At 43.5% G+C, this 108,529-nt stretch overlaps 8 protein-coding genes, 2 non-coding genes and 4 pseudogenes across 14 annotated transcripts; 7 read left to right on the forward strand and 7 right to left on the reverse strand.

Annotated features, from left to right (window-relative positions):
- The window catches only part of LOC133915129 (pentatricopeptide repeat-containing protein At4g21065-like), a 7,261-nt pseudogene extending 6,479 nt beyond the window's left edge, over positions 1 to 782 (forward strand).
- Positions 783 to 10,824: 10,042 nt separating this feature from the next.
- On the forward strand, positions 10,825 to 14,271 carry LOC133915131 (protein phosphatase 2C 35-like). The gene is made up of 4 exons (XM_062358158.1): positions 10,825 to 12,348; positions 12,459 to 12,572; positions 13,498 to 13,762; positions 13,883 to 14,271. The coding sequence occupies exons 1-4, from the start codon at positions 10,954 to 10,956 to the stop codon at positions 13,996 to 13,998; spliced, it is 1,890 nt and encodes a 629-aa protein (XP_062214142.1). The 5' UTR covers positions 10,825 to 10,953; the 3' UTR covers positions 13,999 to 14,271.
- Positions 14,272 to 16,578: 2,307 nt separating this feature from the next.
- LOC133914061 (large ribosomal subunit protein eL36x-like) lies at positions 16,579 to 21,792 on the forward strand. The gene is made up of 3 exons (XM_062357221.1): positions 16,579 to 16,812; positions 18,031 to 18,227; positions 21,537 to 21,792. The coding sequence occupies exons 1-3, from the start codon at positions 16,756 to 16,758 to the stop codon at positions 21,565 to 21,567; spliced, it is 285 nt and encodes a 94-aa protein (XP_062213205.1). The 5' UTR covers positions 16,579 to 16,755; the 3' UTR covers positions 21,568 to 21,792.
- A 27,799-nt stretch (positions 21,793 to 49,591) lies between these two features.
- LOC133915132 (dof zinc finger protein DOF2.4-like) lies at positions 49,592 to 52,014 on the reverse strand. The gene is made up of 2 exons (XM_062358159.1): positions 51,401 to 52,014; positions 49,592 to 51,159 (listed from the first exon to the last, which is right to left on the reverse strand). Exons 1-2 carry the CDS (start codon positions 51,455 to 51,457, stop codon positions 50,005 to 50,007), a joined length of 1,212 nt encoding a protein of 403 aa, XP_062214143.1. The 5' UTR covers positions 51,458 to 52,014; the 3' UTR covers positions 49,592 to 50,004.
- An 11,756-nt stretch (positions 52,015 to 63,770) lies between these two features.
- LOC133913996 (heat shock 70 kDa protein 1-like) lies at positions 63,771 to 68,051 on the reverse strand (annotated as a pseudogene).
- On the forward strand, positions 67,685 to 74,110 carry LOC133915133 (uncharacterized). 3 transcript variants are annotated; one of them, XM_062358161.1, is made up of 7 exons: positions 67,685 to 68,124; positions 68,585 to 69,037; positions 70,738 to 70,883; positions 71,066 to 71,161; positions 71,737 to 71,993; positions 72,545 to 72,765; positions 73,456 to 74,110. In XM_062358161.1, exons 2-7 carry the CDS (start codon positions 68,702 to 68,704, stop codon positions 73,819 to 73,821), a joined length of 1,422 nt encoding a protein of 473 aa, XP_062214145.1. In that variant the 5' UTR covers positions 67,685 to 68,124; positions 68,585 to 68,701; the 3' UTR covers positions 73,822 to 74,110. The 3 variants fall into 3 exon arrangements, with proteins under 3 accessions (XP_062214145.1, XP_062214144.1, XP_062214147.1); XM_062358160.1 differs by having other exon boundaries at positions 67,685 to 68,081; XM_062358163.1 differs by having other exon boundaries at positions 67,685 to 68,045.
- Positions 74,111 to 75,234: 1,124 nt separating this feature from the next.
- On the forward strand, positions 75,235 to 78,548 carry LOC133915134 (zinc finger protein GIS2-like; annotated as a pseudogene).
- A 328-nt stretch (positions 78,549 to 78,876) lies between these two features.
- On the forward strand, positions 78,877 to 78,950 carry TRNAV-AAC (transfer RNA valine (anticodon AAC)). Its single transcript has one exon. It is a non-coding gene; the product is annotated as a tRNA-Val (tRNA).
- A 149-nt stretch (positions 78,951 to 79,099) lies between these two features.
- On the reverse strand, positions 79,100 to 80,991 carry LOC133915135 (actin-depolymerizing factor 3). Its single transcript, XM_062358164.1, has 3 exons — positions 80,843 to 80,991; positions 79,616 to 79,881; positions 79,100 to 79,527 (listed from the first exon to the last, which is right to left on the reverse strand). The coding sequence occupies exons 1-3, from the start codon at positions 80,843 to 80,845 to the stop codon at positions 79,377 to 79,379; spliced, it is 420 nt and encodes a 139-aa protein (XP_062214148.1). The 5' UTR covers positions 80,846 to 80,991; the 3' UTR covers positions 79,100 to 79,376.
- A 1,625-nt stretch (positions 80,992 to 82,616) lies between these two features.
- On the reverse strand, positions 82,617 to 83,110 carry LOC133914063 (actin-depolymerizing factor 3-like; annotated as a pseudogene).
- A 1,131-nt stretch (positions 83,111 to 84,241) lies between these two features.
- Positions 84,242 to 84,380, forward strand: LOC133917247 (small nucleolar RNA Z247). The gene has a single exon (XR_009909650.1). It is a non-coding gene; the product is annotated as a small nucleolar RNA Z247 (small nucleolar RNA).
- A 4,669-nt stretch (positions 84,381 to 89,049) lies between these two features.
- Positions 89,050 to 89,750, reverse strand: LOC133915136 (zinc finger protein ZAT12-like). The gene has a single exon (XM_062358165.1). It carries the CDS (start codon positions 89,733 to 89,735, stop codon positions 89,217 to 89,219), a length of 519 nt encoding a protein of 172 aa, XP_062214149.1. The 5' UTR covers positions 89,736 to 89,750; the 3' UTR covers positions 89,050 to 89,216.
- Positions 89,751 to 91,093: 1,343 nt separating this feature from the next.
- Positions 91,094 to 91,910, reverse strand: LOC133915137 (zinc finger protein ZAT5-like). The gene has a single exon (XM_062358166.1). The coding sequence runs from the start codon at positions 91,801 to 91,803 to the stop codon at positions 91,309 to 91,311; it is 495 nt and encodes a 164-aa protein (XP_062214150.1). The 5' UTR covers positions 91,804 to 91,910; the 3' UTR covers positions 91,094 to 91,308.
- Positions 91,911 to 97,238: 5,328 nt separating this feature from the next.
- LOC133915138 (NEDD8-activating enzyme E1 regulatory subunit AXR1-like) lies at positions 97,239 to 105,085 on the reverse strand. 3 transcript variants are annotated; one of them, XM_062358167.1, is made up of 14 exons: positions 104,829 to 105,085; positions 103,550 to 103,722; positions 103,291 to 103,454; positions 101,956 to 102,066; positions 101,586 to 101,665; positions 101,333 to 101,483; positions 101,134 to 101,227; positions 100,014 to 100,102; positions 99,488 to 99,561; positions 99,202 to 99,364; positions 98,656 to 98,741; positions 98,068 to 98,151; positions 97,784 to 97,973; positions 97,239 to 97,516 (listed from the first exon to the last, which is right to left on the reverse strand). In XM_062358167.1, the coding sequence occupies exons 1-14, from the start codon at positions 104,870 to 104,872 to the stop codon at positions 97,433 to 97,435; spliced, it is 1,587 nt and encodes a 528-aa protein (XP_062214151.1). In that variant the 5' UTR covers positions 104,873 to 105,085; the 3' UTR covers positions 97,239 to 97,432. The 3 variants fall into 3 exon arrangements, with proteins under 3 accessions (XP_062214151.1, XP_062214154.1, XP_062214152.1); XM_062358170.1 differs by having other exon boundaries at positions 97,784 to 97,940; positions 104,829 to 105,081; XM_062358168.1 differs by having other exon boundaries at positions 97,784 to 97,964; positions 104,829 to 105,066.
- Positions 105,086 to 108,529: the final 3,444 nt, after the last annotated feature.

The following is a 108,529-nucleotide window of genomic DNA, read 5'->3' on the forward strand; positions in this document are numbered from 1 at the left end:
GACTGGCACTAAGATAGGATCATAGAGGCAGGCCGTGCATCGTTTCTGGATATAACAATGCATTGGCTAAGATCATCCTCATTGTGTAGATGTACAGCATATGGACTTGGTTTTCATCGTTATTTGCACTTTACTGGCTATCGGATCTTGTTATTCCAGGACGATGGTCGAGGAGGAGGTTATTTCTCCACACTATGTTTCAGAAATATTTAGAGAACTGAGGGGATCACTCTGTTGCGGTCTTTCAGGTTGAACAACACTACAGCAGCGGCAGAGATACATGCTCACTTCGTCGGAAGAAAGGCTGACTTTCTGGACATATTCCAGCCTGGTTGCTTGTTGTCGATGCATTTGGCTTGACAAGGGAAAAGAAATTAGTTAGGCGGAGGGAATGAAGCCAGCCGGTTGAAACATTCCAAGTCCCCGGATAAGCTCTCGATGGTATGCACAAAGATGCGAAGCTCGTCTGGTCCAAGATCACATTCCGTCTCCTTGCCAGCTTAGGCTTCGACGGTGTTGAGGACAACGGAGCCTTGTAGCCTTGCTTCCCGGATGACGTCAACCAAATTTGCAAGCCATTCCAGGCCTTCGACGTATCGGGATTCCGTGATCTCAACTGCGAATCTGCGATCATGATCTTGGACAAGGTTTATGCGATAGAACCAACCACTTCTTTTGCCATCACTAGCTAGCGGAAACAAGGTGAGTGAAAGTTTAGGTGAATTCACCGTAAAAATTGATAGACATTACAATTACGCATCATTTTGGTATGGCGGATGCTAAAAAAACAGGCGTCTGTTTTTTTTATAAAAAAAAACATGCGAAGGTTGTGAATTTTTGATGGGTGTCCAACAGCTTACAATCATCTTCAACCTCCACTCATAGTCTTGCTCACGCTACAGCTTCATCGCCATAGCTCGCCCCGCTCTCCACCCGTCTCTGACGGCACTCCTGTTGCCGGATCCATTGACACCGAATGGCATCGTTGCCCCCTCCCCCACCTTGCCACCCTATCCCCACATATGCCTCTTTCGTCGGGTTGTTCTGCTTCTTTGTACATCCCTTAAGCTTGGGAAGCACACTGGCGATCCTGAAAACCCTCTTCCTGAATGTTAAACCTCACCGGTCACCGTTGCTTATCAACGCTTCTGAATTTTAAGCATCTGAAATTTAGAAAGCGTGTTTTGGTATACACAACAAAAACCAAGCTGCTGAAATTTTCTTCCTCCTCTCAGGAGAGAAACAAAGCTGCAGAAATACTCCACCTCGTTGGCCAAGCTCTCGACGCTCTTCACGAAACTGTGAAGCTCGTCTGCTTGATCACACAGCGCTGCTGCCCCTTCGCCACCTTTGTATCCGACGGAGCATCTAGCCTTGATGGTGCCGTGGACGTCGGCGCCTCGCTGCGCAGCTTGCCTGAGGACAGCGGCCTGTGCTAGGCATGGCCTGCGCTTCAGGTTCCGGCCGTTTGCCATGGCGGTGGCCGTGCCGATTTTATCCAGTGTGGATGGTATACTGATCGGGCATCCGCCATCGCCGAGACGGAGCCGAGAGACCGGAGACGCGACCCTAAACACACCGCGCCGCCCAGGCGGGCGAGCCCTGATTAACTAGCAATGGCAATGCAGCACGCGGCGCCGCGGGGCGCACGGACTGTGCCAGCGCGGCTGGGCCAGGCACGTTCTACGGCATCCTCCCTCGCCGCGCCCCGGAGGGAAATCATGCGCCCGATGCCGCCATCGCACGCGCCATGGCGACCGGGGCTAGACGGTCGGAGTTCAGGTCTCTCTCTAGTCTCCCCCGTGCGATGAAATTTCACATTTCCCTGTTCTGAGCAAATCAGGTGACCATCCAATCTCACTCTCACAGTATGGCTGGCCTTCCAGCTCCAGGAGCGTTGTGAAAAAAGGCCGAAAGGCACAAGCCGCACAGCCCATATGAGTTGGCCCAACGTAAGAAGCAGGTGTCGCTGTCAACGTAGGCAGGCCTAGTGCCCTGCGCCGCCGGGATGGCCGAAGCGCCACAACACGCAGATGGGCGACTTCGAGAAGGCTACAACTTTTTTTTAACCCCACTCCAACACGCGGAGGCACTCGCATATTCACGTTATCATACGTACATATAATCTATTTCGTAAAGTTTTTTTATGTAAATTTTCTGCAAAAAATAATTTTTTAAAAGAAGTGATTCTTTAAGATAAATTTATTAAAATAATGATTCTGTGAGGTAAATGAACTAGTGGAAGCTGATTTTTTTTTCTTTCAGTTTTTAACATCTAATTTATTTTAGAGAATTACTTTCACGGAATCATTTTGGGAGTTGAAAATTATAAATTGTTGTTTGATAGAGCTTCTTTTGACTTCATTCTATGAACTGATCTAACATGTCTGCCAAATAAGACCATACTCATACAACGCATACTAAATATCGAATATATAGAACTTAGAGATTAATAAATTTATTATATATATCTTGCTATCGATAGTTATATCATTTATTATTAAAAGAAAATTATGTCATGATAAAACACAAAAAAGATCAAACATGGGATTTGATTCTTGCCGTGCGCCCGGCGGTCACACACTGCCGTGCCCGGTATTCATGAGCACCATTCCACATTTTGTATAGGCACATCCAGTTTGAGTCCATGCCACCTAGACGAGGAAGGAAATCAGTAACGTGGTAATCGTGCATGCCAGAATACTACTATCCTGAAACCCATCGAATCCTTGAAAAAAAACGTCGGTAGATGCTCCGATCGACGCGCAGGTCAAAGAGCGCACCCACACGACACGTTGATGATCGAATCGGAGGGAGAAAAAGTCACAGGCTGAGATGTTGAACGTCCGATCAGACCAGTAGATTCCAAACCGGCCAGATTTGTCAGAGGGGGTCTGGTCTGTACCTGGCGGAAACAACAGCGCGGAACACACAAACGCGGACACGAACGACGCACGAGCATCGAGCAGCGCCGAGAGCGACGGGTCTCGGCGAGACCCCTGCCGTTTCGGATGGACGTCGTGACCGCTTCATCGCGAATCCATCCAAATCCGGGTGAAAATACAAATAGAATTTTGTGGCAACGCCTCTCGGATGAAGCCAAGTCGATAGAGGTTGGAGCTTTCGTTCTGCACCATAGGTCTTCAACGAAGGTCGCGTCGTGGGAAAGCGCCGTTAAAAAAATACAAATAGCATCCGGCTTCACATGCTGAACAGAACACGGAAAGTCCCACTGCGGCTGCTGCGAAGACGAAACGATTTTTTCGAAGGGAAGAACGAAGCACAAGTCAAAGAAGACACGCCTGAAGTTGGCATCAGTTCGGGGTTGGTTTTGGAAACCTTAAGAGGCAAGCAAAAAAATTGACGGATCCGCCGGTCAAATCCGACGAAAAATGGGCGGATTTTGCATGGCGCGGTGGGAGGCCTTTGAAAGCTTCTCCTGGTTGACTTTTGGAGCTGGAGTGCTCTGACTGACTGACTGATCTGCCTGGATTAAATTCAGCTCGTTGTTACTCGTAGTAGTGATACAGCTGTACTGACAACAAGTCTGAACTGTGAGGATGCATCATGCCTGCTTGGTGGAAGAGGTTTGCCTGCTTCTTCTAGAAGGAAGGTATATCTTATTCGGACTGTTCAATTGTATTAAGATTTATATTAGAAATATAGATAAAAAATATAGCGAGAGAATCATAGGTTATAAGTGTACGTGGAGTTGCACTTCCTTTAGTTTTGTGGTCAGGTCGATGCTTCCAAGGACTCGGCATCGGCGATAAGCCAACCTGTGTATTGGTAATTGCTTTTGCCACCTCGTACTATATGGTTCGACTTCCATCCATGCATGAACTTAATTATCTTCTTGGAAGGGAGTTTGGTCAAATATTTCTTCCTGTTTACCGTAACTATGCTAACTCACAGTTTCATATTGTGGAGTTAGGATTTTGAAATTGATATTATCAAACATACCTTCACCTTATTATATTTTTCATTTTTTATAATATATATTATCTCTGTTTTTAAATACATACGTATCATTTAGAGATACGTCCAATCAAATTTTAGAAATTTTACTACTGATACAAACAAGAATATTAATTAAAAGTTATTACAGAAAATGGTATTAGTAGATTTGTTATGAAAAATACTTTCAAATGATTATATTTTCAATTACAAATACTTAGATAAACAACCTTCAAAGGCATGCACCAGAGACAATGTCACTGTCCAAAATAGAAAATAAAAAAGAACAGAGGTGGCAGTTGGAGAAAATAATTGCTAAAGGGTGTGGTGACCTCTGAAATTTCAAAAATAAAAATCTAAAGGTACTACTGGACTTGCACGATTTCAACGACCATCAATTGATTTTCCTAGTCATAAAACACCAAATGATTATTGCAATAATGAGTACTTTCTCCATTTCACAATATTTGTCCATAGCTCACCATATGCACTGATCATGGAAGTATTAGATCTAAGGAGAAAAAAAGAGAGAAATGATCATCCAAACCCCTATTAAATAGCATGATATAACCGTTTTATCTTTCAAAACATTTAATTAGAGGTAGAGAATGAAAACAGTGGAAATATTACAATGATTATACTCTTGATTTCCTCAATGGACAAGTAATTCTGAAATGTATTCCTCCTAGGCCATAAATAAACATAGTGAAACTAAGGGAGTACTATAATTAATTAATTTTCCAAGCACTAGTACAAGTTTAGGAGCAGCACATACTTAGTATTAACAACTGCTTCATCTGGCATCTTGTTGGACAATATTGATTCTCTTTCTTAAACACTCCTACTGATTGTGCTTTTTTCACCTCTGATAAATATTTTTCACGCATATGCTGATCACCAGTATAGACTTTTCCAATATATAAATTTGGCCTTTTTCTTCTGGTTATGTGTTCGTACAAACTATGATATATTTCCACGCCAAATTTTTTTTCGGTATTTTTGTTTCAAAGTTTTTAATGATTCGGTTGCACAAGTTCTACACTCGTGTCTATTAATTAGGAATGGATGGGCTAGTGCAAGATTTAATAAGCATTTTTTCCATTCATAAGACTTTGACTAAAATCTCACTAATAAACTGCAATTTTTATATTATTGAGTCGATAGGGAGCATGCCTATGTAGACTTTACATTTAAAAAATGTAACATGTTTTTAATTATTTTCACCATGATAGGATTTGCATGCCTACGTGAGGATCAACCTAACCCATGTTAGCATGATGCATGCATGCAAATACAAGCATAGTGGGTCAACATAGTACCAGCATTCACACAAGACACCAACTTTTGTTTAATTAGCCCAAAGACTAATACACATCTAGCCTTGATTATTTTAATTAGTGTGGCGTCAACTGTCGATAATTTATGATGGCAGCACACTAGGCCCTTGACTTGTGCTACTGCCCCTGCATTGGTTTAATTTTCAGTACTCCAATTATTTTTAATCTTTCGATTTAGTGATGGTACATGAAAATAGGGATGACAAGATATAAATCTAAGAGTTGGTGGGCCACTCGAAGTTACTTACACGCTGACGTCGTTTATTTCATACTGTATCCACTATCCAGGATGTAATAGAAGTCAAAACGATGTCATGATAATGCATCATTTGCAACCTTTTTCATTAAAATTCAAACCGAATACTGGTACATCTACTCTACTCACTAGTCACTTCAAACCTCAGCTCAAGCTCAGGAGAGTGCCACACCACACGCCATCCGATTTTCTTTGCCGTTGGATACGAGGGTTTGTTTAAAACGCAAGAACTCCTTTCAAAAACAAAAGGCAATAACTTCCTACAAATTCTGCAGAAAGCTGTTCAATCCATGGTGAATACAGGGCGAAAAAATCTCCACGATCCGGCTTGAAAATGTAAAACCAGCTTGTACCTACGTTGATGGAGCACTGCACCAAATCCGTGAGGAGTTGACAAATGCCTAAGCATAATGCCAAGATTTGGTGCAGCGCCTGGTTGGCTCCCATCCCAAGTCCCAACATCTGGGCTTCAATTTGACCGGGAGCAAAGCGAAGCACACTCCAATCCACAGGGCATCAAAAGGTTCATTCGAGCGAGTAGCCTTTTGCTTAAATCACATGGCACTTCACTGCTTCTTGCGGTGACGCATCTCCAATCTAGCACATGTTAGGTTGAGTTGCTGCACTGTAAAGTGCCATCGGTTTTATTCTCTCACTTGTCAGTAACATGTCATGAAACATTCGTAAAATACTACTGCTGCATAAATAAATAAAAGGCCATGCATGCCTTTTAACCGAGCCTGCTGCCACTGTAATTTCCTACTAGCTGCCTAACAATTTTGCTGTCCTTGTCAGCAGTAAGAGCAGTAACAAGGACATTGATCTGCCAATCGACCTGTCTCTTTTCAGCAGGTTGGATTAGATTAATAAAACGAGGAGCGGACAGGGAAGAAATCAAATGAAATCATCCTTACTTCCGTTGCTAGCTAGCCTGATGGCGAGGCGAGCCCTCCGGCCCCTTGTTTTCCTTGCATTTTTTTCATAAGAATTGTTTTCCTTGCATTGAGCAGGGAGTTGTTAGTTGCTGGGCTAGCTCTGCACTGCACTGCAGTGATGATGGCGACGGAAAGGGATCGGAGGGCTCGCCTAAAAAGTCCATTCACGCACACTCAATTCCGATCAAGTCCCCCACACTAGCAGTACAAGGTGTGCGAAGTCAGCGGTAGAGGTCTGCATGGGTCCCGTCGATGCTGCTCGCGCCATTAACATCGACGAAACCTCCGTCGAAATGCTCGCTCGAATCCGATTCGGTTCGGCCTCCGCGCCGGAAACGTGAGATTCTTGAGATCGAAGCAGGATCCGGAACCTCGCCAAACGAGATTTAACGTGAAAAAAGTAAAAAATCATGGAAGATGAATCTCTATCATAATAGCGTTGGATACAAATATGAGAGTTGACTCGTATTTGTAGACGTCTTATGAAATCATATCCGACTAAAACTCTAGCTTTTGACGCATTTTCCGACAGGAACATTTGTTCGAGCAAACGATGCGCAGCTCTGCACGGAGCCGAAGGCCCGGTGCCTCATTTCCCCGTCCGTTTGTGCTGAGTGTCTTGGCTTGCTTTCCCGTGATGCAGGGACAAGGCTGTGCAGCTGTGCTTGTCCCACGAGGCCACGACCAAGACTCGGCAAATCTCGCCCGGTTGGACCTGCGCCACAGGATTTGTTATGGCTATTGTCCACACACACGGCAGACGTCTAAAAACTGGAAATTTCGCGCATAAAAAAACTGGCCTTCTTTCTCGTGATGTTTTGTTAGAGGCGTATTGTGGCAATGAGTTGGTGTCGAAGTCCTGACAATAATGGGGAGTAGCAGTATTTGAGTGAATTGCAAGACACCATGTTTTGAGCTATATTGTTACATTGCACTAGGTTTTAGCAGTTGTTACACTATGTACTAGGTTTTAGGCAAGAATTATCGTCTTGCACCACTTTTTACCTCTTGCCAAGCTGCAACAAGCTTAGGCCCACCCAGTAGACGCATAAGCACGTTGATCCCGGTTTTGAGTAGATTAAGTGTTAGTTGGGTCAAAAATATATGTATTTGTAACAAAAATTTCTATAGTTTGATGGGATTCATCAAATGTTATGTATGAATAATCACAGTACTCAATAGTCCAATCGAATTTACCCTTTTGCCATGCCATTGCTAATTCTGTACATATGCATAATTTTATTACTCTGTATTATTTGTTTTGCTGCATTCATGAGGCAACTTCTATCTCAATACGACCAAAATGTAAATCTTTAGTCCATTTCAAACCATTTGGGTTTCAATCACTTTGGTGGCTAATTGATAGTTTCAATCAATTTGGTGGTAAGGATAGCAGGTATGATAATGGATCGGGTCAGGACCGAGTGAAGCAAAATCACACCCGACCTGCAAGAGCCCGAAATGACTCTCGGGCGAAAAGTGGCACTTGAACCTGCACCCGCCGGGTTTTGGATTTCATCTGCGGGGAGCCCGAGCGGCGGGGAGGCGTGGAGACCGGGCAGCGGGGAGGTCGGGCGGTGGGGAGGTGATGGTGGCGGCGGGGAGGCCGGGAGATTAGGCGACGGGGACACTGAGCAATGGCGGTCGGGCAGCGGGGAGTTAGGGAGATCGGGCGGCTGTTGAAACTCCCGAATGCCCGATGCGGCTTTGAGCCTGGGAGGCGACGGCCATATGCGTTGTGTTGGACCTTTGCAGTCACAGCGAATGTGTAGGCTGGGAATGGATTTTGGGTAAACCCATAAACACTCGTAGGTGAAAATAAAAATCTGAGTCCGGCCTAACTCATTTTGGTACCTAACTTATTAAACCTATGGATGAAAATTTAGATCTAAACCTAAACATATCAGGTGCAGAACTCGTGAGTACCCAACCTATTAGACCCGTGGTTGAAAAATTAGACTTAAACCCAAACCCGTTAGTGCATAACCCATGGTTACCAAACTCACGGATACACTGACCACCCTTAAAGTATAGGGCGAATTATGGAAGCTTTTATGACTGAAGCATAATTTTTTAGTCAAAACCTGGTGCAAGTTGCATCAAATACTAAAGCCTAGTGCTGTGTGACAATATGCTAAAAAAACTAGTTGATAATGATATGATGAAACACGACGAACACAACCTAAAATCGGGAACATACTATAGTACACGAGAAATACCGAAGCACAGGCGCAGGTATAGTATAACTACTGCTGGTAAAAGTATCACTGCTGACGAGGTGATTAATGCGGTAGTTTAGCCGCCGCCGGCCACAGCTTTGAAACCACATGAAGTTGAGGAACAGGAGCCACAGCTGCAGGGTGTAGCGCTGCTCGCACCATGTGTTAGCAGTTCAGGTCTTCCCACAAAAACAAAGCCGGGGCACCACACGACCAGCGCAGAAGAAGCGTCATCTTGCGACTTTGCTTTGCCCTTCGTGTTTCCCTTTGACTCGGGGAAGCTCGTGTGTTGTTGCGAATGCCTGTAGTCCCGGCAGAGGCTGTCGTTTGTGCCGTACGCTTCTTGTATTCATCACTCCAATGAGGAACCAAAGGGAGTTACTACTGCAGAGCCAGAGAGCACGACACGCAGAGAGAGAGAGAGGAAGGAGCTAACTACTCTTGCTCAGCTCAAGCTCAGAACTCAGAGGCCAGTATACCATGATATTAGATGAGGGAAAATATTATTGGTATTATCTAATCGTCTATTTTAATAGGTATTATTGTAATTATTTTGATACCCTTAGAGGTAATTACGTCATTGACTGATCGGACTTCAGACTTTCGTCACTTATTAGATCAATCTAAACCATCAGATAAAGAAAATAGACGGTATACATTCATTTAGGTACATGCGAGATCCAAAGCTTCCGATGCAGCTCCGGCCACACATGCATGCGAGTATGCGACTGGAGAGCGAGCTCTGACCAACTCAGACATCAGATCTTGTCATCTTGTGGACCTCGTTTTCTAAACCGGCAGCCTGCCTCCACTTCCACTATTGTGTGTAGCTAGCCGGTGACGGAAAAAATCTACCCGTCCCTCTGACTCGCGTGGTTGGTCTCGTGGTCTGTGGATGGAGAAGGCGCGCCGAGCCACGCGCGCCCGTGCCCACGTGAACGGAGGAGGGCTCTGCTCCCCAACCACTCCTCCGGTTGGTTCACCGGAACGGCGTGGCCGTGGCCTCGCTCGCCAGAGGACGTGGGCAATTTCCCCACCCGCCCCCGTGTGCCCCCCCACGCAGCGTGTGCTTGTTCCGTGCGGTTTCGGCGCTCGGACGGCGCACGGCGGGGCGAATTGGGTTACGACGCGGCGTCGGCGCACGGCGGGCGAATGCCGAGTGCGCCTGATGCGTGCGCGGCCCCGCGGTCCGCGTCGCGAGGCCCACGGCTGCCGCCGTTTCCAGACGGCCGCTTTGGCCGGCGGCCCGACTCTTCCCGAGCGCGTTGGGGATCGAGGCGAAGCACAGCAAACGTTCCATCCATCTACTGCACTGTACGAGGGCGTTCTCATGTGTATCCATCCTCCATCCATGTCTTTCTTCTGCACGACACAAACATTACTGTGGTTAACTCTACAGGATCTGAAATCTATGAGCTCATTCGGTTCTCGACTCCCCATGCAACATGCCGTAACGCTGAAAATACAGCAGCTGACCAGTTTGCAAACGATGTACTACGTACTAAAAAAAAACCAGGGCCTTTTTTGAGTTCATACTATACCTAATTTTGGTTTAAACTATCCACGCATGAATGAACACTCGGAAACAGCAGTTGACCACGTCAGAATTCTCTGACTTCACTCTTTTAAAGTCACAGGGACTTTACTTTAAACGAAAAAATTGTATAACTAATAAGAAAACATTAGTTATGAAACTAAAAATTATTGTATAACTAATAAAAAACGTTGAAATATAGTAAAATTAAGATTTAATCTTGAATATTAATTACACATAGACGACTCGTACAGTAAAAACTCATGCTGTGTGACTTCTAGCGGTGAAGTTTGACTGTTTGAGGATCCTAATCCTCGTAAACGCCGCCCTAAAAAATCAGGCCTTTTTTTCAACCAATCCGAGTAGACAGGAAAGGACCACCACACCGGGCGAGACAAGGTGCGGTTCTGACTCGACTCACGGCCGGCCACACAGACGCGGACGCAGAAGGTTGCATCACGTTTCCGCACCGAGGCGCGGGGGGGGCCACCACGCAGGGACATGGGCAGCTGCCTGGCGGGCTCGGACGCCCACACTAGTCAACGCCTAGAGGTGGAAACCACCTTAAATTATTCGGGCATTTCAACCCCACCTCGCCCAGCTCCCAAGTCAACTCTCCGCACCTCCGCTCTTAATGCTCTCCCCATTATAACCGCCCAACCCTGCTCCCTCCTCCCACCCTTCTCCCCCCCCCCCCTCCCCATCCTCTCGCGCCATGGGCAACTCCCTCGCCTGCTTCTGCTGCGCCGGCAGCGCCGCCGGACGCCGCCGCCACGTGGCTCCCGCCGCGCTACCCTCCGACCCCGCCTACGACGAGGGCCTGGGCCACTCCTTCTGCTACGTCCGCCCGGATAAGGTACTCGTCCCGTTTTCGGCGGATGACTTGGTGGCCGACGCCAAGGCGGCGGCCGCAGGGGCCACCACGTTCCGGGCCATCTCGGGGGCGGCCCTCAGCGCCAACGTGTCCACGCCGCTCTCCACCTCCGTGCTCCTGCTGCTGCCGGACGAGTCCGCGGCCTCCTCGGCGGCCGCCGCGTCGTCCGGGTTCGAGAGCTCAGAGTCGTTCGCAGCCGTGCCGCTGCAGCCGGTCCCTAGGTTCCCGTCCGGCCCGATCTGCGCGCCCGCCGGAGGCGGATTCCTATCGGGGCCCATAGAGAGGGGGTTCCTCTCCGGGCCCCTGGACGCCGCGCCCATGTCCGGGCCTCTCACCGGCGCCGCCACCTCCGGCCGCACGGGAGGTTCGGTGCCTGCGCTCCGCCGGAGTCTTTCCCACGGCGGCCGACGCCTGCGGAATTTCACCCGCGCGCTTCTCGCACGGGCAGATAAGTTTCAGAATTCGATGGATCTTGGCTCGACAGCCGCCGCCGTGGCCGCCTGTGGTGCCGATTCTGGAGGGCTGCAGTGGGCGCAGGGAAAGGCCGGCGAGGACCGCGTCCACATCGTGGTGTCCGAGGAGCGGGGCTGGGTGTTCGTCGGTATCTACGACGGCTTCAACGGCCCCGACGCCACGGACTTCCTGGTTTCCAACCTCTACGCAGCCGTGCACCGCGAGCTCCGCGGCCTGCTCTGGGATCAGCGCGATCAAGAGGAGCAGCAGGACCAACGCCCCGACCAACCCACCAGCACCACGGCCTCAGATCACCAGGACCGGTCCGCCCGCCGCCGCCGCGCCCACCGCTCAAGACCCCCTCGCGGCGCCGACGATAAGCAACGGCTGTGGAAGTGCGAGTGGGAACGCGATTGCTCCAGCCTGAAGCCACCAACTCAGCCTCCTCCTCGGAGCGACAGCGAGAACGACCACATCGCCGTGCTAAAGGCGCTGGCACGCGCCCTTCACAAGACTGAGGAGGCCTACCTGGACGTCGCCGACAAGATGGTCGGCGAGTTCCCCGAGCTTGCGCTCATGGGCTCTTGCGTTCTCGCCATGCTTATGAAAGGAGAGGACATGTACCTCATGAATGTAGGCGATAGCCGCGCTGTCTTGGGAACAATGGACAGTGCTGATCTTGAGCAGATCAGTGTGAGCTCATTCGACGGATTGGTCGGCGATTGCTCGCCGTGCTTATCAGCTGTGCAGCTAACCAGGGAACATAGCACGTCGGTGCAGGAGGTAATCCAATTGGATCACAGTTTGCTTTAAGCTTAATTGGTTCATTGAGTGGCTGTGGCTTGATGATCTGATACTGATAGTGTCTCGTATGTGTTCTTGCCTGATCGCAGGAAGTTTGCAGAATACGGAACGAGCATCCTGATGACCCGTCCGCGACCTCCAAGGACCGCGTTAAGGGCTCACTAAAGGTGACAAGAGCATTCGGCGCTGGTTTCTTGAAACAGGTTAGCTATGCTTGATTATGTCATTTTTCAAAGAAACGAATTTAATTTTATGATCATGACAATGCAATTGTCTTAGTTATGTGACTTTTTCTTCCCTAAGAAAAAAGATTCTATGGTCAAGAAAGCATATAGTCTAATCTCATTATATCCGGTGCAAAATAAGACACTTTTGCTGCTAGGTTAACAAATAATTAAGATCGTAATTAAGCAAGGTCAAAAAGGGCAAGCAAAATCTGGTATAATTGGTCCAAAGTTTGAAAAAAGGACTAAGTCACTCTCAGTAATAACTTCCTTGGAGTGGAAATTATGACCATATTAAACTGAAACAGACTATCTTGACCTTGACTTTAAACCCATATGCTAATCTGTACAAATTTTCAACAAGTGAATAAATTACTTAAGTTTCTCAGTCACCATGTGTATAACTAATTAAAAAAACGTGAAGGAGAAGCTGCTCCCAGAGAAAATGAAGTTTCTTTTGCTTGGGTCCAAGTACAACGAATGTGCTTGTGCAGTACCGAAATGTGGCCAACAAGTTAGCGAGTGAAGTTGCTTTGAAGGAAGGCACGTTTCTCCTATCATTGTGAAAATATTGTCGGTTCTAGTAGAGCTATTATCTATAATCAATTTTGCAAATCAATCATGACGCTATGCAAGAGGGAAGTCTTTCTTGGAACTGAAGTGAGACATGAAGATGAAAAATTGCGATGAAATCCATGAAGTTAAGCAACCCAAAATTTTCAAATGCGATAGGTAGTTGAGTCAGCATGTATAGAGCTGTATGAACCGTGAGCATTTATTCTGCAAGCAAATCCATAATTGACAAAACTGGCTACTGAGTACTGAATTTTGACTTTTAGCATCTAGTGACACTCAAAATAGTATCATCTGTGCTGCACCTTACAATCTTTGCTATGCTTTACAGCCCAAATGGAATGATGCTCTGCTGGAGGTGTTCAGAATAGATTACGTTGGGTCCTCCCCGTACATCACATGCAATCCTTCGCTCTTTCACCATAGACTCAGCACAAGGGATAGATTCTTGATACTATCTTCAGACGGGCTTTACCAATATTTTACCAACGAGGAGGCGGTTGCTCATGTAGAAATGTTCATCGCAACAACCCCTGAAGGCGACCCTGCCCAACATCTGGTTGAAGAAGTTCTTTTCCGAGCAGCGAACAAAGCAGGTATGCTGAAGTCATATCGTGTGTGTTTGGAAGTCGTTGTGCAGTAACTTTTGAACTTCTGGAAGGTCAAGCTGAATGAACTCGAGTACTGATCTTGTTTAACACATGCGGTGGTTGCAGGCATGGACTTCCATGAATTGATTGAGATACCACATGGAGACCGTCGGCGATATCACGACGATGTATCTGTCATTGTAATCTCTTTGGAGGGCAGGATTTGGAGATCATGCGTGTAAATAGATCAGACATATTCTAGATTAGAGAAAGAAACGTATAGAGGTTGTTGCTGGCCTTGAGAGCAGTTCTTGCGGCTACTCGACTCTTCCCCAGTTGCCACTGTACAGTATCAACGAAGCGCTCTGGGTTTGTCTTGGGATCTCGGCACATCCAGCTGAATCACGATGAGATCCCCCTCAATCACGCCGTTGCCGTATAAGATGTTCATGTAAAATAGGATTTGTTCAATTATTAATAACTGAAATCACGACCAATTTGTCAGCTTTCTTTGACCTTTTTTGCATCTTCTGTGTTCACACGTAATGCACATGTGCATGGGAGACTGATTCAAAGTTGACTTCTATTATTCTGAAATATAATTTTTATGCCAAAATGCAAAGGGTTCTTGGGTCAGAAATCATTTGCGGTGTTAACCTCTTAACTGATAGCCCGAGAGGTACTCCATTTTGAACAATTCAGCAAGCACTGCGCTACCAGGATGCAGGCCTTATCTGTTGTGAACTTGTGATAAACCATGGTTTGTCCATGGCTTCATGTCATGAATGAACCTAAGTTGACCTCTGATCTAGTATGTCCTACTCACAATCAATCACCCCCTTAAATTCAAAGATCTAGTGAGCTTGATTGCTGCTTCACCAATAATTGGCACTGCCTTGGAATTCTAGTCTACTCCCACTTGCATGATACTACTTCTTTCCTCTGTTTTCTTTTTCCAAAAAAAATCCTCTACTTGGTAAAGAAAAATGTTTCTAGACAAAAGTGTATAGGCCATGGCGTATATCATTTTTTTTCATTCAAGTTGTGAGAGTGAGACACAGCTATCTTCAAATGTTTGTTTCCTGCGATAGATAGCACTCCTCTGAAGCAAGAGAGAGCAGGAGCAGGAGCTTTCCTGTAAGAAATGCTTTCTTTTTCGGGCGAGTGGTTGATAGTGCGAAAAGAAAGCCCATCGTGCCGGGTCATTTCTCCGTTATATTCCTCCCACTATGCATACTGACGTTGAACGCCATTTCAGTGCGTGGTTACGAATTCGTTTCCAAGCAAACCCTTTTATACTGTTGCAACAAAGAGTTGGAGGTGATCGAAGAAGAGACAGGCGTGCAGAAGCAAGCTTGCGGTCTGCCGGAGATAGCCTTAGCTTCATGTGTTTCATTGAGGCGTCTTTCAGTTTTTTATGTAATCACATCATTTGTAATTTTTGAATCTCTTCTTAAATGAAAGACATGGAGTACTACTTATTCTCTTTTACTCGTCGATTTGGACATTGTCGTTGTTTTCAGAGATTAAATTCTTGTATCAGAAAACTCCACATATAATACAAAATAATAATGCATGTGTTCAAAAAATCTTAGTGTAATACTGTAAAACCAATGTTTTTTTTTTGAGAGAAACAAGAGGAAAAAAACTATGGCTCGTCACCATGGAATTGCTTAGCAGAGCCCCCAATACTGTGAGACCTCATATACAAAACTCCACATCGGTTGGCCTACCAAGGCCTAGTTTGGACCACCACCATCTTCTTTCTCGCGATGGCAACCCCTAGCCGCTTCTTCCTACCCTATAGTGAATCCTCCGCTGTGTCCACATCCTCATCCCCGTCACACTCTCCTCCTCCGTCTCTAGAGGCTCTCGTCACCGGATCCGTGACCACCGCCCCCGTTACGCTAACACGTCTCCAACGGATTGTTGCTTTGCCTCCCCACCATCGGCACCTTCCATTGCCACCGTTGGACCATTCTTCCTCCTTGACCATCCCTCTAAACCTGCCAGCCCTAGTGAATACCCACTCCAAACCTAACCCTAAACCCTAACTTATTGGACGAGGGCGGCGCCACCACAGTGGGAGGAAAAGGAAGGGGATACTGCGGTAGGAGATGGTTGGAACGTGGTGTAACACCCTAGGAATCATAAAATTCTAGGATACCACTAAACTACGCTACAAGAAACCGAACTATAAAATTTCGACAACATATATATAGAGTAACGCGGAAGCAACAACATAGAAACATGTTAAGAACATAATATTGTTAAAGCTGAACGATATGAATAAGTCTAATTAAACAACTAAACTATATGTTTAAATCACTATGATACTATTAAGCAAATGACTTTATCGTCCAAGTTTTTATACAACATAACATTAAATGATTCGAGGGTAATATAAAAGTGAGTGAACTACTTTAACAAGCTATTTAAGCTATAATTATTAAAATATTAATTTAATATTTCAACAAGTATATAAGATAATACATGATATGATCATTATTTAGCAGGATCGGACTCAGAAGGGTACAGCGAGGAAGAGACAGCAGCGGCGGAGGAGATGCATTGCGCCGTTCATCTCCTTGCAGCACGAATCTGAAAGCTGACCGGGGTGAGGTCTCAGCTCGGTGGACGACCGATGCATAGGAATTTCCCAATACTGTTCCTAGAATGTAGAACTCTTGCAGCACATTGTGGGCTAACAATTGATTTGGGCCAGGAGCAAACAGATACAGCCCAATTACTGCTGCCACGCTCACGCATGACCTATAAGCCTATGGGCCCGAAACCACAAACCCTAGCGCCGCCGCCGCCGTGCCACCGTTTCCTCCCCGAGAGCTCACAGGCGCACCTGCGACGCCCCCATTGCTTCGTGCGGGCTTCGCACCCGCGTCTTTTCCCCTACGTTATTCGAGTTGCCATTCGGGTTTTGTGCAGGGGAATTGAGATGGCGCCGCCGCCGGCGAAGACGGGTCTATTCGTTGGGCTGAACAATGGACACGTCGTCACCAAGCGCGAGCTGCTGCCTCGCCCTTCCGACCGCAAAGGGGGTAAATATATGATCAACGACTCGATTGGTTCTTACGTTGCTTCTGCTATGCTCAATTTGCAGTCATAGGTGTTCGAAATTCGACTAGAAACTTGTTTCAGAGCAGGTGGTTGTATGCTAGGATCCTGCGTAGAAGGGTGTTTCCCCCTTTTTTTTTCCAGAGCTCTGTGCTGCATTGTGCGATCGTTGCGTAGAAGGGTGTTTCCTGTATTGAACCTGATAGCTAAGGATGTTTATGTCACTATGCCATTACTGGAGAACATTTTCTGATCTGTATGTTGTAATCGAGAAAATACATTTAGGTATTCTACAATGACTGAAGCACAGGTGTTGATGTAACTTAATGAACTCGGTCAGATATGTGACATTGATTTTCTCAAAACTTTCTTTCTATGCGTTGATTGCTGTCGCATGTGTGAGTGTGTGACAAGATGGTGGTATCTTGCAATGATGTAGCGAAGAGTAGGAAAACGAAGTCAGTTGCTCTAGTTACTGTGTACTTCGAAGATTATCATTGAATAATGATCTGTATGGCTATATGTCCTTTTGCCCATGATATGCACATGCTATGTAGAGCCTTACATGGATAGAAGTCTATCCATGTACTCGAAAATTGATTGGCACTAACTTTTGAGGCCACTTCCTCAGTGGCGGAGCTTGACGAGAAATGTATAGGGGGCAGGCTAGAAGAAACTTGTTCAGTGATTTGGTTTAGTATGTAAGTGGTGAAATTATGTAGTTCCTTTAGAATTTTGTAGAACTAGGAGGGGTCATGGCCCCTTTTGGTATCAAGGAAGGTCCGCCCCTTCCCTTCCTTGAATGATGTAAAGCTGAGTCTCTTCAAAGTCTATATTTTTATATAGAAGTCTTTTGTGTTAGCTTCTAGTTCAACTCTTGTGCATGTTATCGTCAGCCTCAACTTCCAATTTGAAACCATTGCACCGGTCACATAACTAGTAAGCTTAGAAGTTTCTTGTGCCTTATCTGGTTTGTTTTTCTGGTGAGTCACACTATTACCGTGTAAAATTGGCACAATTCGTCCATAGCATCAACCAGACAACAAATGCAAGCATCGGGTGTGATTTTGGTGGCATCCACTTGTGTCCTTTGTTAAGTTAATGCATTATTTCAGTCTATATTTTTGGAATACACTTTTGTAATGAGACTATCTAAATGTTGTGCTTTAGTATCTGAGCACGTTATTTTATTTTTATTTCAGAAAACTAGCAAGAGGGTCAAATTTGTTAGGATCATAATTAGGGAAGTTGCTGAATTTACACCATATGAGAAGCGTGCCGCTGAGCTTCTGAAGGTTGGAAAGGACAAGCGTGCTCTTAAGGTAGTGAAAAGAAAGCCCGGGACACACAAGAGAGCTAAGAAACGTGAGGAGATGCTCAACGTTCTTAGGAAGATGAGGTACGCTTCTACTTTTCATTCTTGTATACTTGGAGAGAATATTACTAAAGTTCTAAAGAGAATTTGCTTTTGTTGATGGAGATAAAGTTTTTGCATCAAATCATGCTGTGACTTTAACCAATCATCTAAAGTTGCTCCAAGTTGAATACAAGTCACAGCTTTGACATGGTCCTTTAGCTACAAGATTAAGGATCGTCTTTAAATTCAGCTATGCGCCTACCATTTGTTCGTTTCGCTCTTAGAAGAATACACGATTCGTTGGGGGAAACTATGCTGTCTTACCTCAGTGCGAACATAGTTCTTTTTTCACCAAATGTGTGAAAATAAATGTCTGATGAAGTATAACGTGACATAGTACGTATTAGCTGGAAGTTCAAGAGTAAAGTTGACTGCTTATTTTGGTTCTAACTTGTTACTTGCGTCATAAAAGCTTTGCACATCATCGCTTTCAAGGTCTTGGAGAAATATGAATTGTTGGTAATAATAACAAAACTACGAAGGACTATTAGCAATGTCAGTTCTTTCCCAATCTGTGTTTTAGTATCACTGCTACTGATTTGCATGACTTAAAATCATTGCCCTTTATTGTTCCCCCCTTCGTTTACCAATGACACAACCTTGTCTCTCCCTCTTCGCTTCGAGTGAATTAGGACACTTGGCTGGTCTTTTATTTGCAATGTATCTCTTTTCAGGATGCCATTGGATCTTGTTGATTAGTTTCAGAAATGATATATATATGGGGCCTAGTACTTGATGAAAGTGCACCAGAATATTATGCATTTTAGCTTTAACATACTACAAAGTCGAATATCTAACCATAACATATATCACAGATGCAATTATGGAAGCAATTAGCAAGCACAAAAGCGAAAAAGGATCAACTGGCATTGGATGTCTTTCGTGCAGTTGAATGCATCATTGTAAACAAAGAAAAGTTACTCTGGGAACAAATAATTAAGGACAATATAAAGGTTCCAATGTTGCCATTCGTTTCGTCACAACTGGAGGGCTAGGTCATGGGTTGTGTCGATCTATGGGATGTATTGGTTCCTGATATCATGTGAGCACACAATTCCAGCCATTATCTACTAGATGTCTAGATCTGGTAATTCGTCACAATGACCACTATAGCGCCACACCTTGGTTGGGGCTATCACAACTGTTTGGAGAGATGCTTGTATAGCGGAGGATATGGACGTGTGGAAGGGGGGAAACTACTTTTGCAGCCAACATACAGCTGAATTATTTTTTCAAAAGGAAGGCAAGAGCATTGCCGAATTTTTTATAGAAGGGAAGAATTGACCCGGTTTATAAGGGAAACCGTACTCGAAAATCTCACAACTGCACGATTAAAAGGAACCGACAAACGACCCTAAGACGACAATACAATCTCAACTCGAAGCAGAACAACGTCTACACCAATTGGCACAACTGACAAAAGACAAGTTCAATCTAACTCAACTCGCGCGCTAACCAACCAAACTATTGTTTTCCTCAACTTGGCCGGCGGAGCTCTGCTTCCACGCCGCCACAACACAACTCGATCGGCGGAGCCCTGCTCCCACGTCGCAGATCTCTGTTACACAAGTCGGCAGTGTGTCGCTTCGGAGGAGCGCGCATTGGAACAAATCGCTGTCGTGAAGAGCCACACCAGAATGAAGAGCCACCGACAATCGAGGATGTAGGGGTAAACCTACAGAAGAAGGCGATGGAGCCGACACCGAAATTGACCAAAACTGCACCAAGCGGCTGGTGGCCACCAAAAAGCTGTGATGGATTTCCAATGTGACGCCTCCGAGGAGGACACGACGTTTCAACGCCGCCGTTGCAGGGTTTTCACCTGGAGAATCCCCCACGGGTGGGACGAGCGAAGACGACACGACAACGCCTCCAGGGAGGAAAGCGGCGCCCAATGACATCGTCCTCGGCACCAGTACAAAACTGGGCAAGGCTTTCGCGCATGTCTTCACCATCCCAACCCGCCTCTGGCAGCTGTCGCACTAAATCACGACAAACTTGCCCCGTCCCCAAACCATCGTGCCACCAGGCTCCCCACGGGCCAGATATGAGAAATGAGAGATCAAGCAAAGAGAGGAACCCGACAACGACATGAGTCAGGATGGAGGAACACCGACAACATTAGCGGAACAAGTCAATAGCAGAGCTAGCAAAAAGCACCACCGGACAGCAGCAACACAGCCAGAATCGACAGCAGGACCCTACAATGGCAACAACAGGCATCAGAACAGCATCAACATCACATAACGACCAGCAACACATCGCAGGAATGCAACAGGCGTCAGCTTCAACACACAAAGTAGCACCAGGCCGGCAACCAGTGCGCGCCGCCCTTGCAGACCACGCCAACACCGCTGACCCCGCGCTGTGCCTTGCGCCTCGCTGCTCGTCGCACGTCGACTTCAGCACCCTGAGCACTGCAACCTCAGCGCCAACAACCACGACGCAACCAATAGCCACTTGGCCTGCCTGCCCGTCCAGCCTCTGGCGCCTGTGATACACACCTTCACGGTCGCAGAACCCGCTGATCCGCCGCATAGAAGCATCGACGTCTCGCAGATCCGCCGTTAGCGCGAGGGCAACGACGACGACATAGTGGAACAGGCCGCTTCCGCGCAGAACCCGCAGGCGGCGCCTGGATTCGGCCCCCCAGCACGAGGAACTTGTGGAGAGATGGGTGCCGAGCAGAAACGACAACGGTGGTGGCGCAGAGGAGTCGGTCGCCTCCGTGCAGATCCTGCAGGCGGCGCCCGGATCTGGCCCCCCAGCACGAGGATCTCGTCGGAGAAGAGGGCGCCGAGCAAAAATAGCAACACGCCGACACATAGCAAGACCGACGCCTCGAGAAGAGAAGGAAGAGATGGAGAGGAGAGAAGAGGGAGGGAGATCACGACGGAGGCCGCTTGGCTCCATCACTGGCCGCCGCCACTACCGCTAGACGGCAATGGCGGCGGCCGCCGTACTAGAGTGTGTGATCAAGGCTGGGGGCGGCGAGGCCGGGTCGCCCTGTTGAGGGTCGCACGAGGGCCCTGTTGGGAGCCAACCTCCTGACATCCGTACAGCTGAATTATTACAGTCCGAATCTGACAGCAATGGTTTTTCTCTTGATTGAATATCTATCTTAGAGTAGTAAGCAACATTGATCAACGAAACTGTAGCACATATTTGGCATTTGGCCGGATGCAGTGTTGGTGCTATAATGCTATGTTGATAATTAGGAAATCTTGTGGGTTTGAATAATCTTATTGGTAATCGTACTGTATATCTAATAAATTTTGATCTGGTCTGCAGATCCGCTGGAGTTACTGACAAGAAAAAGTGAAGCGGTGCAACCTGCTGAGAAGCGCTGAGGTTGTGTTGCAAATTAATTTAAGCTTACCTAATACCATATGGATGTAACAATTGGTTCATCTGACTCGCAGAATGTGTTTGTGGTTTTATCATGTCATGATTCCCTCAGATCGTGTTTTGTTGTTTTTGCTTGTTACTTTCACGTATATACATTATTGAACTTTTCTTTTTGAGAACATATATTGTTGAACTTTGATGAACTGCGTGTGACATTGTATTGGTTGAACAAATTTTGAACTCTAGCTATATGAGAGTACATTCGCTCCTTAATATTGCTTGGTGGGGGTACAATTGTCATGGTTTGTGTGACCTACTTTTCTATTCCATAGGCTTGGATTCTTGTTCTACGTTCTTCAAGACATGTTTTTGCTGAGTCATCAACAGATTTTGAAAATTCACACACAATTTACTCGAGGAATCTAATACTGACTCCCTTTCCAGTGTGCTAAACCAGTAGGTATTCTGCTTGTTCAAAAAAAGTTGCAACTCGTATGTTAAGCTGTTGAGGCTTGCTATCCTTTTTTCTTCTTTTCTGAATCTTCACGAAGAGACATAAAGCTGGTTGCAAATGGGATGTACTAGTATTTTAATTCTAACAACTAAACTGGGCATTTTAGGCGTTTAAAACAGTATAATCCGTATCCTCTGAAGAGGCAGACAGCCAACAATTTGTACACTTGCAAGTCACAAAAGCAGGGTGTACACAGAAAATTCAGAGATCGATTTCAGTAACTGTTGTCCTTGACACGTACACACAGAACCGGACCGCATCTTGTTCTCTCTCTAGCTCGCCATACGACATGATACTATGACAGCACTGCGTACGTGAGATTCCGGCCTTCCCTAATTAGTCTGGTGCTTTCCCAGTTCCCAGGCACATGACACATCGGTGAGCTAGCAAACGCCGAACGGTACACTGGCCGCGTCCATTCTGTCCTCCGTCCTGCTGCAGACCGGAATCTCTGTCACGGCCCCGTCGCGGCGTGCTTGGCCGCGCGCGTATACGCTGGCCCAAACGAACCATGAACCCTGCCTGCCTCGCCGTCCAATCATGCGTGTGCCACGAACCAGACCCAAACAGCTTGCTATCAACCCAGAGGCAGGGCTGCGTACGTTAACTTGCAGGTTGAGCTGATGGATCCAGACGACGACGGTTGCTTTCCATCAGCTAGCGCGACGTACACCTGCATGCCCGTGAACGGGGCTCGCTTTGCTCCGCCCGTCCCGACCGAGATTCGGGCGTACGTGACCGTTCGCCTGTACATTTAGTTGTACAAGCGGCCGGGCCCTGCCCTGGCTTGAGGCGGCTACGGCGCCCGCCGCACACGCGTTGCGCCGGGGGACGGAAGGGATAAAGAAAAACGATCATCCGCCGCGCGACGGCATGCACGAGCGCGGTACATCTGCATGCGTGCTGGGTGGACGTTGCTGTTGCTTTGCCTGCAAATTCCCGTGCGCGCGCGCGGCGGCGGGATGGAGAGGCACGGCATGGTGCCGCCTGCCGGCCACACAACGGCCGGCGCACGACGTCGCGTTCGCTGTTACGTGTGTGTATGTCCTGCTCGCATGTTGGATCGCCTCGGCCGGCCACCTGCTGATGGGTGCGGCGACGGGGCAGCGGCCGCATCATGCATGTTCCGGCGACCCCACGTGACGACGACGACGTAGGCTGCATGATGATGACACCGAGAGAGAGAGAGAGAGAGAGAGAGAGAGAGAGAGAGAGAGAGAGAGAGAGAGAGAGGTAAAGGTGATGCGCACACGGCTAGCAGCTGCGTCGTCGATGGATCTGTCGGCCCCGTTATCTGCGGGTGGTGGACGGGGATCGAGGCAGGCAGGCAGGGATGATCCGATCCGAATCTGGCGGTGTCAAAGGCAGCGCAGGGCAGGACAGTGGAGGCTTCTCCTTGACGCCTCCTGGACGGTCCACGACAAAGCTAGCGGCCCATACGTGCATGTGAGAGTGAGAGCGATGTCTGCCGCGACCGAGAGATTCTACGGTCAAATCGAGGAACAGGATGGCAGCAAAGCTGGCCTTATCCCGCACCGCACCGGGCCACTACCGCAGCCGCATAAAGCTATCTACGTGGCAGTAACATACATGATACATCCGTTCGTAACTGCATCTGTCTCATTCTTACCTGATTTAAGAAACTGTTTATCATGGAAACCACGTTTTGCTTCTCGTCTCAATCACAACCAGAGCCATGTACCATGTTGCTACTTGCTAGAATGATGCGTGATTTAGATAAATCCGTCTCAAAATGGTGAATGACAAGGATAAGTTTGTCTAAAACAGCTGGCGGCAGCGGCTGATCCGGCGATAATAACGTCGTTGGAAACGAGTGGAGAAAGGCAAGAGACGGGAGAGAGAGCACAAATGCGAGGACAGGAGGCGGATAACTCTGTCCCACTAGAATTGCAGATTTTCCATGGCCGAAAACCGCCAGGACGAAGCGAGAACGGACAGCTAGCGATGCAATGTACGACTGATACACTTTCACTTGGTTGCCTAGCTACAATGGGTTTATGCCCCAAATTAATGTGCCAAGGACAAAACTTTGACATAATCCAAACTAATTGGTCAGAGCCAAAATTTTGGCGACCTATATATTTCATCACCTTTGAATTATTACCGAGCAGTAGTAACGACGATACCAGATTTCATTGGCGTTACTAATTTCCGCAACTTTACAAAGTTTTTGCACGCCGTGCGTACTAATTAAACCGATCCGTCTCCAAATTTCGTTGGCGTCATCGATATTTGGCTTGGTTTATATTGGTACCAAATCAAACAGGCCAACATAAGAATTAAGGACATGGCGTACGTACCTAGCCAGACAGACCCAGAGGCCGCGCCCCACCGCTCAGTTACAGGCACACCATCGAATGAATCATATGCTCTCGATCAGTCAGTCGCGGCTGCAGCACTTACGCTGCACCGGTCACTGAATCCTGTGTGCTGCAATCTGCATGCCTGCAGGCGCGTGTACCAGCGACGTAACTCATCGGCAGCAGCAAGCAGCAAGCTGCAAGCGGCGCCTCCTCTCAAAGCAAAGAAAAAACAAGGCGAGCAAGCGACAAATTAAGCTAGCCCAGCCGGCCGTAGGCGCGTACTCCCTCCCCCTGCGCACGTCTCACTAGCGTCGCGTCCGCGCCTGCAATGCAATTCTCATGGACCGGCGAGGAGGCATGGATGGAACAGCTGCGTAACGACGCCGGGAACTCGGAATTCCTGCCCCCCGGCCATGCACCGATGCACGTACACATGCATGGACGCATGCAGGCACCACATGTTTCGGACCATGCATTTTCGAGTAACGCATGACATGCTGTGTGTGTGACCTGTGTCGCGTCGTGTTGCCTGACCGGCCGTGACGTGACCACCTGGTGGCCGGACCAAGAATCCTGGCTTAGCTAGTCGCTCGGCAGCAAGAGTCCCGGAGAGCCCGGACAAAAACGACTGCGTCGGCCTGCTGCACGTACTGGCGTCTGGACAGACACGACACATGTAAGTATGCTTCTCCTTCGTCCACATTGCAGTTTCTGATCTGATGTACGTTCTGGCCGGGGCCTGCGCGTGCGTGAGTGCGCGCACGCAGTTGTGTCCATGAACGAACACCGAACGGTTTGGATGGTGGAGACGTGGCGGGCGTACGCAGGACAGGATTCAGTCCGGCCGCCGTGTTGCCTGCTGTGTCCCGATCTTTTCCTTGGACGAATGGCAGCACGGATATCTAGGAACAAGAGTTGGGATACTGATTGCTTGTTCGTCCATGCATGCATGTAATATGATTATGCAGATAGGTATGTACGTGTCAATATTGACACATACATAGGCTGCATAAAGTTTATGATCTGATACAAGCTAAGTGCATTTACACTAGTCCCACCCCCCCCCCCCTAAAATTGACCCTATTTATAAGAGAATTGAGCCTAAAAATCTTGTCAACTTTCCCGTTAAATCAGGGCTAACCGATCAAAAAGCCAACTTTATGAGCGCCCCAACAAACAAAAGCCAAACAACACTACACACCAGAAACAACACGGAGTCTGCCAACGGGTCATCGTTGTCAAGGTTGTCACTGCGACCAAGCAGCTCCGACTTCCCGTAACAGACCTCAGCCTCTGTCTTGATGCCCTCGCGTTCCTGTCCACAGCCACCATGTGTCATTATTGCCAAGCTCATTGGATGCCCCGACGCAGCAACTCCGACTCCACCATAGCCCAAATGAGCAGAGGCATCGTTGACAACTCGCCCCCTTAAGAGGCCCAAAGTGTTCACAACCATGGCTGAAGTAGGTTCTCGCCACGACAAAGATAACAGTCACCAGAACACAGTGTGGCATCCTCCAAAACAACGCCTCAAGGGAGGACATGACGCCCCAAGCGCCAACATCGCCCGTCCAGGTACGGACAAGGATTTTCACTTGAAAGATCCCATGGCGAAGAAAGAGGGGGAGAACCTTCAACAAACGCCTCCAAGGAGGAAGCGGCGCCTGAGGGTGTCGCCATTGTCGACCCAAACCAAACGCTAGGCAAGGCTTTCACCAGGGGCACCCAACCCCCACCCAACGTCAAAGCCACCATGAGCACGTGTCACTCCAAAGCCATCCCACGACATGAGGCTCCCCGCAGGCCGGATCAGAGAGAAAAAAAGATGCAGATCTGACAAGGGGAGGAGCCACCATATCACAGGGGGGCTGCAGGCAATAATAAACACAAGGGGCGATGCCTAGCCCGTCGCACCACGCAGAGAACAGCACGCAACCGGACAAGCATACCACCCACACCATGGGGCACTCCACAGGCCAGATCGTAGAAATCTGGCAAGGGGAGGAACTGCCAAGGCACCAAGGGGAGCACCCTCTAGCCGCACACCTGCCAAGCGCATAAACCACCACAACCAGTGACAACCCAAGAAAATTGCCACCACGTGCACCCTGGTCTCCAAGCCCGCGACGCCAACGACAGTCGAAAGCTAGACAATCAGAAGGGATGCCCTCAGAGGCCGATGCGCCATGTGTCCAGCACACCCATCGCACGCGTCGTGGACACGGGTGGCAGGCAGAATATGACGTCGACACACCAACGGAACGCAGTGATGGCCATCACCATAGGCCCAGTGCCCCACACGAAAAATGATCGGCGAACCCACCAACAGAAAGGGGGGAGGGAGGCCACACATGCCCCTAAGGGCCCGTCGCTACCCTACCTCACCCCCCCCAGACGGAGGGAGCCGCGTGCTACGAAAGACGCCAAATCTACTTAAGTTGGCACTCATCAAGAGGGAAAAGGGGAGGGAGGTGGGGGAGAGAGAAAGGGGAGAAGAGGAAAGGGAGGCTACGATGGTAACCGCTTGGTGCCGCCACCGCCTCTATCGTTGTCGTCGGACGAAAGTGGCAGTGGTGGCCGCACGAAGTCGCTGCGAGGGCGGCTTTCGGTGACGGCAGTGTTGTTGCCGCCCAAGTCGTCTTTCAAAGAGGTGACGTGGGGTCTAAAAAAATCATGGAATATGGTACACTAGCTATTTGATATAGCTGAATTTGAATCCGATTGAGTGTGTGCATGCATGGAATGTGATCGAAAGATCAAAGAATCAAAATTTTGGAAAATAACACTAAAAAGAGATTTTCGTAAACTTTTAACTACCAAAGCTATAAGACTAGAACAATAATTGTTTGCAACATATCAAGCCACGTTGAGAGAATTTAGGATATTTAGCTCAATTCTCAATTCGCAAAACCTTTGCTTGTCTAGTGGCTTGGTGAGGATATCGGCTAGTTGTTTTTTGGTTCTCACATGCCGAATATCGATATCCGCTTTTGTTGAGTGGTCTATTAAGAAATATTATCGGTTGTCTATATGTTTGATTCTTGAGTGTTGCACGGGATTATTGGCTATTTTGATGGCACTCTCATTGTCACACAAAAGTGAGACTTTTGTCATATTGTAGCCATAGTCTCTCAAGGTTTGCCTCATCCAAAGTATTTGAGCACAACAAGCGCCCGTATACTCAGCTTCGGTGGTGGATAGAGCTACAAAATTTTATTACTTTGAGGTCCAAGACACCAAGGTCCTAACCAAGAATTGGTATGTCTTAGAGGTACTCTTCCTATCCACTTTTTAACCAGCATAAGCGAAATTCGAATAGCCGATAAGGTCAAAGGCTGAACCTTTAGAATACTATAAGCTAAGGTAAGAGATATGAACCAAATATCTAAAAATTCTCTTAACGGACACTAAATAACACTCTTTTGAAATGACTTGAATCTTGCACACATCCACACACTAAGCATAATATACCTTTTGATCTACGGTTTTGCTATCTTCGTTGAGGTTGAGATGTCCATTGCCTTGCATAGGAGTTTTGATGGGCTTGACATTCTCCATATCAAACTTCTTGAGCATATCTTTGATGTACTTGGTTTGACATATGAATGTGTGTTCCTTTAGTTGTTTAATTTGAAATCCTAGGAAGAACTTCAACTCTCCCATGATTGAGATCTCGAACCTTTTGGTCATGATCCTACTATATTCTTCACAAAAGAGTTGATTAGTAGAACCAAATATAATGTCATTGACATATATTTGGTAAATAAATAAATTATTATCAACTTTTTGAGTGAAAAGAGTAGTATCAGCTTTGTCTATTTCAAAGCCTCTTTTGACAAGGAAGTCCCTAAGATATTCATATCATGCTCTAGATGCTTGTTTAAGCCCATAGAGCGTCTTATGGAGTTTGTATACATGATCAGGATACTTAGGATCTTCAAATCCTGGTGGTTATTCCACATATACCAATTCGGAGATAGGTCCATTAAGAAATACGTTCTTCACGTCCGTTTGATATAACTTGAAATCATGGTGAGTAGTATAGGCAAGTAATATACGAATTGATTCAAGCCTAGCTATGGGAGTATAAGTCTCACTAAAATCAAAACATTCTATTTACGTGAAGCCTTGAGCAACCAACCTTGTCTTGTTTCTAGTCACGATCCCGTTCTTATCTTGTTTGTTGCAGAAGACTCATTTGGTGCCAATCACATTTTGATTAGGTCTTTCCACCAATGACTAAACTTCATTTCTTTTGAAATTGTTGAGCTCTTCTTGCATAGTCATCACCCAATCCAGATCTCCAAGTTCCTCTTGTATCTTCAAAGGCTCCAAAGAGGAAATAAAAGAGTAATATTCACAAAAATTACAATTCTAGAACGAGTGGTTACCCCTTTTTGTATATCATAAAGGATATCGTCAACCGGGTGATCTCTTTAGATACTTTGATGAACTTTTGGATGTGGCACTTAAGATTGTGGTTGAATGTTCTTCACTTCATCATCATTAAGCAATTTGTTGGAGTTATCATGAGCTTGATCTTGACTTTGGTTTTGACTTTGAGTTGATGTTGGTGGCTCCACTTGAGTTGCTCTTGGGGTTCTTGAGGTTTGATTTTATCAATTACCATCTTCTTGATTGCCTCACTTGAAATTTCTTCATCACCTAAAACATTAGAATCAACTTGCTCCACTGGGAGCCGTTATATTCATCAAATGTCACGTCACACGCGATTTCAAAACAACTGGTGGTTTTGTTGAAAACACGGTAATCGTAGGCATTTGATCCATAACCAAGAAAGAAACCTTCATCTACCTTAGGAGCAAAGTTAGAATTTTTAGCCTTCTTGTTTAGAATAAAATATTTACTACCAAAAACTCTAAAGTAAGATACATTAGGCTTTTTACCAGTTAGAAGCTCGTAGGTGGTCTTCTTCAAGATCTTGTGGAGATATAACAGGTTGATGGCATGATATGCAGTGTTGATGGCCTCCGCCCAAAATTGATCCGGGATCTTGTACTCATCAAGCATGTTCCTTGCTGATTTTATGGCAGTCCTATTATTCCTCTCTATAATCCCATTTTGTTGAGTGGATTAGGGTGCCGAGAATTCATGTTTAATCCCTTCTTAATCAAGAAATTCTTCAACTTGTGTATTCTTGAATTCGCTTCTGTTGTTGCTTCTCACTCTTTTTATCTTCACATCGAATTTATTTTGGTTTATTCTCACAAATTTCTTGAATATGGCTTGTGTTTCACTCTTATCGTGCAAAAAGAATACCCAAGTAAAATGAGAATAATCATCAATAATAACAAAATCATATTTGTTAACGTCAATGCTTATGTAGGCGATTGGTCCAAATAAATCAATATGAAGAAGCTCCAACAACCTTATGGTCATTATCACATTCTTGGCAGGATGATGAGCTCCAATTGCTTGACTACTTAACATGCACTATAAATTCTATCTTTCTTAAAAGAAACATTTGTTAGTCTTTTCTTCAAACAATCAGTGAAATCTATTGAAGAGTCTTCCCTTTTAGAGATGGTCACACCCCCATTAGTAAAAAGATAATTGTAGCCTATTTCATAAAATTATGATACAGACAACAAATTGTAACTAAGAGATTTAACTAACAATACATTTAAGATAGAATGATCATTGGAGATAGCAATTTTACCTAAACCAATTACCTCTTCTTTCCCATCATAAAAAAAATGATATTTTCATGTGATCCTCCATTTTCTTGAAATGATGAGAACATTTCCTTCTCTCCGGTCATATGATTTGTGCATATACTATCAGACACCCAACTTGATCCACCAGAGGAATATGTCTATAAAACAAGTCAAGCTTTTGTTTTAGGTACCCAAATTTGTTTAGGTCCTTTCATGTTAGTCACGAGCACTTTTGGCACCCACACATTCTTTTTGACAACTCGATCCTTTGTGCGGGCACAAACATATAGAGCAACCACTTTAACATGTTTGTTCCTTTTCAAAACATAAAATGCATAAAAAGTAGATTAAGGTGCATGATCCTTGGGTTGCTTGACTTGTGTGGTGAGATCATTTTTCTTGCATCCCTTGATGAACTCGAGGCATTCATTGTCATTTATCATCACATACTCACTTGGTTTGCTTGTATGCATATCAAACACAAGGCATCTCTTTTGCTTGTTGCCCTTGACCTCAATAGTCTTGTATAGTGCATCATTGGATTTGTATGTTTTGATACACCTATACTTAACCAAGGCATTTAGCCTCTTATTCTTCTTTTGTAATGCTTGTAAAGATTGAACATTAGTAGCACAAATATTTATATCAACATTGTAGCAAAGAGAGCAACCTTGACTAGTGGAAGCATTAGAGAGTAATGTTGCATCATTAGAGGGAGAAGAGCTACTCCTAAGAACATCAATTTGCACTTCAAGAATTTTATGAGTTTCATCCAAACATTTGAATTTCTCTTGAAATATAAAATTGCTACCCTCTAGACTTAGCAATTGAGACATTTGCCAAATTAAGATCTTTGTTCAATTTCTCAACTTTCTCTTTATCTTTATCAAGGAGCTCCTCAAATTCAAGATTTCTCTCCTTTTTAAGTATGAGCAAGTCATTTTCCTTCTCGAGAATCTCCTCTTGACTCTCTATTGTTTCCATTAGCTTCTTTATTTTAAACATGATATTTTTACTTAAACCTTTAAGCAAAGATTCACGATCACTATCATTATCACTATATAGGAGTTTGGGTTGTGATTTTCACTTACTCCCTTTTGCCACGAGACACTTGGGAGTGTCGTCATCGTCGCTCATGTCACCAAAAAGTGACTTTATCAGTGTAGAGGAGCAGATGGCGACTCCTTCATCATCGGAGTCAAAGTTGGAGTACCACTCCTCGCCAATGTGAGCTTGACTCGAATATTTCTTCTTTTGGTCTTGTTCTTGTCCTTCTTGAAAGGCTTGTTCTTCTTTTCTTCCTTATCCTTGATCTTATTCTTGTTAAGACATTCAGTGATGAAGTGGTTAACTTCTCCACACTTATAGCAAGCTCTCTTGGATGTTCTTCTTTTGGGCATCTCTCTTGTGCTCGATATAGCCACCCTTCTTCATTAATTTCTTGAATTTCCTTACAAAGAAAACAATCTCTTCATCAACGGAGTTCTCATCTTCACTTGAGCTCGATTCTTCAACTTGTTTACCCTTGCTTGTCTTGAATGCTACTTCTTTGTTCTTGGAGGTTGAGCTTTGTTTGACTAGGTTCTTGACTTCATTGGCTTCCTCCTCCATAAGCTCATGAGCAAGAATTCTACTGAGCATATCACTTGTTATGAGCCTCTTTTAGTCTCTTCTTTATCGGATGAGAGTGACCAAGATGGGGTTTCTTGGTGCAAAAGTTCTTAGCAATCTTCGCACCATCTTATGATCATTTAGCTCTTCACTTCCAAGTCCACTAGTCTTGTTCACTAGCACCATCATGCAGTCATACATTGCTTAGGGGTATCATTATCTTTCATAACAAATCTTCCCAATTTGCCTTCAAGCAATTCTATCTTGGACTCATGCTTGTGGTGCCTTAATGTGTGATTTGGAGTGTATCCTATATCACTTTGGCTTCCTCAAGCCTATCCACCTTGTTGAACTCTTCGAGGCTCAAGGCACTAAGCAATACACTTATGGCTTGTGCATTGCGGTGAAGATTTTATTCTTGCTCGGAAGTAAGCTCTTTGTCCTCATCTGGTAGGTCAAAACCTGTGCAAACAATCTTCCAAATATTTGGATGAAGAGAGATTAGATGCAATTTCATTTTGTACCTCCAAGCGGTATAGTGTGTGCCATCAAAATATAGAGCACACCAGGATGGCACAGATATATAAGAATTAGATGCATTCAATTTATCATAATTGAATTCAATTGCAAATCCCTTGCTTTACAGTTAACAGAAGTCAAAATATCATCCTTTGGACTCTGTGGGCTTTTCGGACTTTTCTCCCCAAACACCGACATCCTCAATTTCTCCAAGCGATGAAGCTTTGTAGGAGATTAGACGCTGATACCAATTGAATGTACGTGATATCGCCTAGAGAGAGAGAGAGGGGGGGGGGGGGGGTGAATAGGCGTTTCATGAAAATTAAAATTTCACAGCGGATTATAGATTCCGGATACTCCGGGTTAATCCAGAGACTCTGGGGTCCGAAGGTTCCTAGCTTAAACTGGACAGTCTGGATGGAACAGGAAATGGAAACCTAAGAATACCTAAGCAAGTCTAGTTGAATCTAAAGATTACCACAAGTTTCAAATGAAGCATAAGGACATTTTCACCAACCACGTGCAGCTACAAACTCGCAAACATATAGACCGGACAACTTTCCCAAAAGATCAACTAGAACAAAAAAGAATGCAAGAAGGTAAAGAAGACAAGAATTTGTTTCCTGAAGTTCGAATCAAACGATCATACGTCTCCGTTGAGGTGCTAAAAAATAGCCGAGTCTCTTTCAACCCTTATCCTCACCAAACGACCACAAAGATCGAGCTTAAACTTACTCAAAGCTTTCTCTTCCCTTGCGGAGGCAAGGATGACCTTTACAAACTTTCCAGGGCATTCCACAAGATTGTGTGCTCTCTAGGTGATGCATAGCCGTCTAGGAGCTCCAAGCTCCAAAAGTAGTGAACGCGAATCGACAGCTTGATGACAAACTTAAGTGCTCAAAGAGATGGATTTATACTCACTAGTACTTAATCTCACTTTTCTAACCCAACTCTAAAAACCTTGCAAGATTTGATGCACCAGAGGAGTTAGGAGGGCTATTGAATGGCTACGAATGTCTCGAGTTGGTTCAGCAACAACATCACTTAAATAGAGAGGGGAAGGGGGTATTTATACCCTTCCTCCCAAAAAAAACTAGCCGTTATAGTGTTTTTTTAACTGACATAGAGTGTCACGTCCCAAAGTCTAATCGCATGATTAAGTCTAATTATGCGTCTTTAGCGTCATGATTAGTTTTGAGGCAATTTATTTTGGGAACGCCAGTGCAAATCGTTTAAAGTCAATCAGACAAGAGAAAGAATTTCGAGAGAGAAAAGAATAAAATTCACAGTTAAAATAGACCATTTTCTCTAACACGTAGACCCCACATGTGGCCCCACCACCCATCTCTCCATCTCTATGGGCAGCAGCCCAACCACTCCTATCTCTCCCTAACTCCACTCCCATGCTCCCTCTCTCCTCAACCGGCCAAGCAAAGATCTCTCCCTCCCACTCAAGCTCTCTCTCTCTCTCTCTCCCCCCCCCCCTCCCCCAAAATCCCACCTCAAGACAAGGAATTGAGATATGTATGTGGTACTCATGTGATCACGAGCTCATGAGCTATCCATCCATCCAATTCATTTTCGTTTTCCTAAAGGATTCGAGCCGATTTTGATGTCTTTTAGTGTTCTTGGTTGAAGCACAAGGAGATGTTCTTCCTCTTTCCGAGCTTTTCCTCCTTCAACCAATGATCCCTAAGCTTGGCAAAGCATCTTGGGTGAGTCTCCTAGGCTTCCATGGCATAGATGCACATTTTGGTCGGATGAATCCCAAGTTTGAAGATTTGGTTGCAAAGTTCTTAAGTTCTTGAGCTTTGGAGCTACAGTGATGATTTGAGTAAGTTTTGAGTTAGGAATCATTTTGCTAGGTTGGTGAGTGAGTTCTAGACTCTATAAACTCTCTCAAACAGGTTGCCCTTTGGTTTGGAGAAGCTCGCAAATCAAATTGGCCGAGATTTTCCCCTTGATGGTGTCTCTCTAGACAATTTGAATAATCTGAATTGACCTGGATACTTCGGGTAAACCTGGAGAAACCCCATTGAATTATCCTAGAGAACTATGGCGATTTAGAGTGCAATTCAAGTCTAGAACCCTTTGTGTAGTGTATATCCATGCTTTGATGGAATAGATTTAGCATGCGAGTTGAATCAGCCGCGAAGAACACTTTAGAACTCAACTCGGCTAGAACTCGGATAGTTTGGATCAACCCGAAGTGTTCGGCCCAATACAGAGTATTTGGATTCGACCCGAAGGGTCTGGATAAATAGCCAAGAGCCCCACTCGGAGCCTTGCTAGGAGTGTCTGGCCCAATCCGAAGTATCCAGACTCACCCGGAGGTTCTGGGTTATTTCAAAAATAGCTAACCGAGAGCCCTTACCCGGAGGTTCACCCAGAGGATTCGGAACCCGGATACTCCAAATTCAACTAGGATTCTCTGCCTCCTGTTACTTTTTTGGTGCTGTTTAGATCGTAAGTTTCGTTATTCCTCCGTATATCTTACACCTTTAGCTTGTTGTTATGCATATTGTAGCATATATTGTGCATTTCATTCATGCTCATCATTGCACCTGTTTTTCTTTAGTGAACGAAGAACCGGAGCGTGTCACGACCGTGGTTGAAGGCGACGCTAGTTTGCCGGAGTTTTGCGAGTGTTACGCGGGTAGCATAAGGCAAACACCTGAGTAGTAAGGCAATCATCTAAACATATTTCTCCTAATACTTTTGATCTCGTATGATATGATGTGATAAATATGCTTTATATATGTTATACATAAGTTTGAGTCGATGTTAGGTTATGATGGGTAGAACCTATGTTGATGCACTAATTCTCCTATCTTGAATAATTATTAATCTGTATCCTTGTAGCCTAGGTTTAATATGATGTTGTCTAACTTAAAATATTATTCGTGATGCTTAGCAAGTGCTTAGGTTTTCGATAGAAGTCAAGCGGTAAAATGTTTCATCATTCGGGAACATAGACTTTAATTACTTACACAATGATCATAATGATGAGTTGATGGTGTCAGTTGGATGAGTGGGGTGGATTAGGCGAGATGTGGGCGGTGTTAGGGGTGTTTGTCCTGCTCGGATGTGGAGTTCCCCTGGGTAGGTCGGGAGAGGGGCTTGGACACCGTAGATCGCTTGCATCGTTTAAGCACCGATGGTTGTTGCAGTTGGCTTTAGCACTTTTCATGCTTACTACATGTCGTATATGGGAACGATAAGTCGATTACCTTTGTATCTGTGGCTTTTTGGCGTGCAGGTCGATGGTGTCGGGTATGAGGCTAGTTGGGGTATCTAGTTTGCTCCAGGAGTAGTTCTGGATGATCCCCGTAGCTATCAACGCATGTTCAAACGGTCATGACTTATTGGAAAAGGTTTACATGAGTACCCCCTTGTAGGGACATATGTGATCATACGAGCCGTATGGTCCTCAAGTCGTGTAGGTAAAAGAGTATCCACTGCAGGGTGTAAAAATATTTTGAAATATCATGCTCTCAGTTATGAGCATGCTTTTGTCCATTTGCAGCAGTCATGGAGTTACGAATGTGGTTTGGTATGGTTGAGATGTTGAGATGGTTTGTTATAGATGTTACTACTATGGTTAATTTTACATTATGTTTAGTTGATGTTTGTGGGTTAGTTTGTTACTTTGGTCAGGTATAAATTCTCACACATGTTTATGTCAAATTTGCTTTCGCATATGAATTTACTTAACCATGTGGTCGCATTTTTGCTAACATCCCAATGCATAATTCTTGGAGTCAGGCCAGTTATAAGTGCCCATTATGGATTAAGTCTTGTGAGTATCTTTATACTCAGCTGCTCTACAGGTTTTCTAGGTGAGGAGGAGTTGGTTTTTGGCTACTTCACGCCCGCTGATGCGAGCGGTGGGAATGGACAATGCATCCTACTCTTGGACGTCGCGCGTTAGGGGTGAAGCCTAAGGGTATATGGCTCCACCCATCTTTTATTGTCGTTAGCTTTTGTTTCGCTGTGTAGTTTCTTTTGTTGGTTAGGAGTTGAATATGTTTTAATCTCCTCCTAGCTCTCTTTTGCTGTAAACTGTATTAACTTGGTACATGCTTAAGAACTTACAATATAATGTTAATTACTCGCTTTTTCTTAAGCTTTGTTGTTTGAAAGGCATGTGTTCCGATCTTAGGTATAAAACACGTGTGGGGACTACCGAAGTGGTATTCTAATTAATAGTTGAAGTTGTGATTAAGAAAATAATTAACTTATTGATTAATTAAAATATTGTTTGGATGGTTCCTCACATGGAGTATCTGGGTTCAAACCGGAGACTCCGGGTTGACACTTTAACGCATAACCGAGAGCCCTGTCTGGAACCCAACTCGGAGAGTCCGGATGACTAACAGATCTCAGAGTATCGGGGTCAACCCAGAGACTCTGGGTAAAACACAAAAGCCCTTACCAAACACCCCCTGCAGGGGCTAGACTCGAAGACTCCGGCGAACACACTAAATCCGGAGTATCCAGGTCAGCCCGAAGACTCTGGGTACAGACTAAGACTTAGAATTTTTCGGTGTTTGTGGGGGTAATTTGTGTCTCTATTCTTTGATCTAAATAGGTACCTTGAGTATTGAGATATCTTCAAGTCTATCTATATGCATCCCTCTTGATAGTACGACATGACTATACTCAAATTCGAAAATAAAATCAATTTAAATCTATTTAGTGACTACATGCCTCTTTTATTTTCTTTTTGAGGGACACCAACATCATTTAACTCTTTTGATGGGACTAAAATATGTTCATAACTTTAATAAACTTATTAGTCCCTTAATCGTTTGTCATCAATTATCCAAAACCCACATAGGGGCCTAAATGCACTTTCACTCCTGAAGAATCATTGAGTGTTGCTGAAGATTGCAACTATAGATGAGGATGTCGTCTATGAAGACTAAGACCCCATTCCGTAGTAGTGGCTTCAGGAATGTGTTCATCTCATTCTAGAAAGTTGTTGGTGCTCCTGTGAGGCCATACACCATTACCTGGAACTCGTAGTGGCCACTATGTGTCTTGAACGTGACCTTCGGTTCATCTGCATGCGACGTCCGGATCTGGTGGTACCCTATCCATAGGTCGAGACTAGTGAACCAGCACGAACCGACCAATTCATCAAGTAGTTCATTGATTATTGGCAAGGGGTACGTGTTTTTATGGTGATTGCATTCAATTGACAGTAGTCGATGCAAAAGCGCCACAACCTGTCCTTCTCAACAAGAAGCACCAGTGATGCAAATGGGTTTGAGGTTGGCTATATGATGCCTTGAGTCAACATCTCCTACACCTGATGCTCGATTTCATCTTTTTGCACCACAGTATATCGATACAGGTGCAAATTGACTGGCTTCACAGCTGGAAGCAGCGGAATTGTATGATCCTTGGCCTGTTGTGGCGGTAGATCACGTGGTTCATCAGACAAGTATTAAAACTGCTACAAAAGTATCTGAATTTCTTCAGGCGACTCATATTCTTTTGTTGTGTCTTCTGTTAGACATAGCTGGATGACAGTGTGAACTGACCCCCTTGTTGTGAGACCCCAAAACCGATATGCTGAGATCATGGAGTACTGAGAAAGTTGTGGTGGCACACCCTGCAATGTAATCTATTTGCCCAAATGATCAAAGCTCAATGACTTGTTGCCCCAGTGAACAGTTATCAGGTTGAGCAACTCAAGCCAGTCCATACCTAGTATAGCATTATAACACCCCAATGGAATGACCTTCATGGAACAAACAAAGGTATGTCCCTGTCGGAGGATGAACTCCACAAGCGGGGATCCGGAGGAACCCCCTTTGAGATTCGGTCGGGGGATGATTTTGAATCTACCTCATACGTGAATTAACGAGAGTAAATGGGATGCAGGTGGGATGGTTGATCGGATGCTAGTGGAAATAAATGCTCTGGGAATACCTCTCTGAGGATCTCTTGTGTTACAAGGATTTCTGTCTAAGTCTAGAGCTTCGTGTGTTTTGTTCTTCGTTAGCTTGTCTCAGTATTCTTCAACTTATCTATCTTTGAAGCTCCTGTTAGCCTTGGTCTTGTAAGTCTTGCCTTTTTCGTCGGGACGCACCCCCACCTTTTATACCGTCGAGGGGGGGGGGGAGGGGGGCTTGGCGTGCCCAAAAAGGAGGGCGCGAGTCTCAAGGCGCCATAAATGAAAAGCAACCATCATGGGCTACAGCTTGACGTTATGGGGGGGGTTGAAAATGCGCCCCCGTCCGGTCCTGTGTCATCATACCGCTTTTCAGCAGGTGCAGCAGGGAGGGCCCACCGGGCAGCCACCGAGCAACCCCGCATGCCCGTCCGGTCAGAGCAAGCCTGACACAGCAGGGCGGCAGGCGATATGCCTCGAGCCCTGCGACGATATCCCGAGGCGCGCCGGATGACACACGATGGGACCCACCGCATTAAATGTCCCTATGCCTCCCTGCCAGGAAGTGGCAGGGACTGACAGCAGGCGTGGGGGGGAGTGGTTGGAAGTGATAGGCCACGCTCCCTCTTAAATATAGCATCGGGCCTCTCACCAATTGACACCTCACTGTTGAGCCCTTGTGGGGTCCACCGGCAAGGGGCTTCTCAAGTCCTCGGGGACTACTATTCATAGCCCCAAGCACTCTCTCCCGGATATGCCTTTTCTCGGTCCTTGGGGAACTCGGGTACTCAGGGACCACTGTTTATGGCCCCGAGCGCCCTGTCCTGGAACTGTGTCTGCTCGGGTCCTCGAGGAACTCGGGTACTCGGGGACCACTGTTCATGGCACCGAGCACCCTCTCCCGAAACTTGGTCTTCTTGGACCTCAGGGAGATAATCCCCGAGGGAGGGCGCCACGTGACACTCTGCTGTTCTGGTCTCGGGACTCGGGGACCCCCGGTTCCCATATCACCGATAGTCCCTGAATCCACTACCAGCAACCTAGAATTTCTCTAGTATAGAGCAAAATACCCCTATCTGCAATTTTGACCAGGACTGGTTTGGCTGAGCTGACAACTCCGGACAAATGATCTACAGTGGACTCACTAATGAAACAGTTGGAGCTCTTGAGTCAACCAATAACAACACATCATGCTTCTGAATTTGTCCTTGGAGATGAATTGTCTTGGGTGAATATGTACCAGCAATAGCCTACTTGGAGATAGTCAACAGAGATTCAATACACTAATGATCTGGTGAGGACAAAACAACCAGTGACTTCGATATTTTCCTGGGTGTCAGAAACTCGAGTAGCTCTTCAACAATGTGAAGCTAAAATGTCACCACACACTTATGATGAGGGGACCATTTTTCACGGTAGTGGTAACACATCCCCCTTGCTCGACAGTATGCATGAAGAGATGCTAGTCTATCGTTCGAACCTTTAGCCCGTGTTGTCTCAACACCACGTCTGTCTTCGGAGCAATCCCCATTAGTGGCTTTTGGTTGATCAGGTGGTGGTGGTGGTAGAGGCAATGCTATCTTAGGAATGCTCTTGAATGGTAAAGGAGTATTAGACTGGCGATCACGCCGCCAGGTAATATCGAGCTCCTCCTCCTACAAACAGGCCAAAGAGAAAGTAGTATCCAGCGTTTGAGGCTAATGCAAGACCACTACTACTTAAATATCATCACGCAACCCATCTAAGAATTGTGTGAGAAATGCATAGGTTCCTAAGAGGGATGATGGGCTAGCAAGCTATGACAAAGCACATCAAACCGCTCTACGTATTCCATCACACTGCTAGACTGACACATGCGATTTAGTTGGTGCAAGGTGTGTTAAAACTCCTCGCAGTGAAATTTGTCCATGACAGCAAAAAAGAATTGATTCCAATCAGTTGTGGTTGTGAAAAAATAGGTAGTATGAAGCCATAAGGCGGCTGATCCAGTGCAATGCATAGCTGCTAAACTAAACCAAAGATCTGGTTGAACTAGGAAAATCTGAAAGTAGGACTCACATTTGACTCACCATGATCTAGGCCCATCCCCATCAAATTATGGAATCTAAACAGGGCAAAGCATGATATTCACCACAATGTGCACCGAGGAATCGTAAGATGCAAGAACATGAACAAGATCTGAGGTGCAGTGCATACCCTTGATCGGAGGTGGAATTGGGAAAAAAATTCCCCAATTTCCTTCCCCTAGTGAGATGTGTCCATGCCATGGCCATGAGGCCTAGATCCCAGGTACATGATCGGGGTCGGAGAATCTTCGATTCACTTCAGATGCGGCGGTAGAGGAAGGAGAGAAGGTTGCAGATCGCTCGGATTGACACCCTTCGCTCTGACACTGATCTGCTGCATCTGCATCTTCAAGTCTTTCATCTCGCCATGCAAGTCATTCATCGTCGCCTCCACTCCGCAAGGCACTTCACCACCGGGACTAACTCTTCGATGTTCTTGAGGATCACCGAGTTGGAAGTTTTCACTTCCTATAGAATCTTCATCACCTCGAACATTTGCAGCTCCATTTCTGCGGTCTTCTTCTGTTCGTGCGTCTGGTACTGCAGACGAGTGAGGTATTATAGTAACTCTGCCATGATCGGATAGCTCTGATGAAAGATGTTACGGTCCTTCTCATGAGTTCTTCACTTAATCAACCAAAGAGATTCATACACCAAGAATTCAGGAAGGATTAAGAGGAGAAGAAGGATTGAGATGAGAGGAAGAGGAACTGGGGTTCTAGAGGGATTCTAGTTCAGAGTCATTTCTCGCTCTCTCTCTCTCTCTCTCTCTCTCTCTCTCTCTCTCTCTCTCTCTTACATCTGTCTCCACATATCTCTCTCTCACATACCAGCATCTCATCACTGAACCCCAACATCCAACGGGTAACACGTGGTAGGCCTCCTCAAGTGGATTGCAGCGGGTTGTGCTTCAGTAGTCTTGATAGGCGTAGTCTTCTGGCCTAGGTGATCCACCAGCGTCGTAACACACTGCTCCCTGTATAAACAATCAATATAGTTACTTAGTGGAAATTGTTACATGCCTCAAAACCCCAAAATTACACATGTTTAGAATAAAAAATCAACATCTATTTGAGATAGGGGTATCGTACTACCCACTAAATTGTATAGTACATGTATGAAGATTATCTTGGGCATGAGTGAGTCCAAAAGAGCATCAAATTCTTGAGCATGAAAGCATTGAGATCTATGCATGGATGACACAAAGCTCATTAACATACAATTTGAAACATGCATTCCTTGGCACCTTCCTTGGATTAAATCACATAGCTAGGCATCACTACTGCAGAATATGCCATTAGTGGCGGTTCAAAATCATCATCAGTGGCGGGAATTGAACCACCACTAATTACTCGGTACTGATAAGCAGTGACTATCAGTGCCAGTTCTAGAACTGGCACAAAAACTCACCATCATTGTCGGTTCAATCCATGAACCGACAGTGATAGGTGGACCAGGAGCCAAAAAAAGGAAATGACCCGGCTCGAAATAGAGCCAGCTCTGCTGCCGGTACCGCCGATGCACTACGCCGCCGCGCCTGCTCTAACCACACCTCCCGCTCCTCCGTCAACCTCCTCTGCTCCTGTCATTGCTCAACGCGGTGCTCCTATCGCCATCACTGCCGCGTGCATGCTCAAATCAACTCATCTCATCCATACAAACACAAAAACAAAGCAACACATCTAATCCATATACTCATCTCAAACACAAGAACACAATAAAATTGACTTATCTCATCCATATACTCATCTCATCCATATACGAACACAGGAACAATCAAATCGCTTAAAGGTCAGCCCTGTGCCCGCGCCATTCAGAGGCCCCACCATGGTCGACCTCGCCCGCACCTTGGACCCACCGGCGCAGCTCGGAGGTCACCGCACCCGGCACCCATGCCGCTTAGAGGCTGCAAAGGAGGACGCATGCTCAAGGGAGCAGCTGGAGGAGTGGTAGGATGAGGGAGAGAGATAGAGAAAGGAGGGGAAGAGATAAGGTAGAGAGAGAGGAGAGGAAGAATAGATAAGGTGGAGTGCGTCGGCGAGGATGAACCAGTCGACCAAATCGAGCAGACACAAGGATGAGCCAAAATCCTATTGAATGAAAAATTTGGGTCCGATCTACTATATCAAGCATCAGTGACGGTTCATGGCCAGATCCAGTACTGATATCGACACTACTAGAGAAATTATTTGTACAGACGGTTCGGAAACCTCGTGTAGGATAGTTTTTCAAACCGTCTATACTAAAGAGTTTGTACAAATCAGATTTATACATACGGATTTTGAACTATCCTTTTACAAATGATTAGTACAGAAGGTTACAAATTAGAACCTTATGTACTAAGTTTTCTAGAGCTAAAAAAAATCCAAAAAATAATTTTCCTACCCACACCAGTCTCCTAATGTTATTATGTAGGCATGGTCGTAAGTCACGTGATTTTTCAAGTGAAATAACACGCGTGCATTTTCTAGAGTCAAACCCACAACCTCTAACTTCGGGTGAAGCTTCCTTACCATCTCACCTATCATTGAGTACTGAACATTCATAAAAATAATCTATATAACAGATACGCTCCAAATGAATGAGACACTATTAGTACAGACGGTCCCAAGCTTGGAACCGTCTGTAATGTTCTATTTATACAGACGTTTCTAGTTTGGAACCATCTCTACTATTACTATTTATAATATAGACGATTTTAAATTAGAACCGTATGTACAAATGGAACAGTACAGACAATTCTAGTTTGGAAACATCTGTACTATTAGTACAGACGGTTGTAGTTTGTAACCGTCTGTACTATAGTGTTCCACTTTATTGAAACTGCTCGTTATCATTTTCTCAGACAGTTCTAGTTTGGAGATGTATGTGATATCCTTTGTACATATGGCTCTATAGATCCGTCTGTACAGAGGCGTCTCACTAAATTGATTATGTATTAGAGCAACTATCAATATCGGTTTGTGTTACAAACCAACACTAATAATCGGTATCAGTGCTGGTTCTTAACTATTTCATCATGGTTCGGACGCGGGAGGTTAAGAACCGGCAGTGATACATTTGCGCTGCCGGTTCTTGCACAACCGGTAGTAATAAGACGTTATTTATAACTAATTCTATAATAGTACATACACATATACTATTACTGTAGTACAGTAGCTAGATATACACAGGTTGCTCTCATGGTAATATTGCATGTATCGTGCATGCATGCACGGGTGATCAGAGGCTGACTGAGAGAACCTTTTGGTCCATGCAATAATCCATGATTGTTCTCATGTGATGCAACGTGATGCCAACCGCAGAATCTCTCTCTCTCTCTCACACACACAAACAACGCATATATACAAAGTGTAACTATGAAAACTACTGTTGGTGCTTTACCATCGTAGACTTTTGCAAGAGCCAAGAGAGCACAAAAGAGAACAGGATCCAAACGAGCAAGTAAATTACCGTTGTTTCACTCCCCGGCTAGGTAGCTGTGAGCATGCATGAGAATACGAGGGTATATTTGTTTCAGTTTCAAATCATGATTTTTAGTTTTTATAATTTAAAATTAAAACAAACAAACAGTTTTTTTGCCATATCTTTCTACAATCTGTTTGTGAAAATCCAAAAGGCTGATTTCTCTTAATTTTTTTAGATTGTGAAAGTTTTTTAAATCTATAATTTTAAAGCTTTTCATAATTCAACTTTTTACAATCCATAATCTACACGTTGCTTTTTTAATCCTTAATTGAAGCCAGCATACTCTTAGATAAGGCACGCTGATGAGCCAGCAGCTAGCTATACCCACCCAAAAGAGAAAAAGTGCTCTAACTCAGCAGTGAGGAGAGAGGGCCTGCAGCTGGTGTACGTGTGTAAAGCTAATTAAAGCTGCCATTTTTTGTGATCCCCTCTATGCGTGTGATTTGTAGTACAGTCGATCTGACAGGAATCTGATACCCCCGACCAGCTGCTGTGTACTGCAGGGCTGCCATTTTTTGTGATCTCTCTCTCTCTCTCTCTCTTTCTCTCTCTCTCTCTCTCTGTCATGCATGCACGAGGTATACATACATAATTGCTGCGTTCTGCTACCAGCTGTGAAGTTCCGATGGCTGATACATCGACTTGAGTAATAAAAACCCACGCCCACACCGGTGGGAAATTCTCTCTCAAGAAATGTCAGTATTATGGCACATGCGATGTTACACGACAACTGGTCATTCCATACATTCATCCCAAGTACGCAAGGGGACGCTTATGTAAGTGTGCTGGTGCCAAAAAGCCTTATCATATCCTTAAAAAGAGCTTATGTATAAAGGTAGAGGAATTCAAAATTATAAAATATGATTCCTCAAAAAAATATATAAAAAAACTCCAATAGTGTTGCTCAATCCAGCCAATGTTTACCCGGTATATACTATTCAAGTTGGAAAAGATACACCACCCTCAAACTCTTCAAGTTTAGGGTTACCCTAAAACCTTCAAGTTGTCTAAATTTGACCCTAGTCCTATATAAAGTGTCAAACTTTCATCCTTCAAAAGCATTCAAATCACACCATTGATCTCAAACTGGTTTTAGGCTGATATGGTAGCCCAGTCATCATATACAGGTGTTACACGGCGACTAGTCTGCTCTCCCTCCATAGTTAGCTACCATTATTTTCCAGCCTCTGCCATCACATTTACTTAATTCTTGCTTACGAATACCTACAGTTTTGACAAATTTGACTCCTGCCTAAATTGGTTTTTGAACTCAACTCAATTTGATTTCTGTTATAAGCTGGAGACTTGTCAGTGTGAACAGGACTATGCAAAATACCTCTCTAGCTTAAGCATATGCCCGAGTTTCTAATTGATTTGCTGATATCCGTACTTCCATAGAAATAGAACACATGGGGTCAGGGTGAGGTCTGCTGGCTTTATTCCCTCTCCAAGAGGGGGAGACTGCATTGGACTGCGCGAAAGCAGACGAAAATTTAGATTCCCTCAGACAGCGATAGGTAAACAAACGAGAGAGAGAGTACAGTCGCTGTAGCAGCTGTGGCAATGTCCATTAGGGCAGTAGTTTTTTCCCCATCCCTAACCATGCACAATTAACTTTCGCTTTTACTTGCTGTGCAGTTCGATCTTCTTAATTATAGCCTACTTGCTGTCGTGTTTCGCCTACTTAATCAGCTTGCTCCTACATATATATGTGCGCGAAGTGATGGACCGTGCCGAAGATTTGAGGTGGGACGAACTTCATCTCGTCCATATCTAAATTGCTGACCGGTAGGTAAAATAGCCACACCATATTATCTTAATAGAAGGTTCCTCACTGCTCGCGCACAAACAGATAAACACTTCAGCTTTCCACATTCCATGTCTCAAGTTTCGAGCACTGTTTGGTGAAGTGGGTATCTTAGTGACTTAATTATTAACAAGTTCTCCTAAACAATATGCATCAAAGCTACGTATATATGTACTCCCTGCGTTTAAAAAAAATTATTGGAGGTGATAGATTCATATATTCGAAGGAAGTTCATTAATTGCTAGTTCCAAATTAAGTAACGGGAAATCAGAATAATGAAGTTTATGCCATTTTTAAGGTAAATCGTTGTATCGGCACGTCGACGAAAAGAATAATTTGTTCGGTCGATGGAATAAAAGACTAACAGCTTGGTATGCGCCCCAAATTAATAGTGCGATCCGGGATGTAGTCACATCTATCAATCAAAGTTTATTTTAGATAAGTCTATCAATCAAAGTGCGGGTTGGATCCGCACCTACCGTAACAAAACATTAATAAAATAATTCACACAATTCGGTAATCTTCACCTCATCTCTCTCTCTCTCTCTAAATATTGCACTAGCTAGGATATATGTCACTGTTCTGTGTGTAAAAAGTCGGAGTACTATTTAACTATCACCAGGTACTATGTATGACAAGTACGTACCAGCTAATAGTACTTCAAGCGTGTTGTCATGAATTAATCATTTTAACAAGTGGGAGAGAAAATTATACACATATAAGGGCCGGTAACGGTCTAAATTCAGCATAATAAATTTCTATCTAAATAGTTTTTAGTTTATCTAGTGTGACTACTCTAACATAATAAGGTTTTGCACCCATGGTTCCAATAATCCTACAAACTACACATGTTAATTCTAGAAAAGGTAAATATGAAATTTAAATGATTAATAAATAAGTGTGAAATGTAAAAGAGTTAGATAGAGCAAATGCGGCACGATGACTTATTCCGGCCCGTAGTATTGGTGAGTTACCTCTCTCCACTAGTCTATGTTTGAGCCCCTCACAAAGGCCACGCTCCATGGTGGATAACTCTGCGGCGCTAGACGTTAGAGCTCCCCACATAGTAGTGAGTCTCCTATTAGGTACACACGGATGCTCACTGCCATCTTCACTAAGTTAGTGCTTTTCCGCTCTAGCACGGGCCTCTCTCCCTGCTCACAATGCTTATGGACGCTCTACAAACTCGGTTGGAGAGTCTCTCAAGACTCACCCTCGCTAAGCCATCTAGGTGTAGGCAAACACCAAGAGTAACAAGTGTGAATCACTCACTTGATCTAACTCTAGGATAATCACCTAGCTAGATACACATTAGTCTTAAACTAGTAGTAATCAAGTTCTTAATCTTGTGCTAATTGCCTTAATTTTAAACTTCAACTCAAAGTGGCTATGAAACTCTCCAAGAGAAGTGTGTCTTTCCTAGAGCTTTAGCAACCTCAGATGGCGGGAGGATGGAGTATTTATAGCCACAAATATTAAAACTAGCAGTTGGAGCCCGGGCTACCGAAACTCCAGTCATTGTATGACAAAGTGACCCCCATCGTATGATACAGTGGCCCCATTCCAACAGTCATAAATTCGACTGTTAGGGTCTATCAGAACCTGACTGTATTATAGAGTGACCCACCATATGATACGGTGGCCTTTAGTCTTCAAGCCACAAACTCTATGTCTAATAGTACGGTGACCTCCTCACCACATGATATGATAACTTGATCTTCGAGCAGCACTTCGATAAAAATCTCTGTCCAATGATATGATGCCCCACCGTATGATACTGTGACTCTAGAAAAACTATGTTGTCTTCTTTTTACCTTCTGTCTCAATTCACCGCATGTTACAATGTCGCATTGTATGATACGGGGACTTGTCCAATTCAATCCATCTTAAGTTTTGGTATTTGTGGTTTCTCTTCCTTGATATCTTGGATCTTTTTCTAGTATATTAGAACTAGCTAAACCTATTGTGCATCACCTGCTAGATAAACAATATAAAGGTACTAGATTAAGCTACTAAACTCAAACATCTCTTCATAGTATGGCAAAAAAACTACCTACACAAGTGATGCTCTCAACACCATGTTCACTTGTTTAAACAATAGGTTTTTATATCTTCATGAAGTTAGCTCTTATTTAACTTAATGTCCATCCCTTTGAGATGTTTAGAACCCTAAGTTAATCGCATAGTATCCATGAGACTAACTAAACCCTATATATTGATAAATAATGTTAGTCTTATTGACTATATTATCATTAATCACTAAAAATTACATTGAGTCAATACTAAGGTCATTCATCTTTAAACACCTACAATGCTACGTGCGACGGGATCAAGCTCACATATGGCGTCTGGTACTAGTGCTGTAATATCGGTTGGAGGCAAAATTTACCTTGAAGAGAATAATATGCCCAAATATATAGAGAGGCTCTTCTCTCCTTTCCCCGACATACTCGTCATGTAATTGCAATGCATGTATTGTGTTATGTATGGCTGGCTAGGATTAACTCCTGCTGTTGCCTAGCTAGTACATGTATCAAACAAAGGTACTTTTTAAAAAAAACGAAAAAGAAACTTGGTTACTTGATATTCAGTTCATAGCAGTATTGCATGTCTCGTCTCTTGTACTTTTAATTAAGATGCCTAACCATGACAGGTACAATCTGGACGATGCAGGGGCGACCCATTTCTCATGCATGATCGGTAGAGAGACCATTAGATATTACGTTGAAAGAATGCAGAGATAAATAATAAGTTTAACAAATTGGTATAGAACTGATGAGAGATAAACATTTCAAGAGAATCAAAGATGCGCGCGGCCGGGCAACCTGCAGAGTTTCGTCAGGGATGCACACTTTCATGCATGGTGTCAGTCAATGGTTGGCTTCAAACCTCTAGAAATGCATGCAAAGTTACTGGCGCAATGACTCCTCGAAACTGATGAAGCTAGATAAAGGTAAAGATGACACAAAAGGACCAAAAGAAACATAGGAACAAATTCTTTGAGCACAACTAAGGAGATTGCTGCTATAGCCATTCCCTAGCCTGCACGGCCTAGCTTCATTCCTTAGATTGCATGCACATGAATAAATGCCCTCTAGCTCTGCCTGCACTGTGGGGACATGCCATGGTTACAATGGCAGGGAAAAGGCTTTGATTCCTTTGAATGGAGATTGGTGCTTGGAAACCTAGAAACCAACACCGTTTCTTATAGAGAACCATCCATGGAGAACTGGGTCACTTGTACTGATCATATAGCTGGGCGCTGGCCGTACTCTGTGTGTGTGTCATCAGAATTGTGGTCTCTCAAAAGAGGAGAAGTGGAACTAGTTTAGAGCTTCCATGGCTCTCCTGTCACGTTTCATTGTCAATTTGCCTTGATTAGTTAAGTAAAATAGATGAAAGCAATTTGCAAATAAGTGTGTGGCTATAACTAGGAATGAAAAGCTACTACTAGCAGGAGTACAGTATACTGATTCAAGAAGTACTTGCATGCTGTCCCTCCATCGTCTAAATCGATCTCTAGGTGACCAGATGCTTGTGTTCAGTACTTCGAATGGGTATATGTGGGTACAAGAAAGTATGCATGTGTCTGCTGAAGATAACTAGCAAATGATACGATGCTTAGGATTCCTTCTTAATATAGAAAATGTGCAGTCTCGAAAAAAAAGATACAATGCTTGCAGATACTCATATGGTGCCATTTGCCACGGAACACGACCTTATTCATTTCCAAATGATAGGTGCAATTGAATGCGTCATGATACAGATTGATATGTGTGTTCCCTCGCATGGATACATGCCACACCTTGGTAGTGTAGACGTCCCATATAGATCTAGTTGCAAGCGTGAATGCATGCGCTAGTGAGACTCAAGACCATGCAATACATTGCCGCTATACTCATACAAAATAACCACATAGAATCATTAAGGAAGAAGTAGCCATTGCAAATCAACTCGAATAGAGATGAACAATTCACCAAGTAGAAACTGGTTAATCAGTTGATCAAATCTGTTCAATCGAGAAAAAGTACTCTCGTAGATATATATCCTTGCGCCATGATCAGATCACCAAGTAGCCATAGCAAATCAACACGAATAGAGATGAACAATTCACCAAGTAGAAACTTGTAGATCAATTGATCAAATCTGTTTGATCACCTTTCACCATGATCAACACATTGCACCAAGCTAGCAGACCTAGTAACATGCATGCATTACACGTTTACACAACATATATAGACCTGAAATGGACAACAATATAGAAATGCACCCGCTAAAACAGTACAAGAACAGCAGCAGTGACAACAAGATAGAAGTGGAACCGCACATGAAAAACTCAATGTCAAAAGCTAATTTCGCCTACCAATTCTAGAGACCAATAACTATCACAGCCCTATAATAATCTTGCACCACAACTCCTTTGTTTTGATCTTTCTCAGAAGCGATGATTAAAATTAAGCTTCAGGGCTTACATAAATAGGGCTACCTTTTAGAGCAGCAACCATCATGCAGGGCGCATCGATCACAGTATGTTCCCTGAGGACGACGAGTTGAATCCTGACAGGTCTACCCAGCTGCTTCCCGGAGCAATAGCGCCGCCGCCTCCACCCCCGCCGCCGTTGGTACTGCCTCCATTGTTACCACCTGCACCGTTGCCGCCAGCCCAGAATTGGAGGCCGTTCCCGGAGAGACCAAGGAACTCCCTCGGTGAGCTCATCGCCGTGGACGGAGGGTTGTCCTCCATCTTCACTGATGCAAGCTGCGTGATCAGCCCGGCTGAGCCGGGCACCTTGGAGCCTCCCAGCATCTGTCCGGCGAAGCCGGCAGCATCGCCGCCGCCATCCACGTCGAACGGGTAAATGCCAGACATTAGCGGTGGCACGGCGTCGGGGCGGCTTAAAAATGGGAATTGCTGTATGTGCGGCAGGCGCCACTGCTCTAGCCCGATGGCGGTGCCGGCGCCTCCGCCGCCGCCGAGCTGGTAGTCCACGGGATCAAGTGAGCTCAGCCCGGGGAACCCTAACCTTGATGCACCAGTGCTGTAGTGATCTCCACCAAGTGGGTGCAACGAGGCCAGGAAAGGCAGCTGCGCCTGCGGCGGCATGATGGCGCCCGTCACCATGCCGCCGCTGCCACCGGTGGCAGTGGACGAGGTGGACGACGGCGTCCCGCCCGTGGCGGAAGCAGAGGCGGCCGATGACGAGTTGGACTTGGATGACTTGGTGCGCTTGTTGCGGCGACAGCCTCCGCCGACGGGGACGCTCCGGAGCGCGCCACCGCGCGTCCAATACCGGCGGCACGTCTTGCAGAAGTGGCGCGGCTGCGAGAGCGAGTAGTTGTTGAAGTAGCAAAACTTGGTGTTGGTGGAATCGCAGCGCGGGCACTTGAGCCCCGGCTCCGGCTGCGGGATCTTGGCGAGCCTGGCCCGCTCCGTCATGGAGCCCGGCCGCATCGCCGTGCCGCCAGTCGGGCCACCGCCGCCTGCACCGCCGCCACCGCTGCTTGCTGTAACTACAATTGCCATGTCAGGCCGAGGAGCCATGAGAGCCCCAGGAGGGGGCATCGGCGGCAGCTGGTGTTGCTGGTGGTGGTGTTGCTGGTGGTGATGCGGCTCCACGCTGCCGCCGCTACCACCGCCTCCGCCACTTGGAAACTGACCGTGGTGACCTTGCTGTTGCTGAAAGTAGCATCATTCCAAATCAAACACACAGCAATTAAAGAGAAAGGTGAGAAATTGATATCGCAAAACCAAAAGAGATGGCCTGGTATATTCAACAAGAGATTTCGCAAAAGAGCGTAGGAATATTTGCTCTCCATTTCCCTCGGTTTTGCTTTTTTCATGAAGAAGCTATGGCCAATTAAAGAGAGAAAAAAAATAAAGAAGCGATTTGGCGCGATGGAGTAACCAAAATTTTTACCTGCTGCTGGCTCCAATTGGGTGGATCAAGATAGACAGGAACTGAAGAAAAGACCATGGTATAGAATTGATTTCTTTTGATCTTTTCCTACTTGGGAGCTTCTTTTCTGGTTTGTTTGTTCCTCCTTGCTTCTTTGTGAGATAAGGGTATATAGAAGCTTTAGGGGATCATGCAAGGATGGGGAGGTGGATCAATAAAGGCGGAGAGAATAACATCCACTAGCAGCTAGCAAGCTCTCTCTCTCTATATATATGCTGGACTGGAATGACGAAGCTGAGAAGAAGAGAGAGGGTTGTGTGGAGAAGAGAGGAGGATAGGGAAGAAAGAGAGGTGGAGAGAGAATGAAAGCGAGTGGAATAAAAGAAGAATGGGTCTTGTTCTCCTTTTATTTTATTTTTTTTGTCTTAGTGGAGAGCTTGCATTATATATATCGGATGTGAAACATATGGGAGAGCAAAGAAGAGAGGACAGAGTGTGTTCCTTTGCTTAGTCCATAAGAATGTGTGAGATGGATGTAGCTAGCTGCTACTGCTTGAGAGTGGGAGACCGTGAGAGAAGAGAGCAGGGGGTTTTATGCATGAGGAAAGTTGGAAACCCTAGGTGCAGCAGGGAGAGGTGGTGATGATTGTTGCTATACTATTTGGAAGCCTTGCACTAGGCTGGTTTGCTGCGTTATTTGCTGGTTGATTAGATAGAGGGGTTAAACAGTACATGTGGAACTAGATAGAGGTTACCAACGTGATCAATGGTTGTCTAGGGGATCATTCTAATGTATGTGCAGGTGCAACTTTATGTCCATACTGATGAAAGAGATCAATCAGGAAAGTTGGTCTTGCTAGTGTCTCGGACTCTTTGCTAGTGGTGGTGTAGAATTCCTCTTCTCTCCCTGCTCTCTCTTATCTCTCCAACCAAAGTTAAAAAGTATAGCTAGCCAATACTCTCTCATGTATGTGAGTAGATAACTTTAAGTACATAGAGATAGAGAAAGCAATAGAGTACTTCTTACAGTGGTCTTATTTAGTGCTTTGCACAAGAGGTAGAAGTGGAAAGAAGAGGTACGTAGCTAGAGATATATATAGCGATTGCTTTTTTTTTTTGCCACGTGGAATAGTGTTTGAGATTACATGGCTATTGATGCCAAGTTTCCAACCAGTCCTTTCTATCTCCTGTAGTTGGACACGTACGGCTGTCCTATATGTGTATGTATATATAGTTGTATACTTGCTCAATTGGCAAGTACTGGGAAATTTCAGTGTGCATGGATGATAGGCTAGGTCTGGTAGATTTATGCGAGCTAGACAGCTTTTCTCTTCGTTGAACGAGTATAGGTAACCAAACATGCCATCTGGATACTAATATTAAAACTATCATAAAGCTTTACACATTCGAATTGAGCAAGATCTGGGCAGATCACGATGTTCTTATTCTATCCGGGCCCTTCATTCGATAACTAGAAATGAAGCGACTTCAATGCATGACATAATTAAATATTTAAATTGGCATAATCTTTCCTTTCAAATATTCGATCTCCCAGGCCATCCGAGTGTTAGTATTATTTTTCTCCAAACGATGAGCCCAAGGGATTTGTGCTCAGTCGCTTATAATTAGATCATTATTCTCCCTAACTAGCAATCTTGCTAGCTACCAGTTAAAATAAACGTAAATACCACCTGTCCTTGTCTATGACTGATTAGAGAGATTAGATTCGTTTCGGTCAGTATAGTAGGATCTGAGAAGCTAGTGTACGCTTCCCATTGCATATTCATGGGGACTGGCGAGTGGCGAGTACTGAGTAGTTGTAGTTACTTACATATCTATGAACTCCTTGCAGAGATTCAGGGTATCGATCAGGCAGTGGTCAGAGTGCCAGGATGCAGATTGGAATAGAATGGTAGTTACCAGCTAGGCAGCTAGTGCTGCTCGTACCATTATGCATGCACTGCCTTCAGGCTTCAGATAGCTGCATGCAAATCAGGCTCCTGCAGAGAATACCCTGAATTGAAGGTTCTCAAACCACCATGTGACAGTTAATACTATGTGCACGTTTGCATATAGCAATGTGATTTGAGAACCTTCAATTCACCTGAATTATTGCTTACTCACGACTGCATTATTGTACTACTAATATGGATTGTGGGCTAGAACTTAATTAACAAGGTTTCACAGCTTAAATTCTATTCGCTAAAATGATACGATCGACATAATTAAAAGTTTAACTGGCGCCGATGATGCATGGCTACTCAAATTTGTTTATATAAGAGAAGAACATGACTACTCGAGCTAAGTTTCATCATTCAACTTTGAGGGTGCGTAGCTTTAGCAGTCAAGATTCTGCTCCACTTTTGTTCACTGAAGATTGCGTGTGCACTACTAGTCACTTCAACCTGAAGCTCGCTCGTGATGCACTGAAGCCTGAACTCACTGCATGCGTTTCCTTTGGGACGAAGAGATCATATATAGCATCACCACAGCTGAACTCCGAGACCGTGAACTTCCGATGCAATAAAGAGGGAATGGCGGCACTATTGCCGTGCATAAGCGCCATATAAAAGCTGAGGGCAGGACACAAGACAAGTCGAGCTAGCCAGCAGAAACCATGCATAGACTGTTCATCTTCCACTGTGACCGCAGGAACCGATCGATTCACAGATAAGCAGTACCAGTATGCATGGGCCACTAGAATGACAGAAGCAGAAAGCTTGTCTACGGCGTGTTATGTAAACTGAATTCGCTAGCGCCGGCCCTGGCCTACTACTCAGTAACCGCAGTGGGATACAATGATTTCCCTTATCTACCGTCAGAACCGGGTGTCCAACTGCCGGTAAAAAGCACAACCCACGAACACCGGGGGGAAAACCAAAATGACAAACGCTCAGCGCGCTTTACTCCCCCACTCCTCTCTCTCTCTCTCTCTCTCTCTCTCTCTCTCTCTCTTCACCACGTCCATGCAGGCATTCCGTACGGAAATGCAAATGGGATTGTCCATGAGACTCGATGGTTTATTTCTCTCACTTAATACTTATCTATCTCTTTATTTTTCTCATCTATTTTATAATTTTTTCACTTATTTTTTCAATACGAATTTTAATAAAATGAATGATACGGATAAACTATGCGCGCATGTTCAGTAGCAGCGTCGGCAGCATGTAGGAAGGAAGGAAGGAGATGAACGAATGAACAAACACAAGCGGTAGCAGCACCAGTACGTACGAGTAGCATCTGAGGCAAATCATGTGACCCACTCGGCTGATCAGCTAGCTGCAGGAAATATGCCTAGGACGGACGGATGCCAGCTGATTAAAGAGCTGATAATGATTAAGGCCGGGGTGCTTTACTTAGCCGCGTAGGTGGGCCAGCGGGACGCCGCTTTCGCCCTGCATTATCATGGCTGACGATCGACCCTGATTAAAGCGAAAGATGCAGTGGAATTTGAAAGGGGTCTGTGCGTCCCCAGAGAACGCCATTTCATGCGACTTTCCTTTTCTTCACCCGATCGACATCGCAGGGTGCGAGCGAGATTCTTCGGAGCTTAGTTAAATAGCCTCCCGGACAAATCACACATGCATGATGCATCCATGCCTTGCACTTTGCTTCGATGGATCGATGCGAGATCGACGTGATGAGCATGGTGCATCGATCCCGGCCGGCCGAGCAGGAAGTTTTATCAATAAATTAACCATTGTGAACCGAGCAGCGAAGATCGATTAACCAGACCAGGCGGCGAAAAGAAGAGTAGGCACCTCGATCGTTTCAGGTACCTGATGACGCACCTTCAAAGCTGCGGTTATTAGCTCGTGCATGCTTCCATGATGAACGCCCTTCCATCCCCGCAAACAGAGCCATCGCCGACAGACTGCACCAATCCAAAACAAATCAGACAATACGACATTCCCTTTCAGACCACAGATACTAATGGAATAAAATTTTGTTTGGCAGAGGTATAACTTCAGCTCCACGTCTGATTTTGAGGTTATATACTATAATAAAGTAGTTTATGTTACTACTAGTTAAATGGTCGTACGTTGTAACAGATTTTTTTTTATAAGATGATATCAAGCCAAAAGCTATTATTTACATCAATAGATCTAGAAGTGATTCTCTATTATAAAAGATCAAAATTATATAAAAAATATATAGGTTACAACTGCTCCATATCTTTTAGAATGGCAATCGAGAGCTATACATGGAGGTGAAGCAGTAAATGCTGACATACTAAATAATTATATGACAAAAAAAGAAGCTAGAATCGTAACCCAGCTAAATGCAATTACTCAAATGCATTAGGAGTTTGCAGGCAATCTGTTTGTGCTAGCTTGCAGTCCTCTTATATCAAATGCCGAAGTTGTAACATGTAAGGAGGCAAACTAGTTAGGCTTGGAATCAAAATAAAATACTCGCAACAGATATTGTTTCTTAGTACCAGTATTCACTGCTATTAAAAAATTTCACGAGATAAATGTTGTTGATTGGGTGTTCCACGTGCAAAACTTCCTCAACTTAGGGTAGGGATTACATATAAAACAATTTGTGCCTATTCCAAACCATGTATCTGATCTAGAGATTGGTCAAAGACCGTAGTGACCGACCGGATGTAACGACGGAACCATAAAATTTCTTAAGATAGTAAAGGTGAAGTTGATGCAAAAGAGAGAAATGTCAAATAAGCACTCATGATATCTGGACCATTTACAACAGTGGTGTTGTCTGATGGCATTCCTGATGACCTCATTCTCTTATCATGAGTAAAAAGAGCAATCAGCCTGGCTGTGCAAGAATAGTTCCCCAAACCTCAAATAGATATGACCCAATTGTTTCTTGCATTCGGCTATAGCTACACTTGCACAGGATAAGTAAGGTCTCAAGTGCAACTGATACTTTGGGAATAAAAAAGCGAAACAGATAGAAAAGTAAATCTGAAGGAGAACTGAGAAATCCTGCTCAATCAGACAGAGGTAAAGCAAGGATCAAAATATACAGATGTAGGGTCCAATAGCGGCTAATGCATGATACCTAGCCTCCATCTTTTAAATCTTTTCCATGTTATTTTTCTTTTTTGTTATGCCAAATCTTCATTTAAACTGTCAAGCTATGCATGTTGCCTTGCCTATATGGGTATTCTCTGCATGTGCGATTGTGCGACTGTATTTTTTTCTTAACAATCTAACTATATAAGGAAAACACAAGTTTCTAGACGTCCAATGTTCAAGCTGCAATGCTTAGCCTGGCACAATGTGAATTGCACGAAATTGCACGGCTCATTCCATCCGCGTTGGATGGAAAGAGCCATGAAATGAAGAAATCTTGCAACCTCAATGCCTCCATGTAATAATAACATTTCTACACACACAAAAAAAAGAATCATTGCAAAGTCTCCCTGCTATTAGGTTCTACTCCCTGCTATAGTGCTAATAGGTTCTGGAGTTTCCTCCTAGCTAGTTCAATTTTGTAGTCACTCGAGTAATACGCCAGGCAGTCTCGTCAGCTTCTTCCTTCATGTGCTGAGCCTCTTGCTCAGGCGTTCCCTATGTAGATGACAACGTGTGCTTGCCCATGAAATGAGAAGTCAGGCTTTCTAAATTATTTCAGCGCCTGCTGATGTGTTGTCTGATTAATCAAATGGCCCAAGAAACAGCAGCAAAGCCAATACATGCCACTGACTTTTGTCATGTGGTGAGATCTCTACTACAAAGGCATGAACAGAAAAATGTACATGCATTTTCTGTCATTGACGCTATAGGCAACAATATGAACATTTTAATTACCAATATGAACCTGGTGCTTTAACCGATTTCAACAGCTAAAAGGCACAATCTGATAACCCAAGGTCACTGCATTTCTAGATCAAGCTCACTACATTCATCTCATGACATGCAGATAACATATGTAATATAAAATAGACAGATGTCACGCATGGTAAAGCCCACTGCATTGAACTCGTGACATTTTAATGGCCAAACCTCATACACATGCTTAAAACCATTCAATCCTAAACATGCCAACTTTCGAAATTGCATCTCAAATTGCAAGTAAAAAAGAACATACATGTAACCATGGAATGGTGGGAGTAGTTATGCCATTAGGAGAATTTTACACAGCTCCAATAGTCCAGTATTTTGTTCCAAAACTATCTATAAGAATCTAATTAGAAAACGCTAACTTAAATCAGCTGTACAGTAATATGATAATTGAAATATGCCTTTTCGAATTACATGATTTTGCAATACTAGTAAGCATTTCAAGTAAGCATGACTCAAATGACTCGGAGTTCGAATTTCAGAAAACATGTCTGTAGCGAAAATGACCCTATTAGATCATAATTGTGATTTTAGTGATTAATGATAACATAATCAATGGATCTCATGTTTGTCAAGAATACATGTTAGTAGGTTTCATAGATGCAATACATAAAGAAACCACCGTAGTCGGGATAAAGTTTGATCAAATTAAAGAAGTCATAGGAAGATTTGCCTCTTCGGATGGTCCGATACTCTGGGTGTTGAACTCACCGGAGCATATTGACAAAGGAGGAGAGAGGCCTGAAGATCTCACCGGAAGGTCCGGTGATTAGCAAGTGTGCTCATCGAAGCAATTCTTCTAGAGAAGGGTCTCGTGCTGAAGAATGAAAGTATGGCAACACCGGAGTGTTTCTGTCCAGAAGGCTGAATGGAAAAACCCACCGGAAAATACGGTGATCAGAGGAAGATACACACCAGAGTATTTCCACCAGAGAAGGTTGCAGCCGTGGAAGATCAAAGATCAACACGCCGAAAGGTCCGGTGATGAAGCATGGCTACATCAAAAAATACACCTGTCGGCGTATCAGGAACCGGGCGTCCCCGAATCCCGAGGCCAGGCCAGCCATCCGCCACATGGCGCCATCCCGCGGAGCCTCTCCTGCAAGGTGAGAAAAGGTCAAGTCCCGGGAGAGGGCGCTCGGGGCCGCAGTCGGTGGCCCCCGAATACCCCAGTTCCCCGATGATCCACGAAATCTAAGTACCGGGAAGAAAGTGCTCGGGACGGTGTATGGTGGCCCCCGAGCACCCTAGTCCCCCGACGACCAGAAAAGCTAAGTACCGGGAGAAACGTGCCCGGGGCCGCCGGCCGTGGCCCCTGGGCACCCAAGTATCCCGAGGACTCACCGAAGGAAGTTCCGGGAGAGAGTGCTCGGGGCTGCGTGCAGCAGCCCCCGAGCACTTGGTTCCCCGAGAATCCGTACAAGTGTGCCCGGGAGAGAGTGCTCGGGGAGGTGAACAGTACCCCCAAGCACTCGGTTCCCCGAGGACAAGAAAGGGCGTTCTCGGGAGAGAGTGCTCGGGGAGGTGAACAGTGCCCCCGAGCACTCGGTACCCCGACGACTCAAAAAGCCCCCTGGTGGAGGCCCCCGAGGGGCCCACCGATGAGGTGTCAGCCAGTCAAAGGCCCGAGGCCGCATTTAAAGAGCGTGCGTGGCCTGTCACCTCCAACTGCTCCCGCCGCGCTCAGCGTCAGTTCCTGCCACGTTCTGGTAGAGAGGCGTGGGGTTATTAATTGCACGGGTCCCGTCCCGTGCCATCCGGCCCGTCTCAGGATAACGTCGTAAGGACCAAGGCGTTTCGTCTGCCGTGCTGCTATGGCAGGGGAACAAGACAGGGCGAGCACGCCGGGTCGCTCTGCGGCTGCCCGGTGGGCCCTCTCCACGGCGCCCGTTGCCAAGGCATTTATTGTGACGGATGACCGGGCGTGCGACGCATTTTCCACCCCCGGTCACTTCGTCCAGAGGAAATGATGACGCCCTTTCCATTTATGGTGTCTCAGAACTCGTGCCCTCCTCCTGTTCGGGGCACGTTGCGGCCGGTGGGTACTTAAAGTAGCCGGCGGCACAAAAGGAGAAGTTGGATGCATCCGAGAGAAGGGAGCGGAACACATAACTGAATGCATCTGGAATAGATCCTGAAGCATAGATAAGAACACAGCGCAAGAGAAACAAGGCTGAGAAGTGAGTGGCATGAGACAGACTGAAGAACAAAGAGCCCCAGGCTCTTAGATAGACCAACATTGTTGTAACCAGCAACATCCTTGAGGGACTTCCTCAGGGCATTTATAGTATCCATACAGGAGTAGGGTATTACGCCCCCGTGTGGCCTGAACCTGTCTAAATTCCGGTGCATTTACTTCTTTTTGCACTAGGTCACACCACCACCACCGGCCGTTGCATTCATTCCCATTTATTTCTCCGACAAACAGACTCAGGATCATCCCCCCGGTCGAATCTCTAAAAAGGGGTCTCTCGGGACCCCTGCGAGGAGTTAATCCTCCGACAACACCAGATAATGAACAATACAAAAAGGTAGAATGAAGTTTAAGGCATCTGATAGTTCGGTGATGAAGTGATGTGCACCGCATGCTTTCACCGGAATAATTTACACAGAGAAGAAGGAAAGTCACGAATGGCTCAGGATAACTCACCGGATAGTCCGGTGATGGAGATAAAGTATACACCAGAGTATCTGGTGTTCATAGAGGCTTGAATGGGGTTACAATGGCTAGTTTGTGAGATATACTCATCGGATGATCTGGTATTAGTACTATTATTCTCACCGGATCATCCAGTGTTAACAACTTTTCTGAGCCGTTGGATTAACGGTAAGTGCGCGGATTTGAGGCTATAAATACCCCTCCACTCAGTCATTTGAAGTAGAAGCATGCTGCTAGAGTCTAGAGGAAGCTCATACACACTTGAGAAGACATACAAGCTACCAAAATGCTTAATGTGATTATCTAAGGCGATTAAGCACAAGATTAATGAGTTATTAGTGCTTATAGGTCTAAAGAGAGTGTTGCTAGGTGATTTATGCCTAGAGAGTGGATCAAAGAGTGATCCAACCTTGTACCAAGTGGTACGCCAACACCTTGGAGTCTTGGTGACTCACCGGCAAGCTTGTTGACCCTCCGACTTGGTGTGGAGCGGCGACGAGAAGCATGTACGGGGACGCGGAGGCCCTTATCTTGGTGGCTCAAGCTCTGAAGTGATCACGACGGCAAGGAACCGAAAGAGAGGCTAGTGGTGAGACTTTGTCTTTGTGGTTTGATGGCTCATCCAGGTGGAGGTCTTGTTTTTGTGACTTGGTGGATCAAGAGTCGTGATCAGGTGCCGATCAGGAGCATTCATGCCATCGATACCACGAGATAAAAATCCATTGTGCCGAGTTTGCTCTCTCTATTTCATTTATATTTTTGCATTTACATTCTTGCAATTTACCTTTTTAGATAGGTTGCAAGTGTTTTGATCGGTAGACTAGACACACTAGATAAACCTAGATCACATATAGATAGAAATTGATATAAGTTTATCTTGTATAGTTTTTGGAGTCGAATAGTTTCTAAATGTCCTAATTAACCCCTCCCCCTTTTAGACGTCACTGATCTCTTCAATTGGTAGCAAAGCTAGGGCTCATATTTAGCTCTTCAATTTGTGTTAGAACTTCACATCTTTCACAAGGTTTCGCCAATTTAATTGGTATTTGAGCCTTAGTCTTATTGTGATCGGTTAGGCTTCACCGTCTCGTGAGTTGTGACGTTTAGGGTTGTGATGGATTCCCATAGTGCTCAACTTTTCGATGGCACAAACTTCTCCCGGTGAAAAATTCTAATATCTTGTTATTTGCAAGCCCGAGGTTGGATGTTTGGAGAGTAACCGAGGAATGAATGAAACCTCGCATCACCAACAAGGAGAGGCAATTAAGTATATCGGCAAAGAGTATCTTTTTATCATCTATATATGTTGATGTATTTAATCGTGTTTATTCTCTCACCAATACACATGATATTTAGAATAGTCTCATTAAAATACATGAATGCACAAAGGATGTGCGCAATTAAAAATATCATGTGCTTGTGACTAAGCTCAATGACATCAAGCAATTATCTCATAAAAGTGCTAATGACATGTACTCACGTTTGAATATTCCTGTCAATAAGATCAATGGGTTAGGTTTGACGTCAATTGAAGATAATCAAGTGGTGAAAATAATAATTTCAGCTCTTCTTCCAAAGTACAAGTTGATAGTCTCCATCATTTACGACAACAATGACATCAAGAAGATGACTCCAAATCAAGTGTTCGGCAAGATCACCACCTATGATATGACAATGAACATGGGGGTGGAAGCTTCTTCCTTATCCGACATCAAGAACCTTTCTCTCACAAACAAGAAAGCTCAAAGCCAACACAGGATGATGAGATAAGAGCAAAAGTCAAACTCAAGCGAAGATGATGGTGATCAAGATGAAGAGAGCGATGAAGAGCATGATCAAAGCACATCAAGTGATGACGAAATTAATACAAAGATGACCAAACTCTTCTTAAAGATAGAAAAGAATATAAAGAGGATCAATGCTAAGATTGATCATTCTATCTCCATTGAAGACTTGGTCGATACAATTAATCATATCAAGAAGGAGAAGAAGAAAACCAAAACAAGAGGGATATAAGGGGAAGAGCCAAGGCATTCACAAGCATAGGAAGATGGGTGAGCGACGATAAAGAGTCAAACTCAAGTGATAAAAGGGGGAGCGACGATGAAGATGTGTGAGCGACGATGAAGAGCATCCTGTGCTCTATATGTTGAACTCATTGAAGTATTTCTGACAAAGGGGGAGAAGGTTGAGGACCTCACCGGATAGTTCGGTGATCTGTATTGGGTAACACCAAAGTATTTCCTATAAAGAAGAATACAAGTGCAGAAGACTAAAGATCAACCCACCGGATGGTTCAGCGTTTGGTTTGTGCACACCGAATTATAGCACCAGAGCATTTCTTGCAGAGGTGACTCCAAGTGTTGAAGAATGAAGAACAACCTACCGGAAGATCCGGTGCTTTGAAGATGAATGCACCAAAGTATTTTACACGGAGAGACTACAAAGGCTCGGATGGCTCAAGATAACTCACCAGAAGGTTCGGTGATAGATTTGAAGGTACACTGGAGTGTCCGATGTTCAAAGAGACATTGAGTGGAGTTCTAATGGCTAGTTTCTGAGATTGTACTCATCGGATGATCTGGTGTTAGTACTACTGTTCTCACCGGATCATTCGGTATTAACAACTTTTCTGAGCCATTGGGAAAATGGCTAGTTGGCGGATTTGAGGATATAAATATCCCTCCACTCATAGACACTTGAGAAGACATCCAAGCCACCAAAGTGCTTAAAGTGGTCATCCAAGGCGATTAAGCACAAGATTAGAGAGTGTTTAGTGCTTATAGGTCTAGAGTGAGTTATAGCTAGGTGCTATAGCTTGAAGAAGGGATCAAAGAACTTATATTGAGAGGTACGCCAGCACCTTGGAGTCTTGGTAACTCGCCGGCATCTTGGGCCTCAATGGCTCAAGCTTATTGACCCTCCGACTTGATGTGGAGTGACGGCAAGACACGTGTATAGGGACGCGGAGAACCTTGCCTTGATAGCTCAAGCTCCGAAGTGATCACGGTGGCATGTGATCGAAAGAGAGGCAGTGGTGAGATCTTGCCTTGGTGGCTCATCCGGCTTAAAGCCTTGCCTTGGTGGCTTAGTGGATCAAGAGTCATGATCAGGTGCTGACCGTGAGTATATCATTGGTGGAGCTCCAACGTGGATTAGGGATGTCATTCATGCCATCGATACCACGGGATAAAATTCTCTTGTGCCAAGTTTGTCTCTCTACCTTATTTACATTTCTGCATTTACTTTCTTGCAATTTACCTTGCTAGAGTAGTTTGCAATCCTTTTGAGTGGTAGAGTAGACACACTAGATAAATCTAGAGCATATTTAGATAGAAATTGAGATAAATTTATCTTGTGAAGTTTTTAGAGCTATTAGTTTCTAATTGTCTTAATTCACCCTCCCCCTCTTAGGACATCATTCTTCCTCACAGTGAGCCGTCGGATGAAAAGGTGAGGGGGAGTGTGAATGGATCTAGTAGTGGGCGTGGGACTCAGGATGAGGGGGAGTGTGGATGGATCTAGTAGTGGGCATGGGACTCAGTGTGGGCGTGGGACTTAGGGTGGATGCGGGACTCATTAGAGACTTTTAGGTAATAAAGATTTTTAGCCTAAAATAAAAAATAAGATGACTCACCTAAATACCCTCAGTGTACCCACAGCTCCAATTCTATAAATTTCTGAAATGGAATACCACGCTCTAATAATTCTTGGAGTTGGAGCTCTGACAAACAAACCCTGACTGTGGAAACATGTAGCCATGCCATCAGCAGATAATATATAACTATGTCAGCAAGTTAATCCCGAATTCATGTTTCGTAAGGCAAGTAAGAGAGAAGCAGCAACGATTACTGATGAAGGCTGAAGTACAGCAATAAAAATACTAAATTCAATTTTGGAATGCATCCATATATAGCTAATCCAAACTCAATAGCATTAGGTGAACTAATGTAAAACCAAAACATACATTGTTCGAGGCACACATAATTATGTAAACAACCAACGATCGACATTGTTCATGAAGCACACAGAGGACTTCGAGCTCCTCCATCTAGTCCTTGAACTCATCAACCTCGGCGAGCTGGTTGTTATCCAGCCACTGGATCGCCTGCTCGGTGGTGTCCTCAATCTTTTTTTTTTGTCGTCTGCTGGAAGCTTAGAGGCAATTTTCTTGTCCTGGATAGTGTTCCTTATGTTGTATGCATAGTTCTCCATTGAGTATACCTCACCTTTTTTCTTGTGCTCCTCATCCTCGAACTTGTAAGTTTTAGCGTCTTGAACCATCTTATCAATCTCCTCCTTCCTCAGCCTTCCCTTGTCATTGGTGACGATGATCTTGTTCTTCTAGCCAGTTGTCTTGTCTTCGGCGAAGACGTTCAGAATACCATTGGCATCAATGTCAAAGCAGACCGGGATCTAAGGAACACCCCTAGGATCAGTGGGGATTCTTGAGAGCTCAAATTTTCCAAGGAGATTGTTGTCCCTGGTCTGGGTCCTCTCACCCTCATAAACCTGGATCAACAAACCATGCTGGTTATCAATGTAAGTGGAGAAGACCTGCTCCTTCCCTTGTCATTGGTGAAGGTGATCTTGTTCTTCTAGCTAGTTGTCTTGTCTTTAGCGAAGGCGTTCAGAATACCATTGGCATCAATATCAAAGCAGATCGGGATCTGAGGAACACCCCTAGGAGCAGTGGGGATTCTTGAGAGCTCAAATTTTCCAAGGAGATTGTTGTCCCTGTCTGGGTCCTCTCACCCTCATAAACTTGGATCAACACACTAGGCTAGTTGTTAGTGTAGGTGGAGAAGGCTTGCTCCTTCTTGGTTGGAATGGTGGTGTTCCTTGGAATAAGCACAAACATGACTCCTCCAGCATCTCAAGACCAAGAGATAGTGGGGTCACATCAATAAGGAGATGGTCCTACTCCTTCTCATTGCCCTCACCACTAAGGATAGCAGCCTAGGCAGCAACACCATAGGCAACAGCTTCATCAGGATTAATGCTCTTGCAGAGTTCCTTCCCATTAAAGAAGGCTTGTAGCAGCTACTAAACTTTGGGGATTCTAGTCAAATCACCAACAAGGACAACATCATGGACAATGCTCTTATCCATCTTGGCATCCCTCAAGCACTTCTCCACATGCTCCATGCACTTCCTGAAGAGATCCATGTTAATCTCCTCAAACCTAGCTCTAGTGATCGTAGAATAGAAATCATTACCCTCATAGAGATAATCACTTTCGATTGTAGTCTGTGCAGTGGAAGAAAGTGTCCTCTTAGCCATCTCGCATGAAGTCCTAAGCCTTCTTAAGGCCCGAGGGTTCCCAGTGGTATCCTTCTTGTGCTTCTCCTTAAACTCCTGGACAAAGTGGCTCACCAAGCGGTTGTCAAAGTCCTCACCACCAAAGTGAGTGCCACCGGCTGTGGCCTTCTCCTCAAAGATACCACCCTCAATAGTAAGAAGAGAGACATCAAAAGTACAATCACCAAGATCGAAAATAAAAACATTCTTCTCACCAACACTAGTAACCTTCTTGTCAAGACAATACGCAATTGCAACTGCAGTTGGCTCATTGATGATGCACATAACATTGAGTCCAGCAATAATGTTAGCATCCTTAGTTGCATGCCTCTGGGAATTATTGAAGTAAGTAGGAACAACCACAATAGCATTCTTCACAGTTGATCCAAGGTAAGCTTTAGTGATTTCACGCATCTTAATAAGAACCATGGAAGAAATTTCTTCAGCAGAGATCACCTTGTGTGAGATCTACACCACGACATCGATGAACATCACAACAGGGTGGAACATCGAGATAGATTCCAAAAAGGCTCGGCCAAGTTTCAGAAATCATGTCAATACAATTTTTAAGGGTGGAACATGGAGAAGCACATCGGTGGTTATCGGGTGCCATGCTTTTACACCCGATCTCTTAGTAGTATGATTGCTTGATAGGTTTTGACCTAACATGTTGGAGAAGTATGATGGAAGTTCTAATCCATTATAATTCCTCTAGACCTATACAACAATTATCCAAGTAACCGGAGGCGATGAGAAAGTTATGGCCAATTACCTCCATACGGCACTTGAAGGGCCTACCCAATCATGGTTGACCAATTTATCTATAGAATCAGTCTACTCATGGAAACACTTATGTAACCTTTTCTTGGCTAACTTCCAAGGAACCTATGAGTGTCCCGAGAAAGAAGACAACTTGCATTGCCTTCTCTAGGAGAATGATTAGACTCTAGGGCAATTCATCAAGAGATTCAATAACATCAGGAATACATACAATTTCTTAAATTACTGACTCTTCAGTGATTTGAGCTTTCCGATAAGAAGTGCGAAATAGAAGGCTAACTGGAGATATGACCATGTGTCCATCTCAAAGTGTCAATGGGCTATTAGAGATGGTTGACTGTTGTCCTATAAGTACAGAAGCTGTCGAGTAGAGTCGTTCCCTCGATAAGGGGATAAGTTGTGATGAGGATTTGATAATTAATAATTAAAGGATTTGTTGAAAATATGGAAAATCTTAGAGACAGGATATCCACCATATATGTGTCCTTAGTTCGATATGGAAGTTTTCATAACCATCATGAGGTAAATAAGGCATGTGCCGATATTCCAGGCAGTTCATCGTATTCTACACAAAAATCATCTTGAGATTAGGAAGGATTCATTCAGATATTTAGAAGTAATACAATCTGGGAATGTTATACTCTTTGACTCTGAATACAATACGTCTCTCCTAATCCGACTATATAAGGAGATGAGGGGTTATGTCCAAAGGGAGAAGGAGGGAGGAGAAGGAGAAGCCAAATAAGCAATATGAAGCTAGCCTAGTTAAATATAAGGATAAATAATCTATTGAGATCCCCAACAGATTCAAGTAACTAGATTTATTTGACAATAGCTTTCAAAATTAGAACATGAGAAGATCCTTAGGACTAGATCTACATACACCCTATTGTAATTGTATTTTTCTTGAGATTAATCGATTCAGAAAAAGACTAGAACTATTATCCTAAATAAGGCTTGAATATGCATATTTGATGATTAGGTATCTCTACTTTAAATAAGTATTTGCATAATCGACTTTTCCAATCCTCGATGACACACATTTTCATCAACTAAGCACATCAAGTCTCTGACAAGAGGCTACTCTGATGGCAAGTTCTATGCCGACTTCGGACCTGACATCTACTTGAAACCCTACAAGTTGACAGAATTCCTTAATCACCGATGGCGAATTTCGACCGTCATGCCCTAGAGTTCAATGGTCAAGATGATCGTTCAAAAGATCGTATGGCTAGTAGGTCAGAAAATCTCACTACCACTGTAACCTCAACTTCCAGCAGCTCTCACTACCGAGTATTGCTAATATAGAGTAGAAGATGTTACAGTGCTACAACTAGTTCACTCATTAGTCTTAGGTGTAAAATTATTACATCCGTGTATACATACAACCAAACATCTTCATATAGTCATTGTATCTGCAGACGTATGGTCATTACATCTATCCATATAAACAATCAAATACTCTTATGTTTAAAGTCGATGCATCCGTTCAGTCTACTTTTACTCATATAGTATATACGTTATAACTCTACAAAATTCGTACGGGCATCCGAACGCAGCCAGAGTACTACTGTCATTACCAACACTGTTGCATCCAGCGTATTCAAATCCTGAACATTTTCACAGCCGAAACACAAAAGAGCTTTTACAACCTACAAAATCAAGAGATTGTCACATTTACAAGGATGATTTGGTCTGTGTTTATGCTTTTTTTTTCGATTACAAGGATTAGGCACGCGTACGCCCCTCCACACACGTTGCACAACACGCCCACAAAATCGAGAGGTTTTGGACTTTACAAGGATGATTTGGACTCTGTTCATCCTTGGCGTCACGACGAATCCAGTTGCTCCAGCGCCCACCACCGTCCCGCACCTTCCCCGTGTGCTCGTGTTCCTCACTTCTCCCGCTTGCTTCCTGCTCAGATCCGTGGCCGTTTCCCGATCTCCGCGCCTCGCGTGGCGAGGGACATTCGAGCCCCTCCTAACTGCGCGCGCGCCTGACGGCCGGCGAGCAGGCCTCCTTCCGCCGAACTGGCGAACCCACATCGAGGGAATTCTTCTCTTGTTGGCTGTCCTCCTCCCCTCCGGTGGACCAGCGCGGAGTGCAGGTCCATCCGTACTTGGATTTATTTCTTCGTTTGTTGGTAAGGAAGCCCTGGATCGCTCGGATGTTGGATTGTTCTAAGAGTGAGCTTTCTTACCCTATAGGATCGTAGTCTACGCTGTGAGCAATCATCAATCTAATCCAAGTCATTCTTGCTGGGATGAATACCCCGATCCATCCAATGCGGATTTGTTTGCTGGGTGGTGGCTGGTGGGGTTCTAATAGCAATTTATTTTCCAAAAAAAATGGGGCTCAACTAACTGAAACCCCATTCCCCTCGTTAAGTCCGCCCCTGCTGTGTGCTGTGGGAGAGATTCCTGGCTTGTATTAACAGTGGGGAAAAAGTATACCAGGATAGTAGAATTACTAAGATTAATAGGCCTGAAACCAACACCTGCTAATATTTGTTTATTTTAGTCATCATAGTTAGGCATATTCAGTATGTTCTGCCTTGGTTACCAGTTCAATTTATGTTTCACGTCTGCTTATTGCTCACACATTCCTTTTGTTGACATAGATTTGCTCATCATAATCTTAATGCAGATTTCTTCATAACATTCACACGCTGCTGGTTAGAGGCACCTGGTCTGTTTTTGCTGAAGCTGGTGGTACATGTGAATAGCAGGGCCTGTCATCTGCCTCTGCATTTGCTTCTAAGCAATGGCCAATGCAAGCAAACACTTGCAGCCTTCAAGCAAAGCAGGCAATGACAAGAAGTACCAGGGCACATTGGTTGCTTCTCCAGCAAAAGCAATTTCACCTAAGTGTGTGAAGCACATTGTGCCATCAAAACAACTGATATTGAATGGGGATACAATAAGTCACGTGGCATCATTTTTGGTCAAGGTTGTTGCTCTTGAGGCAGTAAGAAGAGTTTCTAAAGCAAGATGTCCTTTTATATGGAATTATATTCAAGCATTGCAAATTCTCGTGTATCCTCCATTTAGTTGGATTCAACGGTGGGCGCCACTCAAATTTGTTGTGCAAGGCATTCAGGTTATTTGATTTCTCAGCTCTTCAAAGCCTTGAAATTTCTTGAAGTTTCCAAGCTACACACATTCATTTGTTTCAAAATTAGTTAGTGCTTTCACAAATAGGCATTTGCCTAGATATGGTATTAATTCCTTGATGTAGACAACAACAACAACAAAGCCTTTCAGTCCCAAACAAGTTAGGGTAGGCTAGAGATGAAACCCATAAGATCTTGCAAGTCTAGTCATGGCTCTGGCACGGATAGCTAACTTCCACGCACCCCTGTCCATGGCTAGTTCTTTGGTGATATTCCAGTCTTTCAGATCCCTCTTTACAGACTCCTCTCATATCAAGTTTGGTCTACCTCGACCTCTCTTGACATTATCCGTACGCTTTATTCTTCCGCTATGTACAGGCGCTTCTGAGGGCCTGCGTTGTATATGCCCAAACCATCTCAAACGATGTTGGACAAGCTTCTCTTCAATTGGTGCTACACCAACTCTATCACGTATTAATTCCTTGATGTAGATGAAATATAAATGAGAGAATGCTATTTTGTTGTCAGTTAGCATTTATTTAGAATACCTTCTGTCATTTTAGTTAATCATAAGTACTATAATATGTCAACACTGTCTCCTTTACTCATAACCATAACCTTTTCAGAATTCTGATGTAAGTTACATAGTTTATTTGTGGTTCAAACATGCTAACCAGGAACAATTTTCTTGAAAAACTAACATAGATCCAGCAGCATTATCCTGTTAGTAGATTACTAGGATGCTCAAATTTTCTTTCCATTGCGAACTGTTTTTAGCAATCAATATATTTACATAGTTGTTAAGGCGCCGCCTAGGCGTCAAGGTACTCGTTGCTGTTCGCCGCAGCCGTCACCTCGCCTAATTAGGCTGTAACGTCCGCCTTGCCACGTGTGGCATCGCCAAAGTGTCGCCTTGTCGCACCACGACGTCGTATTGCGCAAGGCGGACGCCGTGAGGCCGAAGTAGCACACGCGGGGGAAAACAGATAGCGCGTGCAAGGGGAAATAAGAAAGAGAGCTCAGTTGGGAAAAGGAGAAGGGACAGGTAGAAAGCCGTGAGCCGCGAGCCGCGAGGGAAGACCATAAGCATCAAGCACGCCCTGCCATTGCTCGATCCAGAAGACCAGAACACCATATCTGTTTCTTTTAATTGTACTGTAGCCTCGCTCTGAGCTCCAATGATGCCACATCCAGATTTAACCTCAAGGAGAATGTTCTGACTCATTCTCTTCTCCATATGAAATTCTATTTTTCTTAGAGGTTGCATAAAATTAGGAGTTTGTTTTGGCATTGGATATCTTGCACACTGAGCTTCCTGAACCATGCACTGCGCTTCTAGTCAGATTAAGAAATCGCAAACAGTTTTCTAAAATGCGCTAAGTGCTAGGGGAGCTGCAGGGTGGCGCTTATCGCCTAATTGCCGGTGGGCCAGGCAGCTGCCTTTTAGAACAGTGACCACAAACGAGCATGTCTTGTTGTTTCTTATACACCCCAGCACTTAACGAAACAACCTGTACTTACTGTAGAGCTTCTCAGATCAATTCATGCGATGGCTGTGCCAAAGATGCTGAATCCAACCTATTGAAGTCCTCATTTTAATTTTTTTTTTTGTGCTTCTTCAGTACTTTGTTGGCAAAATGATCTTTTTTTGAGCTTCTGAGGACTGATGACCTTTCCTCAAATGCAGAAACTATCAATGCCACTGTTGTTTCTGTCTGGCACAACAACATTAAGTGAGTGGTCTGCTAAGCGCGATGATGAACCGGGTAGCAATATAGAGCGTCCTGAGACACCTTCTGAAGCAAATGAAATTGCATCAACTTCAAGCACTAGGTTGGTTAAGACTTAAGAAATAAACCAATGTATATCTCTTAGTTTATAAATGCTATGCTTTGCTGGTGTCTTTTCTCTGAATCATACTATTCTAGTTCTTGTGACATCCTACCGCAGCAATGAGATAACAGTATGGAAAGAAGTCTGCCTTTTCAATAACTTTGTTGGTTGTCTTGTTTTAGGGATGTTGCTGATGGCACAAAGGATATTGTGCCGGAGAATTGGCTTGCGTTACTTTTCAGGGAACTTGAGAAACAAGGCATCACTTTGCCTGAGAGGTGACTTTCTAGTAGATTATTTGCTATTTCTTCGTACTGTTTGATTATTGGTCCTTGAGCTGTGATAGTATCACTAGGATAGTAGGATCTATAAACTACGAAAACACTCAATGCAATGGGAAAAATTGCAAGGTACATTTGGCAGTGATTTTTCTACTGTACTTCTGAATGTTGCGACCGCAATTAATTCTTAAAAAGAGAACTTACTAGTGATAAAAAAAGATGCAGAAATATGTTACACTGCTTATGTTATCTGCGGTCACTGGTCAGAACAGATGCAGCTTGATAAATTCTAAATTTAATTCATTCTACCAGGTGAATGTTATGTTATGTTGGTAATCCTTTGGAGTGTGAGTTGGCCCTTAGTAGCTCTTTGAGCTTGTTTGTAATGCCATTATCTCAAGACAGACAAAATAAAGTAAAAATATATATATATATATTATTTTTTGTCATGAAGGATGTTTCCATTCTGTAGTCTTTCAATCAACCGTATAGGCCTGCATCAGGATAGTCACATGGCTGCAATGAGTAGCCTGGTTCCATAAAACTGACAGTCTAGTTGATGGATGTTTCAGGTTCACTGAAGATGAACTACACAGATTTTATGTTGCAGCAAATGGTGACTTTTCATGCTTGCTCTCTTCAGTTAAGAAGACAATTCGTTGGAGGGAAACATTCCACATACTTACATTGCAAGAACTTGATCTGTGGTCTCACTTAGTCTTTTGGCATGGATTTGACACTATGCTTCGGCCTTGTTTAGTAATCCATCTTGGACTTGCATGCTCTAGTATACCCCCTTGTGATATACCTCGTTTCGGGCAAGCACTGGGTAATTTGCCAACCTGTTTTATCTGGACATTTATTTAAGTTCTTGATGATTTTTATTTTCTATGTGATAATGTCATAGTGACTTTGAAGCTTAGAATTGGGTAGTCAAAACTCACATATAGGGTAATGTATTTCTTGCTTGCAGCAATCTGCTTCTTTCAATACATCTTTCTGCTAGCAAGATATCATCTATTAGTGGCACTCTTAGTCTCAGTTTGGCATTGTGGTGGCTTTTCAAAAGCATATCCTTCTCTTTCTTTCTTTCTTTCTTTCTTTTGGATATAACAATTAGTTGAAACATCTTTTCTCGAGGCAAGGTCTTATTGGAACCGCCAAACCGGTAAAGATCCCTGTAAATGACTAGACACAATACAACTCTGTGAGCCCAATGCGGGCCCTGGTTATTCTGACAGAAACCATATGATTTTTATACTGTTTTTTTCCTAGTTTTCTTACCGTTGAGGAGGCAATAAGATTTGTTTTCACCTTTTCTTTCCCTTGATTGGCTTGCAAGAAGAGTGACCACTATCTCACTAACATCTTTCTATTCAGTTTCTCAAATTGACCATGGTGTTGTAAATTTGACCAATGAAGAAGATCCGAGAATTACCGTTTTGATGGATTGTCACGGGATTTCTCCATTCAGATTTCCAATGCAAATGATGAGGTCGTTTATCACTGTAGTTGAAGAAAACTACCCAAATCGTCTTGGGGTATTATGTGTTGTCCGCCTTCCTCCTGTTGTCAGAGTTATTGCACAGACACTTACGCAAGTAAGATAACTATTCCACCCTACTTGTCATCTCATAACTGCTCCTTTTTATAATGTTTTCAGCTCCGCCTATTTATTAAGGTGATAGATATTTTTAGTACTGCCTGCTATAGTTATGTCTATTATGCTAAGATGACTAAATATTTTTCCTACAAGTAAGGGGCATTTTTGTGCTTAAAAATTGCTGAGACCAACAACTTGCCCCTTATTCCTGAATCCTGATTGATGCTGAATATTAAGTGGGGTGAGCCAAATATTTGAAGAGATGGACTCTGTATTTCTATCTGCCAATCATGAAATTCATGGAGTAGCATTTGCTTGTTATCGATTGTGTCCATCTTGTATAGATAATCATAAGCTTTTCATAATATTAAGTGGGGGTTGGTGGGACTGGGGCATGATTCCTTTATGAGCATGACTGCTTAAAATTTGGAAACCCGTAGTATCTATCCACCTCAACTTTCGTTTTGATGCCAAAATTTTACGGCCACACTTCCATTGTTGGTTTTTTGGGTCACTACAGCTTCTTCTTTTTTGTTCCAAAGTTGGTTATCTACTCAGCCTACAGGCCAACCAAGATTGACTACCAGTTAGAATAATCTATAGTAATGACTGGTTTACATGACAAACAACTCTGCACTGGTAGGTTGCAACATCTCATGGTACTTACTTATGGCTTAATTCCATACAGGTCTTGAAACCATCTACAAAGCAGAAGTTGCGCTTCGAGGGAGATTCATACAAGAAGACATTGGCGGAGTTCTTGCAGATTGTGCCAGCTTTTCTGGGTGGTAAGTGCAGTTGCTCGCAATGTGAGAAGCCACGTGATAGTTCAGTAATACAGGCAGGCGAAGGGAGCAAGAGCCAGCCTCACCAAATCAGCGTTGATGGTGGATCACCGGTCACAGACTTCGACTTCGATGAAGCAGAAATTGTGTCACCATATAGCTGTGAGAACGCCATAAGGGCCGCAATAATTGGTCTGCTGATGGTTTGCATCTTCATTGCGTTTCATGCTGGGATGAACGACACAACATCCGTTCCAGCCAGTGTCTGAGAGTTATGGAATTGCCTGCTGTCTTGAAGTAGCACTTAGAGAGGTTGTCAGTTGCGTAAGAGAGTATATATATATATATGTTGTTGCCAGAATGCTAGGGTGTTGTTTTTCTTGGCAGTTTCTACTCAGTTGTCTTCGGATCGGCAGAGAGTGCTTTTGGCTCCCAACGCGAATGCAGATGAATAATATTGCGTGTGTGGCTAATGTTTGATTCACAGATCACAGCTCAATTGAGTGCTTTTTGTGTGCGCGCGCGCACGCTTAGCGGGTTTTTGCTGTCATAGCTCAACTGTGATTTCTCTTGTCAGTGTACTTTAAATTGCCATCTGCGACACGCTGGCTGAGAGTGTCTTCATTCGTCTCGCCGAGATGGTGATTAATGAGAATGATAATCTTATGTGTCTTGCAAGGTAATGCACGAATAGTTACGGCTTAGAGTGCACAGTGCAGTCCAGCGTTGCTTTCCTTTTCTCCGTTCCGTATGCTCTAGAGTCTAGCCAGTGGCAGCCTGCTAGGTCAAGCACATCGTGGCTTTGCTCGTAATTAATGCAACAAAACAGGATCCAATATGAATATATTTGGAACCTTTTGAAAAATCAACATTTTGGATGTGTGCTATTTCAACAATTCAAATACACCACTCCAACCAATTACATAAAAATGTTGAACATGTTGTGACAAATTGTTGAAATAGCTCTAACAAATTGTTGAACATGTCTTTTTTAAAAGGTTGAACATGTGACAAATTGTTGGAACAGCTCTAACAAATTGTTGAGCACATCTTTTAAAATTTTTGAATTGGTTATTTACAATTGTTGAAATAGATTTCAATCATTATTGACTCTTTTAAATCGTTGAATGTTTATGAAAGACAATTGTTTACAAAATAACCCACAATAAGTCGAGTATAACGTTTAGAAAAGAAAGAGAAAAATAAAAGAGAAACAAGACCTACCTGATTTATTGGGCCGAGCCCATGTGGTAATGGGCCGAACCTGGCTGACGAATCTCAGCCTGAGGTCGGTCGAGGCCTCGGTCAAGCAGCCTGAGATTTTTTATTTTTATATTTCGAAAATAAAAATTACAGAAGTAAACATTCATTCGAAAATAATCGTAAAAATAGGCTATTATCATCCGTGGAAGGAACTGTATGTTCCTATTTTTATAATTTTTCAAAGACGTCTGTTTTTCAATTTTTTATTTTCAAAATATAAAATTAAAAAATCGTGGGTCTCGAGCCCAAACCCGCGGTGGGGAGAGTTGATGACCAAATCGGCCCACGGCTTAATAACCGAGTACGGGTTATAATGGACTCCATCCCAGCCCGGCCCAGACCGGCCCGGATTGGCCCAGCCCGCGCATTGAGTAGAGGGGCCGCGTGGTGAAACGCGAAAGCGTTAGGCGCACACGGCACCTCCGTAGGCAGCCTCGCCTCGCGCAGTTGTACCCCAGGCAGCTGCTTCCGCTGCTCGCCCCGCCACCTCGCCGCCGGCCTCCTCCGCGGGCGACCGAAATTAGAGTTTGCGCTCGCGCCGAGGGACCTCCATTTCCGACCGATCCGCGTGCGCCCGGAGGCTCTCTCGGGTTCGCCATCTCCTCGGTTCGGGTTCTATGATTCGATTTCGTTCATATTTTTCCTCTCTAGGCACTACTGATTCGAGTGGTTTTTGCCGGGATGATTCCTAGAATGATGTTGTTCGTGAGTTTTTCATTTCTGTTTTTACTTTTTCTGCTGTTGTATACCACTGGGTTTAATGGTATTGAGGGCATTTACTTACTCACTGCCGAAGCAGAGTGTTTGTTACTTGTTAGAATGGATATCAGAGATAAATAAGGGGGAGGAGCATTTGGGTTCCCATTACCATTTACCACTTGTGATTTTTAGCCATTTTCTTCTGCAGATAATTCGAGCCTGGCTGTTGAAAGTTCCTTTTGGGGTTCTTACATCAGGATTACTTCTAATGAGTCCATCAAGGAGCAGGAGCAGGAGCAAGAGCAAGAGCAAGAGCAGGAGCAGGAGTAGGAGCCGTAGTCGAGCAGGACCCGCAGCCCTCGGCGAAGAGATAGGCTGCGCAGTGAACGTGCCTCTCGCCGCAGTTGCAGTCGCAGCCGTAGCCGCAGCCCATTCCGTCGTAGGGAAAAACGTGACAACAGGTGTGCTCCCAAGTGATGTCTTCTGTAACCTGCTTGCAAATGATGCTATGCTGACATAGATTAACATTTTGCATTTATGTTACATGAACGATTCTGTGTAATCTCAATAGTGTATCTATTGCCCACCCTTCTACAGTTTAGTTTGCTTATGGACATGTCCAAGCTTGAACCATCGCTGAAAATAAAGTGATCAATCAATGTTGCAATTATGGACAGAGGTGCTGTTGATTTTGGTTTCGAGAAAAAAAAAATGAATCATTTGAATTACTTAAGCTGTTAAAGTAACGTTGGAGTCTGTTCCACACTGTTATTACTCGTTTGGTAAGGTTTGGTTTTGGTTAAAGCACTATCCCAATAGTTCCGTCATAAATAAATCATGCAGATAGCGTGCATCTCCAGGGAAATTATCTTGAATTGTTTCTATAGAGAAAAACATTGATGGCTGCTTTACAGCCAATCTATGGCATTATTCACCCTTATTTGTGTTTCTTATTTCCACTATGTGGAGGTTAGTTCTGTTCTAGAATAACAATGTTTTATCTGCCGCCATGGCGTGTTCCTTTTTCACCCTTGTATCCATAGTTGGTGCAGTAAATAAATTATTGTTAAGTCATAAGACAACATTCTGGAAATAGGATCGGTGGTTTATTCATGTAAAGAAAAGCCTGGACTATTCACGGGGTTAGTTCTTCAAAAACTAAATCAAAATTATTTTAGCATGTGAACTGCACTTCTATCTGGGTATCATTCATTAACGTCGGTGTGAACTGATGCCTGGAATCTAGAAAAATATAATTATGAATTAGCTAGAGAAGTCCTTAACAGTGTTTCTGCCAACAGAGTTAATGAATTTTGCCACCTATTTTAATATTTGAAGTAACTGGACTAAGTAAATTTGGGTAAGTCACGACTCCTAAGCAAGAAACTATCATTCAAGGAAACCTGGAGTTGTCTCTAATCTTACTCGGGTGGCACTTTGCTAAAGTAAGTTGAAGTTGGCTTCAGGAAATATGAAATCTTCTAATTGCAGAGTTTCTTAAATACCATAACCGACCGACAGTTTCCCTAGAGTTCCATTACAGTCCCCTCACCTAATTGGGTTGTAATTATTGCTACTGGCACATGAGGAAAAAGAATTTTCGGTATTTTTCGCTGAACTGTGTTCTTTTGAAGAATGAAAAATGATGTGTATGTTTTTTCATCTATGTGAACCCTGGGCAAAAATACATCTACTATAGTGTATGCTAGTACCTCATAAGCCCTAATAGTGCAAAGCCAAAGTGTGTCTTCAGACATACTGTTGTGTTCCATTGGAAAAGGGAAATTGTTCCTATCCTTTACCAAGATATGGTCTATTTTAGGGAAACATGGATTTGCTCTTTGTACATAGTTATTTTTTATTTGAACTATATTCCAGCCCCACATGGAAAAAGAAACACGCTTAACATGAATTTCCAGGGATCTTATATGCAAGAACTGCCGGAGACCTAGCAACTTCGCTAGGGTTTGCCCATCTGCTGCTACGTGCAATAACTGTAATCGTCCAGGGTAAGGTAAACCAGGAACATCCTTAATAATCAGGGTACACTTATCACTTATTGTTGTACACAATCATTTTCTAATTTCTGCTTGATACCATAGTTCATTATTTAGAAATTTGTTTAAACTAGACTGTAACTCTGTTACCATTTTTATTTTTTCAATAGCCATTTTGCAGCAGAATGCACCTCAAAAACTCTTTGCTGGAACTGCAAAGGAGTCTGGACACATTGCCAATGAGTGAAGAATGAGGCCCTGTGCCACACCTGCAACAAGACAGGTCATTTGGCACGCGATTGCCCTAGTTCAGGATCTAATGCTAAGCTATGCAACAAATGTTTTAAGCCAGGCCACATTGCTGTTGACTGCACCAATGAACGGGCCTGCAACAACTGCCGTCAACCTGGGCGCATAGCTCGGGAGTGCAAAAATGAACCAGTTTGCAACCTGTGCAACGTCTCAGGTCATGTTGCCCGCAGCTGTCCAAAGACGATGACTCTGTCTTCGGAGATACAGGGTGGCCCGTTCCGTGATATCTTCTGCCGCATCTGCGGTCAGCCTGGGCATATTATCCGTAACTGCATGGCAACCATCATCTGCGACACATGTGGTGGGAGGGGGCACATGTCATATGAGTGCCCGTCGGCCAGGATATTTGATCGTGGTCTCCGCAGGTTCTGAAAGCCGTCGGCCAGGATATGTGATCATAGGATCCGCTGGTTCAATTTCGCGCTCATGTTTTGATAGCTTGCTTGGCAATACTGGGACAGTTTCTTTTCTTTTTTTGTGGTACTTCTGATCTTCTGCCCCTGTGAGTTGAGAAATGATTCTGTGGGATGTATTTCGGGTGAAACTTTTATTCTTTTAATCAGGATATAGCCCTTTGTGGGCGCAAACAGCTCTGTACCAGCTCAAGTGAAAATTGCCAGGCTCATGCTACATTACTGTTGTGGGCTTTTTGAACGCTTGCCTTCTCCATGTTCTGCCACACTTATGTTGACCGAAATGTTATGTACAGCCGTGAGATGGGTGTGGTATACTTGTGGTTAGATCAAGGCAAAAGATGTCCTTAACAGCTGCTTCTCGTGGTGATGCTTTCACACTGCTGTTTTTTTCTTGAAAAAGAAAAGGTCGATGGCTGCCTGCCTACCAGCTGATTATCTGAGGCAAGCTCCACATTGCACTGTTTCGCACGTAGTCTTTGCATACAGAAAAAAAAAAAAAAGCAAGAACAACATTGCCCTGTTGCGCAAGATTGACAACGCAGGCATCGAAAAGATGGTTTTCCAGAACAAAAGCATTTAACGCTGAGAGGATCTGTATTTCTGCATAACTGTGTGCCTATTATCATTAGCAAACAGGGGTGTCGTGGTGTAGTTGGTTATCACGTCAGTCTAACACACTGAAGGTCTCCGGTTCAAGTCCGGGCGACGCCAATCTTTTTCCTCTTTTTTACTCCCACGAAGTTGCATCAAACACTGGTACAGCCACATTGTAAATTCTACTTCTGCAGTCCTACCTCAGCCAACGAAGGCTAGATAAAAACATGTTAGGTTGCTCCAGACAATCATTACTGAACCATGAGTAGAGAACATATCAATTACTTATTCTGTAACTTGAACGGTGCAGACAACGGGGCTGTACCAGGGAACACATGACCATAGATAACGGGCAGACAACAGGGAATTACATGATAGATCCAAACCGTCATGCTTTCTGGAAGCCACGAGGATCTTTTTACACAGCAACAAACTGACAAATCATCAAGCAAGTTCTTCATACCACCAAAAGCCTATGATGGCACATAAATCCTGAGTAGCAGGCAAGTCCACAATGCATGATCATGAAACGCATGATGTTGCCTAGCGCGCTCGATCCTTGATCTCATCAAGGCTGATTTCACTAGCATCGGTAGCTTGCAGTTCCACTTGAATGCCATTGAGCCCACTCTTGAATTTTTGGTTTGAGCTCGCGTACAGCATCTTGCTCTTCACCTTTGCAGAGGATGGGGACCTTGTAATTCAGACGCATAACATCTCATGAGTAAGCAACTTTACTGTAGGCATGGGTAATAAGACAAACAGAACTACATAGGCAATACCATAGGATATAGAATATCCTGCTCTTTTGGACATCCTCAGCAGTAACAAAGTCGAAGTCATAGATTGCGTAACGGCAGTCATTTTCAGGTAGGGTGCTCGTGAAATCCTCATAGCTTGTTGTGCGATCCCCAATCTGGTCCACAACAACCTCCTTAAACTGATTGTCCATCTTGAAAGTTATGAAACGGTGCAGCCTCTTAGACTGCAGCTCGCTGAACTTCAGCATGCACTCATCATTCACCGCAACTCCTGATGCTGCGTTTGCCTGCGAGCACAAGTAACATCATGGTTAACAGGTAAGACAACCTTGAATATAGCTTCGAAGTAGTAGCAAACTTGTAATTCAAGAGATGTGGCTGCTTTCACTTATTTTGTATGGCAGAGCGAGCTGTCCCCAGCATCCTAAATCAGGCTGAAATAGAACTTGCTCAAAAACTACTATAATAGATCTTTCAGCTCATAGACTCAAATAGCATCCAAAATCAGTCTCTAAATCTGAAAGGCATTTCCCAAGAAACACCTCACAAGTAGAGTTTTACTACCATTTGAGATTTCTAGCATGACCGAGCAGCTGCTGGTTAGTTGCAGTGCTAGTGTGCTACTCCTACCTACAGTCGACAGATCCACACCAAAAATCAACAGGATTACGCAACAGCTGGTACCCCCACCCCGTGCTGTACGATTTCGCAAACTAAATTGACATATGTATTGCAAGTATAGGAGCTCATCATTCGATCAGACACAGATAAACTGAGATTCCATAACCAGTCCACCTCGCAGAACTTGGATCTAACAATTCAGATTTCAGACGGCACAATCCCTACATCCCAACCACGGATCCAAAAGGCCACGCGCCACTCTTCACTCTCCATCTGGAACCAGACGAAATTCCTGAAACCTAAATCTGAGATCTCAGAATCTCGTCATGCCGCCCAAGTTTGCCTCTAATAGTTTACCGACCACACACGAACTCAGGAGTTTCTCATGATCTGATGAGAACTTTCATCCCGAGGAAAGCAAGAAACAACAAACGCACAACCGGAGCAGCATCGATTCCCCTTGAATCCAACTAGATCTGAAGCATCGAGCCACTACGCAGCACTACTGCCGAAAGAACAGAACGGGGCGCGCACCCCCAAAATCAACTGTGAAACCGACAGGCCCAGCACCGATCAGGGAAATCAAAGCATGAGAAGCGCATAGGGGAGCAGGGGAAGAGCCCGTACCATCTCCGAGCTCGGAAGGGAGGAATCCGCTGAGCAAGCGAAGCGAGGGAGGGGAAAGGGGGAGAGGGGGCTTGCTTGTGACGAGTTTTGGGGGGCTCGTGTTTTGATGTGGTCGCCGGGTTTTTCACTAGTAAGCAAATTTTATAGGGGGCTCGTGTTTTGATTTAATAAAAAAAATCTCAACGATCATATGTGTTTTTTCTTTTTCTCCTTTTCAGTTTAGTTGTTAAATCAAATGATGTGTAGCTGAATCCTATAGAATTTTTTTTCTTTCCATTGCGTGTGCTGATGAGGTGGGTGGGCTACTCGCGACGCTTTCCTCGTTGTTGGATCGCAAGATAGACAGCCAAAACGCGTGCCATGTCAGCGTGACGGTGGTTGAATCGTACTCTCTTGTTATAAATACATAATATTTTAGATAAATAACAGTCTCCAATTTACTGCTTTAGATCATTTTTTCTATTAAGATATCTTTATAAAATTCAATAATTTTTTGATATTATGATAACAATTTTGGAGACAAATTTAAATATATAATTTCAATATGTCCAAACTAAATATTTTAAAAACTGTTGTTATATACCGTTTTAAAAATTGACCGATCCTTATCCAAAACGTTAAGTTATAACCTGATGGAATATACGTTTCGCGTGTGAAAAAATCAACTTCCGGACGTTACGGCCACGGCTCTGGATGCTGTAAAAAGGTCAGAATATTTGTGGTCACTGGCTGAGCTTGCTGCACGTGTCCAGCATGATACTACAACACAGTGCGATGTCGCTGGGAGAAGGGGAGTGGCTGCAGAAAATATCAGCCGAATCCGTGCCCAAAAAACGCAGCATCGATCGTTGCCGACCGACCTCATCCTTTGTTTTCGTGTTTTATTATTCCTTTCGGCTGCTTAATTTGTCTTCCTCTAAAGAGTGCTGAGTTTTGTTTGACAGCGTTTCAACTCTTAATTTATCATGTCTTAAATTTATTGGTTAAGATAAAAATAATGTGAATCGCTATTTTTAAACTAAAAATCAGATAAAATAACTTATCCAAACACTATCAGTATAACTACAACTCTAGCTTTACGAATCCCTACAACTAAAAATATCTAAGTCTAAAAATAATTAGAGTTATAACTCTTATAAACAGGCCATAATCATGCATGCTGATCTGTGAACATGCAAATCAAAGCTAGCCTAGCCTTGCTGATAGCCTGGACACCCACCCACGTGCACGCACAGCACATCACCAGGTTACTACTTACAGCACATCGATCTTTCGAATAAAAGCCAAACCGACCCGCCACCGATCCATCAATTATTATTCGCGTAACAGCATTACAGATGGAATGGAACACCATGGATGCACATCAAAAGGAAATCCAAACAGAAACACGACAAGACTGGACACACATCATCTTGGACACGGTCCGAATGTCTGGTTATGGTTGCTTTTTAGATTATGGTTAAGGATTTTTCTTCCTACCTAATTCTTATCGTGAAATGATTTCTATTCTTTTTAACGTTTCAACGGTTTTATTTTACGGTTCTCATCACGAAGGGATTTTCAAAGTTATTCCCTTCAGAACGGTATTCTCTCTTATTTCTCTTCGCGATTCTCTTCAAAGGAAAGCTGTTGGAGATGAGAGAAAATAAAGGGAATAGAAACGAAGAAGGGAATGCCCGGGAACTATAAAGGGAAACTGTTGAAGCGCTGACGGGAATAAAAATCCCTTCACGATAGGATTTTTATCCCCGAAAGGAAACAGTTAGGCGTGGCCTTAGGAGGTATGGTCGCTGAGGACGTCGAGGGTCAGCTCGCTAGGCTCCGTCGCCCGCTGGTCAATTTGCACGCCGTCCAGCTCCTTCTTGAACTCGTTGTACGAGCTCGTGCACATCATCTTGCTCTTCACGTCCGCCGTCGCCGAAGACCTGGATTACCAGCACATGCAGCTAGAAGTTCGTCCTAATCAATCAACGACCCATCTCTATTGCGCTAGTTACTGAAGAAACGTAACGTACCAGAAGATGAAGAAGATCTTGCTGCAGGGTGCATGCCTCCAGGGCGCCGGCGGCGGTGAAGTCGTGGTTGTAGACGGCGTAGCGACAGTCGTCGCGGGGAGGCTGGCAGTGACGTCCTCGAAGCCGGCGTCGCAGGCGCCGACCTTGTCGACCACCACCTGCCGCAGGGAGTCGTCGACCTTGAAGACCATGAAGCGCGGTGCGCGCGGCTCGTCCGCAGCTCCTGGAACCGTGCCTTGCACTCCTGGCTCATCGATGACGGATCCAAACTCAAATTTTTAGATCTCAATTTTCTCTTTTTTTCTCATTTCTTTTCTTCTTCTCTTCCTCCTCCTATTCTCATCTTCTTCTTTCTTTTTTATACCTAAAAATTGTAGAGGGACTGAGGAGACTCGTATTTCGAGAGGCTACACCCCCCATTGAATCCGTCCCTGCTCACCGCCCTCATTGCCGTGTTCGCCTGCACAATCATCTTGTTAGATTTCACAGATGACACATGTCGTAGTTAATATATATAGCTAGCTAGCTAACTGAAAACGTGCACCAACAAAGATAGAACAATCCGAGTATGACCATATTTGATCGGAGCCAGCCTAGAGGTATGGTTTATTACAGATAAGGTGTGTCATCACCGAATCTCTTATAATCATATGTAATTGTTTGGTGATAGATATAACTGGCCAGAGTACGGCACAATATAGATTAAATTTGTTAGTTTAGATTTGGTTGATCCGTTGTATAGCTATCTTGTAAAACAAGTCATACACTACCGGTCATACCTATATATGTACAAGCCATGTGATGGGCTTTTCCACACAAAGGATAACAAGAAACATCGTCATCGAGCGATTTCCACACTTTTGCACCTCTGATTCTTTCATGGTAATCAGAGCCACAAAGAACTAGGTTGCTATATGAACTAGTTCGTCTTCCTCCTCCAACCCGCTGTCTGGCATCCACGTCTCGGAAAAGCTCATGAGATAGAACTTCGCGTTGTGGGCAGCGCAAGTCCTCACCGCGATCCGGGGTGCGTGGCTTGAGGGCTACATCACTGGCAAAAGCATCACCCCTAACGCTGAGATCACATCAAAGGTTGTAGACAAGGATGTCAAGATTCCAAACCCTGCATATGAGAAGTGGTATGCCACCGACCAACAGGTCCATGGTTTCCTCTTCACGTCCCTATCCCATGATGTGTTGTTGTAGGTGGCTGATGCAAGGACGGCGGCTCAAACTTGAAGAATGATACAAGATATGTATGCATCTCAAACTCGCACAAGCGCAATTAACATGTGCCTCACACTGACGATGATGCAGAAGGGGACAGTGAGCATCTCCCAGTACTTCGACAAGATGAGATCGCTTGGAGATGAGATGAGGAAAGCCGCTAGATGATGAAGAGATGGTTGCCTATATCTTTAATGGGCTAGATGCTGAATTCAATCTTTTAGTTTCTGCACTTGTAACTAGAGTTGAACTCATCTCAATTAGAGAATTGTACTCTCAACTTTTCAGTTTTGAAACTAGGATTGATCTGCAACAGGGTGGTTCCTCCTCGTTTGTTAACGCCGCTACACACGATGGACGTGGTGGATCAGGACGTGGCAGCTTCAACCGTGGGCGTGGTGGTCGTGGTCGTGGCGGTGGTCGCGGTTGTGGCAACCAGCAGCAGCAACGCAGCAACTACAACCGCGGCACCAACAATGGTAGCGTCGACAACCACCATACTTGCCAAATGTGAAAGAAAAAGGGACACATTGATTAAGATTGCTGGCACAGGTATGATGAGACTATGTGCCTGAAGAAATAAACGTCGCTGCTGCAACAAACTCCTACTCGATGGACACAAACTGGTACACCGACACGAGCGCCACTGATCACATCACTGGAGAATCAGAGAAGCTGGCGGTCCGAGACAAATACAACATCAATGATCAGATTCACACCGCAAACGGTGCAGGTAGAATATTAGTCATATTGGTTAATCTACTATTCATACTTCCGGTCACAATCTTGATCTTAACTTCATGTTCCACAAGCTAAAAAAATCTTGTTTCCATTCACCGCCTTGCTAAAGATAATGTCTTTTTGGAGTTTCATCCTATTTTTTTTATCAAGGATCAGGACACGATGAGCACTCTTCTTAGAGGAACATGTCAGAAGGGATTGTACTATTTTCCATTTGTACCATCTACAAAATAAGTTTTTGGAGTCAATAAACCATCCTTTGATAGATGGCATAGACGCATAGGCCATCCTGCTGCACCTATTGTCCAAAGGGTGATTAGTAGTCATAGTCTCTCGTACATAGATCAGTCTAATAATGATGCTATTTATGATGCTTGCCAATAAGCAAAAAGTCATTAATTGTCATACCCTAAATCCTCAAGTGTGTCTAGTCATCCTCTTGAAGTCATTTTCTCTGATGTGTGTGGCCCAGGATCAGATTCTATTAGGGAATATAAGTATTATGTCAGTTTTATTGATGACTTTAGCAAATTCATTTGGGTATATCTTTTGAAATTTAAATCTGAAGTGTTTCAATAGTTTCATGATTTTCAACATCTTTTTGAGCGTTTGTTTGATCAAAAAATTGTTGCTATACAAACAGATTAGGGAGGTGAATATGAAAAGCTTCATCATTTTTTCACTAAAGTTAGCATAACACATCTTGTTTCCTGCCCACGTGCGCATCAGCAAAATGGCGCAGCTGAGCGCAAGCATAGACACATTGTTGCAGTAGGGATGTCGCTTTTAGCACATACCTATATGCCTCTTAAATTTTGGGATGAAGCGTTCTTGATTACCACTTTCTTGATTACTCGCACTCCTAACAAAGTCATAAATTTTTAAATTCCCTTAGAACGCTTGTTTCGTACAAAACCTGATTACTCATCCTTGAGAGTTTTTGGGTGTGTATGTTGGCCTAATCTTCGTCCATACAATAATCACAAATTGTAGTTCCGATCCAAACAATATGTTTTCCTTAGATACAACAATCTTCATAAAGGCTTCAAATGCCTAGTGTCTACAAGGCATGTCTATATTTCAAGAGACGTTGTCTTTGATGAGAATGTTTTTCCCTTCTCTAGTTTGCATCCTAATGTCGACTCCCGATTGCGCTCTGAAATTCTTCTCCTTCCTCCAACCTTGGCTAATCCTCAAACTGGGAATGAATTGTTAGATGATTGATTGGATAATATTCCTGGTATTAATGTTTTAATTGAGAATGTACATGAAACACAGGAAAATACAGCGGAAAATCACCTGAGCTTTGGATCCTAGGCTTATTCGCCTAACGAGCAACGGGGCAGGTCAGCGTTGGGATCTATCCCAGGCTCAAGAGAATTCGGCGGAGAGCACATGGAGCATGTACTGCATCAAGACGCGTGGTCAGGCGGGTCGCGTGCAACCTCGACATCACCCTCACGTCGTGAGTCCAAACGTCGCGAGTCTGAACGTCGCAAGTCCGAACGTCGCACGCTCACCGCAGGCTCGTGACATGCGGCAAAACAGGGCTAGTGGTTCTCCTCCACCGGTCGAACCTACCCCAGATCAGATGTTGAGTCTGGCTCTATCAGGGAGAGGGGGATCAATCCTGAAATTGATTCCCCTGGTGGATCCGATGTGGTCGAAGCACCTATAACACCCAGGAATGCACCAACAACTTCAACACGTCGAAGAACTCAACTACAAATAGTGCATAGTAAAACCGAAGGTATTTACTGATGGCAAAATTCGCTATGATAATTTTACGTTCTACTAGTGAACCTCAGGATATTAGTGAAGCCTTACATGATAAGAACTGTAAACATGCTATGTATTTAGATTATAATGTCTTAATGAAAAATAAAACATGATACCTAATTCCAGCATAGAAGAATGTCATAGATTGCAAATGGGTCTATAAGATTAAACATAAAGCTGATGGGAGCTTAGATAGATATAAAACACGTCTAGTTGCTAAAGGCTTTAAACAGATTTATGGTATAAATTATGAAGATACTTGCAGTCCTATTGTTAAAGTAGATACAATTAAAATTATTTTGTATGTTGTTATCTAGGGTGGAACTTACGTCAATTAGATGTTTAAAATACCTTTTTATATGGTATTTTATAGGAAGAAGTTTATATAAGGCAGCCTCCGGGGTATAAGGATAAAATCGTGCCAAATTATGTTTGCAAGTTAGATAAAGCTATATATGGGTTAAAACAAACACCTCGTGCATGGTATTCCCGATTGAGTGCAAAATTGTATAACCTTGGTTTCAAATCGTCAAAGGCATACACTTCATTATTTTATTTCAGCAATAGTGATGTAACTATGTTTATGTTTATTTATGTGGATGATATAATTGTTGTGAGTTCAACTCAAGTTGCGACAATATGACTATTGGGCAAGCTGGAACAAGAATTTGCATTGAAGGATTTAGGAGAACTACACTATTTTTTTTATAAAAGTCAACAAGGTACGTGATGATATTATATTAACACAAGAGAAATATGCATCTGATTTACTGAAGAGAGTTGGTATGTTAGAATGTAAGTCAGTTAACACTCCCTTGTTAGTTAGTGAGAAATTATTAGCTTTTGAAGGAGTGTCGTTGGGTCATAATGATGCCACACAATACAGAAGTAGTTGGTGCATTACAATATTTGACTTTTACTAGACTTGATATCGCTTTTCCTATAAATAAGACGTGTCAGTTTCTTCATGCTCCTACTAAAACATATTGGGCTGCTGTGAAAAGAATTTTAAGATATTTGAAATAGTCTACTAAAGTTGGACTGAAGATAAGTAGATCCAATTATTTACTTGTCAGTGAATTTTCTGATGCAAATTGAGCAGGATCTCTGGATGACAGAAGGTCTACTGGAGGTTTTGCTATGTTCTTGGGTTCTAATCTTGTCTCATGGAGTGCACGCAAACAACCTACAATGTCAAGGTCCAGTACATAAACGGAGTATAAGGCGATTACTAATACTACTGCTGAAATCATGTTGATTCAAACCTTATTGCAGGAAATTCAAATACAAAGTCTGAAGGCATCTGAACTTTAATGTGACAATATTGGTGTTAAATATCTTTCTGCTAATCCAGTGTTTCATGCCAAGACAAAACATATTGAGATGGACTATCATTTTGTAAGAAAACGTGTATCAAGAAAATTATTGGAGATTGATTTTGTTTCTTCAGGTGATCAAGTCGCAAATGGGCAAGGCGCTACGTGTCAAACAGCTAGAGAACTTCAATCGCAATCTTAACCTAGCATGGTTATGATTGAGAGGGCTATTAGAGATAAAAAATATAATCACCGAATCTCTTAAGTAATCATATAATGATGATAGATATGACCAACTAAAGTAAAGTATAATATAGATTAAATTTAGTAGTTTAGATTTAGCTAATCCGTTGTATAATTATCTTATAAATTAAGTCATACTCTACTGATCATACTTATATATAAGTTACGTGAGTGACTTTTACACGTAAAGGATAACATGAAACATCGCTGCCTAGTGATTTTTAAGCTTTCACACCTCTCATTCTTTCACGGTTAACCAGACGAATCAACGGATGTGCATCTTCAAAGGGGAACTGAACGATCACAGCAAGCTCGAAAGCAAGCAGTATGCGTGTGCATCTCAGTCTCATCCGATTTAATAGGGATGGCCATGTCAAGATGTCCTAGTCGAAGTAAATTAATTAGACAAGAAGAGGAGGAGGATCCAAGGGCTTACGTGTGAGCACCACGGTGGCTGTTCTGGCACGGATCCTTCTAGTTCTAGACGCTCGGTGATCGGACGCCGGCGAATGGAACGGGATGCCCGTGGCAAACCCGTCACCTGATCTGGATCAACCCATGGGCGGTTCCCAACACAATCCTAAAATTGACCGCAGACTATCCCAATCCATAAGGATATCCGTGAGTACAGTAAAAGAAATCCTAACAATCTCCTCAATTTTGTTTCGACACTCGTCATCATAACCTGTTAAAATTAAAAAAATGTCGTACGCAAAGTAGCCGTCTGATAAAAGTCTGCAAACTTGACGTTATATGCAGGCCTGGTTTGAGAATAAACAGCAGCATGAGTGCGTACTTCGTAAACAGACGGCTTGACACAGATATATAATTCGATACCCACTGACACAAAGAAAAGTAAATAAAAACAACGAAACTAACGAAGTCATGACTAAATAGGAATCATCTTTATTACATACATGTGCAAGTAAATGAACGAACGAATGAATGGGCCAATATGCCAACAATCTGTAGGAAAGCGCTACAATTTACAGACACGAATGCGAAGAATCTAGACTAGTCTACGTGTATGTGCTTGGAACTCTGGACTAAACTCTATACAAAGAGCTGCAGAAGAACGGGCGGCGCCTGGGCCGCGGCGGCGGCCTCCTCGCGGTGCCGGCGCATGTGTCCACCGAGCGCCTGGCCCATCTCGAACCCGAGCCCGCAGACGTGGCACTGGTGGCTCACGGCCGCCGCCGGCTTCTCCTGCTTAGCGGTAGCCTTGGCCGGCGCCGTCCCCAGCGCGAGGCCGTGGCGGGGGCGCAGGTGGCTGGTGCGGTGCCCGCCCAGCGCCTGGAACGACGCGAACGCGCGGCTGCACGTCCTGCACACGAACTGGTCCGCGCCCTCGCCGGCCGCGTTGCCGCGCCGCGGCTTCTTGCCGCGCCCGGCTGCGCCGAGGGAGAGCGCGAGGGAGAGGGTCGCGTCGCCGGCGTCTCTCGGGTGCTTCATGTACGAAAACCGCGATACCTTAATTGATGAAGGAAGCGGCCGGATGAGCTCAAGATCGCAGGCGGGGGAGAAGCTAGGATTAAGCTCGGAGTTGCTTGCTGTTGGGTTTGCCGTGTGCATGGTTGGCCTTTATATATACCGGGCGAGGTGGTCTCGTGCACTCCACGGCGGGAGCGCGTCGTTGCGGTCGCGCCCTGGCGACTCGTCCGTCTGGACGGTTTGAAAAGGCGGAGTGGGGCGGAACCTTCCGTTTGGGACGCGCTCGGAGTGGCGTGTGCGCCGGCCTCATGCCGTAACTGGTCCTGGACGCGTAAGGGCCCACCCACGAAACGGAACCAGCTAGGGGCGCACCGGGGATGTAGGATTTGGATCCCACCTGCATCTGCATCTGGATGCGCACAGACTGGTCGTCGCGCCTTGGCGTCGCGGGCAGTGAGAGCGCTCGGCTAGTTTGACGCGACGCACGCACGCTAGCTGCTGGTCAGACCAGTCTTGCGGGCGAAGAATGAACAGGCTGCTACGAGGATACCGCCGTATACACTGCGTACCGGACACACGCTGCCTTTTACACTTTTTGCTAATTTGCTACGCTGAATGAAGTCATCAGGGGCGAAGCCAAATTAGCGCTGCCGAGTGCATTGGCATTAGAGAAAAAAATATATAATCCAGTTATTAGTAATTCAATTTTATCTCTTATGTATCATTTAATTTTAAATGGTAAAGCTCCCCTTTCTTGCGGCTAGCAGCATGGGCTAAACGGTAAAGATCGCCGCATGGATCCGTATTTCACTTTGCCACACAAATATGTCCGGGTGCGTTGGACACTAATATCCTTATCCTATACTGATAATCTGATATCCATGACGGTACGCGGTCCGGACTCTGCACCATATGTCGTGAAGAAATAGATCGGTGTTGTCATCCATCTAGCCGCTTACGTATGGTTGCCTGTGTCCAAGGGGATTACTTGAAGAGGCGCAAAGGCAGCAAAAATAGTAGTACACAGTACGTAGTAATTTTCTATACGCCTACGTGCAACCCACGTTTGCCTTGAAGCGTGCGTCTCTAGCTTCTCGAAGCAGGCATCTACCATCCTCCAAACGGAAAGAAAAGCCTCAAATTCTTGGAGGACAATCGGGGGCTAGAAACCACGCTATAGAGGAACAATTTGGCAGATGGTTCAATTGAGGTGGAAAAGGTCACTGTAGGAGATTATTATTCTGATTTTTTGGAAATTTTGGAAGGAGCGTAACACCAGAATGTTTTAGAGGAATGAACACTCTACACACCTCGTTGCCCAAAAGATTAAAGATGAAGATTAAAGATGAGGCTGGAATATGTACTTTGCCTAATCAGGGTTTTCCTAGCTTATCAATATAAGCTGCAACTCTATTGCCGTTCATTTCAATTGATCAACCGTGCGGAAGTTCTAACACCAATAGCAAATTGTATTTAAGCACAAATTAAAGAGGAACAAATGAACGAAAGAATTGTCCTGTGATTGCATACGAAACCCGTGACATCCAAAATCAAACTCTAAGAACCGAACCGCTAATCAACCAAAACTCCTAGCAGCATACTTACATAAGCAACCTGTTTCCCCCCTAAAATCTAAAGACAATTATCATTTACATATCCTCGATCAATGACGTTGCGTTAGCCCAAATTAGGATCAATTAACCGGTCGGCGGATCTAAGCAAACAGCTCGAGCAAGACGGGTGGCTCGGATGCGGCGTGCCCGGCCAGCTCATGCGGGCGCCAGACCCATTCTTCGGCGGCGTCGGCGCCGATCATCTCCTCGCGGTGCCTCCTCATGTGCCCGCCCAGCGCCTGCCCCATCTCGAACCCGAGCCCGCAGATGTGGCACTCGTGCTGCTGCCTCGCCCCCAGCTTGTCCCTGCTGTCGGCCTTGTGCTGCTTCAGCGCCTTGGCGCCGACGCCGAGCTCGAGCCCGTGGCGGCCGCGGAGGTGGCTGGTCCGGTGCCCGCCGAGCGCCTGGAAGGAGGTGAAGGCGCGGCTGCAGGTCCTACAGACGAAGTCCCCCTCCCCCGACGTCGCCACCACGGGCCCCCTCCGCCGCGCCCGCTTCGACGCCGGCGCCGCGGCCGAGGAGTCCGACGTCGCCGACGAGTCCGTGCTCAGCGACAGCGCCAGCGACACCTCCTCCTGTTCCCTCAAACGCTTCATCGATCTCCGAATGGACCGAGACGCCTTGTGATGATTTCCCTTTCGCTTCCAAGTCGGCCGACGATCCGCGGGAAAGGCTTGGGTATTTCTCCGGGAGAGCGGATGGGTGAGCCGCGAGCGTTTTTATAGGTTGCGTTGCGTTGCGTCTCCGAGTGGGATTTGAAATGCGCGGGGGCTTGCGTGTGCGCCAAGTTGGCGGCGGCGACCGACATCGGGAGGAGAGGTGGCGTGGCTGGACCAATCGGGTTGAGGCAACGGAACGCGCGGCGCCGCATCGCGACGTGGACGGATGGGGATCCGTCACCCGGGGGCGCTGGCTCGGATATGGTCGAATTGGATGTGTGGTGCGCTGACCTCACCACCTGGCACGGCGGGCAGGGTACAGGTGGGTGGACAGCGCGTGCCGGCCGGCTCCCTTCTCTTGCTTTTGCTTAGCCGCGAGGGCAACGCCGCCGCCGGAGTCGGCGGCTGATTTATTAACAGTACTTCCTCGTATCAAAATAGATTACCTTTGAGTGTCTTCTAGAATTTAAAATATATAGTGTTTTATAATTTTAATGTAAATTTAATCTAAATTTTTCAGTCACACCTTTCTTTTGAATAATTTACTTTACAAGTGTCGTTTCATGTGTAATTAATGGTATTAAAAGAGAGTAAGATGCTTTTACCTTAATATTTGTTTTTAACTCTACAATATCATCTTTTTTGAGACGAGGTGAGTAATTTGAGACGGGATAGGGGCGGCATATGACTTGCGATCTTGGACAACATGCACGAGCGGGTGGAAGGGTCTCAAACCTTCTCAAGTTCTTGCTCTCGATCAGCTGAGGCGGTAATCGTAAGCATAGGTGATCAACACTAATTGTTCAGTAGGAGAGTTGTAATTCATGAATGCATCATAGAGCTGTTAATGATGAACTCGAACAAGTTTGCCCTGTCAGGTTTGAGCTCGATAAAAGATCGAGTCGAGCTCAACAAGCCTACGATGGCGGCTAAGCTTAAGGACGAGCTCGAATCAAGCTTAAGTAGGCTCAAGTTTAGCTTGTCTAAATTCGATAACGGAAGAAACCTCGAGTAATCTTGTCATTTTGGTTGGATATTGTGATGTAGTCATCTAGATAAGTTTGAGGATGATCCCTTCCTTCCGATCCTTGTAATGATCCTATTTGTCACAACTTATTTCAGGCTTCTGCTTTTTAAAAGCTATAAGCTGAAATAAATATGTTGTCGTTTGAAAAGCTGATTTTTGATGAAATAAATAAAAAACTGATAAGCTGGTTGAGAGTGTATTTTCTGAAAAGCTAGTGTGCTGAGAAACTAAAAATTTCTCATAAAAACCAACAACTTTTAGCATAAACCATAAATAACATTTAGCAAAAGCTACTTTTTTTAGAGTCTATAAGTTTTAGCTGTACCAAATATGTATAATATCTCCTTTAGTCTTGAAGATACATTAAGAAAAAGTAAAGATCGTATAGATTTGATAGGATAATTAACTCAAATAAAAATCGTAATACTCATTAACTTAAGCCTTATCGAGTTAGAGCTGACCTCGAGTATCGCGTGAGCTTCGAGTTTCTTTTAGAGCCATATTGCCTACTACCATCGATCGTTCATCGATATACCGGATTCTACTATTCTAGTAATCGTCAATCTGGCTTGCTTGGCTGTCTACCAGTCATATATACATGCAACCTGGGGCGCGCGATGGTGACTGCTGTCTGCTTGTTGTACGGTGAATCCAGAACCTGTGCGGTCGTTGTAAACTAGTACACGCATACATTGTGCGCTGGTCAGGCCCGTCTCGATCATCTGAAGCCTTGCAAATTCTGGTTCCCACGGAACAAGGCCATGGAACCGTGCAAAGAGGGTGGACAGATAAGATTACCACGCGGTTAGCTCCTGTGCCGCGGGGCCCACGTTTCCTCACGGGCGCCCCGCGCTGTCCACGGAACCGAAGCCAGCCGGTCCAACGCGCACACGGCTCCGCGCGCGGCTACCGCCGCAGTGCCGAGGGAACAGGCGCGCCAATGCGGGCGGGCTCCGTGCGCGTGCAACTTCGTTTCGTGGTTGTTACTGGTTGGCGCCTGGCAGCTAGCCAGCTATCGATCGGTCTACTACTCCAATAGTCGCCAGAGATTAGGTTCCAAATGAGTCGTGAGCTCGTGGCTGCAAACTGACTGCCGATGGAGGCCAAATGGCGATTTTTGTTTACTTCAAGTCTGCTGCCAGGTCACTAGCTACTTTCTCCGTCTCACAATATTTATCTATAATTTTGAGAATACTTATCTTAAATTATTTGTTTATTACGGTAATTAAAGATACTTTATAATCTATTTTCTTACTATTTTCTTAAATGTATACATACATTTACTACAACATTAATCAGTTACTTGCTCTTATTCTTATATTAATTAGGAGTAGCATGAGTGCACTGTATTTTTTTCTTTAATTTTAGTATTTCTTAATTTATATATAATAATGGACGTAGACAAACAGTATGAAACGAAAGGAGTAATTAACAAATTAGGGATCGTTAGATGTGCCACGATGTCACGATAGATGTACTGATAGCGTAAGTGGCGAAGCTAGATCAAAGAATACCCTGATGCACCACTTCATCGTACTTATAGCAATACACAAATTTTCAAACAATATTTTACTAAATAGTATTGTACTGTTTTTTACCCTGGTGCATGTGCATCATTAACTTAATTAGTTTACTTGTGTGCTAAGTGATCAGCACTGAGATAAGAACTGACGCGTGTGTTTTATTGTTTGATATGTTGGAAAGGGGTCGCTTGCACTCAAGTTTCTATACATACATCTAGAATTGACGAGGACAATAGTATTACGTCGCTATCTCGGTCGACACGGTTAAGTCACCCCATGTTTGGTTTAAGGAATATAATAAATTGATCCATCACCGTCCCATTTTTCACAAGCAAATGACTAGTATGTAAACATAAATGATAGTGTCATCCTACCGAAATTGAAATTGACGGGATGAACCTATAACGGATCATCCATCTGACACGTGTTTATGGCTCAAACCAAACACCCCGTAAAAAGAGGAAAAGTGCATGCCATGTCCTGTGCATGCCATGTCCTCAGTCCTCAGCATGGTCAAAGAGGAAAAGTGCATCATTCCTGGCCCACACACAAGTACGGTTGCTTACTTCCGAGTATATCTACATTGTTATAGTATGTTCCTTCTTCCAGAAGTACACTGCTTATTTGCTGACAGTTTGCAGCCTTCTCCAATCAACTAGGTTGTATGCGATTATGATCATCATGTTGCCATTGGCTGTAGCAAGATCATGATGCTGGCTTGCCGACGGCTGCTAGTCGTCGATAGACCACCTGGCACCAGCAGCGAAGTAAACGAAAACAGGACAAGCGTTATTGATTAAAAAGGAAGATGCTTGCATAGTTACATGCCAGCTGCCGAAGAGTGAAGACAGAGGTTTTGTACTTTTTTTACTGGAAAGCAATATGATTATGACCTGGCAGGTTAACTGCACTAGCCTGTAGCAGACATGTTTCGCTACCATGCATTTTCTGCCTTCGTCTGACGGCAAGCAACCATTTGCTGGTGGCCATATTTCGGAGTCTGGAGACTGTGGTCTGCCGATGAACACCTGATAATGTCGATCGATGCCTACGTACGTGCTCTCCTTGAAGACATCTCTATATCTATATTGTGAAGGTAGGGATATGTAGCCTAGGTAGTTGGCACGAGGTAGCAAGATTCCTTGTTTCAGAAGTACATTGCTTACGATCTGCAGGCTTATCCAATCGACCGACTAGGTATACATGCAGATCACGATCCTGGCTTGCCGACGACAGCCAGTGTTTGCCAAGTTATCGATCGACTACCGGTCAACGGCAGCGAAGAAAACGAAAATAGGAAGCGCGTCATCGCTATCAAAATAATATGCAGTAGCAGCGAAGAAAACGAAAATAGAGAGCCTGTGGTTGGATTGATTAGCACGTGAGTTGTTTTGAATTAAACTTAACTGTTGATTGGTTATGTTTTTGATATAAAAATTATTTTATTTTAAGATCGTATTATCATCTTAAGAGCCTATGGTTCTTTTAAACCATACAATTAGTAAGTTTTTTAATCTGATTTTCTTTATAAACTAGATTAAATCTTTCTAAACAACCCGCAATGCTCTTATCGTCTTTTGAAAAAAAAAATGCTTGCATACATGCCAACCACTGCTGAAGTTGAAGGCAGATGGTTTTGCACCCTTTTTTTTCTTTCATGGAAGACAAATACGATTCTGACCTGGAAGATATCTGGACTACCTGCAGCAGACACATTTCGCTATCACGCATTTTCTGACTTCGTCTGACGGCAAGCGCGGGCGCGGAAAGAACACCGGCCATTTGCCGGTTGTCGTGTGCCGAGTCTGGAGATTTTTGCCTGACGATGGACACCTGAGAGTGTACACACAGTGATGTCGGTGTCTACGTGGCCTCCTTAAAAGCACTAGAGCTCTACCGACATGCTTAACTTAATAGTTATTTTAAATTATAAGTATTATCTAATATTATTATAATATTTTTCTATTTTTTTCTTTCCTCGAACTCACAGTCAAACTCTAGCTACAATAATACTGCCTCTTTTTTCCGTCCACAACTTTATCAGCATTCGGCTCCTACTCGTATCCCTATAGAGATAGATACTGATACTACTGGAGCGTGTTGCAGCCGGCTCCGATCAGCAAACGAAAGAAAATAGTCGGTATAGTGATACGAAAAATTTTGCCGCTCCTACCGGAGTCAGCCTTAATCTTACACGCTTAAGACATCTCTAACAAAAACTCTAAAACTTCATCCCCTATAACACTATTATAACATCCCTTATCACTATTAGAACATCCTATATTTTTTTCATCTCCAACGAACACCATATTTCGTACCTCTTTCTCCCTTTGAACCCGCACACATATATTATGAACAGTGTTACGGCAGCGAACCCGCATACATATACTATGAACAGTGTTACGGGAGCCGTTTTCTGCCGCCCTCATCTATCCCGCTTTACTGTAGCAGAATCTACTGTAGCACTCGAAAAACAAAAATACCGTCTCCATTAGAGATGGCCTAGTCGTTTTCGCCAGCTTACGCACATGTCAAGCCATTTGCGAGTTCCAACCATCCATCCTTGCTACTAGTACTGCGGCTGTCTACATACATTGGCACCACTAATAGAGGAGGTGTGATTTTTAAAGGGGACTATTCATAGATTCGGATCTTACGCAATTACGGATAGATTGCATCAGCAACAGGCGCACTGGATACTTCCAGATGGGAGTGGTATAGATATCCTACGCACCACAACATTATTAAATCGCAGCCACTTCTCTCCTATTCATTTTCCGTGCCGCAAAAGGTAAAAGCAGTAATCGCAATTCACAAGAGGGAAAAAACAGTAAATTATTGACCATAATAAATTACAAGGAGAGAATGCCACTCACGTCAACATTATGTGAATTACGCTACTCGTCAGTACTATGATACAGTTCAAATCTGATGTCGAATAAGTACATGGGCAAACTGATCTCATTGGACCGCGAGGCCATGGTACAAAATCTGAGGCAACTCAAATGTGGTCATCTTATAGTTCCAAAACTTGAGATTTGAGGTCGATTCCGTTGAATATAAATGTTCCCCGCAACGGCACAAACTGCTTGGTGACCAGCTGGAAGATGGGTAAAAAAGAATAATATTCAGGAATAATACTTATTTCGTTTCCATATACATGTCCATTCTAGCTTATGTCCAAGCATATGTCATCCTATGATTTCAAGATGAACTTTTACCATTTTCTCTAATGTTGTTGGGTAAAATGTAAAATCGTAGAATGATATATATTTAGGATTGGATGGAATAATGTGTAAGGGGAACAAAAAATGCACAATCAAGTGCTTATCCCTCTAATAATTTCAGCCAAGAGTACTTAACATACCTTAATTACTTCTTGGGAAGCGACTCCACCAATAAAGGCAGCCACGGGATGGATCTCCACGCCCCCAAACCGGCACATCTCAGTTATCAGGTCTTCAGATAAGGATGCTCCGTTCAAACCCATATCACTTAGCACTGAAGCGGCAACTGTCTTCAGCCTAGGGATATCCTCATCAAACTCACTATCGAAACTAGTGCATAATCAGTATTATAAAAAACAGAATCATCTCTCTACAGGAGTGAGATGATTGTTCACCAAAAGCAAATAAACATTTTCTCATGTACCTGTCGAAGATTCCAGGTAGTCTATTATAGTTGGCAGCCAATCGATCAACAGCACGCAGTAGAACATAGAAGTTCATTGCATAACTGCAGGGACACATTTTATTATCATTAGAGAAGCAATTTCACTGAAAAAATATCTAAACCATGGGCTACTTATTTCAATAGAAAATAGTTCATACACAATATTCAAAGCCAGTATTTATGGGATAATGAACATATGACTTCCAAACAAAATGCTCTGCTTTGGAAGTCCGCAATCAGGTCCATGAAAGCATCTATATTACAGGCATTTGCATTACGATTCTGCATAGTTTCAAGAACTATTCTTTTTTATCTTTGAAGAAATGCTAACACCGCAATATCCTAGAAATCTAGAATTGCCTAGATTTAGGGTGATGCATAGATAAAACAAAGTGATGATTTACCAGGAAGTGTATGTCACACTAGTTTAACTAACAACATTGCAGAAAATGTAATATAAGTAGTAAAATGAAATCTGGAACATGTATAGCATTTCTTTTACATTAACTAAACAAAACACAATATGTAAAGGCATGAACCAGCAAAATCAGAGTAATGGATGCTGACCTATAGTCTTCATCGGTGAAGTACCTTTGAACCTCAGAGAGAATGGGAGAGCTAAATTCCTCCTCGATACTACGATATCTACAGACCTAGACATTGGAAATTATTCAGCATGGATGACAAAACCCGATTAAAATGATAATTTTTGGGTATCTATTCACACTATTAATCGGTTACAACTTATAAATTAACATCAAGCCACCGATAGATGCAACACACAAGAAAAATGAACAAAAGGTGTCCCATTATGAAAAAATTTAAAGCACGTGAATTCCATTGCACATATCTTAAAAGTTGTGCCTCTTTCACACTACAGTACTAATTTTTTGTTCTTCTGAAACAAGTGAGCAAGCAGCAATCTGTACATCATGTAAATAAAATCAGCTTTATCCAATATTCCAATTTATCATTATGGCATGGATAACAAAAACACTACAGCCATCACAAAAATGAATTGGTTGCCACAGTTGAGCGCATCATGCAATAAGATGTGCAGTTGCAATCATAAATAGAAGCTACAAAACATGTCAGCTGAAGAAAGCAGCTTACCCTGAGTTTTCTAGCATTTTTACAGAAAGTTTTGATATATGCCCTTGAGATAGAATCTGGATCTCTACCAATCCGCTTCAAGATATACTTTACACGATGCTCCATGGCAAGACAGTCAAGTTCAGCCTTAGCTTGGTAAATCTTTTGTAGGCTTACATAATACCTGTAAAGGTCATGAAAGAGAAACATTAGAATATACACATGATAGAAGAAAATGGTCATGATAGCAGCAGAAATTGAATCTGGAGATGGTAGCAAAGGTGGATGGCCACTGTAAGACACTTACTCAGTAAGTGACGTCATATCAGGAATTGTTCCCTCGAGAGGCAGTTCACCATTGCCCTCATTTGCAACAAATTCCTGTAGATAGTGAGAGAGAAAGCAATGCAAGTTTGAGACAACATGGAAAACATGCTAAGAAAAGAAGTCTGTTGTTTAAGGCACCTCAACTATATTGGGGGCCTGAGATTTTAGCGCAAATGAAGCTAGGACTCAAGTTTGTAAGTTCACAAACTAAAGGTAGAACTTGGCCTAAGCAATTTCATTGCATATTTTTTAGACACCTTAAGTACATCAATTGCCTGAAATTTTGGCACAAACTCAGCTAAAAGATACCGAGAAAAGAACTTTCAGATCTCATTTTAACAATAGCAAGGGAGGTCACATAATAGATTGGTGACAAATGAATCAGCATTCAGCCATAAGGAGGCCACAAACTTTAAGCATAGTATGTTAACTATTATGGCCTGACCTATTATAGCATATAAAAGAAGTCATCATTCAATACATCTGAATAATAATACGATAGCTACCTTCAAAGCAGCCACTAAAATCCAGAAATCTGATGAAGATGAATTGACTTCTGCAGAGTTATCATCGAGTATCTGACGGATCTCATTACCTAGCAGAGATCAATCGTGAGTTAGAACTTGCAAGATTGAACAGTTGCATGTGCCATTTTGTATGAGCCAAGATGAGTGAACTTTGTGCATCATTGGCTGTGAGAATATTAAACTATACAAAAGATTTGGGAAATAAGACTATTTAGATTAAATCCACAACTTACGATTATGAAAGCCGTACATAATTATTGTCTAAATAATATAACTAGAAATATTCCCCACAAATTTCAAGTATTAATCTAAACCATTGCAGACAGCCCTATACCCACCATTTTCTTCATGCTATCTAGTGTGCAAGCATCAACTGGGTTATGTGTTACTAGCAATCCAAGTGGGACCACCATTATACAGTTCGCAAAATAAGCATGTGATTGTGAATATCATGCCATATGTTTGCAACAGAAACAAGTGGCATGTTATAATTAGTGGCATGTTATAATTAGAACACAATATATACAAACACTGTGTCACAAATCAATATTGTAATCATGGTCATTAAGTATCTAGAAAGTTCAGAGAGAATACACACATCAAGCCACAAACTGAGCTCAGATATTGCTATTGATCGTGCCTCAATGTAACAGTGTGCTATCGTCCATCAACCACCAAAACCACTTATATGTTATACCAAGATCTTACATCAAACATCCAACAAAAATAAAGTCTGGATGGAGATGCTCAAAATCCGATTCATGTAAACCCACAAATTCCAGCTGATATTTGATAAAGAAAGCTGGACAAGGTAATTAGTGAAGGTGCTCAGCTTGATAGCACTTTGCATGCTAAGATTCAGAAAACATGTGAAACCATTATTGACTCAAATGCAGACAATATTTGCCCATACCAACCTAAGCTTAGGATCCAGCACTTGGGTGGCACCACTAGGTCTAGTTCATTAATTATGCAAAGAAGAGTTGTACGATAAGTCTGTAACTTCGTGCTAATTCAGGTAAATTTGCCTCATGCTTTTTGTGAAGGTAAAAAAGCAGATTAAATTACCCTGGTATAACGACATGTAAAATTAACTTACTGATTCCTGGAGTGACAGAGACTTTATATGAAGATTCCACAGCTTCTTTGTAATTTTCTTCATCTACATTTAGCATATGGGCTCGAATTAGGTCCTGTTTAAAACAGCATTTTAGTCAGTGCGTGGACAGTCTAAAAGCTGCATATTAACAGTTTATTTAGACGTTTACTTGATGGCCAACAGTCCTGAAAGTATGTACCTTAAACTCTTTTTTCTCTTGCCTAGTTGAAGGCAAGCAACCATCATGTGCATCTGCCCATTTTTCGGCAAGCCTCACAAGGATAACAATGTATGGAGTATGCTTGTGCACAACAGGATCTTTATCATTTATGTCAACTGATTTTGCAAATCTGAAAAACATAAGTTTCAACAGTAACAGTGACTTTCTGTACAATGAGAAAGTTATCAAACACATTGTTCTGTGCAAAATGAAGGTACGAATATAATCTTACTGCTTGAGTTCAGTCCATGGATTGTGAAGTCTCAGATCATCCAAGAAATGGTCCGGTTTTGATTCTATGACACTGTGTTCCTGGCCAAAAAGTTTTAAAAAAAATGTCAACCTTCCAAAAAGATGCTTTTGTTATGACTTCCCCTCAATATGGTTAGCTCATATGTAATAGGTGGCATGACCAGAACTGTCAAAAACGGTAACAAGCCACAGACAACAAGGCTCAGGTGGCAAGGCCTCATACGCAACTACGTGTTGAATGATTAAGCATTCAAAATAGTCAGGTCTTCCTAACTGTGACCGTGATGTCATGATAATTAGTTATGTGGACAGGTTAAACTAATTTGCAGGGTGTAAGTATATCGAAGTACCTTGACGCTGACCCTGACCAAACCAGTTAGACCATATGAACGTGCAGCAACCAACAAGATATCTGCTTTCCTGCAGATATCATCTAGCTTCAGTAAAGAACTCTCTGGAAGCTGCAGCATAGAAGAAAAAACATTGTATTAAAAAATATGTTGAGAGCTATACTTCATACAGATGTTTTGCCAGCAAATACTCTAAAATGGAGAGTAAGGAACTCTACTAGCACCAGTGAAAATAAAAGCCTTAGGGAATGGTCGAACTGTGGTGTTGCTAACAGACCAAAATTATTACTAAAAAACAAACTAGAAAATGATATTGCCAATATTTGCTTCCCACCAGTGAGCCATCAGTTGTAGGCACAGCCAAATATGCAATGGGGAAGTTATATTTTGAACTACAAAACCTAGCAGCCAGTCAATCATTGAGGAGACGTATAAAAAAAGTACTGATTTAATGCAAAAGTCTCGGCTCCACATATGCACTTAACAGGGAAGCTATGCATTAAGTTAATGTGTATAATCTTGACAGAGCAATTACTGGCTTGGTCCAAAGCCATACTACTGACAAAGCACCGTGTGTCTGCAGAATGACCATAAAAATATATAACTACTGACCACAACTGTTGCACAAGGTAGAAGATTGAACTTTCTCAGAAGCAAAAAGGCTGTAATGCAGCGATACTAATTCAGAGCAAAAGAACTTTAAAAAGTGAATAGACAATGCAGCAAATGAGTTCTGGCATGCCAATAATTTTAAAGCTATCAAGTACATAGTAGAGACATCACATCCAAAGTGTATCAATAAGAATCACTCATACACGATTAAATCATGATTTAAAATCTGACTTTGCACGAACAGGCGGTTGGGAAGCAAAGTTTTTTTTTTCGGTAGCTTCAATAAAACAAGGTTCAGAAGAAACTGATCGAATAATCAATCATTGAGGAACAAAGTAATGCGTTATTTACTATCTTATCATTTGATTTACACATGCTATATAACACCAGCAGTCATCCACAACGGTCCACAGGTTTGGTGCCTTAGAAAGGTCATCACAAGTGTAGAATTTTCATAATTTACAACACAAAGAGATTCACTTGTTCCTCAAAGTATAAACTTTCTAACAGAAATTTAGATATAACAGTTATGATTATCGGGAGCATTACTGTGAGTCTATAAACCTTCTAATACTCCTTTTATTGATTTTCATCTTCCGAACATTTTCGTTTCATGTAAAGCATAAGTATTCATGCACCCAAAAGTTTTGGCTACATAGAAAAGCACCAGAAGACTAATCATGCTTTTTGCAATCTATCATGAGAGTAGACTAAAGAGCACACCTGAGTTGCAATGACAACAGTGAACTGGGAAAAGAAGGAAGGATTAGTATCTATCAAAGTCGCTGGAGACTCTTCAACAAACTTGGCTTTGACAGCATCATTCAGCTCTTGTAGGAAAGAACATATGGATTTAGCTCTTGGTTGTCCCAAGCATCTTTCATCCACTGCATGAAAATATAAGGTACCCAAATATGAGTTCCATCGTTTTTGTGGGAATGAATTCAGAAGAACATGAAGAATCACATAGCACAGAAATTACACAAAAAATTATTCCCCAGATCAGATGCTTCGACTTTGAAGCCATCAACAACAGTGACACTTCCTATTCCTCCAAGCACAAGATTCTTCAGCGCTTCTGTTCCAGTTGGACCGCAATTAAGCAAGCATACGCTAGCCTTCTCCAGTGCAATCTGTCCTTGATCACCCCATATCCTGTACTTTGTAGTTAACAAACAACAGGTAGCTTTCAATATCTGGGTATGCTATCTGCTTGTGTAGGGAGTAAAGTAAGCAAAGAATAATAAGCATATCTACCTATTCGAAAGCACAGGCTAAATGACACAGAATGGGTTTCCTTAATTCGATAAAAACAATGCTTGCGTCATGAATGACTATTTCCTATGCCCTAATCGACCCAGAAGAATTTTGCAACAAAGAACCAGGAAATTTTGCCGTTGGCCAATGACTAATTGATAAGTGTGGTAGGTAATGTTGAATCATTGTCTGTAAATAGTTTAATTTCAAAGTCATGCTTACTCTCTGATCATCAAGATCAGTCGAAGGGTCAAACCATGCAGATTAAAAGAGGGGCAAACTAGAGATAACAGCTGTGATGGCAACCAAAAACCATCGACCTAGACAAAGATCATCTTATGAGCAATACTTTTAGTCACTAAGGGTTTATCATCTCAACTTAGTAGGGAAGCGGGGTTCTGGGATTTGCGTTGACCAAAGTGCTGTGTAGCATAGCTACAAAAGTAACGGACAGCTAATAACTTAATATGGAGTTGTAGCTTAGGCAATGGAACCAGAAGTACCCAATTCCGCTAAGTCAGTTGCTCAGCAAAAATCAGTAAATCGCTACCAGACTACACCTTCCCATCGGAATTCCATGTATTACCTACCACTGTGGACTTAAGGCGCACCTAAAAAGCTGCAAAAAAATCTATCGGACTAAGAGATCAGCCTAGCAATAACTAAATCATTGTCCAACAACGTGTAAGCAACCCAAGCTCCAATGCAAGGCCTGAAGAGAAGCCTCGTAGCCCCAACACAAGCCCACCTGCGTTAGAGAGAATCCCCCAATTTTAGAGCACCCATCGGCCGAATCACAACAGGACCCTAAACCCTAGTTGGGACAGACACAACGCATCTACACGGAATCAAAACTGGATCCCGCGAACGGAATTACGTCTCAGCAGAACCCCAAACCCTAGGATCGAACGACGATGCGCGCTCGAAACGACGGAATCTACCCATCGATCACGCGGAGACGGGAGGAAGCGAGGGAAAGCACAGATGCGCGTCGAAGGGTTTACCTGAGCTGGCGATCGTACTTGGTCTTGGGCTCGGCGGCGGCCATGGCTGCGTAGCGGAGCGGAGGCTGCCTGCGCGCTCTTTTTTCTCTGTGGTGTGTGGGGTTTTTGCCCCGCCCCTCCACCCCGGCGACGAATATAGCGGAAGAGAGGTGAAAACGGATCGGATTCGAACGGCATATCTACGTATTGTTTCGGAGTCGCAGCGGCTACTGTATTCCTACAGGATTCGAATACAGATTGCCATGAGTTAGAGTCGAGCTAGATACGGACTAAAATAGTTAGATAATAAGCGCATACATGGCTGTGCAATCAATGGGTAGCTGGAGAGAAATCATGACTATTAGCGTTAAGACTGCGTGGGTGTTATCTTCGTTCTGCCATCAATCATTTTTTGATAAATTTTCGTGAGTTTATATACATAGCTAAAATCTCATTTAAATAGGGCTGTATGGGTGTCATCCTCGTTCCAAAACCATTAATCATCTTTTTTAAGATAATCTTTATGAGTTTATATGTATAGTTAAAATCTCACTTAAAGTATTATCAACGGTCACTATTATTTTTCAGAAAGTGATGAAAGTCTAAAAAAAAGTCTAAATGGATATATATAAATGCAAGATATGTAGATCACAAGATTTAGTTATAAGTAAAAGAAACCAAGAGCTATTTATATTTCTATGCAAGTAAGAGGTATACGTATTTAGATTTAGGGCAAAAATCTAAAATTAGACAATATATGTGACCGTATTTACTAAAATAAACAACATATCATCGTATTTATAATTTTAGCGTTCGTATTCGGCACTTCATTTACCAAAAATTAATTTTCGGTACATCGTACCTCAAAAATATCATATTCGACACACGGTGTGCCGAATATACCACTGTAGCACCGTATTAGACATACGGTGTGCTGAAAATAGATTACAGTGCCATATCACACACTGACCTGCCATGAACAGTGTCGCGTATGAACAGTAACGTCAGCGCGTTTAAATTTCGCTTTTCCTCTTCTTCAAAATGGTGGTCTTCTGTTACTCCAGAAATTTTAATTTTTTTTTTACATCTTCCATAATCTATGTGCACCTCATTTTAATTGTATTCACTGAAAAATCCTTTGTATATTTTAAACTAAAATTCTTTAAAAAAAACTACTTTTATAACTTGTAACAATTGTCAGTGTCTTAAATAAATTCCAAAAATCTAAAAAAATTCACTAATATTATTCTTATATGATGAAATAATTTTTAAAATTATTCTGAACCCTAGGTTATATGATGAAAAAGTGAGTTCCTTTGTAATGCTCTATTTATATAACAAATTGGTTATATGATGAAAAAGTGAGTTCCTTTGTAATACAAATGAATGGAGCATTACAAATGAACTCATTTTTTCATCATATAATCTAGGGCTCGGAATAATTTTAAAAATTAGTCTATCACATAAGAAGAATATTAATAAATTTTTCTAGATTTTTGAGAATTTATTTGAGACACTAACAATTGTTACAATTTATAAAAGTAGTTTTTTTTTAGAATTTTAGTTTAAAATATACAAAGTATTTTTCAGTGAATCAAATTAAAGTAGGTTGCACAAGGATTATGGAATACGAAAAAAAAAGTTTTAAAATTTTTAAAGTAACAGAAAACCACCGTTTTGAAAAGAGGGAAAACAAAATTTAGACGCGCTGATGTTATTGTTCATGCGTGATACTGTTCAAATTCAGCATACCGAATATGGCACTGTAGCCCATTTTCGTTACACCGTGTGCCGAATACGGTGCTACAGTGCCATATTTGGCACATCGTGTGCCGAATATGGTATTTTCGGGGTACGGTGTACCGAAAATTAATTTTTGGTAAATAAAGTACCGAATACGAACGCTAAAATTGTAAATACGATGATATGTTGTCTATTTCGGTAAATACGGTCACGTATATTATCTAATTTTGAATTTTGCCTGGACTTAGAAATGCTACATATTCATCAGGTGAGCATAATATGGCAAGCAGTAGATAGTAGAGTAATTTAAAATATTACATTATATATATATAGATAGAATCTATAGTACATACATATAACACACTAGCAAAAATAACAACAGACTAAATAGTATTGGTCCGGCTAGAGGTAATAGGCTCAGTGAAATGCAGATAATCCGAGTAGGATGTCTCAGATTATTCGGTGTAGAAAATTAGATAATTCATATTTACCGAATTTTTTAATACCATATATATATAAATTCAAATCCATATCAAAGTATCAACATCCGTATCTATATAGATAACTAAAAGGGTTCATCGTACCTACATATATATCTGTATCCATATAAATCAGATCGGAAACTATACGCTCCACTTTTACCCTATAACGGAACAATAGATAGCTACTATCCTTTGCTTACCGTAGAAGCAATAGAATTTTTTATTTTTTAAAAATATTTTAAGATTATATATCCATTTGAAAAATAATAAAGTCTATTCCACCGTAGTCTGAGTAAGAACAAAGTCTTACCTGTTAAACAAGAGAGACTTTACAGGTCCCGACTGTCAGTGAATTTAATAATCAAATAGAGTAAGATCTCATCCGTTTAACGGGCAAGAACTTCATGGTTACGACGCCACGCAGGTCTACCCAAAAGTTCATTCTCATTCAGCTGAGAGAAGAGAAGAGGAGATGGGAGAGAGATTTGTGCGGCGAAGTTCTGCTGGAAAAAAGAGGTAATTTTTTCTATTTTTTAACAAACCCAGTAGGATAATAACTAGTGCTAAGTTTTGACATAGGTTAGATATTAGATCTAGGTTAGGTTTTGTTTTACAAACCTAGTAGGATAATCACTGGACATAGGTTAAAATGTAGATATAGTTTTAAAATTAGGGTTAGATATAGTTCAGTAATTAGATCATATATATATATATATATATATATATATATATTAGCAATTAGATATAATATATATTTAGACATATGTTAGGTATTAGATGTAAGGTTTAAATATACTATAATCATAATTGATATGATAGATGTAGGATTTAAATATTTTTGATATAGCAAATTATGAATATGTTGTTGCAATATAGATTACATGTTAGCTATATTTGTAATGAATTTTGCATTATAAATGTAGTTAATATGATTCTTTATGTTCTGTCGCAATAATGATATAGTTTTGTCGATAGTTGTCAGGTATGTCGGATATATGGCAGTTTATAAATTTTTTTACAGGAACAATGAAATTTTATATGGTCCAGAAGGGGTAGTATTGTTCGTGTTTAAGTAAATAGATAAGAGTATATCTAGACCAATGCACAAAAGTGTCAGACACTTATATGTCTAGTTGATACGAGGTTTCAAAATAGACCTCGAGGTTTAAGAGATAACCATTAATATTGTGGGCAACCGTTTCAAAGAAGATGTGTAATAGGAGTTGTTCCTGATTTATGAAGATGGAGTGTGGAAGAAATACCTGCAAGATATTATGCACAGAAGTTGACATCCTATGTTACTTGTACAATGGAAGAATAAGTAGGCAATTAGGGAGATACATAGTGTAGGGTACGTATAAAAGGAGGGTGATGCGGAAGAGTATGACGAAGATGTCAATCCGGATGGTGCACATTCATCGGATTATCCGACTGAATCGACTGGTGGGGCAGACAAGGGGGAACGAATCCATTCTCTAGTTGAACAGATGGAGCGAA

The sequence above is a fragment of the Phragmites australis genome, chromosome 4 (genome assembly GCF_958298935.1).
Source record: "Phragmites australis chromosome 4, lpPhrAust1.1, whole genome shotgun sequence".
NCBI classification, from domain to species: domain Eukaryota; kingdom Viridiplantae; phylum Streptophyta; class Magnoliopsida; order Poales; family Poaceae; genus Phragmites; species Phragmites australis.

Coding starts and splice junctions, on each gene's coding strand:
- LOC133914061 (XM_062357221.1), top strand. CDS start 16,756: ATGGACACGTCGTCACCAAGCGCGAGCTGCTGCCTCGCCCTTCCGACC. Junction 16,813..18,030: donor CCCTTCCGACCGCAAAGGGG/GTAAATATATGA, acceptor TTTTTATTTCAG/AAAACTAGCAAGAGGGTCAA. Junction 18,228..21,536: donor AACGTTCTTAGGAAGATGAG/GTACGCTTCTAC, acceptor TCTGGTCTGCAG/ATCCGCTGGAGTTACTGACA.
- LOC133915133 (XM_062358161.1), top strand. CDS start 68,702: ATGGCCAATGCAAGCAAACACTTGCAGCCTTCAAGCAAAGCAGGCAAT. Junction 70,884..71,065: donor GCATCAACTTCAAGCACTAG/GTTGGTTAAGAC, acceptor GTCTTGTTTTAG/GGATGTTGCTGATGGCACAA. Junction 71,162..71,736: donor GGCATCACTTTGCCTGAGAG/GTGACTTTCTAG, acceptor TGGATGTTTCAG/GTTCACTGAAGATGAACTAC.
- LOC133915136 (XM_062358165.1), bottom strand. CDS start 89,735: ATGCACACGGCAAACCCAACAGCAAGCAACTCCGAGCTTAATCCTAGC.
- LOC133915137 (XM_062358166.1), bottom strand. CDS start 91,803: ATGAAGCGTTTGAGGGAACAGGAGGAGGTGTCGCTGGCGCTGTCGCTG.
- LOC133915138 (XM_062358167.1), bottom strand. CDS start 104,872: ATGGCCGCCGCCGAGCCCAAGACCAAGTACGATCGCCAGCTCAG. Junction 103,723..104,828: donor AAGTACGATCGCCAGCTCAG/GTAAACCCTTCG, acceptor TACAAAGTACAG/GATATGGGGTGATCAAGGAC. Junction 97,517..97,783: donor CTTCCCAAGAAGTAATTAAG/GTATGTTAAGTA, acceptor CCCATCTTCCAG/CTGGTCACCAAGCAGTTTGT.
- LOC133915132 (XM_062358159.1), bottom strand. CDS start 51,457: ATGGTCTTTTCTTCAGTTCCTGTCTATCTTGATCCACCCAATTGGAGC. Junction 51,160..51,400: donor CCAATTGGAGCCAGCAGCAG/GTAAAAATTTTG, acceptor TGCTACTTTCAG/CAACAGCAAGGTCACCACGG.
- LOC133915131 (XM_062358158.1), top strand. CDS start 10,954: ATGGGCAACTCCCTCGCCTGCTTCTGCTGCGCCGGCAGCGCCGCCGGA. Junction 12,349..12,458: donor ATAGCACGTCGGTGCAGGAG/GTAATCCAATTG, acceptor GCCTGATCGCAG/GAAGTTTGCAGAATACGGAA. Junction 13,763..13,882: donor CCGAGCAGCGAACAAAGCAG/GTATGCTGAAGT, acceptor CGGTGGTTGCAG/GCATGGACTTCCATGAATTG.
- LOC133915135 (XM_062358164.1), bottom strand. Junction 79,528..79,615: donor AGGATATTCTATATCCTATG/GTATTGCCTATG, acceptor CTGAATTACAAG/GTCCCCATCCTCTGCAAAGG.